Raw genomic sequence first — 144,179 nt, 5'->3', positions numbered from 1 at the left:
ATGAGTGTTTGTAGATTTTAAAGCTTTTCCAGATTTTTGTTGTTTTCTAATTTTTTAATTTCTAATTTAAAATTTTGTAATTTATTTATTTATTTGTAATTTTAAAAAATCTCCAGAAATCTTTAGTCTTTCAACTAAAATCACAGACAATAGGTCTATACCTCATTTCATGTAAATCAATGTAATGTTACTGATTTTAATGTTGCTATATAAATATAAAGTTGCTGGGGATCTAGAAAAATTCCATTGATGTAATTCAAAATAGTAATTCAAAATGGTCCATAAAAACAAAATGACAACTTTCAATAGGAAATATTTAATGAAAAGCAATAATCTGAAACACACTTACCTTTACAGATGAAAATAAATAAATAAATAAAACCAAGTCTTGTTCTCAAGAATTTATCTTTTAAGTCATCTCTGTAGAAATGCTTTTAAAGTATCTATGCAGTGAATGACTCCAACAAAATAATATTTTTTTCTCATAACTCTCTAGCTTTTTAATGCCTGTTGCTTAATAAAAAATGCCTGGGAGCTCATGAGTACTTCGCCAAATCCATCAATAGTCCTATCATATCCGTAGAGGAAAATAAAAAGAAAATGCAGTGGTATCATCTACTTAGAAACCAGCTGCTCCAGTTGAGGGTACATATTAAAGCTGCAGCCAATATTTTGAACTTTAACCTCTAGGTTAGAATCTTATCAAATTTGATTTTATGATCTTTCTGAGAAAATATTGCAAATGCTCCAGCTTGGGCTAAATGGCATCATCAGAATTTTCCTCTCACTAAGTGGCCTCAGCATGTCACTTGTATCCTGAAGGGAATAGACTGGCTCCCTGTCAAACATCAAACTGATTTTCAAATTGCTTTGATGGCTTATAAGGCAGTGCAGTTTGAAAAGTGTGTATTTATCAGAATTGCTTTCTCTGCATGAGCCCAGTCTCTCTTTGAGATCATAAAAAGCAAAGTAAATTGGCAATTCTGGAATGTACAGTGGGGTAAAAACTCAGGAACTCAGGATTCAGCTGTTTTACAACTCAAATATGTAACTGATTCTCTGACCACAGTCTGTAATGTGACTTGATCCATACATATTTATGTAGCATTTCGGACAGCTGTAAATGGTGAGTAGCATTTCTTTGTCTGTACATCTATATTATCATCTAGATCAGGGCACAAGAACAGCCCCTGCAATATACTTTTAAGGAAAGGAATTTGGTCTGAAGGACGCCTCATAGATGAAAAGGAAAGGACTGGCTACTGTTTGTGTGGGAGTTTCTATAGGTGGAGTTGACCTATGAATGTGCAGAGGATTTGTCATGTCAGTAAGAAAGCTATGACCACTGAACATGCTATGCAGAGTTCTTTGTATATATTTATAACTTTGTATGTACCGAGTCCAGAGCAAAAGATGACTGCTTTAAATAGTCTCATTTCAGTATCCTTCAACCCACAGGCTTACTGTCAAAGACAATAGATTCAGCTCTTAAACACAATTTAGTTGAGGCCTGAGGAAATAAAATGCCCTTTCTTCTTAAAAAATAAATAAAGTAAAATAAAATAAATAGTAGCAACTGAATACTCATTTGTTTAGACTGCACTTTACTAGAAGTTGTTGGCCGTATAATAAATGATAATTCTTACATTAAAGAGATTCTAAAATGAATACAAGAATCAAAAAACAATAACTGAGACTAAATTTCTGACATTCTGTCAGAATTTGAAAAAAAAAAATGAAAAAATGCTTTGAAAAAAGCATTTTCAAGCATGTGGCTTCTTCCCAATGGGAAAAGAATGGACTTTGTAAAAAAGAATTCTGTCAAGCCTTTTATTAGAGCAGCCATTTGTTCTCAGTTTTAGGTGTTGTAGAACCAGAACCCAAATTCTGTGGAAAGTAGTAATGAAATTCTGTTGCCAGCATTATTTTTATTTCATCTTGATCTGTTATTGGTCATCGTTATTTAAAATACTATGTCAACAAAATTTATTTGCACAAATTGAATGGGTTTAGGAAATGATAATGAAATAGTAACCATCCCACTTTCAGTCAAAGACATCTGTGATATTAAGAGAGCTTAGAGATGAAGAACTGATGAGGTCTGTTGCATAAAGGAGTATGGAGTGAGAAAGATTTGAAAAAAAAAAAAGGCAAAATTATATTTGGTTTGGATGTGCTTGAAATTTTATCCCATACTAGGATCCAGCTATAGTCAACTTTTATTTTTATGCTGCTGTTATTCAGGTGATTCCCAGACTATACAAAATGAGATGTGTTTATTCTGACTCACGTTTTTTTTTTTTTTCCCAGTAATGTCACTTACCCAAATTAAAGGAATGTTTAAATGTTCACCCATAACTAAACTAACATTTTTTATTTTATTTTATTTTAATTTTATTTTATTTTATTTTATTTTATTTTATTTTATTTTATTTTTGAAAATAACTCTCATTGATTGTAAACCATAAGAAACAATTTTATTTCAAGGCTGCTTTGAAATATCTTTATATAGAAAATGCCATGGTATTTTATAACATTCAAAGCAATGAGTAATGTAAAATGAACTGTTTGTAGATAATTGAGAGTTAAATAGTGAGAACCACATAAAATAATAATAAAAAAGGTTTATATATGCCAGAAATAATAATAAAGGAAATAAAAAATTGAGCGTAACCTCATTAATGTTTTTATCAGGCTACATTCTACCATATTCTCTGTATCTAACTCTCCCAAGCTATGTAAATGTTTTAGAGGAATACAGTTCACCTGCTTTCCTCTTACTGAGTTTTGTTTCAAGAACATAAATTGTAATGTAATTGTAATCTTATTCAGTATTTTTATAATAGCTAACACAACGAGTTGTTGGTCTCACGTGAAGGAGTTCAACAATTGTAACAATAAATATTTTTCACCTTTTCAAAATAGATCTCACTGGCAATACATAAAATTATTTTTCAATTGCATTATTTATTTTTAATAACAAATTCAAATGTTCATGTTGACATTTTCAATATGACTATCAATCACTTTCATTAAAATTATCTGAAGTGCTTTGAACTTTATAATGAGAAAGAGTGACTGTAATACCAATGAAATTAGATTGCATGTTTTCTCAACAATCTTATTTGAGTTAAGTTAAAAAAGTGTAAAAGATTTTCTTTCTTTTCAGGAACATAAAAATCAATTAAAATGTCAGAAAAACATTCCAATGAGTTAGAAATAAGCATTTTTTGACATTTCTCCTAAGTAAAAATATGTCAAAGTTTAAAGCTTTGTTTTCTTCTGTATTGGATTTCCATGTCAAGGGTTTTGGGGGTGGGAGGCTGCAGGGGTGGCCTCTATGAGAAGAATCCAGAAGCTGCCCCATGCTAGATAAGGGCCAGTTTCTGCTGTCTCCAAAGGGACCCACTGCTGGCCAGAGCCCAGACAATAAGCAATGTTGTTTGCACCTGTCTGAGGGTGTATTTAAGAAAGGGAAAAAAACTGCTGCACAACAACAGCAGTTGGGAGAGAGAGAGAGGAGTGAGAAACAGCCTTGCAGACACCAAGATCAGTGAAGAAGGAGGGCAGGAGGTGCTCCAGGTGCCAGAGCAGAAGTTCCCTGCGGCTTGTGGAGAGGCCCCTGATGGAGCAGGCTGTCTGTCCCCCTGCAGCCCATGGGTCCCACATGGAGCAGATCTCCATGCTGCAGCCCAGGGAGGAGTCCCCGGTGGAGCAGGTGGACGTGGCCTGGAGAAGGCTGCGGCCCATGGAGAGCCCCCGCAGGAGCAGGCCCCAGGCTGGAGCTGCAGCCCATGGAGAGGAGCCCATGCAGGAGCAGGGGGCCTGGGGGGAGCTGCCACCCGTGGGAGACCTGTGCTGGAGCAGTTTACTCCTGACAGATGGACCCCGTGGTACAGACTCATGGAGCATGCCTTGAAGAGCTGCTGCCTGTGGGAAGCCCACGCAGGCTCAGTTTGGGAAGGATGGCATCCTGTGGGAGGGACCCATGTGGAGCAGGGGCAGAGAGTGACTGTGAAGGAGTGGTGGAGATGAAGTGCTATAGACTGACTGCAGCCCCCATTCCCCAATTCCCCTGTGCTGCTCAGGGCGAGGAGGTAGAAGAGGGTGGATGGGAGGGAAGATGTTTTATTTTTAACTATCTATCTATCTGTCTATCTATCTATCTATCTATCTAATATTTTTTTCTCATTACTCTAGCTTGTTAGTAATAGCTAATAAAATTTATTAATCTCCCTGCGCTGAGTCTGTTTTGCCTATGGCAATAATCGATGAGTGATATCCCCGTCCTTATCTCAACCCTTGAGCCCTTTCCATTGTATTTGCTCCCCCTTTTTCTTTAAGGAGGAGGAGTGAGAGAACAGTTGTGGTGCTCCGCTGCCCAGCTGGGTAATACCACCACTTCTCAACTGAACTTGCTCACATATTCAAAATTTTGATTCACGTTCTTTCATTATGACAGATATTTTGTCTTTGCCTTCAAAGAGACAAGAATTTGGCTTGCAGTAATGTATTATGTCTGTGACATACCAGCAGTTTTACATGATAAATCCGGAATTCCCTATTTCTATCCATGTATTTCACCCTGAATATGACAGCCTATGCAACCATACTTACAGTTTATGTATATATTTTTCATACAATTCCACCTGGAACATACATGATGTTACAACATAACAAGGTTTAACATGTGTCTGAAAGCTTATATAATGGTGTGCACATAGATCAAATATACAGCAAACAAAGGGTAGAAATAGTTATGTTCAGTTTTAATACTATGAACCAATTAGTGAACATGAACAACCTGAGTCCAACACTTCAGTTTTGTTGTTTGATTTGAACAAATTGTGTAATTGTAGCTTTGTATGGAATTTATGTATTCCTTTTAAAATAGGTTTCCCCAGTGAGTATTCATGAACATTAATTCAATTTCTGAAAATTATTATTTTATCTTTTTTTTTTTGTTGTTCCTTAAAATTTGTTCAATTAACATTCCTGTTAGTAAGGAAGAGCAGTTGCACAAAGCAAATCAGAATGGCTAAATGTGCGCATCTTTTGTAACACACAGAAAACAACAAAATGTTCTGGAGATGTTATTGCTGTACCTACGCAATTAGCTCCACTTAAAATAATTATGCTGTAGCATTTTTATTTTATAAGAGGTTAAAGAGCTCTTAGCCAAGACCATTCACCTCTTTTGATTGAGAATGTCAAAACATATAGACTGAGGAAATTATTTGTAGTCCATGGTCATGAACTCAAACTCATAAGACAAACAAATGAACGGATTTCCCTAAATTCATAGAAACTATGTCTTTAAGTGAGACCTATAACAATATACCAAGCTCTAGCATACAGCATCATGCCACACAAGGGGAGACTTTGGACAATATAACCCAGTAACATCCTGGTTTCTGTTAAAAGCAAAAGGGAGCTGTAGACACCCAGTTTAGATGACCAGGACTTTTATACGGTTAAAATATAAATTCTGTTTACTATAAAAGCAGTAAATCAATGACTTGGATAGAAATAGGATTCAGATTTATAGACTCATGGTCTTTACCTTCTGAACGATAGTGTGACATGTGCACAAGATGCTTTAAAATAATATTTTCATTTAGCATGGATTATAGCCTATGGGCTCAGAAGTTCATTTCCACAGCCTACTAGGGCAACTGACAAGATCTTTTTTCCTCTTACCTTGTTCTGATTTCTGTGCAAATTGAAGGTACATGACATTTACAAGAGTGACGCTAGAAGGGTAAATCTATAGGCTATAACTTCATATGACATAAATCAGCATAGTTCTTCCAGAACTGCACTGATTTATACTGATTTATACTGAACTGCAGTCTCATAAAAGTTCCTAACAAGCTAGTAGGTATTTCTTAAAATTAATGAAAGCTTGTCAAACTTGAATATCTATCATTTATTTTGATAAAGTGTGTTTTGGGGAAAAGAGTTTAGCGTGGTCACCTTCATGCTTTATTTATACTGTCAAAATAAAGCTTTCAAAGTTGAAAACCTCATATTAAGTATTTCTAATATATTTAAAACTCTTGTGATAAATTAAATTGTTTAAGCTTAAAGAATTTAGACACCCCCCCCCAAAAAAAAAGGTAGATTTATGAATGAGAGGACTTCAACATCTATTCTCTCACATTGAAGCTCATGTAAACAAATACGGTGAATTCCGGCAGTTTTGCTCCTTGGACGTCTCAGATTCATTATTTTTCTTCCTTCATCTACAATAATAGAACCTACATATATCTTAACAACAAGATTTACTTTTCTCCTCAAACTATATTTCCCAAGCTTCTCCCACATTTATATTTTTTAGATGAGGCAATTTTCTTCAAATGACAAACTTTTGTGAAACATTAAAATATTCTATTTTACCATAAACTTCATATCTGTTTTCAGTAATACTGCAACCCACATATATTTAACTGCCATTTGGTGAATGTGTTGAAGTTGGGCCTCAGTCAAAGTAACACCTAATTTTATAGAATGCCTGAAGAAAACAGGCTACAAAAACACTGATTTCCAAAAACATGTATAATTAATTCTACAGATTTATGGCTGTTTTTTTAGTGTTTATATATATTTATATATATACTCTATGTATAAACCTTAACATATATGACAAAAATAGGTAATTAATAATATGCTGTGGAGAAGACACAAACATATTACCTGGAGAAAAACTAGGAAACTGGTTAACACAGTAGATCATCAGTAGCCAATGGTCAATAGTTGCTCCTTAACTTAAAGATTAATGTTCTGTTTCTTGGCTTGGTTTCAGAACTACAGCAAACACAGACGTAAGAAGAGCCGTGTGTAAATTCTCTCAGTGAAGAACCTTTTTCTGATATTCAACCTGAACCTCCCCTGTCGCAGCTTCATGCTGTTCCGTCAGGCCCTATTGCTGGTCACCAGAGAGAAGAGATCAGAGCCTGCCTCTCTGCTCTCTTCTTGAGGAAGCTGGAGGCTGCCATGAGGCCTGCCCTGTCTTTTCTCTAGGCCAAACAAACCAAGTGACTACAGCTGCTCCTCTATATGTCTCGCACACTAGACCCTTCATCATCTTTGTCACCCTCCTTTCGACAATTTCTAATAGCTTTATGTCCTATTTATACTGTGGTGCCTAACCCTGCACACAGTAATTCTTTATTGTTGAAAGATGAATATTTACACAAAACATTCTTATTGCCTTTTAAGAGTTATTTTCAAAAACTTAATTTACTATTGAGATAATTTTCTTAAAGCTACATTTGAAAGTGCTTCTGAAAGGAAAATAAAAAGATAAGAAGTAGTTTTTGTGATATTTTTGTGTTAAAAAAACAAATTTTGCTTTATTTATGGTTCTTTGTTTTTGTTTGTTTTTGTTTGCTTGTTTTGTGTTGTTTTCTTTTTTGACCTGTCCATTCCAGCTCTGGATGAAGCACAATCCCACTCTTTCACATTTTCTGAGATCTGTTTTGCAAGTGTCAAACCACTTCTGCCCATTATTTCTTAATGATGCAGAAGAGTACCAGCTATAGGCTTCAAGTTAAAATAATAACATACAATATGCCAACACAAAGACTGTCAAAAAATCCTATGCACCTAACACTGTAATTGCAAGCAAATCTGTTCTCATAAGCATGTTTTTCTAGCCTCATAAGGGTTAAAATACTGGCATGGGTACATAAATTAAATGTGAGAAACTATTTCAAAGGAGCTGAAAGCGAAAAAACACTTTTAAAATACACTAATTATTAATAAATATGCCGCCTTCTGCTTATCTCTCTGAGACACGATCTTTCCCAGCCTAGGACCCACAGCCATAAAAGACTTAGCAAGACAAATCCCCAGCTTCCATTCAGCATTGCTATACATTTTCAGCGTTTCTTCATTATGATAGAGATGTTTAAATGTTTAAGAAAGCTCCTAAGGTCTAGAAAGGAGTCAATATGTGTCATTCAGGAAGACATTACAGGGTATTGAGAAGACTAATTTTAACTAGAATTAGAATTATTAGAATTATAATGGTTCATTTGGAAGGGACCTGCAAAAATCTTGGAGTCCAACCACCTGATTTCTTCAGGGCTAATCAAAAGTTAAAGAATATTGATAAGAACATTGTCCAAATAACTCTTTAACACTGACAGGCATGAGGCACCAGCCACCTCAGTAGGAAGCTTGTTCCACTGTTTGACCACCCTCACCGTAAAAATAAATTGCCAATATCCAGTCTGACCCTCCCCTATTTCAGCTTTGTGCCATTTCTGCACGTCCTCTCACTGATTACCAAAGAGAAGAAATCTTCATCTTCCTCTCCATTTCCCCTCCTCAAGAAGTTGTAGAGAGCTATAAGGTCACCTCTTAGACTCCTTTTCTATAAGCTAGACAGAACAAGTGTCCTCAGCCTCTCTTCATGACTTCCAGACCTTTCACCAGCTTTGTTGATCTCCTCTGGATGCTTTCAAGTATTTTAGCTTCCTTTTTATGGAGCCCAGATCTGCACACAGTATTTAAGGTGAGGCTATACCAACACTAAATATATCAGAAGAATCACCTCTTTGGACTGGTTGGCTATGCTGTTTAATGAACCCCAAAATGTTTGCCCTCTTGGCTGCCAGGGCACACTTCTGACTCATGTTGAGCCTACTGTTAATCAGCATTCACAAATCCCTTTCCACTGAGTTGCTCCCCAGGCACTTGTCTCCCAGTCTGTACCTGTGTCCAACATTACTCCGTCCCAGGTGCAGAACCCAGCATTTACCTTTGTTGAATATCATGCCTTGATGATTGCCCAATGCTCCAGTCTATCTAGATCATTCTGCAAAGCCTCTCATCCCTCCGGAGAGTCAACAGCACCTCCCAGTATCATCAGCAAACATGCTGAGGATGCATTAAACTTCAGTAGCCAGGTCATTGATAAAAATGTTGAATAGAAAGGATCCTAGAATTGAGCCCTGGGGAACGCTGCTAATGACTGACCAGCAGCTATATGTGGCCCTATTTACTACAACTCTTTGAGATCTACTGACCAGCATCATCTAGCATAGTGTGAACCTGTTTATCTCAGTTGAACAATTTATGCAGAAGGATGCCATGAGGGATAATATCGAAGGCTTTACTAAAATCCAGAAAGATTACATCCACTACCTTCCATTCATCTATCAAGCAGGTGATCTTATCGTAGGAGATCAAACTACTAAGACAGGACTTTCCCTTCATGAACCCATGTTGACAATGCCTGATAACTGCTTTGTTCTTTAATTGCCTTTCAGTAGCCTGCAGGATAATCTTCATAACTTTTTGAGGGTCTGAAGTTAAATTAAGAGGTCTGTAGTTTCCTGGGTCTTCTCTTGTGCCCTTTTTGTAGATGGGTATAATATTGACTATAGTGGACCAAGTTCGATGAACAAGCAGTTCAAACCTGGTTAACCTCAGTGCAGTTTATAGCTTAATGTGCATACCTCAAACATACAATGTCTGGAAAAGAGTATAAAGGTCTAAGCCAATGTTTACTTTTGCTTTTGGAATATACACTTTTATTTGTAAGTTTCCAGGATTTATAAACATGTATGAACATCTCCAGTAGTCCAGTGTATGAAAGGCTGCAGGATCTTTTAGTTCTGTAAGTATATAGGCCTCATCATGGGTATATTTTGTTGAAAAAGGGAAAGATAATAGCAATCAGTTTGGACAAAATACAGTGATCATCAAAAGATTCAGACTGTCCATCAACTAAGTGATTCTGCACCTAGTTCATGGAAGGAACAGACTTACATCTTTGCACTGAATATTTGGATGTAAACCAGTGTGGCAGGATTTTGTTGTGCATTTATACTTTTTTTTTCTTTCTTTCTTTTTTTTTTTTTAATAAAATAGTCAGTCTGGATGATGAAGATAAAACATAGAAACAATACAGAAATGTTGAATAATGAACCATGAGGGTGGTTTAATGAACCACCAACTCAAAAACAAACAAACAAACAAACAAAAATCTGCAGATTCTAAATATCTTTAATTATTTGAATTTCAGGCTGATGTAGAATAAGTAGGAAGGGAAAGAAAGTTCTGGGGAAAAAAAAAGTCTATAAATCATTTATTAAAACTGTCTTACAAGTAAAATAGTTGACTATCGACTTCAAGAAAAGAAAAAATAAAATAAAATCATCCTCTGCTATTCCTCAGTAAGGTTCCCAGAACTCTATAATTTATATGAAGTCCAAACTAGCCTCTGAAAACTAGGATTTTTTGGGGGGATTGTTTAATGCTCTCAAATTCCTGTTGCTGAAGGGTTATACATTTTCTTCTTTTTGTGTAGCTAGCCTGAGCTATGGTACCCTTACTGTCTGAATATGAAATATGTACTTCTGAGTGAGTGTGCCTGTTATAACTATACATATACTTCAGCAAAAACATACATGAAGTAGTGATATGAGTATTCTGTTTATGTATATCTCATACATAACTATTTTAAATTGAAGAAAATCACTATGCTAATACTCCTCACAATATATTGCTAAAATAGTGCTACATATTGATGTAGAGAGAGAATTATCTGGGCTTTTCATACTGTTTTCCTTTTGTTATTTCTTTAAATATTTTAATCAATTTCTAATTTGCAAAATAAAATAAAATGCACTATAATTTAAACAATGTCTCACGGCACCAGCTCTGCACCTCTTCTTTTGAGAGAAATCTTGACAGTATTAAGAAAAAGAACAAAACAAAACAAAACAAAACATCTATAATTAAAATATAAAAATAGCTAAAAATGCCCTATTAGAATAAAAGTAAGGAAACTGAATTTCAAACACTGAACAGCATGGATGAGTAGAAAAAAAGTGTAGTACATATTTCTATTTTATATTCAGTACATTTATCTACTTTATAGAAGCATTAAAATAGTAGTATATTAAAGTTTTCTTTGACAATATTCAATCAAAATATTTATATTCCTTTAAAAATAAAAGAGAATATCACAAAATATGTTGTTTCCAGTGTCAACAACTACTATCATAAAAAAAAAAAAAAAAACGGATGAGAAAGATAACTACATTTTCTCTGTTTAGTCAAAATTTTGTCCTTGCACTCCTAAAGACATTAGGGATCCTTAGGGAAACAGGAAGAGCTTAGACAATTGTAGTGATAAAGGACTTATTCATAAGAACATCCCAAATGTGTGTGTTCACTGATCATCCCTAACAATATACCATTATTATTTTTTCCAACCTTAGCTGGACATCAACTGCTCATTATTTCAGATTAACAAATGGGAGATCATAGCATTACTTTCGAGGATGACAAGGATCGTGGGCATTTTTGGAAACCAAAATTACCGATATTACCGATAATGTAAGCATATGTAAAGTGCTAAGAAAGCTGAATTTCCCCCATTTTAGGGATAGCGTGGGTCATATCGCTTCCTAGACAAATAATGAAAAATAGGATTTTTCTCTGGATGTGTATGCTCTTTTAGTTGTACATATGGTCTTTCTCCTGTAACAGAACACAGAAACATTTGGTGACAAAAGACAAAAGATGCAATTTTAGTTTCAGGTACTCTGATAACAAAACTTCTCTTGACTTTATTGGGGCTGGTTTCTATCATGAACACAATAAACTAATCTAATACATAATTCAATTTATTAAAAATATTATACTGCAGCTACAAGAAATAAAAAATATAAATAAATAAATACATAAATAAATAAACCGAAGCCACAATGTACTTTCTGTTTCTTGATCGTAATTTCAGTTTTAAATGTATTCTGAAATCTTAAAGTATAATTGTTATTTTTCTCACCATGGCAGCAGATGTCTTCTAGAGGTCTTGCAGCTTACTGCTTCCATATTCCTGAGCAAATAGCAGTGTTTTCTTGTGCAATATCGGGGAAGATCAAATGCTTAGAAATAGAAGAAACAAAGGCAAGTCTCTACCCAAAGAGTAATCTGCTATGGACAAATATCCTTCAACGGAGGAAACCCCAAAACAAAGTTAAAAAAAAAAAAAAGAAAAAAGAAAAAAAGAAAAAAAAGGTAAGTGAGATTAAGCAAATAGATTCATAAGCAAACTGGATGCCTGCCCATAAGTCCATGATCTCTGACAGAATGCACTCATGAGTGCTGAGGGAGCTGGCTGATGTCATTTCATAGACACTCTCAGTAAGCTTTGACCCATCATGGTGAGAGGGAGTGGTGATGAAGGGAGATGCCTGAAAAATCAAGGATCAAGGACCCTATCTGCGTTTTGAGAGTCCTAAGAAACACTTTTATTGGTGTGTCCAATGTTCCTATTTTATATACTTAACAATATAAGAGATCTTGCTGATGTTACCATTTGGCATGCTTTTTTATTTTATTTTATTTATTTATTTGGGGGGGGGGGGTGTTAATGTAAACTTATAGTTTAGATAGGCTGGAATGGGATATCTAATATTAACTTCATGCTGAAGATTATCAGATCCTGAAAATAAGTGTTACTTCATGAAGCCATGCAAATTTACACCAGCTGAGACAATAGCCCGCTAAACCTGTACTTTCTTCATGTGTCCATAGCCTGCTGAGTGGAGAAGGTTAAATTGTCATTTTCTGGATCATTACTATTTTTGAAGGCAGATTTTTGAATTCTCTCATACATAAATTTACATAGCAAGGCAAACTTCTCCAATCTATAACTACACATTTCAGAATCTCCCAGGGATAGCATTTGGAAATCAGCATTTTGATTCACAGATATTTTTTTTCAGAATGCACTTTTTAAATGTCACTGGAATACTGTCACTGAGGTACGGGGATGATGGATGCACCAGGAAAATAAGGAAGGAAAAATTCTCTTTGTTTTCTTCATGAAAAGGTTCACTTTCTCCAAAGATACATTTGTTTAACATATGTGGAGCGAAATTTGATAAAATGGCTAACAGGCTTCAAATAACTTCCTATTTTTTTTAGTAATTTTCAATAGACAAGTGTAATGAAGAGAAGAATAAAGTCCTATCATGTATACTTTGCATTCAAATAATAGTATAAAATCTTAAAGCAGCTTCATACCCTCATAAATTTTCCACAGGTATCTGACATTTTCACCCACTTTATCCTACTGTTGTCTGCTGTCTTGTAAAGTGTAACAGCGTAATTCATCTGTGTCCACACACACCAGCTTTCTGACAACAATTAAAATTGTCATGTGGAAGCATTCTGAGATAAAAAACTCAGAACCCCAAAACTATTGGTCTTTTTTGTTATTGGTATCTTTCTTTATTGTGGGGAGGACAAGAGAAAAACTCGTATTTTCAATGTTATAGGTACTTCAGTACAACATCTTTCAAACAAGTATAGACGTATTAAAGCTTTCAAGTCGTGTTACATAGCATTAGGCTGATTGTAATTAGCTGTTTCCATAAAGTGATTAAAGATTCCTTGGAGCAGATTAAGGAAGAGGCAAAGATGATTCCCCAGCCTTGAGGCTGGGGCTCTTTGCCAGGGGTTGGTGAAGACTTCTCTGTTTGAGGAACTATGGAGCTGTACTTCTGCAGACCCTAGTCTGCCATGCCCCATGCCTTGTTCCCCACATCTCTTCATAAGAGCCTGCTGGCGTGTCTTCACATGAAGTCAGGGAAGTCCAGACAATATTTGACCCTAGAGGAGGGTCCGCCATGTGTTGAATCTAAAAATAGTCCTTACACCTAAGCACCTAAATATGCTGAAGTTGTCCTTAGAATAAAGATTAGAAGCTGGGATTTTCCTTTCCCAACCTGCAAATTAGGGGGCCAAACTGAGGGAGTACTTGTCATTATTATTAAAAACAAACCAAAACAAAGAAAGAAACAAAAAAGAAAACAGCAAAAGGTACATTCTATTTGAAGCTTCATGTACAGGAAACCTTGTTCATTAAAATACATAATGAATTATCTAGAAATTCTCATTATCAAAACAACAACAATCAGAATGTGCAGTTTTTAGAGTATTTTCTGCACTACTAAGGGAAGGATGCATACTGAGCATTTGGAGCCCAGGTATGATGTCAGCACAGGGCACACCCTAAACTGCTGATAAGGTTGCAGATAGCTGTAACTGCTAAGTGTAAATGCCTTTTTAGATGTATTTGGTAAAAAGAATAATGCTTTTCCTTTGTACACATAGTGTACTGTGATATATTTACACTATAAATTGAGATGAATTGATTAAAGCATTATTAAAGCAAGTTATTCATAAAATAACAATTCAAAAGCAGCTGCTTATGCATCTTTATTTAGTAAATAAGATACACTGTTTGGTTACTTGTGGAGATATAACACATACAAAATAGATCCAGCAGTCTTCCCATATTTTACTGACTTACTTGAAAGGATATAATTTATTGTGGCATAACACTGAAATGATTTTAATTCAACCCCAAGTAAATATATTCCTTTCTAAGTTTCTCTAAGATTATAGTTACTTTATAATTCATGCAAATAAGGCTAATGAGGTTCACTAGTTTAATAACATCTTTTTCTAATCTCAGAAGTAATTGCCATCAACCACTTAGTGTAGATTGGTCATTGGTGTACATCGGATGAAAACAAAATATCTATGCTAATGAAAATGCAAATGGTACTTTTCATTTGTATTTACTTATAGCAGGTGTCTGTAATGTTTAATGTTTGTTTGTACTGAACAAAGAAAATAGCTGGAGATTAAATTACCCACAGAGAAAGATAAAAAATATGTATAAAAAATAATACCACAGATTGCACCACATCTCCTGGCCAGTCTTGACTGCCTTCTGTTTGCTGCTGTTGGTCAAGTTAAATGCCAGTCTTTGCCGTGGAATGCACTTAGTGGAAAGATTTTCTGACCTCACAATACTGTCTTTATCTCCAAAGGTAGTTATTCTGAACCAAGGTATTTCTAAACAGTGCAGACAAACTTTGATATTCTACTGCAAATTCTGTAGAACTACATGGACAATATCTTCCTTTTATGTCCTGCTAAAGATCTGAAGGGCCCAAATGTGCCATAAAATGGATGTGATTTTCCAGTGCATTTTATAATTGTCTACCTTTTTTTTTTCCACTCCTTATTAAATTTTCCTGGACTTTTTATAATGGAAAATTGAGTCTTTTCCCTCAAATGATTCTCTTGAGGAAAAAATCCCAAATATAAACACTGCTGTTATTAATCTTCTGGGAGAGCCCAACTACTGATCTCTCCAAGTGGAGATCTAAACTTCCTCAATTTCTTTAGTAGAAATCAGTAACTAAATGTATGGGAGTGCCATAATGCCCTGTGCTACAATAAGCTTAGAATGATATTTGCATGTTTAGAGTTCTATTAATAACTAGTATTTAATTTGGAAGTATAAGGCAAAAACACTTAAAATGCATATTAATATACTTGTTTTATATTGTTCATGGATGAACTCAGGTTTATGAGAAGTGCAAAAGAGTAAATTATTTTAGAAAGATTATGAAGATGAAATCTTCAATAAAAATAAAAGCATTTTGAAAACATAAAATATGATCTTGATTTGAAAGCCCTAATTCCTTTGCCATTTCAAGGATTTGAAAAAAAAATCTCTATAATGTCTTCAAAACACTAGCTATAACTTGCTAGAAATTCATTGCTGAATTTCTCTTCTAGTGAAACTCTAACATCAGTCTTGAGAGTCACACAAGACAGTCTGTTCACAGTTGCCTCCACTAGCTTTTACCGGTAGAAGGAAGCATGTAACCTTATGTGTCCTGAACGATGGCATAAACCTACTTTCTACATGCGCGCGCACATACACACACACACACACACAGTATCACAATCAGATAAAATACCCTGGATTAGAAAGGTCATTGATCTATGAATTTCTAATGCTTAAAATCTGTTCTCTCTATTTTTTTGGTATACTATAATATGTATAGTGTAAACATAAACTTGAAAGGGTAGATGAATCCTGTATCAAAGGAGTGTAGAGAAGGGCTGGTCTAGCTGGTTTTCTGGTTTTATTTATTATTATTATTATTATTATTATTATTATTAGAGGCTATTAAGGATTTCTTTTGTAAGATATGCCTATAAGTAAGTAAATGACTGAATTAAATTTACACTGAAGACCCAGACATTTCTCAGGTATATTCTCTTAGTGATCCTGAGCAATATTTCCCTTTACAAGCTGAAAGAAAATCTCAAGAAAAAAAATAAAATATATATATATATATATAGCATAGATCTATTACATAATCAGAAAATATGTAAAACAGCAAAATCAAAACATTAAGTTTAAGCTCTTTCTGGGACACAGTTTATTTTGTATTGTGTTTGATGATGGGTAGACAGAAACAGGTAAAATCATAGAATAACCTAAGTTATAAGGGACCCAAAAAGATCATCAAGTCCAACTCCTGGCTCCACACGGGGCTATCTAAAAATTAAACCATATGTCTGAGAGTATTTCCCAAATGCTTCTTGAACTCCAGAAGGCTTGGTGCCTTGACCACTTCCCTGGGGAACATTTTCCAGTGCTCAACCACCCTCTCGGTTGAAGAACATTTTCCTAATATCCAGTCTGAGCCTCCCCTGTCCCAACTTCATGCTGGTCACAAGAGATAAGAGATCAGCACCTCCTGCTCTGCTCTCCCTTCTGAGGAAGCTGTAGGCCACCATAAGGTCTCCCCTCAGTCTCTTCTCTAGGCTGAACAAACCAAGTGACCTCAGGAACTCCTCATACATCTTCCTTTCTAAACCCTTCATCATCTTTGTTGCTTTCCTTTGGACAATCTCTGATTATTGCAGCTGCCTTCTATGACCAAGAAGTGTCAGATGACCTAACATGGATTAGTATTTAATGAAAAGAATAACAAAGGAAATAAACATGAAAAGAAAATTGAAAATCAATAAATGTGAGTAATATATTGATTTTTTTTAAAGTACAATCTTGAAACAAACAAAAAAAGAAAAAGAGAGAAAAATTAATAAATAAGAAGAGCATCAGGATTAATATGAACAGGGAAAGCCAAGATGATTATAGTATTTTGAAATTTGTTTTCCGGCACTTTCTTCCCTTCATATGTTAGACTAAAAAACCTATAATTTTTTTTGTCAATAAACTAGAAAACAATAATTTTCAGGCATTTGACGCTAGATTGCTTGATAAAAGGAACAAAAGTATTATGAATGATGATGATAAGTTATATGGCTACATTTTTTAATTTTGGGGTCATTCATTGAACATATTTTAGGTAAAATAAAAAAAAAAAAACTGGGCAGATGTGGAATACAGTCCAAGTTTCCTATTTATTATGAATGCAGCAACTAATGAAAAGGTATACAATTATATGAAATGCTTTGAAATCATTAAGAATAAATCTTTCCTAGAGCTATGCTAGTCAATTTTTAATTAATTAATTTATTTATTTTTCAGTACAATGCAATCAGACATTCCAGGTTCCAATGGACTTTATTCATGGGCATCTTCTCACCTTTGTCATAGTTAGGAGTTATGGTCTTAACTTCAGGAAAACTGAATAAAATTTAAAAAAACATGATGAAATTTAGTAAAAGAGTATGAGTTCCATTAAATCTTAAGAGACTGGTGAATCTCTTGTGTTAGGCTTCATCTGGCCTGTAAATGCCATTATGCCTGTTTTGAAGTAACAAAGTTCACTCACATGTCATGATTCCGTATCAGCTGAGGAGCGTATACTTTTCCTACCTTTCTTTTCTATTAATTCTATTTCCACACAAGCAAAATGGTTTGTTGATCTTGTGATGATCTATCAATTTTTTGATGAGTGAATGAAGAACTTGGGCGTTCTTTTGGTATGTGCCAAATAGGATAGTATAGTATACAGCTGTAGAAATTCTAACAGGCAAATCATATGGAAAGAACAACCTACCTGTCTTTTTGGAGTAATGAACTGTTGCAAATATATTTTAATTTAAATTGGTTTGTTTCCTATTCAGAGTTTCAGGAAGGCACTGATGTGGACAGTCTGTGGGAAAAGCCCTACATTTTTACCAAGAAATGAAAGGAATGTTGTAGGAATTGCTATGCATATTCCAAGACTGAATCTTTATAGAGAAGACTGAATTTGCTTCAGGTCCAGATGGAGAGCTATTATTTTGAAAGTACCAAACATACAGTGTCTGAAAATTTTAGATGACAATATCTTTTCATCACCTCTGAACTGAATGAAAGATATGTAGAAAGGAACCAGGAATGAACCTCTAGATAGCTCAAAATTACGTGTTATCATCTGAATTTTTGGTATCACAATGTAGATTTTAATTAAGGTATGTAAAGAACATCTAAGAGGTTACTTCACAAATATTGTTATAACATAAAAATGCAAGAACTTCAGCAGTAGCATTCTAAATAACTTGTCAAAGGTTGCCTAACAAACCAGGAAGACCCAGAACTGAAAATCAAATCTGCTTACAAATCTGTCTTTCCTTTTCTAAAGGAAAAGATTTTCTTCTGATATCCTTCCCTAGTGTAATATACTTCTCATTAATTTTAAATAAAAGATAAAAGCTCTATTTTCCTTCATACTGTGGTACAGAATAAAATAGAATAAAATAAAATAAAATAAAATAAAATAATAAAATAAAATAAAATAAAGTACAATCTAGAAAGGGAACATAAGATTCAAAGTAATACTTCAGCCACAGGCCTTAGTTGAGCTGTAGAAAATATTGAAAAACATTAGATTAGTGTACCTTCTAATCTTTTAATTTTTCTAATTTTTTCTTCTAATTTTTTAATTTTATTTTTTTCCCAGACTTCTTAAAATTCCAGATTCAAATGGTTTGGGGACTTGGTCTCCTGAGTCCAACAAAAAGTTACCATTTCTTTAATAATACTGTTCCTCTAGCCTTCTATGGTGGTTTTACTCAGATGGGCAGCCGAGCTCCAGCACAGCTGCTCCCTCACCCCCCCTCCTCAAAGGGGAAGGAGGAGAAAATATGATGCAAAGGGATCAAGGTTTGAGATAAGGACAGGGAGATTGCTCAACAGTTATCGTGACAGGCAAATCAGACTCAGAGTAGGGAGAGAGTAAGATTTATTGTGTATTACTAACAAGCTAGAGAAGTGAGAAAGGAAAGAAACCAAAAGCACCTTCCCCTCCATCCACCCTCTTTCACCTCCTCCCTCCCGAGTGGCTCAGGGGAATGGGGGAATGGAGGCTATGGTCAGTCCCTAACGCTTCATCTCCACCGCTCCTTCTCGGTCACTCTCTGCCCCTGCTCCAACGTGGGGTCCCTCCCACAGGATGCCGTCCTTCCCAAACTGAGCCTGTGGGGGCTTCCCACAGGCAGCAGCTCTTCCAGAACTGCTCCAAATATAGGTCCATACCACAGGGCCATCCATCAGGAGCAAGCTGCTCCAATCTGGGTCCCCCACGGATGGCAGCTCCCCCCAGGCCCCCTGCTCCTGTGTGGTCTCCTCTCCATGGGCTACAGGTCCAGTCTGGAATCTGCTCTGGCGGGGGTCCTCCACAGGCCACAGCCTCCGTCAGTGCAGGTCCACCTGCTCCACCGGGGGCTCCTCCCTGGGCTGCAGCATGGAGATCTGCTCCATGTGGGACCCATGGGCTGCAGGGGGACAGCCTGCTCCATCAGGGGCCTCACCACAGGCTGCAGGGGAACTTCTGCTCTGGCGCCTGGAGCACCTCCTGCCCTCCTTCTTCACTGACCTTGGTGTCTGCAGGGCTGTTTCTCACTCCTCTCTCTCTCTCCCAGCTGCTGCTCCCCAGCAATTTTTGTTTTTCCTTTCTTAAATCTGCTCTCACAGAGGCGCAAACAACATTGCTTATTGGCTTGGCTCTGGCCAGCGGTGGGGCCCTTATCTAACGTGTGGCAGCTTCTGGATTCTTTTCACAGAAGCTACCCCTATGCCCCCCCCCCCCCCCGCCCCCGCTACCTAAACCTCACCACATAAACCCACTACACCTTCTAGTCCAAAACACTTTTAGTTCATTTAAGTGTTCCTACCAATGAATCACTTGCATCTGATTTTCTTAGTTTTTATTTATTCACCCCCTAGGGGAAAAAAAAAAAAAGAAAAAAAAAGAAGAAAAAAAAAAACATCTCTCTCTATATAGATATATACACATACTGAACTTTGGAGTGAAAAAATATTATTATTGTTGTTATTATTATTATTATTATTATTTTGAAATAATGTTCTTACTGACTAACTCTATTTGGAAAAAAAAAAAAAGTCAGTGGAAATTAAATATAGTGAAAAATCAGAAGACATTGCATAACTGATCTTCTCAGCTGTATATATCTCCCCTATGGTCTCATTCATATATGAATCATTATCTTGCTTTTGAAAGCCAGATCTGAATTACCTTCAAGACTGTGCTGGAGACCAAGTTTGCACCTAAACCAACTGGCTGGACAGAAATAAGACTTCAGAGACAGACTTGGGGAGAGCTTCCAGCTGCAGAGTATAGAATACCAAAAGGTCATTATGTATAAAACCAAAGATGACTTATTTTTCAGTCTGGCTAGATGAGTCATGCCTGGTCACCATGGGTCCATCATTATGCACATATTATGTCCTGCAACGTTGTTACATTGCCAGCTTCAGGCAGGTAAGAGGATCCCATAAAATTCTGTAAGATTCCAACAGTTATGCCTCAAGACACTATAGATCATACATATGTGCAGGACATTTTAGATTATGTTTGCACCTCCAAGATACAAGCAGCCTGGTGCAGACATGCAGATTGTGAGTCTCGGTGGAATTTTTGCCCTTACTTCTTGTCGAACTCTAATCAGTCTTCTAACCTACGTGCTGCCTGCCAATTCCTATATCATTTTGGACATTTGTGATCAGAATTTCTGTCTTACCTAACAACTGATGACAATTCACTTTTTATCCCACAGCCTATGCTGACAAAATTATGAAGTCGTCTTGGAAGGGTTGATGCTTTGCCATTTTTATATGACATGAAGAGTCAAAATTACATGGCCTCTCAATCACAACATAAGGAATGAGAATGCAAAATGGTATTTCTACAAAAAGAAGCCTTTGTAGTAGACATTGTGATTTTCATCACAATTTCTATAATGCTAGGTGTAAGAGGAACTCAGCCATGACTGGTCTTCTGGAAACTATGATAAATTTAAAAATACATCTTTGTAGATGTATCACATGATTTCTGCTGCTTCCAAGAGCACTCTTAATTGCACATGAATGAGAGTAAGATTTTGAAGGTAATTCCAAACACAAATTAAAATTCACAGCTCTCCATATACAACGGTTTCCTTTTCCTTAAAAATTAAAAGTGGTTTGTGATGAAGTTCAATATGATGGGTGCCAATCAATTGATTATGCAAAAATAAACAAGTTTTCTTTCATTTTTTCTTTTTTTTTTTCTTCCCTATAAATATCATATTATCAAAATAAACACAATTTTAAAAGCAGAGAACAGAAAATTAGAAATAGACTGTTTGGGACAGGAGTATCAAAAAGAGAGAAGCAGGTTAAGATATGAAGTATGGAATATTTTCTCATTTTCTCATCTAACCTTCTAATCTTGCAAATAATATTCTTGAGGCAAATATGAACAAATAGAGAATCACAACACCAAGACTGGAAATAAAATAAATAAAGAAAGAAGAAGAAAAAGAAAATATGGAGATAAAAGGAGAAAATATAATTTCAAATGAACCATATTATAAAACATGTCAATAACATTTAAAGTATGAACACAAAAAAGCTGAACATGTTGAAAAGAAACCTGTAAGTTTAGATTTAGTTTCATCACAAGTTAACATCAAGTTTTAGAAGTCTGACCAAGTATGGGAGAGCAGTACTAAATCAGGAAAGACAAACAGATAAAATGGAAGTATATTGAATAGACTCTTTGATTTTACTAGACTGTTTGCAATAGTAGTAAGTACAGTTTAATTGAAGAGCTGTGTGCCCTCTCTAAATTGGTTTCCTTATTATGACTAAAAGACGCAGAAGCAGCAGGCAGAAATCTTCCAGTCAAGGAGATAAAATGTTCTAATGATAGAAATAAGTAGTCTTTTCACTTTTTGCATAATTAATTCTTGTATAGCTATAGTGAGGGAAGAGAGAGCAAAATTTGAGTGGTGGAGTCTCTTTCATTGATATCAGAACCCATTAAAGATATTCATAAAGATACGAGTGATAAGGACACTAAACGCAACAGTGCTAGCATTGTTGGTTCCACATTCATTTTTTATCTGACATCTATTTTAGATTTCATCAGTCTCTGAGATGGAAGTTGTTATTTATTTATTTGTTTGTTTGTTTGTTTTCACCCCCTTTACCCACTAGATATGTATATGCCGTGAGGTGTATGAAATCCAAGCTATTTCCTATCTTTTAAAAAATTCCAGAGAATATGCAATAAGCATGTGTTTGTTAACTGTACCAATTAATATTCAAGCAGAACACAATAACAGTGCTTTGTTTTGTTTTTAATAACTTTTAAAACACTTTTATGTTGATACATAAATAAAATCTTTGTTTTTGAAAAAACTTTTTTTAACCTAAGAACTGCTTAAACTAACAAAAAAAAAAAAAAGAGGGAAGAAAAGGAAATAATGCATGGCAGTTTGTTTCTTTATACTATTAGCAATTCTCTATACTATTCTCTATACTATTAGCAATTACATTATAATTTTAGATGAACCAGTGGAGATATCTTTAGACTAAAAGCTACTTCTACTTAGAAGTATCAGATGTTATCCATTGTAAGCCAGGGAAACAAACAAAAACAACACCAACGAAAAGGGCAAAAAACCTCACCCTCTTTATTCATGATGGTGGAAAAATGAAGCACTCCAAAACAGACAATTTTAATAGAAGCCAGTATTTGATATAAAAAGTGAACATCAACAAGCTTTCCATCAAATTAATTATCTGAAATTTGGAAATAAATTGCTTGAAATTGTCCAGCTTCTCTGCAGATTAGTGATATCACTACTTGCTTTTCATGTTTAGAATTCAGTGCTAATGATTTATTGCCAACATGAATTTGGAAGTTAGTCTATGAAATCAACACCCTTTTAAGTGACTGGAAAGACCTTTCAATGAATGCCAAATTAGAGCGAATTACATTTCTTTGAAATCCTAGATTATTTTCCTGGATTCTGTTACTTTAAATATAGCATTTCTAATCTAACATCTACAGAAAAGTATATTCTAATGTACTGACTTTTATATTATACACCATTTTAACATTTTCAAAATTGATTTTCATTTTTCTGATGAAGTTCATTAAAGGAAAAGGTACAAGAGAAAAATCATGAGTGAAATGTAAAAGCAAATATTGCAAAATCATGGAAGACTTTGCTGAAGTGAAACAAAAACGTAGTGGCATGCAGAAAAGAGCAAATTACAGACACACATTAAGACGTCACGCATAAATAATTTTTAAAAAGTATTTTGGACAGAATTTCAAGGAAGATTTATTTATTTATTTATTTATTTATTTATTTATTTTTCCTGTTTTATTTTCCTCATCAAAACATTAAAAAATAATGAACAAAACCCAATAGAAATACAAAAAATATTCAGTTATTTAGTTTAAAATTTGAAATGCTTAGGCTTTCAATGTTTTGTCCTTAAAAAAGTTTATTTTAAAAGTCTAAGTATTTTATCTCTTTTAAAAAAGAGAATGAAAATACTACTTTGACAGCTGCTTCTTACAGATGGATGTTAATGTACAATAGAACAATATTAACATCTTTTAAAAGCAATGTCAATAAAAATGGTAGACAGTGATAAGGGAGGAAGTTAATATTGAAGCCAGTGCTTGAAAGCTTAGAGTGAGTGGAAGAAAAACACAATGAAACAATTGTTAACAGACTGAGACTGGCATGCTCTTCTCTGGCCTTGTGCTGTAATCCCACCACACCTGAAAAACGAATGTCATGTCATCCTCTCAAATGTTCATTATGAATGTATATATATATATATATATATATATGGAGCTGTTTTAATAGCTGTTAAACCTCTCACACCAGATACCTCTGTGAAGAACCTAAATAAAGAGAAGACTCATTTCAGTGAAACTGAATGAGCAACTGCCATCAGATGTGATAGTTGGTGATATAAATCCTGTCACATAGTGAACAACCAGAATTTGTCAGTACCTGGTGCTATGTGCCCTGGATCCCAGTCAAAGTACCTGATGGACTCAATGGGCCCTTCATGCACAATTTTGCAAAACACATTCAGGGCAAAGGATACCAACTGTGTGGAAGCCTTTATTAGAATTGCTTTACATAGAATTTTGGAATATGTTGGATTTTTTTAATCCCCCGTAGGTAGTCACTATGGGTAAAACTCATCACACTTTGGAGCGGTTCAGTCAGGAACAATGTTCCTTCTGGCTAACAATTTAAGTTTTTGAGCATTAGGTTTGTTTTGGTTGGTTGGTTGGTTGGTTGGCTTGGGGGGGGGAGCGGGGGAGGGGTGTTATTTTTTTTTACATCAAGCCTAACTTACTATCAGCCAGGGAAACTACCATGTAGGCCCTGAGGTTTATTCAGAAAACCACACAGCATTCAGACAGCCTGAAGTGTCACTATCTTAAATAATCTCTGCTTTTGCTCTCTAGTTATGCTCTCTTGTCTTTCTTAGTGGACATAACACTGATGCAAAAAGAAGAACAAATCTCATTCTTTGTATCTGAAAAATAGTAAAAAAAAAAAAAAAAACAACACATATTTTCAAGTATTTGATACAAGAAAACTCAACCCAGGTTTTTCATACAGAGCACAGATATCTCATCATAAAGAAAACATGTTTCTTTTCCTTCTCGTCTTCTCCATCCCAACAAGCATGGATAATTTATGAAGTTTATTGCTTTAGTAGGATGAGTTGGGTAACAAATTGCCATCGTGTGCCCCCTAGTGCTGTAGAAATGTGTATCTGCTTTCCATATGGACAGCGCTGCTGAGAGCAGGTTGTTTTGTTTAAGTTTGGACCTTATTACCAGCAAGGAGGATCAGGTGAGTATTTCTTGCCACTCTTAAGCTCTGCCTCCTTTAAGGGTGAGCTGGTTATTTCATTTGCAGCTCACATTCTGTGACTTTCCCACAGAGACCACTGCAATCTCTGAACAGCAGGAGATGCATCGTAATGGAGAAGGAATGAAAGTTCTGTCCATAGCCTCTATTATTTTTTCCTTTTTTAATATAAGAATCTTTCTTAATCTTTTCCTTAAAGATATTTTTAAGTAATGCTTATATTTTCTTTTTTATTTCTCAATTTGTGCAGCTTTTCAAAGCTCATCATTTATGGCAATAACATTTCTCTATTAGCTGGGATCTCTTACTCTACATTCTTTTTATTTATAACAATAATAATGACAAAACAAAAGAAGCAGCTGCTCAATTGCAGTAAATTATCTGGCTTTCCATGCTCTGTTCAGAGTAAAAATAGCTGAAGTTTATTTCATAAAGTGCATGTTTTCAGGATATAGCCTGCCCAACATGAGTATTGCTGAAAGACAGAATATAACCTTTGTTCTTTCATGGCTGGTTTGAAGTGCTCAACTACTTTCCCATAATTTTCTGCAATTTCTGGCCTCTAGTTTCTGTAAGTCTTATATGACCAATTAATTAGAAAACAGAGAACCAGTTGAAGAAACAAGTAATTTATAATGAAAGGTTCACTTGTACAATTTGCAGTGTTATTGGATGATGTTGGAGTAGTTAACTCACAAAATACTAATGTCTGTTCCCCTGAGAAGCTGCTTTTTTGAATTTGACCTCTAAGAGTAAAAGAATCCTCACAGAATAAGTCAGGGCTAGGCTAATATTAGAGCATTTCTCTGCAGAGAGGTGCAGGTGTAGGTTTTTCAGTGCAGCCACCTGTAAGCAAGTTACAATTTTCAAGCTGCCTACTGGAGCTGGGTTTAGACCCAGTTAGTATAGAATCATAGAATCATAGAATATCCGGAGTTGGAAGGGACCCATAAGGATCATCTAGTCCAACTCTTGGCACCGCACAGGTCTGCCCAAAGTTTAGACCATGTGACTAAGTGCACAGTCCAATCGCATTTTAAATTCAGACAGGCTTGGTGCAGTGAAGAAGTATAAGAAATATACTTTCTTATATAAAGGCTTGTTTTTGTGCCAGAGCATACTATACAACTTTTTATGCTGCATTAGATATCACTTTACACAGCATTTTTTTTATTTTTTTGGTGAACTTGTCAAGCCTTCTTGGGCACAGAAAATCTTATTGTATACATATACATTAAAGTAAATAATCTCCAGCTACTGAAGAGTGTGGATCAATATCCACAGGCCAACTGTTTGTTCTTCCACTTATCTTTACCATGGCTATAATTTTAGTACTTGGAGGTGAAAACAGGTCACGAGGCAGATACATACTGCACTTAAAATAGGATAAATGGATAAAAATTGATGTGAGTTTGAATAGCCTATAATTCAACTGAATTGATGGACATTTCTGAGACAGAATAACTAGTCTAGGTGGAACTGTCTTAGAATACACAGGTCTTAAGAATTCTACTATGTTTTAGGAAAAGTATCTCCTGAAAGCATTACATATTTTAGCTTATCACATACATAATAATAAAAATAAAAATAAAATAATTATTTCATAAACAGAGAACAGTCACTTTTTACAGACTGAATACTCCAGGCTGCTGTTGGGTGATGACTGGTTAGTTTGGGATTCAAAACTTAACCCTCAGAACTATATAGGTGGGCTTTTTCTAAGCGTGATTTTTCTTATTTCACTAATATCCCCAAATTAATGACAGGTTTTAAGCTAGTAAGTTTCAAAAACTGTGATAAGACCATTGTTGACTTTTAGGTTCTCATTATTTACTCTTTTCTCCTCTTGTCCTTGAGATGAACCTGCACAGATAAGACACAAACAGGCGTGATTTCTTAAACAGTGGACAATACATTAATAGTCATGTGTGATTCAAGACAAAATTCACTTGGAGATAAAACCAAATGTGAAATATTGAAGTTTGCAAGCTTTATATATTTTGAAATGAATCCTTTAGGAAAGAACAAGAATTGTTTTCAGAATTAGTTTACGGAAAGCTGGGGAAAAAAAAAAGTAGATGTAGAATAAAGACATTTCATGTGAAAACAGTGTATTTCTAAACAAAGTGTTCAACTGAAAACTGACATAAACTTATTAAAACCTAGAATTAAAAATCTCATCCTGCTGCCACTGAAAAGTTAATCACAGTGTGAAGCTAATCCTGGATATCAGGATTTTCCCACCAATAAGCTCTGTGGTATATAAAGTAGACCCTACAGTAGCACATCTATGCTTTGCATGCTAAGACTTGAACCTATATGAACCATTTCAATGTTAAAAAAAAAAAAAAAGAAAGAAAGAAAAGAAAAGAACTACAATAATCAGCATTTAAGTTAATATAAGAGCATGAAAGGATCTATATAATCATGTACTTAGTGGAAGCTGCTTGCACAGTAATTCTTGGTCAGCATTGGCTCTTCTGGTCTCTTGTAAAGCAACAAAATTCACTACTTAAATGAAAAAAAGTGTTTTTTTTTTTTTTTTTTTTCAATCAGCTGAAAAAAAATTATAGTAGATATAGTTCATTAGTTCATAAGTTTCAAAAACTTTGCAAAATAAGCTCAGTTCAAGAGAGCTTTCAAATCTGTAAATAAGCATATGACAACAATGAAGACATTAAAACTGAATTTCAAAAAAAAAAAAGTTCTTACTCTTACTGCTTTACTTTGATGTTTTGCAATGAGGTGCAGAAAGCTAATAGTCAACTGATAAGGTTCTCAGTAAAGTTTTGATGCTAGTTCAGCAATGCAGAACAACATTAGTATGAAAATGTTGCACAAATATTTTTAGAAGAAAAAAAACACACATTTTCTGGACAATACAAGTATGAAGGTATTGGACAAATAATTTCAAAGTTCTTTCAGTATTGTACCAATTTATATTAAACTGCTCAGTTTTAAAAAATGATTGTAACACTAATGAGCCCATGTTTCTTAGATACTCAGAACTTCCAGCACAGCAACTGTTTAATGCTTTTTTTCCCCACTCATTAGTCTAGGCAAAACTGCATGATACATTACCACTAGTAAATAGCTGAATACTTGAAAAAAGAAGAAAAAAAAAGGTCACTATAAGTATTTCTACAATTAAACTATTTTAAGGACTTTCCTAAGATGGTTCTGCACAGACTAAATGACTGGAATGATTGGTTGCCCCTAGCTGACAGTCCCGTCACACTAAAAAGAAAAATATGTTCTAAGAAAATCAGTAGATACCTTTATTTATTTACTTATTTATTTTTGCTTTTTATTATATATATATATTTATATATAATTTCTACTTCTTTTGCATAGGACAGGGATAAGTATCCTTTGGGGCTTCAGCATATCTGTTTCAGGTGATAGGTCTTAAGAACATGTGTTGAAAATTGGACAATTAGCTTTATAATGAGGAAACATGGTTAAAAAATAAAATAAAATAATAATAAAAAAGGCAATTGAGACCAAAGGAAGAAAGTTTTTAGAAACTATAATGTCAGATTGAGCTGGACCGTTGCCTGGAATGTGTCTCTGCTCAACAATTAGCTTAAAAAATTGAAGTGAAGATAGAATTGAAAAAAAATGGTCATCTGTCAGAGAATGATTTTTTTCTACATTTATACTGTTTCCAAGTATGTACTTTTGAAATCTCAGAGGATGTGTCAGGATATAGTATCATTTTAAGACAATCACAGAGGAAAGAAATTTGACATTTGTAACGCAGATTCATCTATAAAACTTACCTTTGAATGCTTTTTCAAGATTTGTAAAATATTTTTTTTGTTCTTACTTTTTGTTTTCAAACATAGCTTGTGACTTAATTTCTAACTTTAGTTTTGAGTTTCATGCATTCTGTGTTTTTCTCCCTCTCTTCCCACATTCCTCTCTAACTTACAAGTTTTAGTGATTCCAATTCAATAGCTAATAAGAGTGGTAGTAGTAAGAAAGTAAGAATAAAAAAGCTTCCCTCCCACCTTTTTTTTTTTTTTTTTTTTGGGGGGGGGGGTGTAAATTCACATATGTTTTATTGCTCCTAACTGTGGTCAAACAAAGAAGTAAGCAAGAGTTTCTGGTTTTAGGATGATGGGTTTTAATCTAAAAAAAATAAAAAAATAATAAAAAAAATTGTGTGTTTTCTCAACCTAAATATACACATTACAATATTGGCAAAAAAAAATGTTTACACCTCTTAAATCACAAACAAAACAAAACAAACAAAGAAAACCAGAAAGCCTATCCTTTGAGCTTATCTGTGTGTTAACAGCTTTCTAGATTAGCAGATGTTATGCTATTTATTGTGTACCTGTCCTCTATCCCAGCTAGAACATTTCTGGATTTAACTATTTGGCAAATCTTATCTCTAAAGTTAAATTGGCTAACGTTGATTTCCCTTCTAAGTTAGCTAAGAAAAGGAAGGGACAGTGAATATCATATTAGCATGTGAAACTCCACACTCAAAATAGTTGCTATATCCTTAAGTTTAATAGTGTCATTTGGATACCTGTGTTTCTGTGTTTTGTTACTGCTGTTTTATTTAAATCTTCATGAATTCATTTTATTGTTCATAAGAATAAGTGAACTTTGTTTGTAGGTGTCTTGCTCTGACGGTCATAAAGTAACATTTCCTTACTATTTTTGCATATTGTAGAAGTGAGGTTGTTGGTCAGCCTCTGCCTCTAGCTTTGTCAGGTGTCTTTTGAGGGCATCCCTGCTCCTCAGCATACTGAATGATCCTCCCAGTTTGGTATCGTCCACTCTCTGAAGGTGCTTTCCATACCTTTGTCCAGGACATTGTTGAAGATGATAAGCATTAACAACCCCTAAGTTACACCAGTAGTCTAGATACTGGTGAAGAATGTGCCACAAACCATACAGTCCAGTGGTCCAGCCAGTTTTTCACCCACAATGTAGTTCACCCATCCAATTATACTGATCTTTTTCTTCTTGGGATAGTGTTTCTCTCCCTAGGCTCTGCCACTAAGTTTTATTTTATTAGGAAGCCTGATGGTAGATCTTGCCTATGAAGAAGACTTTGTGCATGTTGGTCTTTTACACATCCCTCATCGTAGAACTGACTGCTTCATTCTCAGTGAACCCACATTTTCTTTCTGTTTTCCTTTTGTAACCCATTCTTGTGGTTTAACTTGGCAGGCAGCTAAGCACCGCACAGTAGTTCATTCCCTCCTCCCCCATAGACACATACAAATCCACCCCAGTGGGATGGAGGAGAGAATTAGAAAAAAAAGGTGACACTGGTAGGTTGAGATAAAGACAGTTTAATAGGACAAAAAATTAAAGGAACAATAATAATTATTATGACAATAAAAGAATATACAAAACAAGTGATGTACAATGCAGTTATTCACCACACACAAATCAATGCCCATCCCATCCCAGAGAAGTAATAGCACACCCCATACTGGATAATTTCCCCCTGATTTTATTGTTCACCATGATGCCATATGGTATGGAACATCCCTTTGGCCAGCCTGGGCCAGCTGTCCTGGCTGTGACCCCTTGAGCTTCTTGTGCACCCCCAGACTCCTTGATGGCAGGGCAGCATGAGAAGCTGAAGAGTCCTTGACTTAGAGTAAGTACTGTTCTGCAACATCTAAAATATTGGTGTGTTATCAATAGTATTCTCATCCTAAATTCAAAACATGGCACCATACCAGCTACTAGGAAGAAAATTAACTCTGTTCCAGCTGAAATCAGTGAAAGGGCAACAAGTCCCTCTTGTCTTTCACATACCTCCACAGTTTCAAATCTACTTAATCTTTATTTTCCTAATTATATTCTCATATTCCTGAACAGTGTTTTTGCATTCTTGCTGCACAGCCTGTTTGTTCTTTCACCTCCTCCAGGCTTCTCTTTTGTATTTAAACTGCCAGGAATTCTCCATTCAGTCAGCATGGCCTTCTGCCACGTCTGCTCTGTTTCCTTCAGAAATTATGTTTAAAATGTAATTTTTCATATCCATTATGAGGCTGTCCTTGATGATCAGCTAGCTATTCTGGGCCCATTTCTTCTTCAGAAAAGTATACCAGGGTGTAATTTTTACCAGTTTCCAAAATAAACTGAGATCAACTTTCCCACAATCTGTGAGCTTTGTTCTGCTACTTACTTGACTCATTTGCTTCAGAAAATTACGGTCTTCAAATCACGACAGCCAAGTGGCTTTCAATGAATCATCAGGTCTCTGAGCAATTCTAACTTATTCATGAGTACCTGATCTGGCAGAGCACCTCCTATAACTAGCCCATCCAACTTGTACATCAAAGAGCTGCTGCCTGACATGCCAAAAATATGTACTGCTTTTGCACCCTACTGTGCTGCTCTCTGAGCAAATGTTGGGATGGTAGAAGAGTCCACTATCAGAATCAGTAGGACTTCTGTCTTTTTTTACTTTTTCTTTTTTACTTTTTTTTTTTTCTGTGCAAACTGGCATATAGGTTTGATTAACTTTTCTTTAAAATATGCTTTTAGAATTAAAAATAAAAAATAAAAAATAATCAGACCAACTATAAGATTATTTCAAATTATTACAAATAAAACAATCAACAAGAATATGAGATCTGATCATCTGTATATTAAAATCCTGGCAATGTCTACCTTAGACATGTCTTTCCCATTGTCAGCTCCCTGATAAGGGTTGAAAAAATGCTTTGCTTCTGAACACAGTATTCTGAGCTTAAGATCTGTATTAAAATATGTATAATATGCCACAGTAAGAGAGCAAAAAAATGGAAGACATCTCTGTAATAGCAGGAAAGTTTTTAGGTGTCTATGACAGTATTTTGTGGCCTCCAAAGGGAGAATAAAGGTCCAAATTCTTCTTTTGTTAGAGCTTAAGTTGTGGAACTCCTGGTAAGATTCATTTCTGATTGTGTTTCAAACTGCATTATATGGTGACATTTTTACCTGCTTGAACAGGCTCAGACCAAAAAGTGAATGACTGTCAGAATCTTACAGTCTGGTACTTCAACAGGGTGAAGAAACCTGGAAAGTTAAAATTGATCTGTGTGGTCTCTGAAGTAAACCTAAAATTGTGAATATCACAAGGCACTTGAGGAACAGTTAATTTGTGTCTTGAACACTGTGAGGGAAAATTAGAAAGATGGTACAAACTGTATACACTTCTCAGTGTCCAAAAGTATTATTCCTTTCCATTTACCCTGATACTTGTGCTATTCGTGCTTCATCCATGATATCAACATTGCTAATAAGCAAAAATCTGCTTCAACCCCAAAGAAGGACATGAGGTTCCAGAGTAGTCTGCTACAACAGCTGTTGGATTATTCTCGCAATGATTTGCATTGCAAGGTTCTCTTCCTGGACAGAAAAAAAAAAAAAAAAAAAAAAAAAGGTAACCCAGAAGAATCTTCTCTGGAGGATTTCTGCTGATACAAAACAAATCACAAATTTATAGCAGAAACATTCACTTTATGAATTTTTTTTTTTGAATATTTGCTCTCTAACCATCAGGTCCTCATTGACTTTCTCTCCTTCTTCAATAGCAATGGAAAATAAATAATTCAAACCAGATGCCAGATGTACTAAGTATTGCAGACTACTAGTGTTTTGGTTTTTTTTGTGCTTTGTTTTTTTGGTTGGTTTGTTGATTTTTTAGGGAGGAGTGGGGGAGTAGTTTGGTTGACAATCATCAGTGGAGAATTTTGTAATCATTTGAGCTCTCTTTCTTTTATCTGATTTCTTTTTGCTGCTCCAAAATTAACTGTTGAATCTTAGTCATGGACTGTTATTTACGAAGTTCCTGTAAGGAAGAATTCTGCAAGAGACCTCCATTTGCTAATGCTTTCTATTTCCTTTAAAGCACAGCAAGGCATAAGTTATACATAAGGGAGAGGACAAGGTAGAGTTTACTTTAGCATGTGCAGGATATGTTACCTTGAGTGGTGCCTCTAACTTTTTTTTTTTTTTTTTTTAAGGTACTCATGCACTTATGTTTACTCTTGCGAAAAAGCATCACAAACAAGAAACTAGCATTTGCATTAATTTCGGTTCACCAATGATCACATGCAAAAAGTTATTCAAAGTGACAAAACTCAGGTGTTCAGAGCATTTATATTTTTAAATTACTTTATTATTCAGATACATCAAGAAAGCACAAGTAGAGTTGAAAAACAAACAGACAAAAAAAAAAAAAGTGTCCAGGGAGCTGGGCAGTGGACGGAATATTTCAGGATTAACATCTTGTTTCCAGCTCAGGAGCTGGCCAGTTACATGAATCACTTGACCTCATTTTGCCTTGAACTCATGTCTCTATTGCAAAATAGCTACCTTCACAAATAGCAGACTTGGAAACCTTTAGCTGTTAGTAGGATACTATGAAACAATACCAATCATTCAAGATGAACAGGCACTATTTTCAAAGGAAAATATTTTTGGGATTGTTAAAAATAATCCCAGCCGTATGGGAAAGCAAGAAGACAAAACAGAGTCCTTATATCCCCATCAGGTTGGGGAAAGCAGATGAAGTTTTGGGGTGATTCATCATGGGTTAAAGTTGTCAGTGACATGATGGAGATGTGTTTGCAGGAGGTCTTAAGTGTGGAAAGTCTGCTGTGTGTAAACTGTTCCCATAAGGAAGAATTCCATGTTCATTTTGCAGTACCGGAGAGCATCCAGACTACCCCAGATTTCTGAGACATTGGAGGGAGTGGCATGCTGGACTCACAGCAAAAGGGGAACATGGGATGGGAAGGAAGAGATTCATCTCAACTTGAATCATCTAAAGTTTAGGCTTTGACTATAACTAATCTGCTAGGCTTCTGCTATAGTAAATACCATGAGACTAGTACTTCCAGACAGAGACTCTGAGAATTTGTTTTTGGGTAGTTGAATAACTTACACTAATTTTCTTATGGTGAAAGTTGGGTGAGATGAACTGCAGTGGGTGTAAACATTTTAGAAGCTAACTGGAATGCTTCTATATTCAGTCATGGTGGCAATGGGGTAAGATTTTTGTGAGGATAAGCTGTTTTGACAGGAACTTCAATGAAGTATTACTAAAGTTCAAACGATAAATGATTCAAATAAAATATTTCTCAAGTCATTGTAATGATATTTTAAATTCATAAGTAATGCAAATAAAATGGCATTTGTAACAAATGAAATTAGGTTCACCATAAGCATAATGAAATATGTGCATATTGAATACATTCCAAATGGAGATTTTTAAGGATAACATCTTCTATCTCCTCTTTTACATCTGTTGGGCACCTGGTTTGATTTTGCCGAAGAGTTTGTATGTAGAGAAAAAATAAAAAAAATTGTCCTATGAAAACTCTTTAAGAATTATTAGAGTTGCCTTTGAGTTAGTGTTTAAGTGAACATGTGATGTTAGAAACAATATTAGTGTGACTGGTCAGTCTGACAAGAAAAAATGAACTGCCAAGTAATTAAGCTTTTAAGTAATCAATCTCAATCTAATTTCATGGTCAACACTTTCTTTTGCCTGTTTTACTATTTTGTACAGTTTTGGTTCACATATGATTTTCTGGGTTGCATCTTGTTGGCAGCTCATAGTAAATTTAGTAGCTTGTCTTGCTTAATTACTCTAATGGGTAAATGATCACTATAATAGCAGATTTTTTTAAGAATTATTTCTAGACTGGATGATGTTGTATTTTGTGTAATTTCATTTTATACATTTTCTATTCCCTAGTCTTCAACGATAGTCTCTGGTGTCCTCGGTATTAATAGTGGAGGATATTTTTTGACGCTTATAAGGTCAACATACAGAATCAGTATACAAAAAATTCTTGTTCCAGCTCATAACTTACTGAAACAGTTGTTCAAGATGTCATCTGTGAAGTCTTTTTCTTTTTTTTTTTTTTTTTCCTGTGGAGTTTGTAGTGACACAGATGAATTTACTCAGACAATGTCAGAAGAGATCCATCATATGTTGAGATTCAACAAGGTTAATTGCTGGGTCCTGCACTTGGGTCACAACAACCCCATGCAAAGGTACAGGCTGGGGGAAGAGTGTCTGGAAAGCTGCCTGGCAGAAAGTGACTGGGAGTATTGGTTCAATAGCCAGCTGAATATGAGCCAGCAGTGTATTCAGTTGGCCAAGAAGACCAACAGCCTCCTGCCTTGAGTACTGTGTTCAGTTTTGGGCCCCTCACTACAAGAAGGACATCGAGGTGCTAGAACATGTACAAAGCAGGACAATGAAGCTGGGGAAGGTTTGGAGCACAAGTCTTATGAGGAGTGGCTGAGAGAGCTTGGGTTGTTTAGCTTGGAGAAAAGAAGGCTTGGGAGAGACCTTACTGTACTTTACAATTACCTTAAAGGAGACTATAGTGAGGTGGAGTTCGGTTTCTTCTCCTAAGCACCAAGTGATAAGACAAGAAGAAAAGGCCTTAAGTTGTGCCAGGGGATGTTTAAGTTGGATACTAGGAAAAATGTTTTCACTGAAAGGGTTGTGAAGCATTGGAACAGGCTGCTCAGGGAAGAGGTTAAGTCACCATCCCTGGAGGTCTTCAAAAAACATATAGAGTTTAGTGGCATTGTTTAATGGTGGAATTGACATTGTCAGGTTGAAGGTTGGAGTAAATGATCTTAGATGTCTTCTCCAACTTGAATTATTCTATGATTCTATATATCTATGCGTAGGCTTGCATACTTTTATGTTTTAATCCAATATTTTGTCATATTCTTTTGGATGCATGCACATATGGAAATATTATTGTTTCTGTATGAGCCAGTACTATGTGAATACCCACACGTGGAATATTATTTAAATTGTAAATATTTATATTAATAAAGCATCCTGTAAACAACAGTTAATGTGTTTGAGGCATTAACAGTTTGAGGCATTGAGAACCTGATCTCCTTCTATGACCAAGTGACGCGCTTGGTGGATGAGGGGAAGGCTGTGGATGTGATCTATCTTGACTTCAGTAAGGCTTTTGATACTGTTTCCCCACAACATTCTCCTCAAGAAACTGACTGCTCGTGGCTTGGACTGGCGTACGCTTTGTTGGGTTAAAAACTGGCTGGATGGCCGGGCCCAAAGAGTTGTGGTGAATGGAGTCAAATCCAGTTGGAGGCTGGTTACTAGTGGAGTCCCCCAGGGCTCAGTGCCGGGGCCGGTCCTCTTTAATATCTTTATCGATGACCTGGACGAGGGGATCGAGTGCACCCTCAGTAAGTTTGCAGATGACACCAAGTTAGGTGCGTGTGTCGATCTGCTCGAGGGAAGGAAGGCTCTGCAGGAGGATCTGGATAGGCTGGACCGATGGGCTGAGGTCAACTGTATGAAGTTCAACAAGGCCAAGTGCCGGGTCCTGCACCTGGGGCGCAACAACCCCAAGCAGCGCTACAGGCTGGGAGATGAGTGGTTGGAAAGCTGCCTGGCCGAGAAGGACCTGGGAATACTGGTTGATAGGCAGCTGAATACGAGCCAGCAGTGTGCTCAGGTGGCCAAGAAGGCCAACAGCATCCTGGCTTGTATAAGAAGCAGCGTGGCCAGCAGGTCTAGGGAGGTGATTGTCCCCCTGTACTCGGCTCTGGTGAGGCCGCACCTCGAGTACTGTGTTCAGTTTTGGGCCCCTCGTTACAAGAAGGACATGTAGGTGCTCGAGAGAGTCCAGAGAAGGGCAACAAAGCTGGTGAGGGGTCTGGAGAACAAGTCTTACGAGGAGCGGCTGAGGGAGCTGGGCTTGTTTAGCCTGGAGAAGAGGAGGCTCAGGGGAGACCTCATCGCTCTCTATAGGTATCTTAAAGGAGGCTGTGGAGAGGTGGGGGTTGGTCCATTCTCCCACATGCCTGGTGGCAGGACGAGGGGGAATGGGCTCAAGTTGTGCCAGGGGAGGTTTAGTTTGGATATTAGGAAGAACTTCTTTACTGAAAGGGTTGTTAGGCATTGGAATGGACTGCCCAGGGTAGTGGTTGAGTCGCCATCCCTGGAGGTCTTTAAAAGACGTTTAGATGTAGTCCTTAGTGATATGGTTTAGTGGAGGTCTTGTTAGTGTTAGGACAGAGGTTGGACTAGATGATCTTGGAGGTCTCTTGCAACCTAGACGATTCTGTGATTCTGTGATTATTATCCACTGATACCCTGCTCTGGTCTCTGCTGTTGGAGAGTTTATTGAAGTAATGATGGTTCCTAATTTTATTTATCAGTATTTGCTCTTAGTGTTATATAGAATTATAGAATACTGTGGGAGACCATGTCAAAGGCCTTGCTGAAGTCTAGGTAGACTACAACAACAGCTTCTCCCTCATCCACCAGGTGAGTCACCCAGTCATAGGATGACATGAAGTTGGTCAGGCAGGACTTGCCTTTCATGAACCCATGCTGACTAGGTCTGATCCCCCAGTTGCCCCGCATACCGCATATGCTGCATGGTTTCATTCAAGATGACCTTTTCCATCACCTTTCCTGGCACTGAGGTCAGGCTGACAGGCCTGTAGTTCCCCAGCTCCTCCTTACGACCCTTCTTATAGATAGGCATCACATTAGCCAGTCTCCAGTCATCCAAGACCTCTCCGAAAGCAGCCCAGCAATCACATCCGCCAACTCCCTCAGTAGTCTTGGGTGGATCCCATCTGGCCCCATGGATTTGTGACAGTCCAGGTGGAGCAGCAGGTCTCTAACTGTTTCCACCTGAACTGTGGGGGTTTCTTCTGCTCCCCATCTCAGACTTCCAGGTCAGGAGGCTGGGTATGCCAAGGATAAGTGGTCTGACTAGTAAAGACAGATGTAAAGAAGGCATTAAGAACCTCAGACTTTTCCTTATCCTCAGTAGTCATGTTTCCCCTCTGTGTCCACTTAAGGATGGAGATTCTCCTTGACCCTCTTCTTACCGCTAATATATTCATAAAAAATAAAAAAATAAAAAATAAAAAAAAATATCCTTGACCATAGTGGCCAGGTTGAGCTCTTGATGGGCTTTGGCCTTCCTAATTTTTTTCTCTGTATATGCTGGCAGCTTCCTTGTACTCTCCCTGAGTTGCCTGCCCCTTCTTCCACCAGACATAAACTTTCTTTTTCTCCTGGATACTCAACAAAAGTTCCCTGTTCAGCCACACCAGTCTTCTTCCCTGTTGGCTCATCTTATGGCATGAGGCGACAGACTGCTCCTGCGCCTTTAAGACTTCCTTCTTGAGGAGCGTCCAGACTTCTTGGACTCCTCTGCCCTTCAGGACTGACTCCCAAGGGACCCTCCCTAGCAGCATCCTGAACAGCTCAAAGTCTGCCCTCTGGCAGTCCAAGGTAGCAGTTTGATTGACCCCCCTCCTGATTTCACCTATTTTAGTGTTCACTTTGACAACCCCTCTGGCATGTTCACTATCCATCTGAGTCAGGAAGCTCTCTTCCATGCACTCCAGGAACCTCCTAGACTGCTTCCTCTGGGCTGTATTGTATTTCCGGCATATGTTCAAGAAGTTGAAGTCCCCCATGAGAACAAGCACTGGCAATTTCATGACTTCCACCAGCTGCTTATAGACCACCTCATCCATCTCTTCATCCTGGTTTAGCAGTTTATAACAGAACCCCACGAGGATGTCTGCCTTGTTGGCCAACCCCCTAATCCTTATCCATAGGGACTCTACCGTATCATTCCCAACCCTGAGCTCAACAACATCAAAACACTCTAATATAGAGAGAGCCACACCACCACTCCTCCATTGTTGCCTGTCCTTTCTGAAGAGCTTGTAGGCATCCATTGCAGCACTCCAGTCATGGGAGTGGTCCCACCACATTTCCACCACATTTGAGTGATGGCAACTAGGTCATAGTTTGCCTGCTGCACAATGGCTTCCAGCTCTTGTGAGACCCCACCTGGAATACTGCATGCAGGCCTGGGGCCCCCAGCACAAGAAGGATGTGGAGCTCTTGGAGTGGGTCCAGAGGAGGGCTGGAACACCTCTCCTATGAAGACAGGTTGAGGGAACTGGGTTTGTTTAGCTTGGAGAAGAGAAGGCTCCAGGGAGAACCCATTGCGGCCTCCCAGTACTCGAAGGAAGTGTATAAACAGCAGGGGGAACGCCTGTTTATATGTGTTGATAGTGATAGGACAAGGGGGAATGGTTTTAAACTAAGACAGGGGAGATTTAGGTTAGAAATTAGGAGAAAGTTTTTCACTCAGAAGGTGGTGAGACACTGGAACAGGTTGCCCAGAGAGGTTGTGGATGCCCCATCCCTGAAGGCATTCAAGGCCAGGCCGGATACGGCTCTGGGCAGCCTGCTCTAGTGGTTGGCAACCCTGCCCAGAGCAGGGGGGTTGAAACTAGATGATCTTTAAGGTCCTTTTCAACCCAGGCCATTCTATGATTCTATGATTCTTCCTGTTTGTTGCCCATGCTGCGTTCATTAGTGTAGATGCACTTCATTTGCCCTGTTGCCCTCACCCCCAACCCTGGCATTGCTATATATGTAACTTTCATTGCCTTCAGATATCCTCTTGAGTCTTATGCATATTTCTGCCTACTGATATAATCTATTTGCTGTGGGTAAAGTGTTTCATACTTACCTAAGCAATCTATCCATATATATTTTATCCTATCTATAGCTAAATCTTACTGTTTTTTGGACTCTGTGTATGATACAGAGAGTGGATATAGACCCATATATGAAGTATTTTGTTTGTTTGTTTGTTTGTTTGTTTTTTAAGAAAGAAAAACTATGCTAATTACTGTTGTAAAATATATCAATTTTTTAATAAGCATTAATCCACTCTTTTTATGTTATAAAATGTAGGTTTACCAATATTCTAGATAAATCTTACAAACTTTACAGTTAGGCACTTTATTCTTCTTCTTATTATTATTTTTACTTTTTTATAACTTTTGTTTGTTTGTTTGTTTTATTCTGGATCAAATGTAAAATGTAAAATCAAATAATCTCCTTCAACTTCTACTCCTCAGAGATCATATATTAGATCTGAATTTAAAGCATAAAATGCACATTGTCATTTCAAAAATATTTTACACTTATCTGACAGGGTTAACCCATACTATTAAGAATTAATGTTAAAACAACCACATTTTCAATGTGAATTTCAAAAGCAAAGTAAAGAATGCAGCTGAGAGAAAAGACAGTAGAAAAATTAAGTGAATTAAAGAATGAGATTATCTTTGGTGGCAAGCAGGAGATCTTTTCAGTATTATAATAAAAAAGCCCTACATCCTGATGTACAAAATGAAAATCAAATGAAACCATTTAATTTAGGATGAAACAACAAACAAATCTTCCCTTTACCAGTCACAAGAATGAGTCTGAAGTTTGAATGTATTATGAAGTGACTTTTATAACTTCAAACAGATGAATGTTAAGCATTTATTAAAATATGCATAAGCTTCATTTCATTGTCCTTTGAACAATAAAACCAATAACAAAACACTAAATCCCTGTGAGCAAAGACTGAAAAATTAAGCTTACCTTTTGTCGTATATTTTACTGGTTCTTAACCTGTTACAGAAAACAAACAAACAAACAAAAAATCCACAGGGAAATCTCTCCAGAGTATTCATATGAAAAAGCAGTTTGTATGATCATACCTCTTTTGAGCAGTTGATAAGACTTTATATTCCCTCATGCAGGTCAAGAGCAGCTGGTTATATATTTACCATTTGCTACCATATTTCCACTCTTCACTTCAGCCCATAGAATTCCTAATTCAAGCTACTGATAAATTTTAAAAGGTAAAGATAATGGAGCATTCTCGTAGGAAAACCATTGCATATTTTAATAGATCTCATCAGAGACTCCAACTTATATCTCATCCTTTATTAATTTCATACTATTAATTATCGTGATCTCTCAAGTATTTAATTTTTACTTCCTCTGAATTTTTATTTCATTTGAATAAACAGAGATTTCTTTAAAACATTTCTGCAGACATTGTTCAGCTAAAATAAGTACAAAATATCAAAAAAAGTGTGAAGTTACTAGGTCAGTTCTGTGATTCTTTTCTCACATGATAAAAGAAATCAACAGGTTTGACTTAGAATAGCAGGAGCCTAACAAGATGTGGCCCAGTAACAGCCAAGAATGGCTTCTTACTTTGGAGCATAACACTCCCTTTCTCTGCTGTATGAACATGGTTTTACGCCTTTTTGGCTAAAGATCATGTGGTAGCCATTGCCGTCCACTGTTCTCTGTCACTTAGTAGTCACTTGATATGAGAGCAGTATGCATTGGCTACAAAAACTAGTTATCATTAAAGTTTATTATAGTAAACAGAGAAAATTATAAAGTCAGAGAAAACATGGCTAGATATTCAAAACTATTTCCCCATCTAAACAGACAAATATCTGGATTGGGAAAGGATCAGACATTTTTATCCTATTTGTACTAAATACAGTCTGAAAGTATGAAGAATTCTATTAAAGACACTGAGACCATCTGTGGAATAAGGATTTGTCTATAAATTTATAAATTGTCTATAAATCTATAAATTTATTACTAAAACTGTACTTCTCACCATCTCCAAACAATAAGGGCACATATAGTTGCACTCTTTGTCTATTCCTTGCCGTGGAACAAATGATTAATGTGTACAATATTATCTCAAAACAAATTATTTTATTACGTCTGCTTAAAAGGCACTGAACAAAAAAAAAAAAAAAAAAAAAAAAGAGTCATTTTTTTAACCATGTCAATGGTCAATGTTTTAATCATGCATCGTTTAAAGGTGTTTTGTACTCACTCATTCATACTCAAGGCCTTGCATGAGACTGGAGAGAACCAGTTTTTCCTTATGATGCTGTTTCATCTGCACCTGGTTGGATGAACCCCCCCGTGTTTTACAGCAATTAATATCATGAATAATGTTTCTGCCCTTACTAGACCTCACATTGGAAATCTCTCCTGATTTTCAGACTCCTCCATGTGTTTTATTTTTAGCCGACATTAATTTGAACTCTGCACTGGCACCTTTCCACTTAGCCTATATGCATTGCATTTTGTTGGTGAACAGCAATTGTAGCTAGCATTGCAGCACATATTGTATGTTACAAGACTTTTTTTTTCTTCTTCTTCTTTTTTTTTTGTTTTTTTTTCTTTCCATAAGCTTTGTCTGGCTCATTGTAATTCAGTAATTGATACCTAATAGCTTTTTTTTTTAAAAAAAAAAAAAAAAAAAAGAAGAAGGAAAATATCACATAATTTTCTTTATCCTGCTGCCAGCTTTTAGTTGTGGAAATGTTGTTTTACCTGATTACAAGATGCAATCTCTGTAAAATAAGCAGCAGATGATTTTGAACATATTTGAATACTCTCAGATCAAAAATTGCTGCTGGGTAGCTGCATATATATGAGTAAAAAATATTCTAAGACACCTTTATATTCATTATAAACTATTTTTAAAAGATACAATGGGAAATTAATCTTGAAATCTGATTCAAGTTTAACAGAATGATACAGGATCATTTTCAGAAGAAGTGGATTAACATTAAAGCATTTTACTATCTTATTATCTAATGTTATACATAAAGTTTTATAACCATCAGCTTAGCGTTTTAAAGATCCTTAATACAGTTATAATAAAATTGACTACTGCAGATAATTTTATGTTCCATTATTTAAAAAAAAAAATAAAAAAAAAATCTGTGCTGGTAAATCAGTCAACTCTTAAACTCTTAATAAAAGGAAAAAAGCCTGTGTTTGGATAGTATTTTGTTGTAAGTACAGTAATATAATGTGGTTGATTGCAGTATTTAAACTGAATATTGATTTTAACTTTAACTGGTTTCTTTTCTTTCTTTCTCTCCTTCTTTCCTTCTTTCCTTCTTTCTTTCTTTCTTTCTTTCTTTCTTTCTTTCTTTCTTTCTTTCTTTCTTTTTCTTTCTCTTTCTCTCTTCCTTCTTTCTCTTTCTCTTCCTTCCTTCCTTCCTTCCTTCCTTCCTTCCTTCCCTCCCTCCCTCCTTCCCTTCCTTCCTTCCTTCCTTCCTTCCTTCCTTCCTTCCTTCCTTCCTTCCTTCCTTCCCTCCTTCCCTCCTTCCTTCCATCTTATTTGCTAAATTAATTATTGGGTTTATGCATTTCCCAACAGTTCCATTAAAGAAATTAGTATCAAATACCTGCTGTTGTTGCAATACATCATTGTTTTATTGCAATACATCATTATTTTGTTTTTACACTTATATGAAAAGAGACTTGTTTTAGTTTTATCATCCTATGAACAATAAATAAATGATTCATTTAAATGCTTCTGACAATTGTATTAGAATATCTAGGGTCTACTTTTTCACATAAGTCTATTTGTATTATGAAGCATTATACAAATATATATGTTTAACTTTGGTTAATGAATATATTCAACTGCCACAGCAAAAGTCTGTCTTAACTTTGGTAACTGTATAAAGCTTATGAATGGCAGAATATTTGCAATTCTATTTATCATTTCTATTTGGCTTCTGTGGCCTTCTGCACTTGCAGAACCCAGATTTTCTGTACCCAGAATGGGACTTTGATATCCAAAGCAGCACAATTTGCATTCAGGCACCGAAATAGACACTAGATTTTCAAATGGAGACGTCTTGTTCCCTCAATTCATGAGACAATTTGTATGATTTTTCACAAGATCTTTACATTCAAGACTTGGGACTTTATTTTTGTGCATAAATGTGGGATGATCTTTTTTTTTTTTCTTTTTTAAAAAAAATGAGTTGGTTTTGGTTGCTGAGCATTTAGGAAAGAACAAAACCAAAAAGAAACAAACAAAAAAGCAAACAGTAACTAATCCCTTGCACTTCTATGAGAAGCATACATTCCTGCAATCTGTTTGAAGTGAGGTCCCCAGTCTGAAAGGTAGTCATAATTCTGATCCACATCTGACATGTCTGAGCCTAAGGAGCTGAGAGATCCTGCCAAAGAGCCAGTCCCCTCAAATGCATATCTCTGAAGTGAGTCGTATGGAGGAGCACTAGGATCTGTATTGGCTTCTTCAAGCTTTTCTGAAATAAATTGCCTGAAGATGGCACTGTCAGGGCCAACCTGCAGAGACTGTCTGTAGAGGCTGTGGATTTCTGTGGTGATGTTCTTTCGAGGTTTGCATGTTCTCATAACCGTGCGGGTCCTCAGTGCTGAAATATCAAAAGCTTCTGTGTCCTCCTCACCACCTCCTTCATCATCATACCTGACAATGTTCTCTCTAAATTCTTCCACTTTCTCTGAGAAGGGAGACTTCTTCCTCTGCTGTCTTATGGCTACAATTGCCAAAAAAAACACTGACAAGAAAAATAAACACACGGGAAAATAGAAACAAAATAACAGATTTTGAATGTGCTTGGTTACTTTGGAATGTACTTGGTTACTGCTCTCATATCTTTGGTTACTTAAAAAATAGTAATGTTTCTTAACATTGCTACAATTGCAAAGTGAGGCTATCTTAACAAATTTATAGAGCTGTGATTTTTATGGATTTTATGGTTTTGAGATTATCACAGAAGGTGGTAGAAAAACGACTACAGAGGGACTTATAAAATGGGTGAATGAAATGGAGCAATTCTTTGGGTAGATGAGAGTTTGAAGCAGTGATGGAAACAGATTATGTTTTTTGAAACTGCTTTGTTTCATCACATATCCATTTAACATTCACAATTTATTTATTTATTTATTTATTTTTAATCTCTTCCTCTCTTAGATTAAACCCCCCAGGAAAAGCAGATGAAAAATGAGACAATATGTGAGATATCTTACTCCATGGATTGAAAATAAATCAGGTCCGTAGACCATGCAGGGTGTGGTTCAATGGCTTATACTACATTTATTTGGAGATTTGAAGAATATCACTAAATTTTGTGTGATGTTGTAGCAGTAATTACTGTTGGGGCTTTTGAATCAGAACAGCTTGTTTTTTTTTTTTTTTTTTTTTTTTTTTAACATACATTAAAGCTTTTTTTTTTTCTTTTTATAAATACTTTAAATCATTCTTTTTAAATCCTATATCATTTCATTTTTAGCTGAATGATCCATTTTAAATATTCTATGACTTTCACAGAGATTAATGATTTCATTTTCTTCATCTAAAACTTACCTCAGTTCTATTCAATAAGTAAGTAGTTTGTGAACTCTAATTTTTTACTCAGGACATAATATGACACAACTACTAACCATGACAGTATTTTACCTCACTTAGGGATATGACACAGCTGAAGGAGTTCTTTATTTCCCTATATACTCTTTCCTATGATTGTGAAATAGTACCATAAAACTTGAAAGCCCTGGAAACAATAATTTCTACGATATTATGATACCTTTACAAAACCCAAATAGTAGTTTCAACTCTCCAAGCTATTGCATGGTGAACTAACTCATTATATTTTAATGATAAATACAAGGATAAAGTTACAAAACAATAATAATAATAATAATAATAATAATAATAATAATTATTATTATTATTATTATTATTAATGTTCGGATTATGTATAGGACTTTGTATATCCCATTTTGAATAGTCGTAAAAATGCATTAGAGGATTTAATGCATTTAAAATGTGTGTATCTGTAAAGAGTGTGGAAGATTAACTTCTGTCTCTTTTAAATTTATTTTTGTATCTATATTCTTGCTTTGACTTTTATGATATACATAACCCCAAACAGTGAGTATTTATTCCACCTGAAGAGAGGACCTCTCCACAAGCAACCTGGAATATTTAATAAATAATTTCATTGATGGCCTGGATAATGCAGTGTCATAGTTTGCCTGATCATTGACCCTGTGAGTGCATAACACTAAGTGACCAGGTTCAAATGTCCTGCAACAAGCAAAGAAGCCTTTAAATGCACTCAGGCCTGCTGGTAAGCTTGCACTGATAAAAAGGTCTTCAGGGGCTTCAGTCGAGGGAGTTGCTTTTCAGTGCCACTACTGAAAATAAGGTGACTCTTGAAGTGCAGGAAAGTCTAGAAACCACAAATCCCAATCATATATTCCTGATTTCTCTGTTGGAAACAGGGAGATGGAAGTGGGGGAACTAGTTTATTCCTGGACTTTGTTATGAAGCCAAAAATGGTTAGTGTCTGGCCAAGGGCACACCCATCTAGATACAACAATTATGAAGTACACTTTCAGTGTTTCAATCCTCATTCTATCTACTCAAATTGTTCTAAGGGATAAATAGAGTTGGATTTATTTTTTTGGAAGCCATTGTTTTGCTTCAGTTTCCTGCATGTAAAAATAATCCTAAGACCCCAAAGCCAAATAAAGTTGCTGATTCATATTTCATAAGCATTTTGCTTCTGCAAAACTCATATAACTGTGGGACTACATTATGGGGTACATTTTCAGAAAAATTTCAATGAGTTATAACCCAGAGATTCAGTTGGACAATCAAAGGTAAAACAACAGGAAATAATTAGATCCAGTTTCTATTCCTTATGCTGAGGAAAATCAACCCATAAACTTCTAGGCAGAATGAAGAGTAAGGGTGATTTTTGACTTATTCAATATCTTTTTTCCCTGGTGTAAAGTCAAAATAATTCCATTAGCTTTATTGGACTTCTCCTTCTTTTCACAGAATCATAGAATTGTCTAGGTTGGAAGAGACCTCCAAGATCACCTAGTCCAACCTCTGACCTAACACTAACAAGTCCTTCACTAAACCATATCACTAAGCTCAACATCTAAACATCTTTTAAAGACCTCCAGGGATGGTGACTCAACCACTTCCCTGGGCAGCCCATTCCAGCGCCTAACAACCCTTTCAGTAAACAAGTTTTTCCTAATATCCAACCTAAACCTCCCCTGGCACAACTTTAGCCCATTCCCCCTTTTCTTGTATTGCTACTACAGCAGGTCAAAATACAAAATCAGTATAGAGCTACCAGCCATCATTTTCAAGCCTTAGTTTTCCTGTGGTTACCAATGATATGTTTATGTGATGTTATGCATAGATTAGATGAGATCACACTGTATAATGAAGGTAGGTAAAAGAATGTTCTTCACCTAGATATGTTTGGAAAATAAATAAATAAATAGGGGCTACTTAAGATTGTTTTTTATTCTTTCACTGATATAGAAGTTTAAAAATATTAGTATTGTATTTGTTCTCATTAACAAATAAATTGAATCATTATCCTTGAAAGATTTTGTTTTAAAAACAAATGTGATTTCTGCTATTATTGTTTCTGTCTTTCCTAACATTATATTTGTGTTGTGACACTGTTAAAGCTTTTGTGTTCATTTCTGATTATATTCTTTCACTATTTTTTTAGAATTTTGTTGAAAAACAGCTTGTACTAGGTTTTCACAATTTGAAATGATGATTTGATATCACATTACTCAGTAAAACCTTATTTTACCTTTATTTTTTCTGATTTTGAATTTGTTTGTTTGTAGAGTTTCACTCTTGGTTGAAATACTTTTTCCCTAATATGATCTGTCAATTGTTTTGTGATATTTCTGGATATGATATTTTATGCAATATGTTATTACAAGGCATCATATATATATCATATTCTTACATAGGTAACAGTCAGAGAAGGAGTTGGAAGTCTCTCCATGTTGCTTTGTTCTCATCAGCTTGAATGAGGTCTTCAGGTCCACGACCACCATCAACAACCAAGCTTTAAGATCAGTCATTTTGTCTTGTAAAACAAACCTACCCATCTCTATCACTTCTCTTTCTTTCTAGGCCTAAGCTACTATACCTTAACCTTTACTCTGTCACAGACTTTCAGGATGGATGAAGCACTGGAACAGGTTGTCCGGAGAAATTGTGGATGCCCCATCCCTGGAAGTGTTTAAATCTAGGTTGGATGGGGCCCTGGGCAACTTAGTCTAGTGGAAGGTGTCCCTGCCCATGACAGAGGGATTGGAATTAGATGATCTTTAAGGTCCCTTTCAACCCAAACAATTCTGTGATTCTATGAATGATTGCTACAGTGCACCTGCTGTTATGGTATGTCAGTGTCATCAAATCACTCATCAAACACTACACTAATAATGGGATCTATTTCCTTTTGCTGAAAAAGATCAAATGCATTGTAGCAGTGATAGCTGCCAGGTGTAGCCTGCAACCGTCATAGCCCTGAGCAGGGCAGGAACCCAGCCTTGGCTGGGTAGGTCTGGATTTGAGTGCCATTCACCAGCTATGCATGACTAGGGCTTCACATTGCAGAGGTACAAAGATATCTCCTATGCATTTAGAGTGTTCACTTTTCACATCCATAAAGTTCTGTGTAATGGAAGTAAACTTGGTGTCTCCTGACAGGGAAAAATGCCCAAGATTTGGAGAAATGCCTTTCTGGAGAGGTTACTTAGAGAATAACAGAGGTCACATGGTCTAAACCCCTGCTCAAGCAGGACCATCCAAAGCAGGTTGCCCAGCACCATGTCCAGCCAGCTTTTAAAGATCTCCAATGAGGGAGACTCCACAACCTCTCTGAGCAGCCTGTGCTACTGCTTAGTCAACCACATAGCAAAGAAGTGCTTCCTGCTGTTCACATGGAAACACATGTGCTTCAGTTTTTGCCTGCTTATTCTTGTTCTGTCACTGGACACCACTGAAAAGAGCCTGGCTCCATCTTCTTTGTACCCTCCCTTCAGGAATTTATACATCTTGATGAAATCCCGCTAAACCTCCTCTTCTTCAGGATGAACAGCCTGGACAGATACAGTTCCTCAGTTTCTGAGTGTATCAGATTATCTTTTATTATTTTGTGTTGATCTTAGCTGTACATACCTAAGGCAGAATGTATTATTATGTATCTAATGTATTCTTATACTAAGCAGTCTCCTTTAGTAATGTTGTCTTCAGCTTTACCTAGGCTCATTACTGACTTTGAATTCTCAGATCTTTATTATAATTAATGCTGGAGGAGTAGCTCATAGCTCAACCAAAGCAGACTTTTAAGGCATGGTGTTAGGATTCAAATTTTACTGAAAACTGGAAAAAGTATTTAGATTTAAGAAAACAGAAAAGATATTAAAGATTTGACTTATTGCATTTTTTTCTCAATAAAACTGCACTTCCATATTTCCTGTCTGGTATTATTATTATTATTTTTATTTACATAGTCAAGATTACTGTAAAAGAAAAAAAAAAAGTCATTTCTCTTACTTATACTTACCCAGGAGTATTAGTATGCAAGCCAAAACAGCAACTAAAGCTTCTGTACTGAGACCCATGGAATACATGAAAGCTCCATATCGACAGTAGAAGGTGTTCACTTCAGTGTTACAGTCACAGACAGTGACAGTGAGAGTATTTGTGCTCGTAAGTGGTGGGGATCCATTATCCAGAATTAATATTGGCAAATAGAAATAAAACTGTTCTTGTCTACTGAAACCACTTTTTGCTGTGAAAATTCCAGCTGTGTTATCTAGAAGATAATTTTTGTACATGATATGCATTTATCACAATAAACAATAATAATAGACAATAAAAACAATAACAATAAAAATCCAGTGGAATATGACCTATTTAAAAACAATGGTACTGTTCAACATTAGCAAAGTTAAGAAAGTAAAGCCAGTCATGGACATGTGATCTTTTCTTGTGTCAGCAGTGAATAATTGCATTTGTTTTGTCATATGTGTTCCAGGTTCAATAATAAAAATTGACCTTAAAGTTGTTTTAATGTTTGCAGCTAAAAAATTCCACTTTGTACAGTATCTGATACCTGCTCAGGCCAATTTAATTGGTTCTTATAATGGTTCAATGCAACCACCTGTTAACAATCCAGCAGTTCACAGATGAAATAGAGACAGTTTACCAATCCAAAAACTCCAAAAATGTGCCTGACAGCACACAGAGAAAGCAGGTAAAAAGTGAAAGAAGAGAAAGCAAGAAAAAAAAGTCCACTGAAATAGTCTTTTATTTCTTTCCATGATAGAAAACTGGAGCTAGCTTAGCACCTATTATCTATAGGAGTGAAAAGTTGCTAGTCTTTCACCTTGCTTTAACTAGTAGTGTTTAGGAATCAGTTCTGTATAAAACCCAATAAACAGCTTAAGTACAGACCCTTCTGAACCCCTTATCAACTAATTATAATCTGAAATTTAGCTCACTGGAAAACAAATTAAGCCTACTGAAATCTATGCACAAAGAAAAAAAAAATTATATGTCAGGATATTTTATCATGGCAGGATGAATTACCGCATGTGTTCATACATGCACATAAAAAAACCAAACCAAACCAAACCAAACCAAACCAAACCAAACCAAACCAAACCAAACCAAACAACCCCCCACCACATTTCTACCATTATATGTATAGCATATGTATCCAAAGTCTACTGAAGTTAACTCCCTCATATTTAAGTCTTTCCGTGTTTCTTAGTCATAGTTCAGAGGACGATTGTGAGATAAAAGGCTCCAGATCTTTAGACTCACTTTTCCTCTTGCCTAGTACTATCCCAAATCACCCAGCCATTTGTGTGAAATGCAGCAGAAAGGTAGAGACTGAAGGCTGAGCATATGGTGCTGGAAAAGATTTTTCTTTTTTTCTTATCAATAGCCTCCAAAAGGAACTGAACATACTGCCTCATGCATATCTTTGCTTGGACTTTGTGCAGAATGAGCAAATGTGGGAAAGGCTCATTTTACACGATTTGACCTTAATGTAACAAGTTATCTCTTCTTGGTACTGAGTGAGAGGTTAATGAAGCTGGAAACTGAAACATATTAAAACATTGACTTTAACTTTGAAGATATTGAGAAAAGTAGTTTGCCGTTTAACATAGTCTGAACTTTCCAAAACTTACTTCCATTGATTTATTCACCTAGCCAGAAAATTCAAATAATTAGCAAAGTCAATAAGAGCAATGTATACTTTAGCTGAGTCTGAAGAAGCTCTTCATACTCTCAGTGGACTGACTCTAAGTGATTGCATTTCCTGCAGTTCCATCAGCAATTGAATTTACATTTTTTTGACTTGGACTGGTTTTATTTGATATCTGTGTTACTCTTTTTAAGAGTTTCAATCAATATCAGTTCTGAATAACATTAAAATACATACAGGAGACATTTATATGATGTCATCAGTAACCAACGAATGTAGTTTAAATTGTTTTAGGAAATAAGATTACTTCTCTATTAATCTGTGTTTATAATTTTGGTCTTGCTGAAATGATGAAGTGACAGACTTGTACTAACAACAATCTTCTCTTTCTGGAAATCTTATTTCTTAAATAAATGCATAGCTTTAACAATAAAGTTGGTACTTTCCACTACATCCTACATTAAGAAGATAAATTTTAAAGAATAGCAGTGCATTTTTCATCTCATATTTATTTATTTTTTTTTTCCTTTCCTTGATATAAAATAACCTTTTGCCATTTAGTTTATTTGACTGAAAAAGGAAAATAAACTGTTTGATATTGTCAAATTATTGTTTTGAAATGTGCCTCATGTTGTGTTCTTATAACAATGAAGACCATTAGAAACATCCTTCTTTCGTTAGAAAAGTCTTAAAGAGCTACATGAGTGACAGTACCTTGATTATCTTTGACGGTAAAACGTGAATTGTTTGTACCTTCCTGAGCCAATGAGAAGTAAAAATGATGACTTTCTTCTGAATCATCTTTATCCACTGCACTGATGCTCTGAATTAGCTGGAAACACATATAATTGTTAAACTACAAAAGTGTTCAATGTTCCTTTAAAATGATAAAAGGACATATCAGGTATTATGCTAAACCGCTGGTGCTAGAGATGAGTTTTGTAAATACATATTGAGTGTATGTTATGTACTCACAAAGATACAGCTCTCATATCCAAACAGTCTCATTGAGACTGGTATTCTGCAAATATTCTGCTTTTATTTTTAATCTGTTTGAGATTAAAATTTGCATTAAAATCTTGAGAAAATGTAAGATTTCCTGGATCAAAAGACAAGGGGCAAATGAAGTTTTCATAAAGAAAAAAGCAATCACATATATAGTATTTAGTCCCTTTTTTTCTTCTCTTTCTCTTCCCCAACAAATTCTTCTATACAAAATACATTTCCTTCCAACCCACACACATATTGACATCATTCAACTGATATTTTGTAGCTGCAGTAAGAGAGATATGTTGACAAGTTCATGTACTGAAGTGTTGATTTTGAATATTATAATAGATTACGGAATTTCTTGGGCATTTTTTCTCAAGAAAGTAAAATATCATTCATTTAAAAATATGTCAAAACAGATTGTCATGTGTAAGATAACATCAAAAGTAACATTTCACATTTGAAAGAATCTCTTTTATCTCTGTAAAGAAACAATTACATTATACTTAATAAATTTGAAATGTTTCTGTTAATAAAGTGCTTAAATTTCTTACTTCACCAGAAAATATTCAGTGACCTGGCCATCAGCATATAATAGTAAGTGAGGATCATTGATCATGAAGAAATCAAGCTGCTACAAACCTACCAACTTTCAGAAAAGATAGTGTCCAATTTTAACTTGGCTTCTATTTTATCAGTCACCCCACGCCTTATTTGTACCCAAGAGACCTGCATACTCAATTTACCCCAAAAGAGAAAGCACACGTATGCTACAAGAAGTACTTTAAAAGCTAAACCAGCAGTAAGTCAATACGAGTGACTATAGCCTTCCATCTGTGCTTTTGAAAACTCTTTCCTGATTAAACATTTTTTTTTCAGTGAAAGGTCTAAGAATTCAACATGTTCTTTTCAAGCAAGCTAAGTTTGATGAAATCAGCACAGCAGTGTGCAAATTGTGGCTTATACCCTAGAAGCTTTTTATTCTTATTACTCTGTCCTTTTTACACATAAAAAATATTTCAAATCTGTATTTTCACTCCATATGACGAACCTTGATGATTTTTTATTGTTACTATTGAGAGGAGATATTGTTGAGTGATATACTTGGTGACAGTGTAAAAAGGATGGAAATTCCTTAGGAACAGGTTTTTCTTTTCTCAGAGCAAACAAAATATCTAAGGTGATACAAATTCAGGTATTGGCAGGAAGTTCAAGATATCAATGAAGAACAATAGCTGATCCCTGATGTTACATTGGTAATAAATCATAGTCTTTATTTTTATAAGGGGATAATATTCTCAGAATATTCTTAATATGAACAATAGAGAACAAAACTATATATCTGGTCTAAAACATAAATGAGTAACATATTTTTATGATATTGTTCTGCCATATGCTACAAAAACAAAATATTAAAAAGCCTCTGTTGGTATTTGATGAGGTTTTGCTGGTAATATTTCCATGTCCAGAGGTAAGAAAAACCTTTTAAAGGTTGTATATTTGTCCATAATATTCAAGGTCTATCAAGTTAGACTGAATATGCAGATTCAGCCTGCATATAGCAGTAAGACATAAAGACAGCTTCTAATACAACTTCATTTCTAGTTTGGCTACTAAAATATAGAAGAATTACCTACCATTGGCAAACTACCAAAAAAATAAAAATGAAAAAAAATGTCCAAACAGCATTAAGTATAGATGATGTGTTTTTTACACATCCAGTTTTTGTTCTAATAATTATTTAACCATGTATTAACAATATATTTGAAATGTATATTTTTAGAAATGTATCATGTTTGAAAAATCACAAAATTACTGCAGCTTTAAATGAGATACTGCTTTGCTATTTCATTATTAAATTCTGTAATGTTATATACAGAATGCATTAATTCCCATAAATTTCATCTGCATCTGTTCCAATAAATCCAATACTGAGGAGTACAAGTCTATCTGAAAAAAAGAATTTCCCTTGTTTTGATTTGCACTGTGCTGTTCTACACAAAGCTAAGGTTTCTATGGTTATTTTCAGCATATTCACATGCTTTTAAGGATTCACCCTAGAAGTGGAGGACAGTGCAAACCCTTAATGTTTATTTCTTACTAAACCACTTCCATTAAGATTCAGCAAAACCGAGATGAGTCTATAAAATATTCAGAAACCAATAGGCAGCTCTGATTTTGCTGAGCATACAATAAAATTCACCAGGAGAAAAGCTGTATATTTTTTTTTAACATGTTTCCTAGACTTCTGCACATCTAACATCAGAGATTCTAGTCTTTTACTGGGGACATCATCGTCACAAACACTGCACTTTTTACTTGTGAATCAAAATTTAGGAAAAGCTTGATTTTTTTTTGTGTGTGTACAAACAAACAAACAAGAAAAAAAGTGAATATTTTGCTTCTGATTGTTGTATTGACTGGACTCAAATTGCTGTAAAATTTCTTACTTCAGGTCTTATTTTCGTCTAGAACCTTTTATAATCCAGCAGCCCACCTGAAAATATTTGTTGCTTTAAAACTGAGAAGAAATCTCTGGAATCTTCTTGAAAAACTGATTGACGTTCATGGTGAGTTGACCTCATTCTATGTTTCTTTCTAAACACTCTGAGATCACTACTGGCAACAGTTGGGTTTCCTTTGACCAAAGGTAGCAAAAAGCTATGGTCTGCTATACCCAATTTCTCCATCTGTTTGATTAGTGCACACTTTTCACTGATTAATGTCATCAGTGGGAGAATCTAAGATATTGGTAAAAGCTCTGACTTCTCACTGATTAATTGTGTTGTGTAAATGGGATGTTCTGTAAATTCTTCTGGACTAAATCATAGAATCATAGAATGGTTTGGGTTGGCAGGGACCTGAAAGACCATCTAATTCCAACCCCTCCCTGCCATGGGCACATGGGCAGGGACACCTTCCACTAGAACAGGTTGCTCAAAGCTCCATCCATCCTGGGCTTAAATATTTCCATGGATGGGACATCCACAACTACTGCCTGTGAGTAAAGAATTTCTTCCTTATATCTAACCTAAATCTACTTTTTTTTTTTTTTTTTTTTTTTTTTTGACTCCTTGCCCTATTGCTTGGAAAAGGAGCCTTCTTCTCTCCCAGATGAACAACCCCAATTCCCTCAGCCTGTAGTCACAGAAGACATGTTCCAGTCCCCTGATCATCCTTGTGGCCCTCCTCTGAACTTGCTCTAATAAGTCCATGTCCTTCTTGTTCTGAGGGCACCAGAGCTGAAAGCAGTACTCTGGGTATTCTCACAAGAACAGAGTAGAGGGGGAGAATCGTCTCCCTCAACTTGCTGGCCATGTTTCTTTTGATGCAGATCAGGATATGGTTGGCTTTCTGGGCTGCAAATGCACATTGATAGCTCATATTCAGTTTTTCATCCACCAATACTCTCAAGTCATTCTCTGCAGGGCTGTTCTCTATCCACTCGTTGACCATGCTGTATTCACATTTGGGATTGCCCCAATCAAGGTGCAAGACCTTGCACTTGGCCTTGTCGAACTTTATGGGGTTTGCATGGTCCCACCATTTAAGCCTGTCAAGGTCCCCCTGGATGGCATCCCTCCCCTCCATCATGTCAACCACACAGCTTGGTGTCATCTGCAGATTTGCTTAGGGCGTACTCAATCTCACTTTCCATGTCACTGACAAATATGTTAATCCGATATTGTCCCCTGTTCTCAGTACTGACCCCTGAGGAACACCATTTGTTACTGATCTCCACTTGGACATTGAGCCATTAACCACAACTCTTTGAGTGCAACCATCCAGCCAATTCCTTATCCACCAAGTGGTCCATCCAACAAATCCATGTCTTTCCAATTTAGAGACAAAGATGTCATGAGGGATTTTTTTTTTTCATTTTGCAAATGATAACTTTATCTGTGTTAGTATATAGGTGACTTGTATAGGATAGTACAGAACTATAACGTGAAATGGATAGCGAAAAAAAACATTCAAAAAGTCTAATAAACATGATGAGTGTATTTAGTATGTTGCCAAAGCAAACAAATAAACAAACAAAAATCCTGTCTTCTTTACATTTATTCTAATTGTCAAATTTCAGATTTTTCCCACAGACTGTAATGTAATTCTTTTGTTTGAATGTTTTTCAGAGGCTAAACTAAAGATATCTGTAACTCTCACAAAAACCCTGTACAGGGTCAGAAATATCAACATTAATTACATAAAAACTGACAAAGCCTTTCTGATAATCTTTCAGAAAAATCAAGCACACAGAAAAATCAAGCATTCTTCATAGATTTAAGCTACTGTTTACTGCCTCTAGGACTGGATATTTAGGACAACAGTATTTATTTTTATTTATGGTGTATTACACATTCTTTATCGCACATTCTTTAAAAATGGCCGTGTGTACTCTAGAATTATGTATGCCCCATGCCTCCACTCTTTTATTGTAAACCAGGCAGACACGAATAAAATGTTATCCATATATATAGAGTACCTTTCCCTCTGCAGTGCCTTTACTTCCTTTCCCCTAAACATTAAAAGCTGGGAGATGCAAATATATTATAGAGTATCCCCTGAAAGTAGCCACAAATAAGCTGAGATCAGGGAAACAGGTGAATTCCAGTGGTGCAAAACATCTCTAAGAATATTTCTCAGCATATCTTTCCCAATTAGAAGGAATGAGAAAGCTACTTTATAAATTGGAATGTGATAGAATATCTATACAAGTTTTGATCTTAGCTCATAATATGCAAGCAGATTCCTGAACTCTTTGGAGATGATTGCAAAAATATGGCTGAAATATAAAGGAATGCAATGCTCTGATTAAGCCCCTCAATAGCTTAAACTGTTTCTTCTGAAGTGTAAATTGTGTTATTCAGTGAACAACCATTGCAACTATAAGAAGTATGAAAAAAATTAACGGCAGTGGAAGAGATACATCAGCCATCAAATCTGTTTTAAGTTGTAAACCCTGTATAAAATATAATTTCTGACTGATAATTATGAACTTCAGTAGCAAATTCCTGTTGTTTTTGCTAAGATCATTTGTTAATGAGGAGATATTTAACATTATTTTCTTTGAATAGTCTGCAAATGCCAAACTGAAGATGTTTGTGACTCTCACAAACTTATAGTGAAGAGAGGAGAGGAGAGGAGAGGAGAGGAGAGGAGAGGAGAGGAGAGGAGAGGAGAGGAGAGGAGAGGAGAGGAGAGGAGAGGAGAGGAGAGGAGAGGAGAGGAGAGGAGAGGAGAGGGGTGACGTTTACTTTAATGCTTGTCATTTGACCTGCCAATATATTAGCTGCAGACCAAGGGATATGCCTTTCTCCAGGTACTTCTGAAGCACAGGTAGCCTTTGCAGATGGAAAAACTACCACATGCACAACAAACAAACCAATTGCTGATACAGAAACATATAAATGGATGCAAAAAGCTCTGTAGAATTCCCTTTTGCAAGAGGAAATCTTTATTTAACTGGAGACTAATCAAGGTCCAAGTAAACCAATCTGATGTAAAAAGAAAATCTGTGACTTAGAAATCAGAACAAAGCAAAATATTTGAACAGAACCATCACAGATATCCCAAAGGTCTAATTTTTATGTCAAAAGAATGCATTAGAGGACTAAAAGACGTACATATTTTTTCTCTGTTTTTAGGTATTTGTTGGTCATTTTGAACTTAAAAAAAAAAAAGAAAAAAAAAGAAAAAAAAAGCTTTGAACATCCCTTTTTTTTCTTTTTTTTTCAATTTCTTGTCTGGTGTCTGGCTGCACTCTTTTTGAAGAGTTTGGCGTAGATCTGGATAACAGAAAAAATGTAAAACAGTGAAGAGTGAGCAATGTACACGATGGGTATTAGGAGATTAGGAGATCTTTTTGATGTGATAATATGCACGTGGGGAGTAAATAGGGGAAAAAAAAATCCTGGGAAGGATATTTGATACAACAAACCCTACAGTTGCCAGCTATTGAAGATACAAGGATTGGACTTAAAGATTTGCAGGCTTCCACTGAATTCACTAAGGTTTGAATGTAGTTCAAAATACATGATTTCTAACCAAAATATTCTAAAAAAAACACACACACACAAAATGGTCTAAATGTTGTCTAAATCTGGTTCTTCCAGATGATGTTATGCTGTGACTGAAAATCTCAGGCCTAAGTTTTATACCTGTGACATTAACGTGAATCAAATCTGTAATTTATTTGTTTGTTTGTTTGTTTAGAATTTTCTGTCTGTATTTCTCTGTTATCTGTTTTAGCAGTCAAACAAGGAAATGCATTTTTCTTTTACATGTTCTGTGGTGCTTTATTCAGCAGGGGAAAATATACTTCTGAAATTTGTATTTCAAACTGTACACATATCAACAGAATATTTTTTAATTAGACAATATATATCCTATGCTTGCAGTACTGGAATAGTCAATCTCAGAGGAAACAGTATCATCTCAGATCAGATCTTCATGGCAATAAGAAAAATGGCAGCTAACTCCTTCACACTTACCTGGTTAGAAACTGCATTTTCACAAACAAATGTTTCATAAAATTTAGCGAATTCTGGTGCATGATCATTAACATCAAGAACTTGGATATATACATTTGCTTCTGAAATTTTTTCAGGATTTCCTAATGGTTAAAAGAAGATGGAAATAAAAATGTATAAATTATCTGCTATATATTTTAAAGTAATATAGACAAGACAAAATATTACTTAAATTTGACAGAGTAGAAAATAGTAACTGACACTTACAGACACATTAAATACTAAATCTTTTAAAATAATTCTGTTAATATATAACCTGCAATATGATTTAGCATGTGCTTTTGAAGTTAAACTTCTAATCTTAATTGCTAACATAGAAATAAGGGTGCTTTTTTGCTTTGCTGGGGTTCTGTCTATGAAATGGGTTTGTTTTTCTTCTCCAACATTATGTTAAATTACAATAGAATGTCATGATACTTCTTACAAAAGTTTAGATATGTTCACTTTTTCATTTACTAAGTTGGAAACTGATTTAAATATAAAAAATAAAATCTGATCTGCAGAAATTAAATGAGGTTTTGTTCATGAAGAGCATCTTACTGTACTAGTCATGGATATCACAATGGTTGGTCACAACTTTTAAGAAATTCTATTACAATTCCTTGATACACTTACTTACACTCCTTTACTACACTGTACTCCTTTCATATTTTGAAATTTTGAAGTTTTTAGTGAAAATCTCGCCAAAATTTACATAATTTCAAAATACTTATGCCACTGCTAACCATGAATAATTATAATAGACACTGATAGTTGGTCCTAGCTAAACAGAAAGTTGAGACTTCTATAAAGAACAGAGTTGGAACTTGGAAAAACAGAGCTATTCTATCTACTGGTCCCAAAAATATATTTGTAAAGAAGTCCCAGACATGTGTACAGCTTTACTCTTGATGGAATTAGTAGATGAGATTACAGTTATTTTCCAAGCATTATTCGCACAACAGATTTAATACCTAGGCATTTGATACTCATGAAAGCTGTACTGTTTCTCTTAGATTAATATACTTTACTGCTGTGGTTATGTAAAAGCTATGTTAATATGGCTTATTTCCAAATGAAAAGGAAAATAAAGTCTGCCAATATGAGACACTTCAATTCCTGCATTTACTGCATTTACATAAGATTATATTGCTGTAACTATCTCAGACAAGGAAAATCCAAACCTAATTATAATAATTTAATGATATAAAATTGTGTGGAATAGGCCCTAAAATCAATTAATTAAACAAACAAACAAAACCTTACACAATAAAAATGTTCATAAATGTCACCTTGCCCTGGTTTCAGGTGGGATAGAGTTAATTTTCTTCATAGTAGCTTATATGGTGCTGTGCTTTGGATTTAGGATGAAAATAATGTTGATACCTGTTGTGGTTTAATCCAGCTGGCAGCTAAGCACCATACAGCCATTCATTCACCCTCCCCCCTCCCTCTCTGGGATAGGAGAGAGAATCAGAAAAAAACCTGAAGCCTGTGGGTTGAGATAAAGACAGTTTATTAGGACAGAAAATAAAGGAAAATAATAATAATAATTATTATTAATAATAATAATAATAATAATAGCTTGTACGAAACAAGTGATGCGCAATGCAATTGCTCACCATCCGCTGACCAATGCCCAGCCTATCCCCGAGCAGCCGGCCCCCCCACCCCAGCTAGCCACCCCTATATATTGTTCAGCATGACGTCAGATGGTATGGAATATCCCTTTGGCCAGTTTGGGTCAGCTGTCCTGGGTCTGTCCCCTCCCAGCTCCTGATGCACCCCCAGCCTGCCTAATGGCAGGACAGAGCGAGAAGCTGAAAAGACCTTGGCTTAGTGTGAGCACTGCTCTGCAACACTTAAAACATCAGTGTGTTATCAACATTATTCTCATCCTAAATCACAAACACAGCACCCTACTAGCTACTAGGAGGGAAATTAACTCTATCCTACTCAAAACCAGGACAATACCACACTGATGTTTTATTTGTTGCAGAGTAATTCTTGTACTAAGCCAAGGACTTTCCTACTTCTCAAAGTGCCCTGAGAGTAAGGAGGGTGGAGTGCACCAGAATTTGGGAGGGAACACAGCCAGGACAGCTGACCCAGACTGACCAAAGGGATATTTCGAATCACATGACACCATGCTCAACATTTACATTGGACATACCCGACCTTTAGGAAGGACAGGCTAGGGAGATGAGTATGGAGTTTCACCCCCTATGTCAATGACCGTTTGGAATGTATGTGGCTCTGCCTTGGGATGGCTGAGGAGTTAAATGAGAATTTATGGGTTAGGATTAAAGGGAGGGCAGGGACGGGTGATATTATAGTGGGGGTCTGCTACAGGCCACCTGTCCAGGAAAAAGAAATGATGAAAATTTCTAAACACAGTTAGGAAAAGTCCTGGTCCTCCTGGGAGACTTTTTAACCACCCTGACATCTGCTGGAGGGACAACACAAAAGTGCATTAAGCAATCCAGGAGGTTCATGGAATGCATTGGTGAAAAATTCCTTCTCCATGTGATAGAGAAGGCAAAGAGGAAAGGTGTTGTGCTGGACCTTGTTCTCACCAACAAAGAGGGGCTTGTGGGGAATGTATAGGCCAAAGGTAGCCTTTGTCGCAATCACCATGAAAATGTGGAGTTCAAGTTCCTTAGGCCAGCTAGGAGGTTGCACAGTAAACTCACTAAGCCCCATCCAACCTGGCCTTAAACACTTGAAGGGATGGGGAATCCACAACTTCTCTGGGCAACCTGTACCAGTGCCTCACCACATTCTAAGAATGTCTTCCTTATCCTAATCTAATTCTACCCTCTTTTAGTTTAAAGCCATTACTCCACTCCCTGACAAAAAGTCCCTCCCCAGCTTTCCTGTAGCCCGCCCTTTGGGTACTGGAAAGTTATTATAAGGTCTCCCTAGAGCCTTCTCTTCTCCTGACTGAACAACCCAAACCCTCTCAGCCTGTCTTCATAGGAGAGGTGCTTCAGTTCCTTGAGCCCCTTGTGGCCCTACTCTGGACTTGTTCTAATACATCCACGTCTTTTTTGTTCTGGGGGCCCCAGACCTGAATGCAGTACTCCAGGTGGGGTCTCACAAGAACAGAGTAGAGGGGGAAAATCACCACTCTCAACGTGCTGGCCATGCTTCTTTTGATGCAGCCCAGGACAGAGTTGGCTCTCTGGACTGCAAGTGCACACTGCCAGCTCATGTTTAGCTTCTAGGCAACCAACACACTCAGGTCCTTCTCATCAGGGCTGCTTTCAATTCATTCTCTACCCAGTCTGGGAGGAATACAGAGATGTCCAAGCAGCGAAGGATCAACTTAAGAAAGCTTAAGTCCAGATAGAATTGAATCTGTCCAAGGACATCAAGGCAAACAAGAGGTCTTCTACAAGTACCTCAATCACAAAAGACGACTAGGGAAAATATGTGCCCTCTCTGGAAAGAAACAGAAGACTTAGTTACTCAGAACATTAAAAAGGTTGAGGTAATGAAACCTCTGCTTGAGCAAGGCAGTTGAACCAGATGACCTGCAGGGGTTCCTTCCCACCTCAACCATTCTGTGATTCTGTAAACCATAAAACTGGGAGGAGTTAGCTGGGAGGGGGCGGGGGGAGGTTTGCCATTATTCATGGATTGGCTGGGTATCACTTGGGTGGTGGTGAGCAATTGCATTGTGAATCACTTGTTGTGTTTATTTTTTGTTTTGTTCTGTTTCCTTTCTTTTTTTTTTTCTTTTTCTTTTCTTTCTTATTAAACTGCCCTTTTCTCAATACACAAGTTATGCAATTTTCTTTCCAGTTTTCTCCTCTGTCCCACTAATGATAGATCTGAAAAGAACGTGTTAGAAAGAACAAATTGTTTATAATCTGTTAGAATAATTATAAACAGTTACTGGTCATGATGTTGATTTTTTTGCTCTTGAAGTTGTTGTACTTGCTCTCCAAGTTGTATTATGTAACCTCTTATTTGCTGTATATGCTTCTTTTTTGCTGCTTATCATCTCTGTGGGCTGTTTTAAGGTTGCTTTTCATTTTATCACTGGGCTGTGCTGTGTAACACTCCCTCATGAATGATAAAAGCAGTGATCACGAGTCTAACCTGATACTCACTCTCAGCATTGCTGTTACTCTGGGAACCATCTCTTGGAAACTATTAACAATTATACTTCTTACCTTTTCTCCTCAGAGATCTGATCTGTGGAGGAAGGACAAGGAATGACACCTTCCCCTTCTTCTTCACCTTCCCTTCCTACTCCATGCCAGATACAATAGCTCTTGAGAATTTTGAATTTCTTTGGGATGTTTAAACCTGTATATTCCTATTGCTATGTCTCTTGAATGAGTTTCTGGTTTGGTCAAAGGTTAAACATCTATTTAAGAATATCACGCAGAGATCTGCTGGGAGACAAGCTAGTTAAGAATGGCAGGGTGTGGGAGATAGTATGGACAGGTACGTAGAACAGTGGGGACCTCCACTGTTTTGGAACTTTACCTCTGAACAAGTGAAGAATCCTAAAAACTGGTGAAGTGTTTGGAAAAATATGCTGTCACTGGCAGTTCCAGAGAGAAGTAAATCACTGCAACATGCTGTGATTCATGACATGCCCATTTCTACTGAGCCATGTTCTACACTATTCAGCACCCTCAAGGGGAAGATAATGTCTCCGGATCTGATGACAAGATTGAGCTTTGAGAAGCTAGAAGGTCTTTGACTTAGTGTAAGTACTGATCAGCAACAACTAAAACTTCATTGCGTTATTGACAGTTTTTTCATCCTAAATCCAAAAGACAGCATCATACAAGCTACTATGAAGAAAGTTAACCCTATCGCAGCTGGAACCAGGACACACCTGAAAACAACAGAAGGAAGATCTAAAGGTACTGAATACCTCTTGGAAGTCCTCTGCCTACTAGCAAATTCAATCCATGTTTAGATGGCACTAATCATCACTTAGCTCTTAGAAAGGTCTGCTTTCACCATGGTGTAACATATCTACACTAGTAGGCAAGAAGTTATGTAGCAACAATACTATTCATACTTACTTGAATGTATTGTTGGATAAGAGACATAAGGAAGACATTTTCCAATAAATAAAATCATATTAAGATATTCTAGGAGTACTAAATATCTATTAGATTACACACGTCAATATCTCAACCTGCTCTGCCTAAAACACAAGTATGCTACTCACAAAACATTCATTATAGTTAAAATATGCCTCATGATGTGTATAAGTGTCACTGCTTCTCACTCATTCGGAAGTCCTTAAGACATTTTCTTAATCTAATGGACTTTTAAGAGAAACCTTTCTGCCTCACTTCAAATTATATGGCTTTGGGTGGTTCTTACATTGCTTTTTAAATTTATAATCCACTAGTTCCTTGGAGCAGACATTTGATTTCTTGGGACTTATGGAATCTGTGCTGATAGCTTTGAGTCTTTTGTCAAAGAAATGACAGCAAAAGCAACTACCACAGAGATAAATGGCTAGATACTCAGCAGTTTCACATTACTATTCCTCCTGTGAAATCATTAGAGCTGTGTTAATTTACCAAAGCTTATGATCTGTCAGTGTCATCTCAGAAATAGTTCTTTGGGGAATGACATTTCTCATTTTTAATCCCAATATTCACAATAATATAATAGGCAATGAAATAGTGCTTGGTTTATTTATTTTATTTTATTTACAAAAAGTAGCACACATCCCTTTTAGAAATAATACACAGAGTGCATGACTTAACCTTTTTAGTTAGGCCAGAAATGGGTGTGTAATGGACTTTGTAATTCTATTAGGAGTCAGGGAATACTTTCAGTGCCTTCAGCCATACACAAAGTGGCATGGGTAGAGCCCAGCCAGCTATCTTGGTTTATTCCTGACTTGCTTGTTCATCAGATTCGTGGATGCTGTGTTGACTTAAAGCCTACCATCAAATAAATGCTCACACAAACAGCACCTAGGTACTAGTAGGGACATTGGGACAAATCTGAAAATAAGTCTATCAACAAAAGTATATATGGCCAAAGAAGGGTGACAATTACACACTGAATTAATGATATGATCCATGACTGAAACCTTCAAAGAACTATAAGTTCTGCAGTCATGAAGTAGCTCTATAACACAATAAAAATGGACATCTGAAAAACCCTATGGACAAATGACTGTTGACTCTTTAGGACAAGTTTAGGTAAGACTAATAGTTAACTTTTCCACTGGAAATATAGAGAAATGAGAATCAAATTGAGCTCAAGCCAGTTGCAATCGGGGATTTTTTTTTCATTCATTTTTAGTTCAATTGAGGGAAAGCTGAGCCAGTCATTCTAATTAAAAAATTAATAAATTGTCCGACAATCATCTTCTGAGTCATTAAATCACTGTCATGTAAATATGATGGCTTAAGGATTTTTTGCTGTCGTGCATGCTTCTCTTATGACTGTTAGAATACTTCTACTTATGCTTCAGTCTTGTACTTGGTGGAAGATGATTAAAACCAAGTAAAAACTGATCAAATAAATCTTGATTTCTCTTGAGCTGGAAAAAATCCTATGTATAAAGTGGAATAAGGCTCAACAGGTTGCAGGTTCCCACTACTTGAGTTTAAAGTCCAGTGAATTAGATCTTCTTCTGGGTACCTTTAAACCTAGTATCTCAACTGCATGAGGACAGGATGATCCTCATCACAAGTCATGCAATAACAGGCAAATTACTCTCAGTAGACACAGACACAGACACAGATTTCTAGATTGGAAGAGACCTCAAGATCATCGAGTCCAACCTCCGACCTAACACTAACTACTCCACTAAACCATATCACTAAGCTCTACATCTAAACGTCTTTTAAAGACCTCCAGGGATGGTGACTCCACCACCTCCCTGGGCAGCCCGTTCCAATGCTTAATAACCCTTTCGGTAAAGAAGTACTTCCTAACATCCAACCTAAAACTCCCCTGTCGCAACTTTCGCCCATTCCCCCTTGTCCTGTCACCAGGCACGTGGGAGAACAGACCAACCCCCACCTCTCTACAGCCTCCTTTAAGGTAACTGTAGAGAGCGATAAGGTCGCCCCTGAGCCTCCTCTTCTCCAGGCTGAACAAGCCCAGCTCCCTCAGCCGCTCCTCGTAAGACTTGTTCTCCAGACCCCTCACCAGCTTGGTCGCCCTTCTCTGGACTCGCTCGAGCACGTCCATGTCCTTCCTGTAGCGAGGGGCCCAAAACTGAACACAGTACTCGAGGTGCGGCCTCACCAGAGCCGAGTACAGGGGGACAATCACTTCCCTAGACCTGCTGGCCACACTGCTTCTTATACAGGCCAGGATGCTGTTGGCCTTCTTGGCCACCTGAGCACACTGCTGGCTCATATTCAGCTGACTATCAACCAATACTCCCAGGTCCTTCTCGGCCAGGCAGCTTTCCAGCCACTCATCTCCCAGCCTGTAGCTCTGCTTGGGGTTGTTGCGCCCCAGGTGCAGGACCCGGCACTTGGCCTTGTTGAACTTCATACAGTTGACCTCAGCCCATTGCTCCAGCCTATCCAGATCCTCCTGCAGAGCCTTCCTTCCCTCGAGCAGATCGACACACGCACCTAACTTGGTGTCATCTGCAAACTTACTGAGGGTGCACTGGACGCCCTCATCCAGATCATCGATAAAGATATTAAAGAGGACCGGCCCCAGTACCGAGCCCTGGGGGACACCACTTGTGACCAGCCTCCAACCAGATTTGACTCCATTCACCACAACTCTCTGGGCCCGGCTATCCAGCCAGTTTCTAACCCAGCGAAGCGTACGCCAGTCCAAGCCCCGAGCAGCCAGTTTCTTGAGGAGAATGTTGTGGGGAACGGTGTCAAAAGCCTTACTGAGGTCAAGGTAAACCACATCCACAGCCCTTCCCTCATCCACCAAGCGCGTCACTTTGTCATAGAAGGAGATCAGGTTCGTCAAGCAGGACCTGCCTTTCATAAACCCATGCTGACTGGGCCTGATCGCCTGCTCGCCCTGCAAGTGCCGCGTGATGACCCTCAAGATAATCTGCTCCATGAGCTTTCCTGGCACTGAGGTCAAACTGACAGGCCTATAGTTCCCTGGGTCTGCCCTCCGGCCCTTCTTGTAGATGGGCGTCACATTGGCTAGCCACCAGTCAACTGGGACCTCCCCCGATAGCCAGGACTGCCGATAAATGATGGAAAGCGGCTCGGCCAGCTCCTCCGCCAGTTCGCTCAGTACCCTCGGGTGCATCCCATCCGGCCCCATCGACTTGCGCACATCCAAGCTCCTTAGCAGGTCGCCAACCATTTCCTCTTGAATAGCGAAGGCCACATCCTGCTCCCCATCCCCTTCCGCCAGCTCAGGGCACTGGGTATCCAGAGAACAACCGGTATTGCCGCTAAAGACTGAGGCAAAGGCGGCATTAAGCACCTCAGCCTTTTCTTCATCCTTAGTAACTAGGTTTCCCCTCGCATCCAGTAAAGGATGGAGATTCTCCTTAGTCCTCCGTTTCGCATTGATATATTTGTAAAAGGATTTTTTGTTGTCTTTAACGGCAGTAGCCAGGTTGAGCTCCAGATGAGCTTTGGCCTTTCTAATTTTCTCCCTGCACAGCCTCGCAACAGCCTTGTAGTCCTCCTGAGTGGCCCGCCCTTTTTTCCAAAGATTATAAACCCTCTTTTTTCTGCTAAGCACAAGCCGCAACTCTCTGTTGAGCCAGGCCGGTCTTCTTCCACGCCGGCTCGTCTTTGGGCACGTGGGGACGGACCGCTCCTGCGACATTAAGATTTCCTTCTTGAGGAGCGCCCAGCCTTCCTGGACTCCTCTGCCCTTCAGAACCGCCTCCCAAGGGACTCGGCCAACCAGCGTCCTGAGCAGCTCAAAGTCAGCCCTCCGGAAGTCCAAGACAGCAGTTTTACTGGTCCCCTTCCTGGCCTCGCCAAGAATAGAGAACTCTACCATTTCGTGGTCACTCTGTCCAAGACAGTTTCCGACCACCACATCTCCCACCAGTCCTTCTCTGTTTGTGAAGAGAAGGTCTAGCGGGGCACCACCCGTGGTAGGTTCACTGACCAGCTGCGTCAGGAAGCTATCTCCCACGCTCTCCAGAAACCTCCTAGACTGCTTTCTCCGTGCCGTGTTGTGTTTCCAGGATATATCCGGGAAGTTGAAGTCCCCCACGAGGACAAGCGCCGACGATTTTGCAACTTCTGTCAGTAATTTCTGATCTTTGTCATCACAGTAGAGGCAAAAGGCTTGGGTCCTGTATAAATGCTGGGATATCAAATAAGCCCCCAGAGAGGTTGCTGCTGTAATGCAGTTTCAAGTTCTATCTCAGCTGCAGTGAATAACTACTGTGGATGAGGTCTAATGTCGTTTTGATTTGGCCTCAGTGGAGCCACAATGTCATCCGCAAAATGTCTCATGTACATAGTGTATGGTAGGACTATATTTCAAGGAATAAAATGTTACTAGTTCAAAATATAAATAATCTCAGGTATGTCCATAGCAAGGTGACCTAACTTCAATGCTTTGGAATATATTTTTATAGACAGTGACCTTATCATCACTAAAGAAATAAAGAATAAGTATAAGAATATGAAGATAATGAGGGCTCAGTTTGTCTACAATAACTTTCATTACTATGAAAGACCTGCTTTTTTTCTGCTCAGGAGACACTTATTCATTTGTAACATTTAGTTCTTTCCTTTTTTATTGCTTAGCTAAACAGAAAAGTCCAGACCAAAATCATCCTGCTGTGTTTCCATAGTGCTATTCAAGACATGACAAAAATATGCCAGAGATCAATTTTACCATCACCTGCCAGCTGTCCAACAACATGAAAAGTGAGATATATTTATATTAAAAATCTCCCAGAGAAGCTGAAAAGGAAGGTAATACTATCAATTTCCAAACACAAAATAAAGGCTTCAGTGAAAAAGGTTACTGAATATGTTGCATTGAACTTCTAGCAGTACTATTCTGACATATATACAGGGAATGCTTCCTTTGAGGAACTAATGAATATATGTTTAAAGTAGATTTAACAATAAATAGCATTTCACTGAGATTCAGAATTAAACTAACATGCTAAAAGTATTTAGCAAATCTGTTTGATTTATTGATCAGCCAGTTTTGTAAATTTGTATATTTTGTCTATTTCTTCTCCTTCGTAGGGATTGATGTGAAGAGTTTTTAAAAAGTATCTTAATAATCTTGTTAAACCACCTTATAAATTAGTAGTTGTTAATTTTCTAGAGCATTGTCCCAGAGTTAGGGCAAGCAGGTAACCAAAAGTACAAACGGAGGTGATTGTATTTGACTTTCAAACAAAAACGACAGATGAAATCTATATAAAGGAGGTTTCAGAGATTTAATTGTCACCGAAGAGAAGTCTAACTGATTTAGGCCTTACATTCACAATTAATTTGAGCCACAGGTTTCTGACTGGTGTTAAATTAGACCCTGGCTAATTTCACACTAGTCAAAAATCTGGTGTGAAATTAACCAGGGTTTAATTTAACATAAGATCTTGCACTGCAGAAGCAATTCAGATGCTTCAGTGTAACTTGAAAGTGTTACATGCTCAATCCCATTACAATTTCCTTCTTTATTTTATTTTTTATTTTTTTATAAGGTCATCTTTTATGAAAGAGCACAGGACCTTGGAGCTCAAATACATTCTGCCTCTATTTAACTAATCATTTTAATAATGTTCCTTCATGTAGCAAGCAATACTAGTATAATGAGAAGGAAGCATGCATTCTTCATTTAAAATAAGGCATATTCAGAGGATAATTACAGTTTGCAGTATATAAAGCACAGTTCCTTAAATTTCTTACTCACTGGTTTCTGTGGCTGTAACAGTTATGTTGTGCCAAGAAGCAATCTCTCGGTCCAGAGGTTCAGTTGTAATGATTGTTCCATTGTGTTCACTGATGCTGAACAATCTCTTTAAATGCATGCCTTGGACAATAGAATACCTGCATCAAAAAAAAAAAAAAAAAAAAAAAAAAGTGAAGCAAGAGATTCCCTAATACTGAAATGTTCCTTGAGAAGCAAGGACATATAAAGCTACTGTCAGTTGAGAAAACAGAGCTGTGCATATATACATATAAATGTGTGCTGCAACAACTCAGAAGTCATGAAAAATGTACACTTATAAACATTTAAAATTCACTGCTGCCAAGATCAAAGCTCTTCTTTCTATAAAACTAAATATGTCTCAGATCTATATTAATGTGAACTGAATCTGAAATTCATTCTTACATCTAAGTCAGGCTCACAGCAGGTGAATGACTTCGCTGAAAAGAAACAGCAAAAGTGCCACTTGTGAAATGAATAACACTAACAGCTAAGTGGAGGTATAATGGTAAATCTATTTTATCATTGCTGACATACTCTGATACTGAGGGAATGGGCATTATAAAGAAAGACAACTATGTATAATGAAGTGTCACATAGGCAGGCTACAAAATCCTAAAGTAGAAGATGATTGCAAATGAGTCCACTGCTCCTGAGTCTTCATTTAAAACACTCTGGATGCTATGTCCATATGCAGACTTGCACATGCACACATATGTACATACATACCATTCAAACTGTTAAAGTCACAGGCCAGAGATGGACTGAAAAAAGACACCAGAGATATTGGTTCAAATGGAAAGGATATTTACCAATATTTTTTTCATGACATGCAAAACAAACAAACAAACAAGCAAACAAAAAACTGTGCCACAGTTCCTAGCAGAGTCTCTGTCACAGAAGTAAAATCTGTTTTCAGGTTTTGAAAGGTTCTTACCATTCCAGTTTGGAATTCCCACATTTAATTATTCCCTCTTTTATTGTACATCTAATTTTATTTCATAAAGACTTTCTATCTCTTGTTGGTATTTAATATTGTTGGTATTTAAGACTAGGCATTTAAGACAAATGTGTCAGCATTTGGATGATTCTCTAACTTTTTATTTAGAGTTAGCTTTTTGTCTGTTTGGAAAAACAGTAAGAGGATAAATCAAGGAACCTTCGTAACACAGACTGATTTTTTTGTTGTTGTTGTTTGAGACAAACACCACTTAGAAAACTCTACTTAGGGATTTATAATTCAATCTTTTCTTATTTATTTTTTTATATACAAATTATGTGAATATTTCTCATTCTTTGCATCCAAAGCTTGTTGGAGGTTTCTGACACTGTTTTTCTTGTTTTTTTTTTTTTTTTTTTTTAATTATTATTATTATTTTACTTTTTTATTAATCTGATTATTGATGTATAATTTTCAGAAAATCAATGCTGGATAATTTGTTTGTTTGTTTATTTATTTATTGTGGTTTTGCAGACCACTATATGTCTTTGTGTTTTTTTGTTTGTTTGTTTGGTTTGTTTGTTTGTTTAATTTAAAAACTGGAGTTCTGATTCAGCACAGCCAGATATCTATATTATGAGTACCTGCTGTCATTTATAATATCAACGGTTTCAAAATTAGATTCATGTGTGGAAGTTAGCCAAATAACAATATCTGTATATAAAAGTGACATGCTCTATTTTAAAGCAATTTAGTGATGCAATATATGTTTCACTGTTCAGACATACTGACTTCCTAGCAAGTTCCATGAAACTATTTCAGATTCAGAAGTCATAGATAAGCACTATGTTTACATGTTTTATTGGAGATGCTAGAAGATCATCCAATTAAACAGCAAAACATGTCATTTAAACAAAAAGTTATGTATATAACCAACATACCAAACCTAAATTTTTATACATACCTTGTCTTTTTTATTCTTATTTAATCTAACCTATAACTAGCTTACTAAATAACAGTAAATTAATAAGAAAACATAGTAAATGGCACTGCATTTACTATACTACTGAACCCCTAATTATGCTATATTCATGTATGTGTGTGTGTGTATTTGATTTTGCAGTTAGGAATCTGACAAATTAATCTACACACCATAAATTATTTTGTACATCATTCATCTGTCCCTGTATCCTAGCTTCTTTAAATTTCAGAGTACAGTGAAATCAAGTAACATGAGAATTCTAAACCATGTGTTAAAAATTAATTACCTGTTTTCTCCCTTAAGAAACAGCAAAATTAATTTTCAAAATTAGAATCCTGGGGTATTCGTTTATATAATATATTTATATAATGTTTCTGTGTGGTTATTGTGACAGATGTAGGGAATTGGTCAATTTTGGTCTTGCTAAGTTGAACAGATATCAGAGGAACTGTTCTGTTTCTCCCGCCTAGCAAATAGTCCATCTCTCCTTTTCTCCAGCGGTTATGGGAAACAGACTGGAACACCTCTAGGCACTTACAGCTTTGACTATGTTACCCTGGCTCTGCTGTTATGCAGAACTTCTTCCAGGCCACTGTATAATAAATTATCCCATCTCAAAGTGATCTTAAAGCTGTACAAATTTCATTTATTTAGATTTTGGGCTAGGGATCAGGATTTAACCTAGAATAACATAGGTTATCACAATGAAAGTACGATTAACTACAATCATGAGCCAAAGTAAGGAATACAAATAGTCTTTGGGGACTTTGAAAATCCCATCTCTGATTATATTTGAGGACTATTCAGATTTTTAAGTTAGGTACCTGACTGGGCTGTCATCATTGTCTGGATCTCTTGCAGAAACAACGCCTACCAATGAGCCATTTGCAACCCCTTCAGCTATCTCCATCACATAGTTCTGCAAGTTGAAAACTGGAGGTTCATCAGCATCTTGCACACTGATTTTGACAGTAGTTGTGTCTTCAAATGGTCCTTCTTTCAGAAAACGGTCATCAATGTATCTGTTTACAACTTTAATGCTAACACTGTGTCTCCTCTTGCTTTCATAATCCACTCTCTGTTAAGAAAGAAAACAAGATGTGGAATATTTCATTTTTTTTACACATTTCAATTAAAAACAGATCTATAGGTGGTGTGAAATTAAAGGCAAAATAATGTTACCTTTCTTTCAGATTTTTTCTTAATAGATAGTACTAACATTAAAAAAAAAAAAAAACTTTAAAAACACTTTAACAATTAAATGATACAATGTTTTATTTGCTTTCACATGTAGTCTGGTTTTCTTGTTACCATTAAACAACACTTCCCACAGAAGGTCATCCCTAAAACACCTTCTTCTGTTAGTACTTGCATTTCCAACATAAGTGTAACTTTAGCAAACATTATTCTTGACTCTAACATAAAGAATGGGAATCAGTTAAATTCCACTTCAATTTAATCTTTCAGATTGTTAGAATGTACCCTCTAAAAGAAAAAAAAATATCCAGAAGGCATCAAAGAGAGCTTAATAAACACAGTTATATTATTATATTTGACTATCATTATCCTCTGAAATTAAAAAAAAAAAAAAATTAGAAACCTTCCTGAGCTACAATAAACTGAAATTAGAAAAAGAAATAAAACCACCACCAGCAACAACAAAAAATGTTATAATATTCAGTTCTTCAGGCTCCTGGATTTCACTAGAAACTATTGAACTTTATCTCAACTGAAGACCCAGATAGCCCAAAATGCTTCCTCTTCCTATGTGATGTCAAAATAAGTAACACAGTCCGAAATCCTCTGAAATATCTTAATTCATAAGTCAGTATGTTTAGTACCTTTTTAAAGCTATGCCATTACAAAAAAAAACTTGACTGCCTACCTAACATTGTAATACATTCTGGCTTCAGTTGATTTTAACAGGAGGTGTTGAAGGGCAGGAGGTATTGTGTGTACATTTTATTGATAAAGATTTTACTGTTGATGCACAGAAGAAATTCTCAAAATGGGGTACACTTTGTTGCACAGCTAGGAATAATATTAAGATACTTTGACTGTCAGTATTGTATTTAACAGTTACGGGAATGAGGAAAAAAGTAAACAGAAAGAAAAACATGTTTCTTTTTATCCCCCTAATATTCCAGTCAAATTGCAAAGCCTGATGAAAAAACATAAAATAAATAAAATAAAAAGAATAAAAAAGAAGTGGCATTTTATAAAACATCCTTCTTATTTGAAGAGGTTCTTTCCTCTATTTAGAGATTTTTCAGAAGGCTTCTGAGGTCTCACCTTTTTTAATAAGATAATTCCTTCTTGAGTCTCATTGTCAGTAATGATGTCAAAAACATCTGAACTATCTCCTTCAATTAAATAGTGCATGGCTGCATTCTCCCCTATGTCGCTGTCTTCTGCCATGATTTTGCCTACAGTAGTGCCCACAGGAGCATCTTCAGAGACATTCAAATAGTATAGTCCTGAGGAAACAAATACTAACACAGCTCAGTGATCCATGGTTTATAGCTATTGAGGCTATGATGGCCTGAGGTTCTCAGAAATCAGGAGAAAGTCCCTGGCTTTTACTAGACCAATGTATCTAATCCAGCAATGGATGGACCCTAGGGGTAGGGTGACACAACCTTTCTTCCTATGACTATTCCTCTCTCAGGCCCATTTTAGACATAAATAAAAGGCTAAGGAGAATCAACTACAGAAGGGTGGAAAAAAAAAAGCAGTGGATGGCAGCACTTTCCAAACACATTTCATCAGTTCTTCCTACCTGCCCGTCTCCCACATCGGCAACAAACTCCCTGGACAGACTGTCACATAATTTGTCAAAAGCTCACAATACCTTCCTAAATAAATAAATAAATAAATATTAAAAAGAAAAGAAAAGAAAAGAACAACGAAAAAAAAGGGAGAGGAGAGGAGAGGAGAGGAGAGGAGAGGAGAGGAGAGGAGAGGAGAGGAGAGGAGAGGAGAGGAGAGGAGAGGAGAGGAGAAGAGAGGAGAGGAGAGGAGAGGAGAGGAGAGGAGAGGAGAGGAGAGGAGAGGAGAGGAGAGGAGAGGAGAGGAGAGGAGAGGAGAGGAGAGGAGAGGAGAGGAGAGGAGAGGAGAGGAGAGGAGAGTTGTATCCTAAATGCTGAGGGCAAAATATATGTATAGCAATTTAGTAAGACATTTATCTCCAAAGCCTCATGATAAAAACAGAAGGCCTGAGGTCCTTTGATAGTGGTGGGTTTTCTGTTCCATTCAGGTTTTTTATCTTTATTTTTTGTTTGCTGAAAACAAAGCACAGACTTGTTCAGAAAAAGAAATAATAATAAAAAATATCATTGAACTTAACAGAGCTACAGAAGATCTAAGTTGCCTAAAGTCTTCAACTACTGTAAGAAGCTTATACTCACTCTCTTCAAATTTAGGTGGATTGTCATTCATGTCAGAGAGATTGATGGTTACTGTAGCTGTTGCTGAAAATGCCCCAGCTTGTCCAACCATATCTTTGGCTTGGATGATGACCAAATACTGATCTTTTGTTTCTCTATCCATTTGGGAGGCCATTCTGATGACCCCTGAAAATAAAAAGTAATTTTTTATACCCCTGACATATAGTAGTCATGCTTTTTTTCCCAATATCTGACTATATAATATGGGTATAAAATGGAACATTGGTCACAGTTGTGGATTTACAGTCTACACTATGCACAGCACACCTGTCCTAATGCTGGAAATTAATACTCATGGGAACATCTACACTGTGTTACAGATTCATTCTTTGAGTTACAGGGAGCAGAACACACCATATACCTCCTCTACTACATGTAATCATCCTACTTCCCCAGAAATCAAGATTTTGAAGAGATGTCACATATCTGTGGTTTCTCCAACTACATAGAGGTAGAAATGGTCACATAGTGAGTCTTAGAACTGCTAAGTCAAAGTGTGTCTCTCTGGGTCCACTTGTTGGATAGGGTACTCAGAATCTAACTCTTTTCTTTCGCAAGATAATTTGCTAACTAAATTTTTCCTTCTCTAAAAAGTGTAATCTCAGCTTCCCTTGGGATAGAAAGTAATGATTTATTTATTTGTTTAAATCTAGGAGTTATGCAAAAATGCAAAAATGTACGGTGATATCAGTTGATATTTTTGCTGAAATGAAGAAAGAAATATTTGCTTGCATCTACTTTATGTTAATTTATGATTTATTTATTTATTTTTCAGGTGACAAGATCATTCTGTAGTACCTGTCTTTGGCTCCACAGAGAAATAAGGCTGACCCTGAATGAGACTGTAAATCAGACGGGCACTATTCCCATAAGAAGGATCATCACCATCAGTAGCTGTTACCTGTGCAACTGAAGTACCTCAAAGAAAAAATAAAATGGATTATATTTATTCAATGTCTACAAACACATATTGAAGTTACTTATTGCATTTCTCTGGAATTCTGGAATTATCTACAGGGCTATTTTAAATTGTTGCTTATGCCTCTTGTCCTCTCATTCTTTTCTATTGTTTCTCTTCAGTGTTTTTCATCTTGTATAAATTATTTCATAATTACACAGCACAAGCTCTTTAATGACATTTTAATACATCAGTTATATTATCAAGCTCTCCTGAAAATTTGCAGTAAATGGCACCTTCTAAAATCCATCATCAGAAATGGAAAATATTTCATCAGCAACTATTTTGACGCATTCAGATTTTCAATTAAAATGAAATAACATACAACTTTTCAGCACTGTCTATATATTGCTTAAAATTGTACATCTTATGCCTTTTCCCCTAATTTTTGGCATGTAAATGAAGCAGAACAAGTTGTTTCACCTCCCCTTGAATATTCTGCTAAGTATTTTATGGAACTTTTCTTTAGGAATAAGAAAAGAAGTGACTTTGTCACCAGCAGGCTCACTACCTGACTGAAAGAAATTACTTGTTAGCAAGCAAAGCAGCCAAGAAGTATGACAAGGCTCTGATAACTTTTTATATTTTTGAGTCTTTAATGAGCATTTTCCATGGCAGAATGCACAACAGAATCAATCTGCAGAGCTTGATTTCATCTCTAACTGAAAGCTGGCTATATCCTATAAAAAAAGATTGGCAGAAAATTCATGGTACCATTATTGACGATTATTCTTTGAAAGGTATTATTTACTGTAGCATAATTTCATAAGGTAAACTTTATTTTTGTCTCTCTTTTTTTTTTTTCCTTACCTAGGTTCTGCACAACACAAATATCACTTTCTGTGAGAAAAAGCTGGAAATCAATCTACTTTTTTAAAAAATCTGGCATTTGTTCATGTTTGCACCTGCTTAGAGATGTAATACATACTAATATATATTACATATATTAAAAATCTATGTATAGTTATGCTGGAGGAGAAAAGAAATGATGGAGTTAAAGGAATTAGATCTGAATCTTTTTATGGTCAAACTACAAGTCAATAATTATTACCAGAAAAACAAATACATTATTTGTTGAGGCATATGTACTTCAGAAATAACAATATTCTTTATCAATGGCAAAAGATAAACTAAATGAAAACACTCGGCTACACTGCTACTAAGTCCACATCAACTGCAATCTGTAGAAAACTGTTCTGTATTAACTAATACTGAAAATTCAACCTTTAAGGCATTTTAGCATGACTATAATGCACTTGTTTAAAAACAAATTGAGTGAGTGCTAGAAAGGAACTGATCACTGTGGATAATACAATATCCAGCCTGTTATAAATGCAGTTTTCTAATAAAGAAACCCAAGCAAGGTACCAACAACCATGTTCAGAAATTGACTTGTTTACAGCACCATATTTAACAAGATAGAACAACAACAACAGAATGAAGGACTGCAAGGTTATTGTTACAGTTCCTTGAGTCTCAAACATTTAAAGACAGATTCATTTTCTATAGTTTCTGTCCATTAGAAAGAAATGTTGAAACTAAAATGGCATTTGGTGCTTCTCTAGGCCCCAGAATACATTTTTATTTTATTTTTTTTTTGCTTGCTTGTTAACTCTTCCATAGTATCACAGAAGGGAGAAGGATGGAATTTGCCCAGGTGGGCTCAGGGAGAAGCAGCATAATGGAAAGATGAAGCTGGCAAGGGACAAATACTTCATGATCAGTGTATGAGCTTCTAAATTAAATATGGACTATGAAGGGAGCAGAAGAAAAATGTTGCCCAGATTTGGAAAACTTTTTTTTTTTCTCCATTTTTTAGTCTTTCACTGCCATGAAACCTCTATTTCTTTGTACATTTAACCCATATCAAAAAAAAAAAACAAACCATTTGCCAAATGGAACTATGCTTTTACCTAGACATTTGTGTTTGAATGATAGAAATTAAAGCAGTAATATTAATGTACCCAATAACTCTGAAAAGAAAGTTCAGCCATTTTTTTAATTCCATGGCTGGGAAGAGAAAAATTGACCACATAAAAAATATTTGTTTATTTATTTTTCTGAACAAACAAATAAACAAGACCACCTCTCAAAATTCCAGCCATTATATAATGACAGCAATTATATAATTGACAGCCTAACTACAATATAGTTTCACATAATTTATGTGAAAACTGCTATAATGTCAGAGACAAATTAACTAAATCTACCTGTGAGCTTTTGAACATGCATTTTCTGAATATGTGAGTCTGTGTGACATTGGTATAAAGTTTAGCCCCAAATATGTGTTGTATGTCTACATAAATGTTTTAAGCTGCATAGTAAACATATTTACACATTCTGTGCTTTTCATTAGGTTCTATTTAAAGCAAATTACATTATTTTTTTTTCTGATCGCTATGTAAGATTTACTTTACACTCCTTTAGTGTTGGTTTTACCTTTTTTGGTCAAAATATTAATTGTGTCACTTATATATTGCAACCCATTAGGTAAACTAGAAGGCCACTGTATAAAAAATAGTTACTCATTTTTCTAACTAGAGCTTGAAATCTACTAAAACAGTAAGTACTGATATATTACTGCATCTGACTCAACCATTCCATCAGATATACTGCATTTGTACACTTTTAACAGCTATATGGGAGGCACTTAATGTAAAACTGTACAGAATGCCTGAGGGAAAACTGCAGTTCTGTACTCTTAGAAGAGTCCATTTGCTGACACGCTTTTCATTCACTGTGACTCTTGCATTTAAAATCCTAATAAAATTTAGTACTGAAGATAAAAGAGAGCTAAGAAAGAAATAAAATATATTCTAATTTGTTGTCACATTAGTATACATATAGATATTTGTACCTAACTTTAGCCAAATTATCTATGCCTGTTTTATGTTTTTCTGTGGTTCTCTGAGGCAAGTAATACATGACCAGCTGTGAATTATTCTCTCTTTGCTTTATTAGTTCCAGACAAAAAGCTCAGTAACTGTGAACTGCTTTTCCAAGCATGGACCATGCTTCCTGAGCAAGTTTTTTCATAAGAAAATTTCTACAAGATCCCAGGTCCAATATAATTGAGCTGAAATGCCAATAGAGAGCTCTGAAATGGAGCAAAGACCAAGACTCTCTATTGCACTACGCCATTTAAAGTAATTCCAGTCTATGTCCTTACTATGCAGAAGGAGATTCTGTTTTACTGGGAGAAAAGCACTGCAATTTTGATTGGTTACTGTTCCTGTCCATTGGGAAGTTAGAAATTTCCTTCTAAGGATTAATGCTTTAAGATATACATCAAATGAGCTTTCACTTCAGAAGTGCAGTACTTGGAGAGGCAGGGTAAGCAAGCCGAGAGAGGACTGCATGGTGTGGCTCAGCTGTTTCACGTACTGGAACTATTAGGGTGTATACAAGTATATACCATTCCATTTATACTCTATATGTCTGAAATACACTTTAGTATGCCAGTGTCTTGGTTTAACATGGGTAGGTAGCTGAGCACCATACAGATGCTCTCTCATGCCGCATCCCCAACAGAACAGGGGGCGAAAATATGATGAAAGAAAAGGCTGATATAAGGACAGGGAGATCACTCACCTACCACCACAGACAAAACAAACTTGGCATAAGGGAAATTAATGTAATTTATTACCTATATACAGAGTACATATAGCAGTCTAGAGCAATGAGAACTAAAAGCAAACTAAAAACACCTTTCACGATATCCACTGTCTTCTATGTCCTCTTCTCAAGATGCAAAGGGGAATGGGGATTGTGGTCAGTCCATAATGCCTTGTCGCTGCTGCTCCCCCTTCCTCACTCACTTCCTCTGCTCCAGTATGGGATCTGTCCCACAGGACACAGTCTTTTCGCCTGCTCTCCACTGGAGGCTCTCCATGGGCCGCAGCCTCCTCCAGGCCACGTCCACCTGCTCCACCGGAGGCTCCTCCACGGGCTGCAGCGTGGAGATCTTCTCCGTGGGTCCCATGGGCTGTAGGGGGACAGCCTGCTCCACCAGGGGCCTTTCCACAGGCCACAGGGGAACTTCTGCTCTGGAGCCTGGAGCATCTCCTGCCCTCCTTCTGCACTGACCGTGGAGTCTGTAGGGTTGTTCCTCTCTACATTTTTTCACTCTCTCCCATATGCTGCTGCACAGCAGATTTTTCATTTCTTAAATCTGATCTCACAGAGGCACAACTAGAATTGCTGACTGGCTCAGCTTTGCCAGCAACAGGTCCTTTTGGAGCTGGATGTAACTGGTTCTTATCTAACCCAGGACAGTTTCTGGAACCTTCCCACAGAGGCCACCTCTGTAGCCTCCCTGCTACTAAAACCTTGTCTCATACACCCAGTACAGCCTGTTGTGTACTAGTATCTACGCAGAAGAAGTAGATGAAAAGTAATCTCTAAAATAACAATAGCATTAGTGCTAGAGAAGCCAAACATAGAGGGAGTGTAGAAAATATTTGAAGATCCATAGGACCATCCTAAATTCATGTTATATAATGGTTAATTGCAAGTCTATGAGTTTACTATCTCAAGAAGTCTGTGTCTAAGAAGGGAGGCACACAGAGATGTCGTTTTATTTTTTTTACACATTGTGACAAATTGGGAGAATGGTGTTACTTCTGATTTTCATATTTTAGTGGGATCTTTTTATTAAAATAATAATAATAAAAAAAAGTTTAATCAATCATGTTGAAGTGATGTAGTACTTTAGGAATTTAAAGATACCGTAGATGATAGGAGATTTGATAAAGACTGCTGAACCTTCTATTTTTAGATTGTCAGTTATAGGCAGCTCAAGTCAATACAGATTGAAGCTTCTCGTCTGTCAACTGCTTATTGGTGAATTGAGGTGACAAACAGGTATATGGAAAGAGAATGCTACTGTTGCTTTGATCCGTAAGTACTACCCTAACTGACTTCTTTTTATCATTTTTTTTCTTTCTTTTTTTTTTTTTTTCCATACAATCATCCTCTCATCATTAAGACAGGAACTTGTCATTAAGACAGGAAGATAAAATAGAAGGATTTCAGAATTGAATTCTTGATATAGTTCTATGAAAGGTTATAGATTTGGGTGAGTGTAAATTGAGCCATATTATATTATCAGCTATTTAAAATTGATTTTTTATAAGAGATCTAGTGTCTTATCAATAATAGTGAATCACATGGGGAAAAAAAAAAAAAAAGCATTATCAAAGACACAGATCTGTGTAACCCCAGATAAAAATATCCAGATAATTCTAAACAATAAACTGTTCTATATTATTGTGAACACTTATTATATTATTATATTATATATTATATATATAATAAATAATATAATATAAATCTATAAATATTATATTATATTATATTATATTATATATATTATATTATTATATCTATATTACTGTATCTATATTATTATATCCATATTGTTGTAGTCACAAAGCAAACTTTGCTTCATATTTGTTGTACTAAGTTTCCAGGTACATAGTCCAAGTCTTCTTTTTATGTATAGATATGTGGAAGAAGTGGTGCAGAGGTTAAGTCATCACTTTTGACAGGAAAATTCTTGTGCAATTTTTGTGCTTATGAAACTGAAAGACTGCTTTATTGCCCACCGTCTAATCCAAACAAAGAGAAGCTTTCCAATGGGGAAAGGGGCTTGGCTGTGTAAATAGGTAGGCATCATACAAGATATGAGGATGGTCATCACATCAGCCTGCTTCATTCCTGTTCTGAACCCATTACTTACAGGAAGGAAACTATCCCTATATTTGTGGGGAAATCATGAGTGCTTGTCATGTGAATTTGACTCTTCTCCAGTTACAGTACAGTATAATTTATACTAGATAGGGCATAATAAAAGCCTATTGTTTAATTATTAAACAGGATCAGAGGAGACTGAAGGAGGCTGTTGAGTGCTGTTCAGCCAAGCTTATTTGTGTGCTTAAAGAGTCAACTTAGGTTAGAGGCCTTTAAAATTTAAGTGCATGCTACTTTTCTTTCACGGCAGTAGAAGTCTGAAGAGCTGACAGGTTATAATAATAATAATACATTGAACAATTTTCTAGAGACTAGGGTGCTATACTGATTGAAAAAGCAGTGAATTCTGTCTGCCTAAAATCTCATTTGCAGTACCAGCTGGTTACAGTAGTCTATCTATTCTGAAGTGTGGTGCTGTATTTTTAAACAAGTACCTATTTCAAAGCTATGCCACTGAAGGAAAATACAGGTTTCTATATTCAATACAAGCATGAATCCAGAATCTGTAAAAGGACTCTGATACATGTAAGACTTTGGTTTATGGCAAGTCATACCTTCAGGTGACATCTCTGGAACAGTAGCCACATAAGGTCCATCCAAGAATTGTGGTTCGTGATCATTGATATCTCGAACCTTGATAATAAATTCTGATTCAGGTTCAACAGGAAGACGAGTGTTCCTGTTAAGTGCCTGTGCTCTTAGAATATAGAAGGGTTTCTCTTCTCGATCCACCTTTTGTATCGCATAAATTTTGCCATTATATTCATCAATGATAAAAATGCTTCCAGCTCCTTCCCCAGTCAAAATGTATTGTAAGTTGCCATCCTGTTTGTCTAAATCTGATTTCAGCTGTAAGTGAAAAAAACAGAATTGAAAGGAATTAATGTTAAATACATACTTTAGATCATTGGTTTATCAGCTCCCACAAGCTTCTGCTGAAAACAAGGCAAAGGACCTTAAAACATTATCTAAATTCTTTATTATTATAAATGATAAGTGTACTTTATAAGTTTTATATATACATATATTGTTTTTATACTCAGCAATACCTGGTGTGAATATGAGAGAGTGGTGTTCCAATTCTGTTGAAATATTAAAGAGATGAAAAGCCGTTCTGTGGTATAAATCTATATTATTTATTCTGAAATAAATTGACATATTTTGTAATTCCTTCCTGGAAGATCTGCATCCTCTGTTATTTTGCTAAGATGAGCTTTATGATGATGATTCCTCTGATGAAGCTGAGCCCTGGAGACCACTGTGGTTCAGCTGCATTTGTTCATGTCAACATAATTGTTCTGTTAATGCTAATGATATGCAACATCACTTTTGCGATAGCAGTAACTGAACCTTTTAATGTGCCAGTAATCTACATTTGAGTTTTTTTGCGAACATCAACTTCCATCATATTATTTCTGTGACGTTTGTTTATTTATTTATTTCATGCTTAGAAAAAATATTTAAGGACCTGGATAAAAATTTAAAAATTCAATTAAAAAAATAAATAAATATGTATCCACCTTTCTTATTCTACTAAGTGGAATGCTTTAAATGTAAGTGATATGTCTATGTGTTTACTTATATAACTTTCCTGTTTTGTTTCATTCTTATTGACCCTACAGATCAGTGTAGAATATGAGGTCACATACTGAGAAAGAATTAGCTATGGCACATTTCTCCATTATATTCACTCAAAATATTTTGTGACAGATGCTGAAGTTGAAAAACAAATCATTTTAGCTTTTCCTTGGAACAATGACTGGTTATTTTGAATTGTTTAATTTTTTGTATGCATCAACTGGATAGTTTATTCAAAATGAGGTTGGGACATTGCTCTGAGATATGAGGAGCACAGTTTTGAGTTCTTGCATTGAATCCTGCCAAAGTACTAAAGCCCTAAATTATGCAGTGATAATTTCCCTTTCAAACACAAGATAAATAATTTTCAGTGTTATGGTGTTTAAACTCTCTACAATATAAACAACTTAAAGCCAAAAGCTTTCAACATATGTAATTTTGTTTGAAACATGGGGCAAGTTCACCTTTATAGGGTGAACCTAGAGGGCAGGACCCCTTTATGAGTGGTTTGGTCCCATTCGTTTAAACATCATCCAAGAATGACAGCTGGTTAAGGGGCACCACAGATTCTTTTTTAGAAACCATAAATCATGGTTTCCTCGTCATGAACACCAGGACATGGGAAAGATAATGAATATCTAGATCTTTACCTTAAGATATGGTTGAGATACGATCACAGAGTGTATCAAACCCTTAGGGACTGAAAGCCTGGAAGCCTGACTGGGACTGGGTGTTTAGACATAACCTAGGATGAACCATTTCACTTAGTATAATTATGTCCAACATATTTTCATGACATTAACGATAATAAATGAGAGGTCTCTAATAAATGACATATCCTGGGAAAGTATACGGAAGGTTCTCAGCTTGTGTATTTTTTTGTTTGTTTGTTTTATAATAGATAATATAATAAGTGGTCTTTTCTTTGTAAATGAGAACTGGGACAAGAAGTTATGTATTGTCTTCATCTATTTTACACTGCAGTACTGATGGACACATCTTTTTCTCAAACACGGTAATGGAAAAGAATTCATGAGTCTATGTTAAATGAAATTTGAAGATTAAGCTCTGAATCTAACTGCAGATAAGCAGAAGCCTTGTGATAAGGCTTAGTGACTAACAGAGACTGTCTACTTGTGTCATTGTTGATGGAGTTTCCTCCTGGACCTTATTTACTATAAAGTTGATCATAGAATGTCAATTTACTTATTGAAAACAGAGCATATTGTACTTCACAGAAAGCCACAAGTAAATGTGTCTGATTTAGACAATGGTTAGACTGCACTAAATGAACAATAATCCTCAATTAAAATTACCCATAGTTTACCTGTGAGAAATAGAAACACAAGATTATGAAAATTATCTACAGCAGCATGAAAATGTATGGCATTTATGACATTTTTTTATGGGAAACAATGCTTTCCAGATATGGGAAAAGTAATAATGACTTTTTTATTTTTTTTAAATGACTATGTCTATACTTGTTCTTTTAGAAGTAAGACATCACATTTCCATAGCAGTTACTTTGAAGGGGTTGCAAAAAAGTAATTAATGAATTTTGAGCACCTCACCCTTTGGGCCCAATTAAATTTTAGTGCTAGTTAATTAGCAGTTAAACTTATTTTGGTTCATTCATCTAGAAAGTGCCTTAAAGAAAAGAAAACTAGATCTCAAGATTACAATTACTTCTAGCTTACAAAAATAAATAATAATAATAAATAATAATAATAATAGTAAGTAGAAAGGGAAAATAAGGAGTAGATAAAGTCTCATTACAATTATCTTAAAGCACATTTTTAAAGGAGGGTGAAAAATAATTGCTCGTTGTGCTAAAGCTATGTTAATCTAATGAACCATGCAGATTCCTGTAGTTTCTCAGCGGTAAAAGGATTTAGTATTAATCTGCTTCATTAAAAATTAATGAGGGGTAAATCAGCTGCTACTTAGTGTAATAGAAAATCATGCTAAATACTGTTTGTAAACTGCACTCACTATGGCTTCTTTGATGAAGTGCCAAAAATAGCACAAGCAAGTTGCCAAATGTTGATAAATGAATCCTTAACTTTCATTTAGAAGACAGAAAAATTTCAGCTTGGTACCTTCAGCTACTCTGCACAGATTTAGTTTTAGTAACAGGATGTGAGTGGTGTTTCCTTGACAGTGGAGCCATGACCTGGGGGCCATGACCTGGGGGCCATGACCTGACTGGGCCATGGCCCAGGGAGTTCTCTGACCCTAAATCAGGTTGCAGTAAATTTATGTTGTGCTGTCTTATTACAGCTACCTCAGCACTTTTCTGTATATTTCTTGATATTTCCAGGTCAATGAGGATGGTTGATCTTTCAAGTCAAGGCAGTAAGATGATAATCAGCACTTTAAATCTAACCTTGCACTATCCTTGCATCATGACTTACCATACCTGTCCAACATACACAGGCATCCTTGAGGTCTGTTCCTCAGTTACAAAAAGTGGCTCCCATATCCAGGCACGCTTTACTCTTCGAACTGTTGTGAAAGACTGATCTGTGTTTTGGGCACTGTGGTTCTGTGTGGTTGGAGAGCAAAGCCAAAGCTGAACCACTGTCAGCATGAGACATAGCAAAGTGGAACAATTCATGCTGAAGCCTCTCTTCAATCAATATTCGTCTGTCAAAGAGGAGAAGGGAAAAAAAAAAAAAAAAGACCTTAGACAAAGTTTCACAAAGGCATCACTTTTGTCTTCTTTTGTCTTCTTACTTTTACTTATATATTCTGTGCTAATGTAAGAGCTGATTTGCAATGTTAAAACCTCTTCCTCTTCCTAAAAGGAAAGAGTTGAAACAAAGTCTGTTTCCGATTAAAATTGAGATACTTTTAGAGACTCTGGCATGAAAGTCAAGTGTTTAACTTGCCTTTATGAATATCCTACACAGGGACTTTTTATGCAAAAAAAAGGAAAATCATCCTCCAATTAATTCATCTTCAAATTAAGCTGGGTAATTGCATTGTGTAGCCTAGGAATAATTTGATTGGGATAATTGTATGTTTCTACTTAGACAGGGCTCATTTTGAGCAGCAGTTACAGAACCGCCTGAAGGGTGCACGACTACCCTCAGTGGCCATGATGACTGACAACTGAAACAGAGTGGTGCCGGAGCCGTTTTTTTTTGTTGTTGTTTTTTTAACCTCTTCTTTCCTCTTTCCCAAGTCAGCAAAACACTGACAAAAATGCCAAAGGAACTATGGTACCATGTAGAAAAGCATGTCTTTGCACAAACTATATGCTATTATGTTCTTTCCTGTGATTTTTGGCACAATAAATAAAAATGAATTTTAAATAAAGTGCAATTGTCAGTTGATAATCACCATCTTCTAAGAGGCAAAGAGGAGAATTCTGAAAACCCTTGCCACACATTCACTTCTTAAAACCTTACTTGGCAATGGATCTAGAAATTTTCTTCAAGTCTTTAGCCAGGAAGAATAACATTTTGTATGCAAGAACAAAGTCTGGTTTATGAATTTATCTCAAGGCAGTCAGTTTGTACAACACACTGGAAATATACACATATATTTAAATATATATATGGCTGCTTTTAATTTAGGCCTGAAAAATCCATAAACCATTTATCTATTCAGGATAACATACAAATTTATATGTCTTTTAAAATCACGGTTTAATAATAGAGCTATCAACACCTGTCTTTTGCAAAGGAAAATATTGTAATTGCTTAAAATAACAGAGATGTCATGTAGACATTTATTCCTTTCCTTCCAGATTTGATATGATGTTAAACTTAATTCTGTTAAAATGTAATCTGTGTCTATATGATTACTGAGAAAAAGATAAAGGAGTTTTAACAGTAAGACATATAGAATTGTAGAAGTTAGAATGTTGGTTCCAGTTCTGTATACATTTTGTTTTTCAACTTCAAAAGCTATAACAGTGCAAGACGAGATTTGAATGGAAGGGGTGTGACTTGTGTACTCTCTTGTTTCAGTTTGCTGTGGAAAATTACTAATTATCCTAAGTCTGTAAGAATAGTGTTTGCCACATGGAAGACAATGTCAACAAAAGCTCAGCTTGTTTCTCAAATAAAGCTTGAGCAAGTGTTATGCCGTGGAGTGTCTTTTTACAATGGGTGCATTTAGTGCTAAGAACTAATTTGCTCAGTATAAAATCTTGAAAATGAATGGTCATTTCATTTCAGTACATTCCTGCAACTGGGGAGGAACAAACCCAGATACCAGAAAAAGCTGGGGGCCACCCATCTGGAAAGGAGCTTTGCAGAAATGAACCTGCGGGTCCTGATGGACACCGAGTTGAAAATGAGTCATCAATGTGCCCTGGCCACTAAGAAGGCTAATGATGTTCTAGGCTACATTAGGCAAAGTGTCTCAGCAAGTCAAGAGAGGTGATCTTTCCCCTCTACTCAGCATCTCTGACATATTGTAGAAAAATAAATATTTTCAAATTTTGAGATGTTGCACACTATTTGTTATGTGTATAATGTGATTTTAATTGAAAATACAGATGCTGAACAAATTATTAAAAAACAAACAAACAAACAAAGAAAACATAAAGCTATGTGAGGAAATTCAGAGTTGTATGTCTTTCTGTTTTTCCCTTCTCTGCTACATCAAACATATTCAATTTGCCATTACTTTCAAGACATTTCAGAGCACATTTACTTCCAGCATCTTCCTACTCATCTGGCATTTAGACACCGCCTCCAGCTTTTGGCCAGCATAAGTTGCCATTCTTTATAAACCCAATAGCTGCAAACAATTGCCTTCTTTCTATTCTCCAAACTTCAACTCACTCTCAGAAGTAACAATTACAAAATAACCAGAAATTAATTTCTTATTTCTTATCTTTCTTTAAAACAACAGCAATAACAACAAACAGTATTACCTACTTAAAGGAAAAAAAGAGTTCACAGTTTTTAAGGCAGTTCTGTGCAGAGTCTGCTGCCTATCACAGTGACTAGTGTTGTCTGGTACTCATCTGTCTTCCCCTCTCAGTTGTTTCTTGTATTCCCCTAATTGTAAGGTTATTGTAAATGAAATGACCTTGTAGTCTGTGTTATAGCTATAATATGTAGCAGAATGGAGGATTAGTAAAAGAACAGAGCTTTTAGGTAATATAATAATATGAAAAAAATAGACAAATTCTTAATAGAATAATCCCTCATTAAAAAGAAGACAAATGTATTTTCATAGATGAACAAATGAGCTCTCACTAATAATTTCCCAAGGGAATATGAGAAATCGGGACCATATTTCTGCTCCTGTCCTATTCTTCAGGAAGTAGTACATCTTCACTCTCTCTCACTTGTGTTGGATTACACTGGTTTAATAAAGACTGATATTGAGAACAGAGCAATGACAATATCAATTGTGGTTGTAATAAGTAGGCTACAGTTTTTAAAGCAGTATTTTCTTTTTATATCCAGTGAAACCCATGATTTTCCTCTACACTAGGGACAGATTTACCTCTTGGTACAAAGTGGTGGAGTACTTTGGTTTGTTCTAGTATTGTCCCCAGATGAAATCCTGACACCATTTGAAACTGGATATTAGCTTTAGATGTCCTGGTAGTCTGACTTGGTTTTTTATTCCCAATGTCATAATAACAGTAATTTATTATGAATTATGACCAGGTCATTGCATTACAAAATAATACCTTTTACTGCCTAACATTTCAAGAATAATAATAGGAAGAGGAAAAGGTTCTAAATATCCAACCTCTGGGATATCATGAAGTAATTTGTGTGCTGATGGAAAAAATAAGAGTGAAATAACAGCCTCCTAAAATATTAATGTATATAGAATGAGAGATAATGAGGATAATTACTGTTAGCTGAAGAATAAGGACAAAACAGCTTAATTTTTTAACAAACCATTATCAATAATAATAATAACAACAACAATAACAACAACTTTATATAAGAAAAGTCTTACAATTAGGGAATAAAAACATACCAAAGCATAGTAACAAGGTAGATGTTAACTAGATATTATTAGAATCATCTAATACATATATATGTACTTGATCCTGTTTTACTGCGGGATTTTGAAACTGACTCCTGAGGAAAACAGTTCTTTCTGTCCTTAAAAGTATTGTGCAGAAACAATAATGAAAGAATGAAACAAAATAAAATCTTGAAAATGAATGGTCATTTCAAAGGTAACTCCTTTTCTGAAATTTTGTGTTGTCTTTGCTTGTTTTTATAATATCAAATAAACAACAACAGAAAAATAGAACAATTCACGTGAGATAATCAAATTAATTATTATCCAGTTTCTGAAACACGATTCTTGTCTCAAGCAGAGGCCTCACATGATGTGAGTTTTCTTTCGTGCATCAGTGTTGTTTTGATAGTAACTCTTTTTCATTGGACACTTTAGGCCCCACCCAATGTGGTAGACACTTAAGCTATAATGCTCGTATAACCCTCAAGCAATTAGCAGCCCCCCCCTGCAACACACATACATACATACACTACTTTATTTAATGTATATGTTTTCTTTTTTTTTTGTCTTGATACTTAAATGTAACAATTGTTTTGTTTTGAAACTTAAACAATTTATTTATTTATTTGCTTATTTTTGTAATATCAATAGAGCAATTGATACAATCTTTCATTGTGTGCAAAATGGTAGACTTAATCTTATACTTGCTGCTTCTTACACTTCGTGAATTTCACATAGAAAACAATATTTCGTACAGATTTGTTATGTTAGAAACTCTTTACCATTTTCATTGCTTTTTTATCCATGATTTAATTATTTCCAATCAGTGCCAAGATATATTGTATGTAAGTTTTCCATTCTTCACATGTTTTAAGAATTTTATGTGATGACACCAGAAAAAGGCATATTAAACTTTTAAGAATAAATATGGTATATTTAGCTCCAGCTATGTGGGATTCTTGATTGCAGATTAGCACAGGGTAGGTCACTACTATAACAGTAACATTTTGCTGAGTTGGTAAAAAACAATAGTGGGAACTAGAAAAATGAAAAAAAAATGTTGTTATTTAAACTTTGTATTTTACTGAATATCGCTGTTTTCATATGCCACCTATGCATCTTACATTTTTTATTTATTTATGGGAGTGGATACCAGTCCTGCTCAGGTCACCTTTTCAATAATACCTCTGAGCTTATGTTTTTTTGTTGTTGTTGTTTCGTTTTTGCGTGATTTTCTTTCTTTTTTCTTTTTTTTTTTTTTAATTAGTTTAGCATTTAATATTTTTAGCTTTATTTGTACTGAATCTAAATATTTTAATTGAGTCTTTTTTGACTTTATGTCTTTCACACATTGTGTTTTTGATAATTTGGACTGCTACATCTAACAAGTATGCAAAATTTAATTATACTCTGGCTAGAAGAGCTAACATCTAAAATGTAATATCTTCAGTCAATTAATTAGAGCTATGTCAACAACAGCCTTGCTAGTCTGTGCATGACTAGTTATTTTAAAAGCTATTACTTAACCTTGAGAAGTGTCTCCTTTAACGCACATCTTGATGTGACATTTGACCAAATCATATTGACTGGTATTGCATATTAACATATTAACGTGTGTCTTCACTAGTCACCCAGCACTTCACTTACTTGGAGAACAATTACTTATATGTTATGAATGTGACATAAATTTCATTTTATTCTAATTGGGACATTATTTATTTCATTTTGTAAATATGAAATGATACCATTAGGGAAGGACTTCGAACTATTATATAGAATTGCCAGAGTAATTATCTGTCAGTTATACATGAACAAAATAGCTTTAGAGAAATTAATTTGTTAGTTTATTAGTGCCTTTAAGTCTGTGGATTTTAATCAATGTAGAGCTGACTGACTAGAAATACAGTCATTGCTACTGCTTTATAATGGTGTGCTGATTATCTTTTTAGGCAGTATATTAACACCCCATCACTTTACTAGAGTATCTGTGGCAATACAGAAAAAACCCTATTGACATTTCAGATGACAAAAAACTGAGCTTTCAATGCCCAACAAGCAGTTGGCAGAAGTCTGTACATACTAGAGAAATGAAACATCTTTTAAAATATCAAATTGTGATATTTATTTTTCAAATCCTATCACTAGTATCAAAAGTATGTAGGAATGTAGGGAAAGGCAGGACATTTGTTTTAAATGAGGGGAAAGGTCAAAGCTGAATGATGAGATTTCCTACCGTGGCTGAAGAAAACAAATGGGAGATTCATTCCCTGTTCAGCTAAAGATAATATAGACAGTACGGAGAGACATATTACCTGCTTTACAATCTTAAACCACGGTATATCTTGTTTGTTCTCATTCCTTCAGTGGAACTATTTTAATTACCAAAAGACATGAGTAGACCAACAAGGAGCCAGAATTAAAGCCAGTGACTATTGGTGTTCATATTCTTTCTGAATTTTGTCTTATATAGCTAGCTGCAAAATACTTATTTGCTAGTGGCTATGAATATACAAGAGGAGATAGCCAGTCTATTGCCCTTTTCAGGCCTGGTCCACCAGTATTTTTAGAGCTGAGCAATTGGTTATTGATCTGCAGTTTCCCAGACATACATGCAGCTGAAACCAGCTCATTATTTCTGGGTCTATATTTGTCTTCCCTTAGGTGACTGCTACCTCTGCTGTGGACAAAGATTCTCATGATTTGAAAAACATGAAATCATTATTTCACTCTCTTCTGTCAATCATATGATGCAGAGCTGAAAGTAAAGCTTCAGACACTTCAGTCATGCCCGTAGGAGAAGGAAGCCTAAGTCTTCCAACTGCAATTCCTTGGAGCCCTTTTAGAAACAGCCTGCTAAAGGCAACACATTCCATCCAAAAAGTCTCTGGGGCAAAGAAAGCATCACCTACACTATTTCTATCAACAGAGCATAGCTCTGTGGGGATGGATAAACTTCTGGTAGGCAGGACTTGGACAGATAGCTTTCATTCTGTGGCAGTGACCTTTGGCAGTGCTGGTTAAGATAGGGGTGGAGCCCATATAAATTCTTATGTTACTGGCTTTCAGCTGGAACTAGAAGAATATTAAAATTAAATCAGGGACATCAAAAAGAAATAAACAAAACTTAAAGGAGACTTTTGGAATCTACTCAAATTCCCCAAAGGTGTAATGGATAATATTGCACTGACACACATACACAGGAGCTCCAGTAGATTCTCCAAAAGTGATTTATCCTTAAAAATTTTTCCCAAGTCAGTGTGGGATCTCCTCTTCTAGTGGAAGACTCCGCATGTTATTAACTGAAGAATAAAAGTTCTTGTACAGTTTCATAGACAAGAGATACAGATACTCCTACTTTATTTTTGTTTTCTTCTCCGTGAGAAAATGAAGTAGGCATATCTACATGTTTTTATCTAAACACTGGTAAATTAAGGATTATATTATGTTCTTTTTCACAAACTATTCTGCCATACTTCAGTCCAGACGTTTCTGAGCTAAAGAAAAGTTGAAATGTTCTATCTGAGAACTTGACATTAGAAGTAAATATGTTCATTTTCTGCAGTCCTTCAACAGCTTTAGCAATTATATTTAGACAAAAATAATAATAATAAAATAAAAAAATCAATTTAGTAAACAGATGCTGAGATGATAAGAGATTGTTAGATCTGTGGTGGTATACTGCTCTATACAGATTAAAATAAAGATATATATATTTAATTTTAGCTTTCTTTAACTATGACAATTATTTATTTTTAAGAGAATTTGAAATATTGAAACTTATGACTAAAACCATGTCTTTTTTCATAAATATTTTGCTAATTAAAAAGACCAACACACATACACAGTAAAAACAAAAAATACTTGCCGCATTTGCTTTTTATTGTAAAGAAGTAGCAAATCCAATTACAACATGTTTGATTCACTGGGCAAATCCTACTGGAACATTTTCAGCTCCACAGGATACCACTCAGTACTGAAGAACCACTTGTCAGCATAATGATGTAAAGGACCACATTCTGTGATTCACACTTGAATCTGTTTGCCAGATGATCTGCAGGAAAACGCTTCATGAAATGCTCCAAAACTCTTTTCAGGATTCATGTTCCTTTTTGCTTTCATTCATAATTTCTTACAGACATTAATAACTAAATGAATTCACCTTTCGCATGGTTTCTGAGGAGATTTAACTGCCCTAAACATGAAACACCCATGGATAAAAATAATTTTAAACATTTCAGTTAAGCTGATGGTTTTTGACATATCCTGATGTATTGCTAAACTTGTGGTTTTGGCTTCTGAGTCAATTCTCCACATAAAATGAGCTAAATCAGAAGCACCCTTAAATGAAATCATCCAGGCTATGCCAATAGGAAACTAGAATTAAATCAGATTCAAACTCTTATATTTAAGGAGACATTCCTGGATACATTTTAAATTAAATAAATAATCATAAAAACTTAAAAAATCCTAAATCCCTACAAAGAATTAAATAACACATGCCTTCACATAAAAAAGTAAGGAAAAAAATAATATATTTTATTTTCAGTATCTGACTTTGTGTTCTGATTATTAATAAAACACTAACAATGAGGTAAATAAAGAAGTGAAGGATTACTTTTGACAAGACTTTCCATTATAAGCTAGAACATTTCCTCTAATACTTAACATAAAAATAGAACTAAAACAAAACAAACAAAACAAAACAAAAAACCCCTGGTCAGCACACAGTGTTCCCACCCTATGCACCACCACAATGGATGTCATTTGGAAAATGATGAAAGAATGCTGAAAGAATGCACCATCCCTCGGAAAACTTGCAGTAATATGAGACAAGAAAAACAGAATTTGCCTGCTTTCAGATAGAGGAAACAAACTGAAGAATATGTATAGTTTTCAGAATCATGATAAATTGGAAAAGACTTAATTGACAAACTTCTGAAAGGATAATATTGTTTCTTAGATTTTATTCTCATAGTCTAAATTTCAATTGATGAATCTTCCATTACCTCCTGCAATGACAGTAGTAATGACAATTTCGGTTCTATTTAGCTCCTAGTGAGCAGAGGCTTGTCTCCATATTTAGGTCTCCCTGCTTTACTCATTTTTTTTCTTTAAATATATAGATTCACTGTTCTGCTCATCAACCAGGAACACGTCATCCTCTTTCTTCACACATATTATCAATTATATTAAAGGCTAGTATCCTTTTCTTATCTGTTTCTTATGCCATAGTTATATTAATTCAATGTGGTTCTTATTTGATTTCATTCAACTTTGTAAGCACTTTTCAGGCAATGAGATATCGAGAGGGGGACAGGAACCAAGCATTAGGTTGTCTAGGCCAGAAAAAATGTTGTTGCATGGTAAATTTCATATCAAAGATCTTCAAACAGGTTTTATTTTCTTTGCTGTTCTGTTTCAAGTTTTGGAATAAAATATACCAGGTATAACCCAATATACCCCATCAGATTTGTAAATTGTGCAGAGATTAAACAGTTTTTTAATGGAATCACATTTTATGAAATTCAAAAGCACAAATACACAATTCCTAATAATACAATGCCTTTTCTAGCTATTGATATTTCACACTCTAAAAAGTCTTTAAAGGATACTGTGTGGATATGAGTTACTTTAAACTCCTATGATATTCCTGTATCCTAACAGAACATCAGAGAATAATTTCAGTCTAGAATAAATAAATAAATAAATAAATAAAATATTTTTAGTTCCAGTCTTTTCAGTTGCATAGTATCCTCGACCTAGTCCTTGACATGAATAGCCAAGATGTCTCTTCTTCATGTGATATCTCAAAGATTTAATTTTGTTGATTACTTTTGTGAAAGGAGTGTCTACTTTTCCAGAAAATAAAGCCCCAGTTTGTCCAATCCTCTTGCTAGCTACTTAGTACATGTAATATAACTTTTCCTGTCAAATGGGGGGAAAATTACCATTTATACTTCCATGATCATTCAACATAGTTCAGTCCTTACTTGGAATCAAATTAAAATACCTTGAGTCTTTCTTATTAATTACAAATTCCTTTTTACCTAAAAACCCATTAATTAGAATGTCAAGAACACAGATTTTTTGTTGTTGATGTTGAAACTTACTATTCTGAAAGTCATTGTTCTGATTGTACTGTTTGTTATGTGTTAATACAGTTTTATTTGATGCCCTTAAATTCCGGTCTTTCTTCAAGAATATTACATGATCTTAGAAGAAAAAAAAAAAAAAAAAAAAAGGACAAAAAACCACCACCACCTAAACAGTGAGGGCAATGGAGAATGGCTAATTATTGTTATTAGTTCATAAGATTACTTATCTTCTGGACTAATACTCTTAGTTAAAAAAAAAAAAAGTTCAGGACACAGTTGAAGATAGTAAAATATTTTGTCGTTTCACCTTGTTTTCTGTTCTGCATCTTTAACTCTTCATTCCTTTTTTTCCTTTTCCAACCAATATTCACCTTATCACGACATGATCCTTTCTCTTCTCATCTTATGTTGAATTATCCTTTCTCAATTAGAAAGGAACTGAGGCTTCCCCTCCACTGTTTTCTCATTCTTCACTCAAAACCTGTTTTTCTGTTTGGATCTTGAATTGATGAACTACTTGCTCACCCACCACTGCTGTCCCCACCACTGTGACTCGTCTACAATAAGTTTATTGCAGCTTTTTAAAAGTTTTTATCTTTTTTTTTTCTCTTCAATCTTTATGTATATATGTATGTATCTTTATGTATCCTCTCATTACTGTGTGAGGCCCTGTTGCTTCTCTGTTCAATGTCCTCTCTCAATCATACATCTTTCTATTTTTTTAAATATATTTTACTTCATAGTAAAATCTAGTGGAAAAATTAAAATGCACCATATTTTGTTGTTTAGCCAGAGTCCCTATGGGTCATTCACAAAGTAATTTTGTTTATTTCAAGAATGCCCACGTATTCTGTAGCCTTAGCTTTTGTATTGCAAACTAAGCAGGTGTCCTTAGTACATGATATATTACAAGAATGTTAAAATACAGAAACTCAACGTTTTTAAACTTCATCACCTACTTTTTCTTTCACTCAGAAAGGCTTCTTAAACCAAGAAGTAAAGCACAGGTAGAAACAGGAAGCATTCACACTGATATTAAATCCTGGCTAGCCTGAGATTAATAGGGTAGACACAGACACAGACACAGACACAGACACAGATTTCTAGGTTGGAAGAGACCTCAAGATCATCGAGTCCAACCTCCGACCTAACACTAAGTACTCCACTAAACCATATCACTAAGCTCTACATCTAAACGTCTTTTAAAGACCTCCAGGGATGGTGACTCCACCACCTCCCTGGGCAGCCCGTTCCAATGCTTAATAACCCTTTCGGTAAAGAAGTACTTCCTAACATCCAACCTAAAACTCCCCTGTCGCAACTTTCGCCCATTCCCCCTTGTCCTGTCACCAGGCACGTGGGAGAACAGACCAACCCCCACCTCACTACAGCTTCCTTTAAGGTAACTGTAGAGAGCGATAAGGTCGCCCCTGAGCCTCCTCTTCTCCAGGCTGAACAAGCCCAGCTCCCTCAGCCGCTCCTCGTAAGACTTGTTCTCCAGACCCCTCACCAGCTTGGTCGCCCTTCTCTGGACTCGCTCGAGCACGTCCATGTCCTTCCTGTAGCGAGGGGTCCAAAACTGAACACAGTACTCGAGGTGTGGCCTCACCAGAGCCGAGTACAGGGGGACAATCACCTCCCTAGACCTGCTGGCCACGCTGCTTCTTATACAGGCCAGGATGCTGTTGGCCTTCTTGGCCACCTGAGCACACTGCTGGCTCATATTCAGCCGACTATCAACCAATACTCCCAGGTCCTTCTCGGCCAGGCAGCTTTCCAGCCACTCCTCTCCCAGCCTGTAGCTCTGCTTGGGGTTGTTGCGCCCCAGGTGCAGGACCCGGCACTTGGCCTTGTTGAACTTCATACAGTTGACCTCAGCCCATCGCTCCAGCCTATCCAGATCCTCCTGCAGAGCCTTCCTGCCCTCGAGCAGATCGACACACGCACTTAGCTTGGTGTCATCTGCAAACTTACTGAGGGTGCACTGGACGCCCTCATCCAGATCATCGATAAAGATATTAAAGAGGACCGGCCCCAGTACCGAGCCCTGGGGGACACCACTTGTGACCAGCCTCCAACCAGATTTGACTCCATTCACCACAACTCTCTGGGCCCGGCTATCCAGCCAGTTTCTAACCCAGCGAAGCGTACGCCAGTCCAAGCCCCGAGCAGCCAGTTTCTTGAGGAGAATGTTGTGGGGAACGGTGTCAAAAGCCTTACTGAGGTCAAGGTAAACCACATCCACAGCCCTTCCCTCATCCACCAAGCGCGTCACTTTGTCATAGAAGGAGATCAGGTTCGTCAAGCAGGACCTGCCTTTCATAAACCCATGCTGACTGGGCCTGATCGCCTGCTCGCCCTGCAAGTGCCGCGTGATGACCCTCAAGATAATCTGCTCCATGAGCTTTCCTGGCACTGAGGTCAAACTGACAGGCCTATAGTTCCCTGGGTCTGCCCTCCGGCCCTTCTTATAGATGGGCGTCACATTGGCTAGCCGCCAGTCAACTGGGACCTCCCCCGATAGCCAGGACTGCCGATAAATGATGGAAAGCGGCTCGGCCAGCTCCTCCGCCAGTTCGCTCAGTACCCTCGGGTGCATCCCATCCGGCCCCATCGACTTGCGCACATCCAAGCTCCTTAGCAGGTCGCCAACCATTTCCTCGTGGATAGTGAGGGCCACATCCTGCTCCCCATCCCCTTCCGCCAGCTCAGGGCACTGGGTATCCAGAGAACAACCGGTATTGCCGCTAAAGACTGAGGCAAAGGCGGCATTAAGCACCTCAGCCTTTTCTTCATCCTTAGTAACTAGGTTTCCCCTCGCATCCAGTAAAGGATGGAGATTCTCCTTAGTCCTCCGTTTCGCATTGATATATTTGTAAAAGGATTTTTTGTTGTCTTTAACGGCAGTAGCCAGGTTGAGCTCCAGATGAGCTTTGGCCTTTCTAATTTTCTCCCTGCACAGCCTCGCTACATCCTTGTAGTCCTCCTCAGCGGCCCGCCCTTTTTTCCAAAGATTATAAACCCTCTTTTTTCTGCTAAGCACAAGCCGCAACTCTCTGTTGAGCCAGGCCGGTCTTCTTCCACGCCGGCTCGTCTTTGGGCACGTGGGGACGGACCGCTCCTGTGCCGTTAAGATTTCCTTCTTGAGGAGCGCCCAGCCTTCCTGGACTCCTCTGCCCTTCAGAACCGCCTCCCAAGGGACTCGGCCAACCAGCGTCCTGAGCAGCTCAAAGTCAGCCCTCCGGAAGTCCAAGACAGCAGTTTTACTGGTCCCCTTCCTGGCCTCGCCAAGAATAGAGAACTCTACCATTTCGTGGTCACTCTGTCCAAGACAGTTTCCGACCACCACATCTCCCACCAGTCCTTCTCTGTTTGTGAAGAGAAGGTCTAGCAGGGCACCACCCGTGGTAGGTTCACTGACCAGCTGCGTCAGGAAGCTATCTCCCACGCTCTCCAGAAACCTCCTAGACTGCTTTCTCCGTGCCGTGTTGTGTTTCCAGGATATATCCGGGAAGTTGAAGTCCCCCACGAGGACAAGCGCCGACGATTTTGCAACTTCTGTCAGTTGCCTATAAAACTCCTCATCCGTCTCCTCATCCTGGTTCGGCGGTCTATAACAGACCCCGACCAGGACGCTAGCCTTGCCGGCCTTCCCGCGGATCCTAACCCACAGGGATTCAACCTTATCATTCCCAGCCTGGAGTTCCACAACATCAAAAGATTCTCTAATGTAGAGAGCCACGCCACCACCCCCTCTGTGCTGCCTGTCCCTCCTGAAGAGCCGATAGCCAGGCATTGCAGCACTCCAGTCATGGGAGCGGTCCCACCACGTCTCCGTGATGGCAACCAAGTCGTAGCCTTCCTGCTGCACGATGGCTTCCAGCTCCTCCTGTTTGTTACCCATGCTGCGTGCATTAGTGTAGATGCACTTCAGCTGGGCCATCGCCTTCTTCCCCAGCCTAGCCATTGTTTCCCCCGACACGGCTCCAACAAGCCTTGTTTGAGCCCCGTCCCCCTTCTCGCCTAGTAGGAATCAACATTGATTCATACGGGTAGGAATCAACATTGAGAAGTGAGGGAGTAGAAGAATCTGGTGCTCTTAAAATTCCAGATTAAGGTAATGGTATGACTTCATTTTCACATAGTGAAATGTCCTTACAGGACAGTAAGAAGCTGGACATGGAGTCAGGCCTAGACTGGAAAGAAACACTCAGTATGGTGTGTCATGGGCCATTTATTCACAGATATTTACAGGATGCATGAATTTCCATCCATGGGCCATTTATTCACAGACATTCACAGGATGCATGAATTTCCATCCAGTCTGTGCACACTGCCACAGATCAGGGCTGTGGAAACCAGCAAGCTGTTCTGTTGCATTTTTTGATTTGCTCTTCAGCTTCCGGAGTCAGAATTAACTAAAATCTAAAGGTATATCCAGTTTAGCTCAACAGATATTATTCCAAGATAGTACTTCTGAAATGTCTTTGTATCCTTTTAGCTGCAGTCTGGAGGAACTGCAGAAATTCAATGCAAAAGCCCCATGTCTGGCAGAAAGCAAAAGTAATTATTAAGTGCTCTCCTAGTTCTTTCAAAAGAATATTAAAACCACTGAAGGCCAGTGTTGGTGCCGTGACAGTAGTGCTGTTCATTGCAGTCAAAATAATTTCTCTAAACCAAAGGAGGAAAAAAGAAAACAAATTAAGAAAATTATAGAAATTACTATGATCAGACTTTGCTGATGAAGTGGCACAGCACATAAAAGCAAAGTAAGTTTTGATGTTAAGAAAGAAACAGAGTTTAGGGAAGGAAGAAGTATTCTGAGAAAATTTCAAAGAACCATAGGAAACAGTGTGGAAAAGCAGGAGACAAAAGGCTTGGGAGTTAGCCTAAGGTAGAAACATGAGGCCTTTGCAAATAACAATCTTATCCAGAGATGTTACAGATAACACTTCCTGAATTTCTGTGTTTCTTTTAAATAATTCCAAAGAATGTGTAAAGGTGAAATACTACTTTCATGAGTAAATTTTATGATTAAAGGATCAAAGTAACAAGGTAAGGCTAAAATAAGTAAATAATTAAATGAAACGTGAAAATATATTATGGCTAAAGCTGACATTTTATAACAGTTTTAATTTCTTCTGTAACTTTTTTTCTTTCTGATATGTATAAACTTTCTTAAATAGAAGCAACTATGTAATAATCAATGTTTGACATGGGAGATATGCCTGTAAAATTAGAAACTTCTGGTGTTCAGCAGGCAAAATATGACCAGGACTATTTCTGTCATAAACATTTCTGTCAGTTATGACTATTTATATTGGTAACTTTTATATTTCATGGCAACTTCAGCTAGCAACTCATGGGGAAAATCAGGAAAATAAACATGGATCCTATTTCCCATCTCTCAATTAATTAATTAGTATGTTTGTGAGAGAAATTGGTGTGTTTTCTTAAAAGTAATATTTTAAGAAAATCTCAGGGTGGGAGAATAAATATGAGTAACATTACAAATCAAATATCTTTGTTTGGAGACAGGCAAAAACTTTCATGTGGGGTAAAATGAGATTTTCAAATGTGGTAGTTACACAAATTAATTGACAGAAAATCTTTTAAAAATATTTAAAACCAAGTTAAAAATGCTCTGAAAGATCTTAATGCCACTTTAATTTTGTAAGGGTCTGACTGTTCTTTGCTTTTGATTACATAGATATAACTTTCTGTGCATTTCTATTTAGCACATAATGATCTGTGTGGACTTTCTGTGATGCCCTGCATGAGGTTAACATGCTGAGGCCAAGTTGTAAGAAACAGTTAAATATCCATCAGTGTTCCCTGTGCTGATTAGAATGATTTCTGCTTCATGGAGACAGTCTGGAGGAGGTTTTTTTTGTTTGTTTTGTTTTGTGTTTGTTTTTTTTTTTTTGCGTTGTGTTTTTTTTTTGGTATTTTTTGTTTGTTTGTTTTGTGAAAATGACACATAAGACTTCTTTCAAGGTTCATCCCCTCATGGTAGCTCGTGGCAATTGATAGCGAAGAAGCACTTCAAGTCCATTGAACTGAACAAATATTTTTCAAGACATCTCTTGGCCTTAGACCTGGAGACCAGCACGCCTTCTTTCTAGATATTTCCTGTCCTCATTTAGCTTTTCTCAGGCTTGAGAGCATTCTCTCATTCCTATGCAGCTGAGCAAATAACTTCAATGCATATAAACACATGCATATGCATGAGCCCTGAAAGATGCCATAATTCACTATATCAGATTATTTAAAATTGCCCCAAATTAAGTTCTTACTAAAATATGTTTGTATGGATACCTCCCTCCTTTAAAACTGGTGTCATCCACATAATTTCCTGTATTTCAGGATTCTGTCAGAGTTGCTAACTGTTTAATTCATTACAAGCCAGCTGAAGCTGGGAAGTCCATAACATTGCCATAGTAACTGAGTGGACAAAGACTTAATTCATTAGTTTATATAAGCCAGAACTCATATCCTGCAGACAGTAATGGTTATAAATTATGTATGTCTATAAAGTCCACCATTAATGGATTATATATATATTTAATAAATAGGTGTCAGTTCCTTAATAGTGAAAAATGGGCTTTGACTGCCCCATGCTCTCTCAAAAATAGTTTTGTTAGATAGTTAGTCAATCAAAAAGTCCAGGGGAATGAAAAGGAACAAGAAACTAGGGCATGGTAACAGTAGTGTTTTCTATGTTAAGAGAGGTTATTAATTATATTATTAATTTAGTAACTGTTTATTTTGAAGAAGTCTCCAAAACTGAGCTGCAAAACTCCATAAAAACAGTGTAGATTTACAGTAACAATTCATTTTGAATTTTGCAGCCTGATGAGAATGACTGACCTGGAGTCAATTTTCATTGTTCCTAATCCACAGATATAATTTTCAGGGACACTGCTCAGGTAACAAAAGTGAAAGAGCAAGACTGAAAGAGTAATCTCTTGAAAAATGTTTTGTGAAACACATCATTATGTGCATCATGGGCAATGTGTTCTGTTGTATTAAAACAAGAAGGTAACATAGTCACCAGTGATACTTGGTGGTGTCAAGATGGATTTCAAGAATGAAAATCTGTTACTTTGAACCAAACTGAAATCATACACCAACTCTGAGAGCAATTGCAGGGTTATTTTATTGTCTCTGTTTAATTTCACCCTCCTTCCACACACCTTCTTTTTGCAGCATTTAGCAATTGAACAGATTAAAATGGTAAATGAGGCCTACTGTATTGCAATGTTTCTAACTAACACTGGCAAACATTATAAACATTATTTGGGAATTTTGGTTAAATGTGTAGAAGGGACATTTTAATCACTGATTCTACCTATAAATTCAGCATCGAACAAGGTCTATACAATTTAATTCCCTAGATTAATGAATTCTGTAACTCTTTTTCATAAGATTCCTGAGGATATTAGTTATTCATTTTAATCCTGCAGCTGTGAAAAGTACAACCCAGATGGGAATTGCCACTACAGCCTTATTTTATATGTTGCTTTATTTCATTCTTTTCTTACACTTTAATTCTAGTGCCAGCTTTCAGCAGGATGTTGAACCTGAAAGTTTTCTCTGCACATTTAATTCAAAGAGCAGACTGCCACCTGTATTTCTCCCTCAATGGAATTCTACTGCTTATCACTCTATTAGACTTTATTTGTTTTATATTGTTCTGTTTTGTTGTGTGTGAGTGTTTTTTTAGGGGGCAGTTTTGAATTTTTCCAGGAAGCTCTCATGAGCTGTAAGCTGCATAGGCTACTGACTTAATAACAGGTTCCCTCTCATGTCCCTTCTCCATCCTACTCTATTGTACAGCACATTTTGACTTCTTAGATGTCTCATCTGGAAAGTGCATTTATTAGATGATGTCCTGTAATTGAGGACTTTTGATATAAACCTAGTTTATATGTTTTGTTTTGTTTTTCTCAAAGGTTGTTAAAGTGCATATGAACTTTGTATTAAGCCTATTGAGCTTTCAACAGTAAGAGCTGATTTTAATAAAAGTATCTAGCATCTGGAGGCTTACATTTAAAAGATGACTCTGAAAATCAATGCCCAAATCCCAGGAACATATTTAACTGCTTTCACAAAAGACATCATATACCAGTATATGAATAGAAGTGCATTTTCCTATTCAGAGTATTTTCAAAATAAAAAGATGTTCCCAATCACAATGTGTTGAAACTTCATTCAATGGTGCATCACAATTTCACTAGTGCAGTTTTTGTTGTTGTTGTTGTTGTTTAAAAAAAAAATAAGATTAAAATATCTAAATGAGTAGATAAAAACTGAACTTACTTCCTGCTCTTACACTTTTTCTCTAGAGAAGAATTTACAAATTAACATTGAAATTATTTTAATCCTTTTTTTTTTTTCCTTGTTATTACCAACAACTCTCAGCCAGAAAGGTAAATTCTGTGCATTTTACTTCTCATTTTGCTTAAATTTACTTTCATGGCCTTCTCACTCTTAACTGAAATATGACCAAAACCTTGGTGCTAATGCAGATTATATTTTTGTACTATTTCATCCTGCTAGCTGTGTGGTAACTAAGGAGTAAAAACAAGGGCAACATATTAGTACAGTGTTATGAAATCGTAAGCACGTCACAAAAATTCTGCTCTTTGGGAGGGGGCCAGAGCTGTTCTCCATGAAAGAGCGCTACTATAGCAATAAATAATAACAATAATAATAATAATAATAATAATAATAAAGGATATAATGTATCATTTTCCTAAGAGGTAAATACAAGTTTTAAGATTTCTTAGTGTTTGTAGAGAAACACTAACATTAACATCTAATGTGTTAACTTTACTCATTGATTAAGAAAAAAAACAATACCAAGAAGACAGATGAAACAGAAAGAAACAACTGTAAAACATTCACCCACATTCTCCAAAGGAAAACAGGTAACATGCCAGCTAGAAGAGGGAGCAAATGAAAGATTTTATACCTTCTAAACTTGCCTTTCAAGATATTTGCCATTTTCTGTATATGATATCAGCCAAATTTTCCAGAACGCACACAGAATATTTAAAATAAATAGAACAGTACTGTTACTTAAAATTGTAATTAGCTTGAGAAAAATATTTTACCTTGAGAAAATGGTTGAACTCTGAACTGTTTCAAAGTTGAGTTATTCCAAACTGATTAAATTATCTGAAATGCCACAAAGGGATATCTTTCTCTGTTGAAGGAAATAATTAAAAAAAAAAAAAAAGTTTTCTCATAAAAAAAAAACAGTTAGTTCATATTAGTTTATATCAACAGAATAGAGGATATTAAACTACACATCATACCACTATTTTTTTTCCCAAATATTAATATCAAACAGGATGCTGAACTATATGCAGCAAGAACCAAATAGAGTCCAAGCAGACTCTGTGCAAAGGCAATCTTAAAACAAAATATGACCTATTATTAGGATATTTGCAATTCAATCTATTTGGATTTACGATGTCACCTCTATGGAAACAACAACCAAATCAGTATACAGGCCACATAATTCATCTGCAGTTAAAGTACCTCACCTTGAAGAGCACTTTCTCCACCAGCTATCACTATAATATTGTTTTATATTAAACAAAGATTTCTTTCTTGTACTAAATGGTAAATAAATTCTAAGCAGTCTCCTTTTACACCCACCTTGTTCTTTTGCAATTCTCCTAAAACTATAATTTAGCATGTTTTTTTAAATAGTACCACAACTTTAAGCTGCCTTTTCCTTCTCTTACATCACCTGCCACTTTTAACTGGTTACCCCTCAACTTGTTTGTACCTATGAACTAAGAATTTATATGCTATAAATTAAACAAACTTTAATAACAATAATAACAATAACAATAATAATAAAATCCCAGATTATTTAGTACTTGTTCCAATACAATACAGGAGAAAGTCTGAAGGGAGGAAGTGCCTGATAAGATAGGAGAGTGACTAGGATGCTTTCAACATGTTTATAGCTTTAGCTCTTCAGTAAAGATGTTATTGTTTCTTTTCAAGGCTAAGCTTAATCTGTTCAGGTCACAGGACTTTTTCATGTATAGTGTTCAGTTTATTGAGCACCTTAATACAATATAAGTAGTTCTTATGAACTACTTCTAACCTCACTACACCTAAACCCAAATGCTCGTCCTTCTTTAGATCACTCAGAGAATAGCCAATGGAACAAGGTTTGGTTTCTGACTGTAAAGCTGAGGGAGGAAAAGAACAGAAGGAAAAATTGCATTTCAAGATAATGCCTTCTGATAAAAACCACCCCAAGTTATGTTTGCAAATTAAGGAGTTTACATGTGGTGTTAATGAACAATGGCCTCAAATTATGTAACATTTATATATATAGTTTATAAACTGTATTAAATACAGTTTATTTAAATAAATGATAAATAGCAGTATATGCACAGATCTTTATGAAAAAATTACAGAATCACAGAATTATCTAGGCTGGAAGAGACCTCCAAGATCACCTAGTCCAACCTCTGACCTAACACTAACAAGTCCTCCACTAAACCATATCACATCTAAACGTCTTTTAAAGACCTCCAGGGATGGTGACTCAACCAATTCCCTGGGCAGCCCATTGCAATGCCTAACAACCCTTTCAGTAAAGAAGTTCTTCCTATTATCCAACCTAAACCTCGCTTAGCGCAACTTTAGCCTATTCCCCCTCATCCTATCACTGAGCACGTGGGAGAATAGACCAATCCCCACCTCGCTAAAGATATATACTGATATATACAGATATATATAAATAGCTAGCTGCCTAATAGTAAAGTCCTGAAAATCCAAAGCAGCTACTGTTGTGGTATGCCCTCTAAAGCCCTCTTAAGACATCATGACTTCGGTGCTGAATCCTTTACTGACTTTAGTTTTTTAATAATTATTGGTTTTATTATATTTTATTATTATTAATTATTAACACGTTGTTTTATTAATAATAATTAGTATATTGATAATTTTATTATATTATTTTTGATAATTATTATTTTTATTAATTAATTTGAAAATAAAAATGTTGGGGATTTTCTGCATGTAGAACTAAACAGTGTAGCTTCTTAGTTTTTCAAAACTTGAAGAAGATTTTTTGTTTTCTTTCAATTAATTTTCCTCTCTTGAGATAGGGATGGGAGGACATACAACTTTACATTTGATTTTTTGAATTGATTTTTAAATAATTATGAATTAATTTTTAATCAATATTTAACTGTTAACTTCATGAAGGGGGAAGACAGAGCAGACTATGATGAATAAACCTGTTGCAATTTGCTATCAATGTAGCAGCAGCCTGCATGCCTGAGCTTGGTGGTGTGAATGGCAGCAGGGCTGGGTTGGCTCAGCATCCCCCACTTATCTCCTTTGTCCAGCTGCAGGAGGCAGCAAGCCATCAGAAGCTCTTGAGGTTGTCACCAGTAGTTCTCCCTTGCATCAAGAAATCAATGCGTCTGACAGGCAAATACCTTACATTATCTTTTATAGAGATGAACTTGCCACCACTTGACAGAGTTCCAACCTTTTACACCTATTAAGGAAGGAAACAGTAATGCTGTCCTCTTCTCTCTGGGGTTTTCTATATGCTACCTCTGACTGTGTCCTAAATGAATCAAGAAATCAATTTGCAGCCTCTCTGCCTCAGTTAAATCAAACTTATTCACAGTTTCTGCTGAGTAAAAAACATTCAGTGCTTCCCCACAGGTATCTGCTGTCACTTTGACAAAGCATATCAGAGCCCTGACCAAAGCTACGATGTCCAAAATGTTTCATTTTACTTTTATATTTTTTTAGCTTTACTTGTAACTGTTTTACTACTGCATGACATTGTTTTCATTAATAATATTTGTGTGAATTAATTCTACTCTTAAAATCAGTGCTTACTGAATATGACTGCTAAATAAGGTGGAAAAATTAATGTTATTACCAAAAGAACAAAACATAATATGGAATAAAGTCCATTTTTATTGAAAAATTGTGACTAGAAGATGAAAGATGGCAGAGTTTATTGTGGACATGGGCATTACAGGCTGTTTAATAACCTAAATATTTATTTTATTTCTATGCCTGTGAATAATTATTTTTTAAGACACAGATAGTGTTTTTATTTTTAACAATACAAGGCCTGAGGCTCCCATGTTTTCTTAGGATATGATTTATTAATTTAAGCACCTGAAAGATCTAGCTTAATATGCTACCTCAGTAGTCGATGGAAAGAGAAAGGCAGTGGTGTTTTATTGCATTGTAAGACAGAATCATAGAATCACAGAATCACAGAATCGTCTAGGTTGGAAGAGACCTCCAAGATCATCTAGTCCAACCTCTGTCCTAACACTAACAAGACCTCCACTAAACCATATCACTAAGGACTACATCTAAACGTCTTTTAAAGACCTCCAGGGATGGCGACTCAACCACTTCCCTGGACAGCCCATTCCAATGCCTAACAACCCTTTCAGTAAAGAAGTTCTTCCTAATATCCAAACTAAACCTCCCCTGGCACAACTTTAGCCCATTCCCCCTCGTCCTGCCACCAGGCACGTGGGAGAATGGACCAACCCCCACCTCTCTACAGCCTCCTTTAAGGTACCTATAGAGAGCGATAAGGTCGCCCCTGAGCCTCCTCTTCTCCAGGCTAAACAACCCCAGCTCCCTCAGCCGCTCCTCGTAAGACTTGTTCTCCAGACCCCACACCAGCCTCGTCGCCCTTCTCTGGACTCTCTCGAGCACCTCCATGTCCTTCTTGTAACGAGGGGTCCAAAACTGAACACAGTACTCGAGGTGCGGCCTCACCAGAGCCGAGTACAGGGGGACAATCACCTCCCTAGACCTGCTGGCCACGCTGCTTCTTATACAAGCCAGGATGCTGTTGGCCTTCTTGGCCACCTGAGCACACTGCTGGCTCGTATTCAGCTGCCTATCAACCAGTATTCCCAGGTCCTTCTCGGCCAGGCAGCTTTCCAACCGCTCATCTCCCAGCCTATAGCGCTGCTTGGGGTTGTTGCGCCCCAGGTGCAGGACCCGGCACTTGGCCTTGTTGAACTTCATACAGTTGACCTCAGCCCATCGCTCCAGCCTATCCAGATCCTCCTGCAGAGCCTTCCTTCCCTCGAGCAGATTGACACACGCACCTAACTTGGTGTCATCTGCAAACTTACTGAGGGTGCACTCGATCCCCTCGTCCAGGTCATCGATAAAGATATTAAAGAGGACCGGCCCCAGCACTGAGCCCTGGGGGACTCCACTAGTAACCCGCCTCCAACTGGATTTGACTCCATTCACCACAACTCTTTGGGCCCAGCCATCCAACCAGTTTTTAACCCAATGAAGCGTACGCCAGTCCAAGCCACGAGCAGCCAGTTTCTTGAGGAGAATGTTGTGGGAAACAGTGTCAAAAGCCTTACTGAGGTCAAGATAGATCACATCCACAGCCTTCCCCTCATCCACCAGGCACGTCACTTGGTCATAGAAGGAGATCAGGTTCGTCAAGCAGGACCTACCTTTCATAAACCCATGCTGACTGGGCCTGATCGCCTGGTTGCCCTTCAAGTGCGTCGTGATGACATTCAAGATAATCTGCTCCATGAGCTTTCCTGGCACTGACGTCAAACTGACAGGCCTATAGTTCCCTGGGTCTACCCTCCGTCCCTTCTTGTAGATGGGCGTCACATTTGCTAGCCGCCAGTCGACTGGGACCTCTCCTGGTAGCCAGGACTGCCGATAAATGATGGAAAGCGGCTTGGCCAGCTCCTCCGCCAGTTCTCTCAGTACCCTCGAGTGGATCCCATCCAGCCCCATCGACTTGCGTACATCCAAGTGCTGTAGCAGGTCACCAACCATTTCCTCGTGGATAGTGAGGGCCACATCCTGCTCCCCATCCCCTTCCACCAGCTCAGGGTACCGGGTATCCAGAGAACAACTGGTCTTGCCGCTAAAGACTGAGGCAAAGAAGGCATTGAGTACCTCAGCCTTTTCCTCATCCCTTGTAACTAAGTTTCCCCCCCCATCCAGTAAAGGATGAAGATTCTGACAACTAAGACAACTAAGTACAAAGTCTAAATCAACCTATTTCTGTCTAGAATAGATCACGATAATTAACCTAAGATAATAAATTATCTATTAAATATCTACAATCAGGTCACATGAACTACATTCGTAATCTTACTGCCATCTTCACAGAAATTTACTTTTGGGCAAGTTCTTTCATTTCTGAATTGATATTAAAATTAGTGAAGATCAACGTGCATCTTGTTAAATCCGTTAGTACTAATTTACATTTAGGAGTATAGAACTCAATTCCACTATCAGATATACTTTGCATTTTAGGTAGAGATGGATGATTCTAGTAAAGGAAATTAGACTACAACAAAGATGTTTTATAGATTATATTGTTTAAAAGAATGTATGAAATTCTTATAAAACACTATTTATTTTCTTGAAACAAATTACCTTGTAATATAAAATAAGCACTGTTTAGAAAAAATTTTTCTCTACACTGGACAAGAGGAATGATATTACCCAAAGGAGGAGTGAACATTTCTTTATGTTTTCCATTATATTAAATATATATATATATATATATGTTTCTTCAGGAAACCTATGTATTTAGAAACCTTACCTTGTCACAGCTAATTATCAAAATATCAGAATGTAGAATGTTTTTCTGATTTAGTAGTATGAGTTATGATGAATAAGATTATTATTAACATGTCAGACTACTAAGATATCATACCATATAAGAAGTACATCATAAATTCTAATAAATGTCATAGTGTAGAAATGAAATAAATATGTTACTTTTGGATATTAAAAAAAAAAAATCAAAGCAAAGCTTAGTTTTCTGTATTTCCTTACTTCATAATTCTATCTGATTTTGCCACATATACATTAAAACTCTCACATTTTTTCATGTCTTGCAGGTTGATACAATTTCAGTCTTACTGACAATCAATTCATTCATTCTTCAGTAGGTTCCACTACATGAACCTCTAGGCTCATCTCACTTACCTGGTTTAGCTATAGTAACCATTCCTACAGCAGAAAAATAGTTAAAAAAAAAATAGTCCCACACACAAAAATTACAAATTACTACAAATCTAAAATTGATGTCTGTAAATAAAACACTGAAATTGTTCCAACAGAGTTTAATTTCAGATATCCTGTTGAAATTGTATATCTTTTAGTCTCACTGACTTTTATGATTAGTAATACTCCAAAATACAGTCTGTTATTTTTATGATGCAATGTTTTGTGCTGTGCTGCCTTGTTTACATTTGAAATAAAATCACATTATAGTAGCTCAGACTTAAGCAGCATTCCTCCACTTCAAAATCTGCTATCGTTTTGGAAAAGCTATATTTAAAAATTATTAATAATAATAATAATTAATTAAGACCACAGGAAAAAAATGTACAGAAAAGTAAAATTGTATGTTTATGACAACTTACCAGTTATTCACATCTTTGAATTATTTCTGTTTCCAATTTTTATTATATATCTGAAAATGTGATTATGAATTTCAGAGTTTTCCAAATGCTTCATGTATGCAACAAACCCCTTCTTATACCTTATATTTCAGGGTAAATTCTTGCTTTTTAATTTCTCTTTTTTTTCTGAGACATTTGTTTCATTTTCAGGAAATGGTATCTATTATCTGTTATCTAGTGGGTGTGGTTTTAGAGACTTAGTATAATAAGAATTATTTTGTTGATGTTTTGTTTTGTTAATGATGCATTGCCAAAATCAGGCAGTTATTCATCTGGGTTGTTTGGATGTAGAAGAACTGTCTAGCTCTGCTCATGAAGAGAGAATAGTTCAAGATCTGGCCTCGAACCTGAGGGGGCTCTTGCTCCCATTTCAGATAACTTGCAGTACCACCCTGTGTTAGCCTCTCCTAATGACATATACGTTAAGATATTTGCAACCTATCCATATGTGACAGCTGTGCTAGAATGTGAGCCCCAGTTGGACCCACCACACTGAAGTGAAACCCAGTTACTACAACAGTGATATACGTTGGGTGCAATCATCCAGAGAGGTACATCCAGAGAGGCTGGTGTGGTGTGGTGTGCCGAGGGGATTCAAATGGGCAATCACAGTTGGATAATGTCTGTGGAACCAGTAACTGATGTTTGGGTTTGGGTCACTTAGGGAGAAAACTCAGGGGTACATGTAGGAGGGAACCCAGAGATATACGGGGGGACCACAAGGGTATGTGTAGGGAGAACTACCTGGGTACATGTGGGAAGACCCCGGGAGGGAACCAAAAAGACACCAGAGACCCCCATGGCCCCATCCCGGGCTGTGCACAACACAGTGGAGATATCTGTGCTGATCTACAATGATGGTGCCATCTCTCAGAGCATGGGACAGAGGAGTTGTGTGGCTCATAAAAATTACATATAGCTGTGATTAAAATGTTTGGGTATCTGAGACCATTCAATCTCCACACTGAAGTTCAAATTGATCTTAAACCATGGCAGTCTTTGAGTCTAGGTTCTATTTTCCCGTAATCATTAAATGGGAAGATATCTTTTCATAAGACTTAAAAAAAATAGCAGAGTTAAAGAGCTGAGTAGAATAATATTACATGTAAAACACCAGAAAATGAGTCTAATTTTATAACATTTGCACAATCCTGAAAACACACATATGAAAAGCTGAGCAATCAGCACAGTTTATCTCCATGTGACATTTTCAAACGCTATTTATATTTCTCATGGGTCAGTCTTTTACAAAAATAGCTTTGTACGCTAGCTATCTGATGATCTGGCATTTGAAACCAATTCAATTTATATGTTAAATTTGATGTTAGGGGAAAACCAATACACTTACCACTTTTTCATTATGTAAGTCTGGTTGTCATATTAATTTGTCTGGAAACATCTTTTTATTTTCCATGGGTACATCAAGGGATATAAAGTAACATAAATCATTCTGGCTCATCTACCACTGGGAATTACTGCTAAGGGTAAATTTTGGCCCAGCCAGTATATATCACAGAGATACATAAAAAAGAGCACTAGTAATGCCCTTAATCTTCCCTGGCAGCTATCTGCATCTCGTGGAGAAAGACAGAGTGAGAGATCAGTCACTGGAAGATGAACGGGACAGTAACTGAACCTAGCACTGCCTTCCAATTTGCTGGCAAAGACGGGAGTTTTATTCAGCACCATGCTGGCACACATCCCTCTCTCCCTTCACCCCCTCACTCCAATTTTCTGCAGGAAGCTGGGTAGGGTGTTGTGAGCACAATCCGTAACTGCAGTATGCCTCTTTCAGTAACACTGCTACCAGCTGCCTTATACCAGGGCTGTGGCTCTGCCCCAAATGCCATGGACATTGAGCAGTGAGTAGGGCAGCTAATAGCTTGGGAAGATCCCCTCTGCTTAAAAATACAAAAAAAAAAAAAAAAAAAAAAAGTGCTAAAACAGCTATATGTGATTAAAAATAATAATAACAATAATGGTAAAAGCTGGGTTTTATTGACACAAGCTGCTATCTCCATTGACCAAAGGAGAACTGAAGGCACTTCTGCACTTCTGTTGCTTATAATACTGCACAGAAAAGATACCAATTTTCACAAGCCTAAAAGACATCCTATTGCCTAAAGCTACCTAAGATTGTCAAAACAGCTGTAGAAAAAAATGTGTCTTTCAACATTCAGCAGGGAAATCTCTCATTTTCTAGTTATAAGGATTAAAACGTTAATTTCTTGTGATGCTTTTTTAAAGTAACTTTGTTGCCACTGAGATTGTTGTGCTAACAATTTAAGTGAGAAGGAAACCCAAATTAATTTTAAATAAACAGGTATGTGACTGTTTAAAAAACAATAATAATAATAATAATAATAAGCCAAACTCCATTAAATGTAATTGTAATAATTTCCATTTCCTTTTTGCTACCCTTCTTCAACTAATTTAATTCTGATTTAATTTTGGAGTTACTCTGTTGTAATTCTATGTGTTAGAAAAACACAATTTTACCACCAAGGCTTGAATAAAAATAATTTTTGCAATGATGGTCTCTTTTTATGTTCTTCTTGTACAGATGAAAGAGACAAGCAATGTACACCATTTGGAGAAAATACCATTTCATATCCTCCCAAATATCATGGATAACAGTCTGAAGATAGCAGGACTGCTCCTTGGCTGCAATGTGAATGAGTAAGGATGCTAGGGAGCTTCTGTAGCAGATTGCATATTCATACTCCTCATGGCAACACATAACACATAGCACTTGTATGTGAGCTTGTATGTCTGTTTTCATTTCCATAAAATATACAGAGAATATTTAGAGTATTGTGGATTATATAAAACCTTACATGTTTCTGCACTATGACTTTCTCTGCTCTGTTTATGAAGTTTTTTGGCAGTTTTCTTGACATTTTTAGAGTGCTCCCAGTCATTTAGAACACACAAATTAATGATTTAACAGAGATTCACATCTTTTTCTTTTTTTGACTCCCATGTTTAATCACCGTAGTTAAAACTCCTAAGAAGTGAGCTCTGTTCACTTGTGGTGACCACATCCAGTGAAACCTATCTGCTCTTTGTCCCTGATATACTTTGTTTCTGAGATCTAGAACTCATATAGCAATTTAAAATTCTTAAAAGACAACAAAGAATTAATACATCCTGTGTTGTTTTTTTTATATATTTTTTGTTTGTTTGTTTTTCTGACTACTTTTGACAGGCATCATAATTCATATTGCTGTGTAAGCTGTTCTATCATGTTCTATAACTCCTATTCATCATTCTGAAAATGTTCCCTGTGAGGAAAAAAGAAAGTAACCACAGTTTCTTTTCCATTTGCCAAGCATTGTCTCTTTAAATCCCTTTTATATTTTTCAGTCTTTGTATTTTAGAGGAAGTCATCAACTTGGATATACTATGAGAAAACTAACAATGAACCGCATGAGAATGAGAGCAGGACATTTTAATACTTATTCATACAATAATTTAATATGATATTGTTTAATATAGTTGTAAAATTATTTTAAGCATAACGTTGCCAAGCAAAATAAAACTTCAAGAACTTTAAATTGCTATCTTATTTACCTATATAACTTATAAGTGTCTTAAAGATCTGTAAAACACTGAAAAACTGTCTGTTTTGCAGAGAGATTTTATCTTGGCTAGATTTAAATCAGAATAAATACATCAAGTCAGTGATCAGTCATATTGAATTCAGTTACTCTTTTGCTAATTACATTTTATAATTTACTATAATAGGATGTGTTTGGGTTTCCAATCTCTCACAATTCCATGTAAAAGTAAAACAGGAAAATGTTAAGTGACAGCTCACACTTTCCCTGATGTTTAGTTATCAATTTTGCCACTCAGAAGCTGACAAAATGTCAATAATGAAAAAAAAAAAAAAGATAAATTTAAAATTACATCAGAATATATAAACTTCAGAATCTTTGATTGAGATAGTCTTTGAAATCTTAATTCAGGCATTATTGTATTTTTTTAGTTGCAGTATTATGTTTGCAGACACAAAGACAGCCTTGTATGGAGAACTTAATATTTTTTTCTTCTCCTCCCCCCGCCTCCCCCCCAAAAAAATCTTTTGTATTGTTGTGTATTTGAATGTCTCTAATTTCATCATGTCAAAAGGAATTTGACATAACAGCTAGATCAGTGGCCTGAGAGTGAGGGATTCTAATTTAATATCACCTTCCATTTACAAGGTCTTCACCATGTCTGTGTCCCTGTTGGTAAGCCTGGGAGTAATGTGCTAAATATTGTTAGCAGTTGTTGCTTGATAGCTTGCTAGCACCAGCAATTGCAATTCCTTTTATGCTGCAGGCAAAGCCACTGCAGAGAAGAGGCCTGGATCTGCGTATCCAAAGCATAATTATGTTCCCAGCTCTGTCCCATGTGGTCTTGTTGACACTGCTCTATCCTCATTAACTTCCTCTGTAATGGATATCTACCTTTTCTGCTTAGCAGGGCCCAAAATGAAAACTCCCATAATAGCCAGGGTCCTTCTGGCCTGGATAGCTGGCCACAGTACATGCTCTTTGGCCTCTCCATTCATTTATCTTCAGAAACAAGTATTTTGCTGGGGTAAGTAGCTTGAAGGGATAGATAAGGAAAACATTTTATTATACCTTCTGCTTAGTTAGCATCACATACATTCAGAAGGACTTAAGAATATAGTTGAAATAGATTGAAAATTAAGAGACGGTGGAACTCCTTTTTTCTGCCTATGGTAGAAATCAAGACTTTCTATGACTTGCAATATAAATATAACAAGAACAACATTTTCTACCTACAACAGAACTAATACTTAAATTCAGTATTACTTCTTGTATTGTTAGATCTGTTGGGAAAACTACTAGTTTGTAATTAAACTGATTCTAAGATGTAGCCAAATCTTTCTGATTAAAGCTGAACAAGAAATTTCCTAGAGTATTTAAAGTCGATGTGATGCAACAGCTACACAATGAAAGCTTCATCCCAAAAAGTTATAAAGTATCAAAACAACTAAAATGAAACGCAATGGTAAAATGCAACAGGTAACCTAAAATGTGGGCATCATGAAAAATTTGCCTGTATATCAAACTACATACTGCCATATCATTTCAATACCAAAATGTACTGGTATTGTCTGATATTAGGTTCAGGTTAGTAATTGTAAAGTATTCTGAAACCTGGAGGTCATGTACTGAGTCAATTTCTAAATATTCCACATTATATCAATACTGCATGTAAAATGTTCATTACAACATCTTAAATTAAGGTTACATTAATGTGTGGATTTCCATAGTGAAGCTGTAATTTTGTTCTTCAATTTTAATCTACTTTGCTCATAGTACTTTGTGGGCAAGTCCTTCTTTCTTCCTTCCTCCCATTTACTTAAAAATGAATCTGAGAATAGGTTTTCATTATTTGCTAGCTCTTAGGCTGATGTGTTTTTTAGTCTCTAGAAAAGCATAAAAGCTGAACTCCAGATACAGCCCTGTATCCGTTTTATGTGTTTGGTTCAGCACTTCTAACAGAAAAATGCTGAAGGTTGAAATGTTCATTATAACTCTTAAAACGGAATCCACAGATTAATTTTTACACCTTAGTGCAAATCTATTCTACTATAAATTAGAAATAGTTTATCTAGAATGCTTTTACAACCACAAATGATTTTAAATTAGTCTATTAAAAAATAATGATATAATCCAAAAGCCATTTAATTCCTACCAGTTTCATACCAAAATAATCTGTAAAATGAATGAATTTACAGATATTCAGCATTTTAATAACCAATCAACAGCTATTAAATATATCTGAGCTATATTTTAATGCACGTGTCTTGAATACAGACTAATCAAAGAGTTTAAACATGAAAAATAAATTATAGCTTTACTTCCTAACAGCAAGCTTACAGAAGAAACACTAAATACAAATATTTTGATAGTACATATACTGAATTACTCTTTGAAAATGAAATGATTTTTATTGACAAATTGTCATTTTTCATTTGAGACTCAATAAAAGTAGAGGCATCCTTTTTTTTTTTTTTGTGTGTGTGTGTGTGTTGTCTGAAAGACTTTATATGTCTTAGATCTGAGATTATAAAGAGTAGCAGGAACAACAAATTCAATGTAAAGCTAAGGCCAAATAATATTTTTTTAAAAGAATCTTATTGTTACACTAGAATAGAGGAAAGTAAGACAGAAAGCACTTCTATGTATTACTGTAAGACAAGAAGCTTTTCACTCCTCGATTTAGTTTCAGAAATGTTAAGCACATTTTAATGACAATCACTGGAATGAGTGTAGATGAAGCATTCACAAACAGTCTGTCAGAGGTGGGAATCTTGAAGAAACGGCTTGATAATCAGCATGAAAATTTTAATGTGCAAGTTGCAAGACAAGCGTAACAATGTTTTCATCTGGTAAATCCAATTTAGAAAGTTAAATTTCAGCAGCTAGTCAACAGACTCCGAGGAAACAACAAAAGTCGATTTCCCCTTCCAGAGGTTTTGGGTGGCTTCTGGTTTTGTCTTTGTCTTTCATGGATTTTGCACTCAAGACACCCAGATAAATGTTTTCAATTTGATTTTTGAAGACAGCAAAGAAAAAGAGATAAAGACCTTACCCGTGTAACTTCAGGGCCTTCTAGGTTTGAAGAAATAAGTATTGTTAAAGTCAAATTAAACATCCAATGAGGAGAAGTTAGCAGTTCTTTTTTACTTCACAGATCCTTGGAAAGCTTTAAGAGTTAGAGCTTCCTGCCAGTATAAGTCACTCCTGCTTTTAGTTTTGAAAACTCACAGTATGACACTGCTTACTCCGTGCTATTTTGGGTGCCCTGAGTAAAAACTATGAACACAGGCACTTTTGTGCAAAACATCATAAGGCCTCTCTGATGTTCATTCAGAGTTCAGAATTAAAATGCAGAAGGCTTTAGCAAGCAAAATACAAGCTGATTTTCTTTTTCCTAGTGGAAAAATAAAGTACTCCCTGGCAAGTAACCAAGGTGGTGGGAAGGTAATTCATTTTGTGTGAGAGTATTTTGCAAGTGAAAGGGATATGCCCTCTGTTTAGAGATTAGTCAAGAAAACAAGTGATCAATTTAGAGTAGTCAAAAAAGTTAGTAAAAGAGAGTTTCTGAAGTCCATTTTTTGCCCTTCAGGCTTTTTTTCCCCTTAAATAATTTAATTTCAAGAATCACAAAATCTTAATACTGAGGGGGAAAAATGCCAACGATATAGTTTTATGTCCTTTGTTATTTATTTTGAGAGAGTTATGAAATAAATCCTTTTATTTTTCTCACAGTTGTGTACAATTTTTATTCTAATAGCTACAGTATTTTTTTAACCAGCTGAAAATTATAATTAAAATAATATAATCATCATTAAAAAAAAAAAGAAAAAAAACCACAAACTTCAAATTCATATAACTGGATTATAATTATTTCATAATAATTAAGTTTTATTTTAAGCAATTTTATGAAATTTTGAACAATAATTCATATACAGTTTATAAATTTCTTGTGTTCTGAAAAAGAAATTGAGGATATTTTCGGAATAAACCAGAACTGTGGATTACAGTAGCACTTTTGTAGTGACTATGGAAGACAAAATTATGGTAAGATAATTTAGGTATTAATGCTACACAAGTATTAGCTATACACTAAGAAGCTTTCTGAGAAGTCTGAAAAGGAAAAAAAAAAAAAAAAAGACATTTTTCCAGACTTAATATACCCTACTAATGTTAAAAATAAAAAATAATAGTAATAATAAAAACAAATAAACAAACAACAACAACAAAAAAGACAAAATACACAAGAAAACCTTTTAAAACATTTTTAGATTTTTCCATTATGAAATTAGTAGCTTCAGGAATAAATGCTCCTTCAGTTGACAATTTTATTTGTCTTGAAGTTTTCTGCTTGAATCAGAAAATGTTGACTTCCTCAGAAAATTGGTCTCTCCTATTTTCTGCTTCTTCACCCAGACTACAAAGTTTTAGCATCTATTCCTACGGGGAAATTGAGAAACTCTCATACATATTTTTATCACATTTTTAACATAATTTTTCTGAAAAGGAAGGAAAATAAGTTCAGACGAGCTCTGCAGGTCTTGCTCAGACATTCAGGAATCTCCTGGCCAGAACACAAAATACAGTCGATGAGGAAATGTGATTCTTCAGCATATGTAATATTATGAGAAAACACCACTAGGCAACGTTGCCAGGAGATAGAAGAGAAGCAAAGCAGAACATAGTCTTCAAAGGGAACGGTGCCAGATGATGGATATGTAAGCTGGGGCACCTCAACTAGCACAGAATCACTGCTTGCTGTATTTATGTCTAAATTGTCAGGAGAAAACCTTTGGGTTAGAAATAAACAACAACAAAAACAAACAAAACTCCACCGTTATATCACAGGCCTTAAAACTTGAAATGAATGGGTTTGAAGTAACACAGGAAAACCATCCTTCCGTTATGTCCATCCTGACACAATTGGCAAGAGTTACAACCTATAGAAAAGTACTGTGTACAATTGTGTATACACAATTGAGTAGCTGGACTTTTTGTGAGATTTGCCAGTTATTTCTCAGTCTTTTGAGGATGACCTCCTGCTAACTACTTCCATCAAATTAATATAGCTCCTGTATCAGACCAGAAATTAGTCTGCAATTTATCAACTTGCAGACTAATCTGCAAACATTTCTGGCTTTAACAAATATGTAGATAGCTACTTTTATTTTTCTCAAATTAGATCAAACATGATATATAATGTTACACAGCATTAGGTTCTTTGAAAACCCTGTTCTAAGTAATAGTTATTTAATTATTTATGAAATTATATATCAAAAAATAAATATCAAAACAATCTGACAAAGATTCATATTTCTTTCTTGTGCTCTTAACTCGGGATTTATTTATTTTTTTTACCTATTCTAGACAACACCTTGATTTCTGCTTCTAAAATTTAATGTTGGATTTGAGTGAAAAGAAAATTGACAGAATCTAAAATAATTTTTTCATGTCTGCATTTATTTTTTTTTTTTTAATAGGAATGTTTGGGGACAGATGCAGTATAATAAAAATAGTTGAATTGTTGAATTTTATTTTCATTTCACAGTCTGACACCAATTCTGTACAGGGTAAGGTATAGCTTCTGGGGCAGAGGATGGAAAATGTGAAGGAGAACTTTGTATTTAGATTTGTGGGAACTGAAGAAACATAATTGGAATTCATTAATATATTGCCATTTATGACTTTTTTTTTTTTTTTTTTTTTTTTTACTGAGTTACTTGTCACTGACTTTCTAGGAATGCAGAAGAGGTTTCATTCTCCAGGACAAAATTAACTAGAAATAGATGAAAGAATGAATAAAAACATTGTTAATGGTAAACGAAATGTGCTCATTTACTGAGAATGCTGACTCCTGTCACAGGATGTAATGCAAGCAAGATGTGCCATCTGAAAGGAATAGAAATGAGCAGTAGGAAGGAAAGCAAAACAGAAGCTTCTTGGAAGCATTTGCTGAAGAGATGATGAGGCAAATTGTCCAGCATACGGGGGACTTTGATGGGGTATCCATAGAGCACAGCAGTAAGGGAAAAAGAAACAGGTTGTGTAGCCTGCACCTTAAAAAGGAAGTCACATAAGAAGTCAAATTCCCCAAACTATGAGGAAAAACTTCTCATCTGAGAAGAAAACACATACACACACACACAATGTAGCAATCTCACGTGATAAACAGTCTCCACTTCTCTTTGTCTAGGCATCTGTTAACTACAGGCCAGCTTTTTTGATATTAGCATGGAAAGGAAATAATTTTGACTGTCACATATTGACAAAAACAATTACCATGTTAGCTCTTTCCTTGTCTCACAGACCATGGCATTTCCTGCAGAGAGGGATCTCAGCAATATGGTAGCTTTCAGCAGCCACTGTCACCTTAGCTGTTGTCACAGCTTCCCTCCAAGGTGTGTTAAAAGCTTAACAACATCTCACTCCACAGGGGACATCCATTGCTTGCTGACAGCAGAATTAGCAGTGCAATCAACATGAATGGGCAACCCAGTTGTGGTGGAATATGTGATCAGTTTTACATATCACCTGAGCAAAACTTTGATGGAGGTTTGGAAAAGTTGAGTGTACTTTAATTCATGTAAATAAATAAATAAATAAATAAATCATCATATGAATATTGGAGAGAAAATTCCGAATTCCAGTTAAATTATTTGGATTACTTTTTTTTTTTTCTTTTTTCATTATCTCTAATGTCATTAAAAAGAGGATTTTTATCTATCCAAAAACTGTAGTTTAAATTAGGTGATTGAGAGCAAAGATATTATAATAAAATTGCCATTAAAATGAAATGTTTAAGGAAAGTTTAAGGAAAATTTATTCTGTTTTCACTGAAACAAAAATAAAATTAGAGAAGGGGAATCCTGAGAACATAGCTTATTTTTAAAATAATAAGTAAAATTGTTTTTTTTTTTTTAAAAAAAAAAAAGAAAGAAAATAAAAGAAAAATAAAGTAATAAAAATGAAAGGATTAAAAAGGGATCAATTTTCATTCAAGAAGATGAATGAGATCGTAGAAACCTGCCTTTTGAAACCTGCCTAATTGGACTCATCTTGAAGATTTCACCATCTTGAGTTCATTCAATACTATAGGTAAACAGTTCTTTCCTTCCTTATTTTCCATTATGAGGAGAATTCAAAATACAGACAGATACTCTGGAAAGGGCAAAATGTTTTCCTGAAAAATCTTGGAAAGCCAAAAGGGAGGACAAATAAAACCTGGGGAGAAAAAAAAAAAAAAGAAAAGGGGAACAAAAAAAACAAAGGAACTTATTTTTATTATTATTTATTTATTTATTTTTGGTTGTTTAATTAATCCTCTACTGTATCCATATGAGAAATTTACCCAAGGCAGGACTTTAAAGGCAATTCTGTGATGGGATTTCAGTTCTATCCAGCTGAGAGGGAATTTCTCTTATAAAACACAGAGAAGAAATTAGATAGTCTTTACACCTAAAGAAAAAAAAATATTTTTTTCTTTGAAGATATTTGTCTTTAGAAAGTGAAAAACTAATGAATAAATTGTATGTATATTAGTTTGTAAATGAATAAGAAGCCATGATTTTATCTACAAATAAAAGAAAGCTTTTTTTTTTTTTTTTCTTTTTAAAAGAAAGCAGTTTAAAAAGCTTCAAATTCTGGAAAAAATTCAATGAAATTAGTTAGCATAAAGCTTATGAAGCTTTACTCCCTTCCCTTCCCTTCCCTTCCCTTCCCTTCCCTTCCCTTCCCTTCCCTTCCCTTCCCTTCCCTTCCCTTCTATTGTTGTGATAAAATGCATGTTGTATGGAAAATAACGTGCAAACAACTATTCTTTCCTGTTTATATTCCCATCCCATGATAGAACCAATAAGAGCAATCTCAGAGCAGGAAAATCTCCAAGGTGATCCCCTGTAGGAATGGAACTCCCTTATTATTCTACACAGTTTATATATATATTGTTTCATCTTAAACAAAAATAGAGATATGGTCTCAGCTCAGTGTTACCTGAAGGCCTCTGACCGATTGTCAGATCCTAAGATCCTGAATTCAGCTAATTTCTTTAAGTAGGTGGTTCAGGTACTCCCACACATCTCCTACAGAGATGATAACACCCACTATTAGATACGGGTCTTATAGACTGCAGGTCAGAATTCAGTTGTGAATTATAAAATATGTTGAAGAATAACAAGACATATATTTCTTCCCACATGGTTAGCTGTGTAAACCTCATATATCTCTTCACATATAAGAGCAATCTGCTATAAACGTTAAAAGGTTATTCTATCTCTGTGGCAGGTAGGTAGGTAAATGTTTTTGTACCCATTCACTTGTAGAAAAATACAAAGCATGAAGGGAGAAGATATATTAGAAATGTTAACCACAACTCCATTAAGAAAATTAATATGAAGACCAAATCTATAGCTAGCTATCAGCCTAGTGTTCTGCTCCATTATAATCTCTCAGGATAAGAATGGGTATAGAGATTAGTATAAGAACTAACCAGGTCAACCTAATTTGGAAAAGACATTTATACACACTTTTCCATGGCCAAAAATAACCCTGTTGGATTAGTTCAACAAAACTAAATTAAATATTCCATTTTCAAAAATGTCAGTGTTTTTTTAATTAATCCCTGGCATTTTCATTCAAAAAATGAATGAAATTAAACAAAATGACATAAAATAAAATGAAGAACTCCTGTCTGAAGAATTTGAAAATGTTAATGCTTCATCCTATGTCCGACCAGCAAAGCATAAATCATAGGTTCGAAGCCAATAGATTGAAAGACAATTGTGAAAAGAGTAAAGCTTTTGAGATGATCTGCTTGGTGAGGAAAAAATCCAGCTCTTGTCCTTGCTGCCTAGCAGAGCTGCTGATGAAGAAATCAAAAGGACAAAATACTTTCTTTCTGTCCATGTGCACTAAGATTGTACAGGATGAGGTGCCTTCACTCTAAACTCTGTGGACCACCCTTCAACTCTACATTTTTTTGAGTGTCTAGGTATGGGACGGGAAAAGCATAAGGCTTTCTTTTCTTTTTTTTTTTTTTTTTGAAGCTCTCTGTTTTTCTAGAATGAATAGAATGAAAAGACTGTCCTGAGAAAAGGTCTTTCACTCAGCAAAAATGAAAATTAAAATAACTTTGCTTTGTTTGATATGTCTTTTAGGGGGCAGGGTAGGGTGGGTTAGAAATTCCCCTCTCTTTTTGTTTGTTATTTTAATTTGGGGTGCAGAAGGTGGGGAGTTGGAAAAAAAAAAAAAAAAAGCTTTATTTTTGCAACTTGTGTTTTGCATTGAGATTCAGAGGTAAACCTTTCACATAAGAGGAGTTAAATCAGGCTTTACAGTTGTATTCTGGGGACAATAATCACAATAATCTAACCTCATCTGTTTTAATAATGACATAATCCTAGATTGTTTCTTTTGTTTTTCACCTAGAGGGAATATGGTTGTTTACAACTTATTCATACCAATCACAAATTGAAAGGATTTCTGGTTTTGCTGAATAATAGAAAAGAAAAAAAAAAAAAAAGAAAAAAAAAAGTTTAGAGCATTTCACACTCTCATCTCCAAAGTCGAAAGAAAAGGGGTCAAATGAATTTCTTAGCTGAAACAATTCACTATGCTTTCTGTAGTGTATCTGAACTCAGGTTTACAGTGTGATGTGTTTTGCTGTATTTCTCACTAATATCCACACAGACAGCCTCCTATTTAATATCTGTGTACAAATGTAAATATTAACAGCATGTTCTGTCTAAAAGCCAGCTTGACATTGCACTAAAATCAATGAAAACCGTAAAGCAAATGGCAATCAGTTTATATGGGCTAAACTTCAGAATCCTGAGTTGTAGACTGTGTTCATAAACAATTTCAAATTCTATGTGGTGGTGGTGGTTGTTGTTGTTGTTTGGTTTGGTTATTTAAAAAAAAATGCTATCATAACTGTTAAAAAGTTAGCATGGCATTATCTACAGATTTATAGCTAGTATAACATAAGTTCAACATACCTTTAAAAGGCAAAGACAGATCAGATGGTACTGAGTAACTGCTGTTTGTAAAATGCTCCTGTTTTATCTGTGAGCGGTATGGGCAGATGTAAGCTTCATTGACTGCTGTGTAGTCTACACCAATTAGACCAGCTGAAGACCCTGACATGAATGTTACATGAGTGACAGCATAGAAATGTGTTGACTTCTAAGAGGCAGAGGCACAGTTCACCAACAAACAAGTACCTGCATGATAAAATCTAAGGAGAAAAATCAACCTACTTACACTGAAGTATATTATAATAAAATAAAAGTATCCACAGAGTCTCTCGAAATCATCAGCTACTTATGTGTTTTACCATTTGGCACCAAGGATATCAGATGTTCATGTGAAATTATTTTTTATGAATATAGTTTTTTAGAGGGCTTTCTGCAGCAGAGAGAGAATATGTTTGTGTAGTCGGTAATGGTTTATCCAAAGAATAATGAAAATACAGTAAAAAATAAAGGTTAAGCTGTTCCTTTCTTTTTTGTGGGGAAGGTTGTTTTTAGAAAGGAATGGAAAGTACACAGAAAAGCTACATAAAGATGGAGAAGTTATCTTGTGAGCAAAAATTACTGTTTTTTGGAAACTTTCTGCCAGCTACAGGAGGAGAGAAAAGAAAGGAACAACAACAACAAATAGAAGGAAACAGCCATATGCTACATTATGCAGAAATCTAGCCAAAATTAAATATGCTGTAGATGCAATAAGTAGGCTGGAGATAGAGGGTAGGGAAAAGCTTGCTGTTATAAATTAAGAACAGCTAATTTGTCTTTCCAAGAATAAACCAGATGGAGAAACTGTGACTGGCTCATCTTGGACACTAGCCAGGCAGAAGACCAGCTTTTCTGGCAATCAGGAGAAGAGGAGAGCAATGCTGGAGCAGCATGGCAGAGTCCCAGTCAGATAAAGACATGGGAAGCCCAGGAGCAAGGTCAGTCCTGACATGGGTGCTGGCCAGCTTACCTGCAGCCAGATGAACAGCACATACAGCAGTCAGGCCACTGTCTTCAGGAGCAATTGCACCTCCCATACAAACTGCAGGGCTGTGAGGTTTTGCACAGGGAAGGAGACAGATAAGAGAAAGAATGATCATTGCCATTTGATGACTATGCTCTTTGGAAAGAGTTTAGGATTTCAGGAAGCTAAATCCAGCAAGGATGCAAAACAACACTTGAATTCTGTTCAGTACAAAATGCTGAAGCTTTTTCTCTTTTTGACCTGAACTAAATACCTTGCTTCCCAAAATGAAAAAGAAATATAATGTTATTTACTCCAGTTGCCCAATGTTTTCAAGATCACCAGTAGCATTTATCACCGGCCCAGTCTCAAATCTGACTGTTGCTTAGAGTACTTCAAAGTAGTATTCATATTATTATTGTTATTAGACTAATTAAATGTTTATTTTTTTTATTTCACAAAAAGAAATATTTTTCACTTAAGATAAAGAGTCAAGCATAGCCTTCATTAGCGCAGTGCTATAATTTACTGGTGTTACCATTCTTTTAATACCGGTATAACATAGAAATTATGTTTAAATTGTGGCTCCCAAATATATAATTTATATATATAATATTATAAATATTAAATATATAAATATATATATATAAAGGGAAATAATATTAAACAAAACTTCTCACTCTGTTTTGTTTGCTTATATATGAATATTTTATAAGCTGTGAAAGTTAAACCTTTCTCTTCAATAGGAATGCCATGCTTGTCCAAATGTAGGTTTGAAACCGATGTGAATGTTTACACCATAAATCAGTGCACTATTTAGTGCGCTAGTGGAAACCTGAGATAGTAAGTCTATAAAGTGAGATGTAGAAATATAATATATGTAGCTTCATTCACTGGTATCAATGCATCAAAAATAACAAAAAGGCAGGGCTTATAAGCTTAGGTACACATCTAACTTTGTGATTGTATGCACTCTGGTAGGATTGATCCACTTTGAAATAAAACAATAGGGTTTGGAATACTGCTAATTATATTTCTTTATGAGTCCAGAGAAGGGCAACGAAGCTGGTGAAGAGTCTGGAGAACAAGTCTTACGAGGAGCGGCTGAGGGAGCTGGGGTTGTTCAGCCTGCAAAAGAGGAGGCTCAGGGGCAACCTTATAGCACTTTATAGTGATAAAGTTTACATGGCTGGAGTATGAAAGATCACTGAAACTAGTATGAAGAAGAATATTGATTTAGATCTTTGATACCATCAGTATTGACTGTATTTGTTGTGGAGAAAGCAGCAATTTCAAGATTTACAGCTCATTATTTTAAACTATGTTACAGAAAACAAAATGTAATGACATATGATATGCTAAATTCTGCCTTAAAAATATGCTCCAGGCAGGATCTGAAGACAGTAATCTCAGTATAGTCCCCTGCATGGCTCTATATTCATAAAAAAAAACAACAACAACAAAAAACAACAACAACAACAAAAAACACTGTGCTGGAGTCTACCAAGACAATCAATCAATCAGTGGTTTATTGTCAATGACCTGTTGACTTGACTTTGGAAAAATTAAAGACTCAGTCTGTGATCCCATAAATTAACTTAAAGCATCTTTCAGGACCATCTTTTGAAAGCAAACAAGCACAGTAGAGTGACGTCATTGCTTGTAATAAGCTGTAAGTTTTTTGTTGAGATAACCAGACATGCCTTGGGACTTATCAGATGATATTAGATGATTTTCCCAGTGGCCTGGGAAGAGTATAAGGGTGCCACCTGGATGTGCAGGGATGAGATCAAGAAAGCCAAGAACAGTCAGAGGTGAACTTGGAAAGGGATGCAAAGAATAAAAAGAAAGGTTTCCATATGTGCATTAGCAAGAAAAGGAAGACTAAGGAGAGTGCACCCACTCTGATAAGAAAGATGGAAGAACTGGGGACAACAGATGTGGAGTAGGCTGAGGTACTCAATCATTTTTTGTCTCAGTCTTCACTTTCAGTCGCTCTTCCACAACTCTCAAGTCTGTCAAATCTCTGAACTTCAAGGAAGGGGTTGGGGAAACATAGTCCCTCTCACTACAAGCAAAGAACAGTTTTGAGAATACATGATGAAACTGAATGGGTACAAGTCTACGTGCCCTGATGACAGGCATCCCGGGGTCCTAAAGGTTGTGGCTGATGTGGTTTTCAAGCCTCTCTCCACCATATTTGAAGAGTCCTGACAGTCAAAGTCCCCAGGGACTGGAGAAAGGAAAACATTGCTCCCATTTTTTAAAAAGTATAGAAAGGGGGACCAGGGAACTACAGACCTGTGAGCATCACCTCTGTCCCTGGGAAGATCATGGAACAGATCCTCCTTGAAGCTATGTTAAGTTATATGGAAGATGGGAAGGTGATTCAAGATAGCCAACATGGCTTCACCAAGGGAAAATCATGCCTGACCAATCTGGTGGCCTTCTATGATGGAGTGACTATGTTAGTGGACAAGGGAAAAAGAACTGATGTCATCTACCTGGACTTATGTAACACTTTTGACACAGTCCCACACAACATCCTTGTCTCTAAACTAGAGATAGATTGATTTGAAGGATGGAACTGAAGGATTGATTTTCAGTGGATTGGCAATCTGGCCACATACTGAGTGTTGTGGTCAATGGCTTGTGGTTTAACATGGCCAGTAGCTAAGCACCACACAGCCATTTGCTCACCCTCCCCCTTCCCTCTCTGGGATGGGGAAAAGAATCAGAAAAAAAAAATGAAGGCTGTGGGTTGAGATAAAGACAGTTTATTAGGACGGAAAAGAAAGGAAAACAATAATAATAATGATAATAGTACTACTAATAATAGCATGTAGAAAACATGTGATGCACAATGTAATTGCTCACCACCCGCCGACCAATGCCCAGCCTATCCCTGAGCAGCTGGTCCCCCTACCCAGGCAAGACCCCCCATATTAATTGTTCAGCATGACACCATATGGTATGGAATACCCCTTTGGCCAGTTTGGGTCAGCTGTCCTGGGTCCATCCCCTCCCAGCTCCTGCTGCACCCCCAGCCTGCCCTCTTGCAGGACAGTGTGAAAAGCTGAAAAGTCCTTGGCTTAGGGTAAGCACCGATCTGCAACACTTAAAACATCAGTGTGTTATCAACATTCTTCTCATCCTAAATCCAAAGCATAGCATCCTACCAGCTACTAGGAGGAAAATTAACTCTATCCTAACCGAAACCAGGATATGGTTCAACATTCACGTGGAGATAGTGACAAGTGGTGTCTCTCAGGGGTCTATCTTTGGCCCCCCAAGTTCAACGTGTTGTACCTGGGTCAGGGCAATCCCAGACTTCAGTACAGACTAGGATATGAATGGTTTGAGAGCAGCCATGTGGAGAAGGACTTGGAGATACTGGTGAATGAAAAATTAGACATGATCCAGTAGTACATGCTTTCAGACCAGAAAACTATCATATTCTGTGCTGCATAAAAAGAAGTGTGGCCAACAGGTCAAGGGAGGTTGTTCTCCCCCTCTAGTCCACCTTTGTTAGACCCCAATTCATAGAAACATTGAATCATAATATGGTTTGGATTGGAAGGGACCTTAAAGATCATCAAATTCCAGACCCCCTGCCATGCACAGGAACACCTTCCACTAGACCAGGTTGCCCAAAGACCCAGCCAACCTGGCCTTGAACACTTCCAGGGAAGAGGCATCTACAGCTTCTCTGGACAATGTATTCCAGTGCCTCACCACACTCCAGAGTAAATAATGTCTATGAATTTCATAGTAAAGAATTTCTATGAATTTCACTTGGAATACTGCAGTGCTGCCTCCCAGCTCTTGCCCCCCCAGCACAAGAAAGACATAGACCAGTTAGAGTGGGTCCAGAGGAGGGTCTCAAAAATGAACAGAGGGCTGGAGGCAGACTGAGAGAGCTGGGTTTGTTTAACCTAGAGAACAGAAGGATCCGTGAAGACCTTAATGCAGTCTTCAATAACTAAAGGGGGCTTATAAGACAGATGGAGAGAGAAAATTTGCAGGGTCCTGATAGGACAGGGGGTAATGGTTTCAAAGTGAAAGAAGGTAGACATAGATTAGACATAAGGAAGAAATTTTTTATTATGAGGGTACACTTCACCAAAGAAAATGGAAACATACTAGGAAATTTTAGCTTATTAATTCAAATAGTATATATTTTAAACTACAACCTCTAATGATTGTAACTGTAGTTATTATTTCATTAGACTGTTGAGACTTCAAATAGAGTAACACATTATTGATTTTGTATATAAGGTGTTTTTGTTTCCCTGTGTTCATAATAAGATTTGGAAGTGGCAAATTCAGGGGAATCTAAGCAACCTACTCTGCAAATTGGAGGCACCAAATTGGTAGCACAAGTATATGTGTACCACAGTGTTTCAGAATTCAAAATTCTTTGTTTATCAGATGAGTTAATGTTTGTCTTCTGGCATGAAGTTTTTGATATTTTCAAGTGATAAATTTTAAATGCTTATTTTAAATGCTTCACAGAGGTGAAGAAGACTTTAAATGTCTCTGCTTATATCCATCCCTATTTGTGAGGTGATCATTCTTCTCAAGTAATGGACCAATGTTTCCTGTGCTCCTCCTTTTGCTGTTTGTATATTTTTAAAAGCCCTTTTTATTGTCTCCCACAGTACAGTCCATCTTCAACTCTACTTGACCTTTAGATGCACAAATCTTCTCCTTACAATGGTGAACAGGTACTCTGTCCCACCTATGTCCTCCCCTGTCACTTGACCTCACTTACTGTGGCCATACACTTTCTTTTTCCATCTAATCTCTAGAAGAAGATCCTTGCTCATCCAAGCCAACCTTCTGTCCCACCTGTTTGACTTCTGACATTTTGGAATTGTCTGTTCAGGTGCTTTTAAAAGGTGTCACTTAAAAGGGACCAGCAATGATGAACCCCCTGCACATTCAAAAGCAGTTTCCCAGATGACCTGTCTAACTAGTTCCCTGTGAAGCTTCAAGTTTGCTCTCTCCATATCCAGGGTCAAAGTTTTGCTGGCAGTTTTCCTCCTGTCACTAAAGATTTTGAACTTGACTACTTCATGGTCACTATGATGAAGACTGCCACCAATCACCACTTCACCCATGAGACCCTCTGTGTTTTCAAGCAACAAATCTAGCAGGGTATCTTTTGTAGTCAGCTCCCTTAGTACTTGTTCCAAGAAGTTATTGTCACAGTGGTTTAGGAATCTCCTGGAGCTGTTTGTATCAAATGTGTGACATTCCCAGTTAACATCTGGCAAGTTGAAGTCACCCATAAGGACAAAGGTGGATGATTTAGAGGTATATCTTAATTTCTTAAAGAGTAATTAATCAGTGTCAACATCCTGTCTTGGTGGCCTATAGCAGACTCTCACAAAGACATCTGCTTTATTTACTTGTCCTTTAAAACTTACCCGGAGGCTCTCAACCATGTCATTGTCAACTGCAAGCTTCATACAGTTCAGCCCCCTTCCCTCCTCCACACACACACCCCCCCCCATGGTATAATACAGAATAAACTTTACTTTATTAATTTAGTAAAGTTTAAACTGATGATTACGAAAAAAAAACCTAAGTTTTCCAAAGTATGTAATTCAAAAAATGCATCATGTCAACTTATTGAAGTAAAAATTGTTATTTTCCCCTGGTTCATAAAACTTTCCTGAACCTACACAGTAGGAATATTAACAACATTCAAATATTAATTCTTATAAATAAATTCAGTAAATAAATGCAGCTTTAAGTCTGGTAATGATATTTCCAGTGGAAGTTAGATGATTTTTTCCCTAACTGCCCAAAGATTCTATTATTAAAAAAACAAAACAAAACAAAACAAACATTTAAACATTAAACATTTCTCTATCGGTTTGTCTGATTAAACATCTACAGTGGGTATGTAAAGTGTCAAACTATTTCAAAAAGGTAATCTTCAACAAAACCGGAAACAAAATGTACAAAATAATATCCTAATATACATCAAACAAGGTAGTAAGGCTTCCCCATCTTCTGTATTTAATGTTATATAACATAAAATTTGCATATTATAGCTTAATACATTTTTAAACATAAAATTTTACAACCACCCTTAAGATAAGCAATATATAAGGGAATGTAAAATTGTTTAAAACGTAATTTATGAGTATTAAAATTAACATTTCCAATTACAAAGCGTAATATTTATTCTCTAGAGGTCAATGATATGACATTTCATTTTCAGTCATATTTGACTTTCTAACCTTTGTGCTTCTAAGGCCAATGCATTGGCACAAACTAACTCACTCTTTAATGCTGCTTCTTTACCACTTGATTTTATTTCATAAATCCTTCAAACTAATAGAAAAATATATGCAGTCCTGATGTAATTCTCTTAAAATTAGGGGCACAGCTCAAGAAATAAATTAATTTTAATGTGTTACCCAGTAGGTTAATGATATTATTATTTTTTTTATAGTATGTGCAGTAATGTCTAGGAAACTCTAATAGCAGTTTGATTGCATTAGGCACTGAACATACAGAGTAAATAGTAAGTTTCTTCATCCCCCAAAATATGTAACTTAAATATTTCAATGAAAAAATAGATTTTCTTTTGTCCTTTAAATGGTTGAGTCTGATATCCATAAATAAATAAATAAATAAATAAATAAATAAAATAATAAAATAATCATTATTCTATTTGATCTGTTTATTTTAGGTATAATAAGGAATATACCAGAAAATGGATTCTTCTGTCAACAGTAATAAGAAAGCTTGCGAAAGTTTGTGTGTCCATACTAGAACACTTCCAGTGCAATGGTTTCACATGTGAATTGTCCTGTATCTGTGGGTTTGAAAAACTGGAGATTTTCAAAGGGAATATGTTTGTATAAGATTTGCATATTCTTCTCAGTGACTCAATTATATCAGAAACAGATAAAAAAAAAGAAAAAAAAAACAGTGCTGAAATCTCAGCTTTGGAGTCTTGCCATTCATGAATTGTAGCTATAAGTACAAAGAAAACCAGATGTTTAGAGTTCCCTGTATATTTGGAAGACACAAATTATGCCTCTGTGTTTACTTTGTGTTCAGTACTTCGTTAATTCAGATGTCTTTCCATGTCTGTAAGGAAAAAATAAAACTTACATAGGCCTGTTACGCACACAAAATACAAGTAGAAAAGTAAGACTTGCTTAGTCTAATAACTTAAGAAGACGTGTTGCTCTGTCAGATACTTTAAGGTGATCTTGTAAGAAGCACTCAGTGATATTCAGCTCTGAGTAGAAGAGTAGTTACTAGGAAGAGCAACAATATTACATACACAGTATGGATATGTCCCAATTCTATTACATCCAGAGACCTGTTCAGGTTTGTTTCTGCCTTTTTGCAAGCCTTGACAGAAAGTTGACTGTACAAGCCATTAATTTTAAGAACAATTCACTTCATCAGATTTATCCAGGTTGAGAGAAAGAGTAATTTGTTATAAGCTAAAAGTCAAGTATACTCTAAAACAAAATCAGCTACCTAGTAAAACAGAACGATATGAAATATAACTGGGTATTAAACTGGAGAGCTGAAAGAAGGTAATTATTTTTAAATATGGCACCAAATTAAGGAACAGTTGGTATTTGCAAAGAACAGATGTTAAAAATCGTTATCGTAACCACTGGCAATATTGTATCTTATAATAAGCAATATATTAACACAAAATAGTGTGGGAGCAAAAAGAAACCTATGGTGATAATACTCAGTTTTCAGAGAAAAAAAGCTATCTTGATTAATGTTAATTGAGATATTAAAATGTAGTATATGCCTTAAATCATCTTACAAAGGTATGTTTTCTCATTAACTGAGAAAAGAGAAATCAGCATCCTTTCATCAGAAAAGGAGCCTATGTGCCTAAATCAGTAAGAAAGTTCACCAAACCCTGAATAAAGACTGAAACATAAAGAAAAATGAGAGTGAAGCCTTATTGAGTGCTAAGTGGAAATGAGCTTCTCACATCTGCAGCTGAGCAAATGACAAACATCATTATTGTGAACATAAATATAACTATGTAAGTTATACACACATTTGAACAGTGCAAAAGTAGTACTCCCCAAAGGGGGATGTCACAGACTGCTGCTAGCCAACCAAGGAAAAGAACTACATTTCCTCATTTCCTATACCCTACTGTAAACATATTGTTTCAGAATCAATGGGCCATTCAACAGAGATGTCAAAGGAACAATATGAAAATGTAAACCAGCTGACTATCTAGCTCACAGTACAGTTAACTAATAATGAAATAGGAAGAAATTATGTGCCAGAAAACAAATACATAAAGGAAACCTCAACAAATAAATAAATAAATAAATAAACAGGAGTGGGGGCTGCTGTGGTAGGCGGAGAAGTTAAAAGATAGAATGCACCCTCAAATACACCGGGGTAGGTCCTTTTTTTTATTATTTATTTATTTTTTTATTATTTTTTTTTATTTTTTTTATTGATTGGTTGGTTAGTTTTGGTTTTGGTTTTGGTTTTCCTAGAGTTAAGAGCTATCAGAAGTTGGCATACTCCATGACCATTGAGAAAGAACTTCCAAAGAACTTCTGAGAATGGAGAATGATCTGCCTTGATTCTCTCTTACTCTGCTGCTGTTTTTTAATTTTGTTTTTGTCTGTTTGTTGTTGTTTTTATAACAATATGTTTTTTTAAAAAATGATATCTTTAGGTAGTATATGTTTTTTGTTGATGTTAATATCAATAATTTGAATACACAGATTAGGAAGACAGATAGATAAAAGGCCTGGGATTACAAGTTGCAAAACTACAAGTTTCTCTTTAGAACAAAACCAGAATAAAACCTAAAGTTGAACTTTTCCCAGTTTACATGGACAACCTCACCTAATAGCACTATTGTGAAAGGTTTTAGCCCATTTTTCTCAGGGTTTTAAAATATTTTCTGCAGCCTGTTCTTGTCTTGATGGTCCCAGCTTCGTTTTCTAATATTACTGCTTATTATATTTTATGTGTTCCTTTCCTACTTTCTAATAACAAAATTGAATTTTCAAGGATAAAAAAAAGACAGGAGGGGAAAGACTTACATAATGTAATTCATACGAAAGTGCTGTAAGTGGCTCATTTAGATATAGTTTTGACATATGGGCTAAATTAAACTTTAAGTAGTGAAATACATCTTTTAATGCAAAAGAAAGAGTATAAATGGGACTCAATTAATGAGCGGAAAATGTAAAAGACATACTGGAAAAGCTTTAAATTGCTTACTAAAATAAACCAGCAAAATTAATAGATAATGACTCCTGTAGCTCACTGTCATGTCCTCTTAACCACAACATCAATCAGAAAAACAAACAAACAAAAAAAAAACTTGCTTACACCCACTTATTTTACTTATTTAAGTTGCATGGGTGAACACTCTGATGAGGATAATTGTATTTTTAAATTGCCAACACATAAGTAAATCAAAAAAAAAAAAAGTTTATTCTTCAACAGCAAGGCATCTATCAAAAAACTCTTGAACCCTCAATGTGAAGGGATGGATTCTGCAGATGGATGAGCGAAGTCAAAGCAGACAGCCCAGCCATGGGAGAGAGAAAAATGCAGAGAGGAAGGAAAGGAGCAAGTCTCTGTCACAATTCACCAGTACTGGTTTTCTTCCCTAGGGCCTAGAAGGAGGGGCAAAAGGCAGCAATATACAAAACTTTGTGTTTAGCTGCAAAATGAAGAAGACAACAGAAGGCTTTATTTCCTTTCCTATAACTGTTAATGCAACTGCATATTACTGTCTTGTGGGATAATTCACTTCTGGCTTCAACAATTTTATTTCATGCTTACAAAGGAAAAACTGATGAGGTGTTGTGATTATTTATATTATGCATGAATGTTGTCTTTCTCAGAAACATCCCAAACTAATGTATATTTCTTCTCCACATGGTGTGAAAACTACACTTTATAGTTGCTACCTCATCCTTTATTAGTAAACCACCTTTTTATTTTCTCACATAAAAGCAGATGATTTCTGGTGTAGACAAATACGTAAAATGCAAAATATTAAGATCATTTACTTAACTCTTTGTTGGTTTTGACCTAATGGTACAAAGACTTTTTCTTGCTGCAACATTTTTAATTTCTTACAAGGCAATCTAACCAAACCTTCATCCAAGGCCCTATGACTTTTAGCACTGCCGTAGACTCAAAAATCCTTTTAAGTATTATTATTTATTTTATCTGGTTTCTGCTGTACTACAGTTCTATTTTTTTATTATTTTTTTTCTACTTTCATTCTTGATCACTGTCATAAACATGGTACTTTCTAATTGTTTTTTTATGTCATTTACTATAATACTCTTTTCAAGGTTGCTAGTATGCCCTACAGAGTAGTTTCTCTGTGTCTTCAGATGTTTCCAACTTTTTTTTCCACATGAATTCTTTTTTAATTTTTGAAATGGTCATGCACTGATATTTTAAAGAGAGACAGGAGAAAAAAATAATATGTCAGATGAGGTAAAACACCCCAAATTCAGACTGAAAATTATGATCCAAAGGGTCCTTAGTTAACTATTTAGCAAATGACAGAGGAAGTCTCTATGGAGAGGAACTGTGGGCTCTGGCCTTCAATAAGCTTCCAATGAAAATAACCACTAATATCTTCCTTCACTTTGTAAGCACTATCATTTAACTACTGTGGGCATTGCTGTTGTTTTTAAATGATGGTGCAATACTTCCACAGCAACAGTGGAGCAGATTTATAATTTCAGAAACAAGTACGATAAGTCTCTGCTGATATTCCTGGATACAGTGTCATATTGAGAAAGAACAAGCAGAAATTAAATTACTCACAATAAGCTTTCAGAAACAGACTTATTTGCCCATAGTCTTTCTATGTGCTGTGGTATCTATAGCTATAGCTATAGTAATAGGTATATTATCTATCTATATTTATACCTGTATTTTTTTCCCCTGTACCTTTTTCCGCAGAGGGAAGACTAAAGGACATTTAGGTATATTTGCTTTCTTACATCTGTACACATACACAGGCCTGAAACTTTCCAGCTGTAGTCTATCATAACCTGTTTAATTGTGTTATCTTGCTTTGGTCAGTTTAATAATTGCATATATAAAGCAAAGATACCTTTCTCTGTTTGTTCTGGATGCTATATGCAGCTAAATCTTATAAAAAATTAGGTTTGGTCATTCACACAATCTCAAGGATAAACAGTGCAATGATTTAGATATGAGTTGGCAGTGTGGCAAAATATGATTGAGAGCAAGCACTGAATTGAGAGTCTAGAATGCAGAAGAGAAGTGAGCATTTTTTAATGCAATTAAAATATTACAATAAAGGAAACACTTCATGCGAATGAATAGAGATAGATAACAAACTTTACATCTGAACATTGTTAAACCGCCCAGGGAATAAGAATGTGTTATAAATAGGGCAAACTTTCGAAAGAAATGATGAAAAGTTTATCATACAAAAAAATTTGAGAGAACTACACAGTTATTGTGGTATTTAACAAAGAAACAGTTAATCATGACAGGAGAGTATATTAAAATATATGAAAAAAATAATAATGTTTTAAAATCTGCTAATAATGAAGGTGAAAACAAAAGATACACATGAAATAACAGGAAAGATATACATGAAATAACAGTATTCAAAGTGATCATTGTGGATAGTACTAAAAAATAATGGGCTTCACTCTAAGGAAGAAAGTATGAGATTAGATATCAGAAAAAAATATACATTCATTTTTTACCATCATGGAGAATACTTAAGTGCTGTTTCTTGTCTTTAAAACAATAGGCATTGGAGCAGAAGTGTTTTAGGTAGGTTGCAATTTGATGCAACAAGAAAAAGTCTGAGAGTGATAGAGGTCTAGACATAAAATGGAAGCTATGTTATACCATATGGTTTTTAGAACAGGTTATTCAAACATCTGCCCGTGATGTTTTAAATTCATTTGACTCTGTCTTTGGGCAAAGGAGTGATCTAATAACATGTTAAGGTCCATCCCAGTCTCATTTCCTATAATTACAGGGCGCTGGGATATGAGGTCATGTTAACATCGTATCTTTTAATATCAGAAGGTTGCCGAACAATTTGTTTCAAAAATCAGTTTTCAAAAACATATTTGTCTCCAGACAATATTTCTATCTGTTATCTTATTGTCCACCACTTAAACATTTAAAGATTGATTTACACTAACTGGATGAAGATTTTTTCTGTTTTCAATAGTTTTTAAACTACTGAAATAATGAATAAAGCACAGAAACACTTTTTTTTTTTTTTAAACTTTATCTCTCTATCATTCTCTGATATCTTTTAAATCTTTTTATGCCATTAGTTTCAGAATGTGGTGGGCTTTTTTATTTTGGTTTGTTTTGTTTATTCGTTTGTTTGTTTTTCCCCATTCCTATTCTTGTCCCTTTGTAAGCTCTCATCGGCATCAGATAGCCTGACATCAAAAGTAAGAAGGACAGTGATTTTGATTTGAACTAGTGAATATAGTATCTGAATCTCATTTAAAAATCCACTCCTATTCTGAGTTGATTATAACATCTTTATAAAACATAATGCTTTCTGCCCTTCTAGATCATGAATATGGTCTAACAAGGGCTGACTTCCACATCTAACCTCTGTTTTGAAAACCAGTGATATAGAAAAAACAATAGTTTTTCTTCCTTTAGAGAATTTATTTCATTTCTGGATTAGTATTAATTTAAAAACATTCCTGAGACTTCAGTCCCTGGTCAGATAGAAATTACAGTTTTAGGAACATGACAATGAATGTACTATCCACTTCACTTAATTCACAGAATTAAATAGCAATGTCAAATTAACTAAACAAAAGAAAAAGCTTAGAAATTTGTTTCACATATTCACATAAATACATGTATTTTTGCATTAAATATTTGAAAGCTGAGTACTGATGCCAGAGTGTGAGGTTTATTTGCAATATGCAGGTTTATCCATTTTAAATAAAAGAACTTGCACAACTCCCAGATGCTTTTTTTGCTTAAAAATAAATTGCTTATTCAGCTTATGGAATATTCTAAAGTGCTTTATATCAACCAAAGTTACTATCACATATATTTGAGTGATTTTTGGCTTTACCGAGGAACATTATTTATGTAATTCCAACAGATATATGACCCCTCTACAACACACTTTCATTAAGATTTAATAGGTTATTCCTAGTGAGTTAGCGTCTTTTGTTCTTTCACTTTTTTCCCCATACTATCTCTTGTTATTGCATAAAATCATACTTTAAGAAGTAATGCACCTCAGTGACATTTCGTAGTGGAGGATGGGTTTCTGAATTCTTAGCAGAGCAATACTTAAGAAAGAATGTCTTACAGATGTTGGAGTACTCTGTTTTTCATGTGGTAGTACAATAAGAAACATGACAGGGAAAGGAGGAGGGACCTTGAAGTCATAAGAAATGAAACCTTGGGGGAAAGAAGTTGAGTGACCTTCCTCTGTCATATGCATGGCATAGTCCCAGATCAATGATCAGTTCTAGCAGGACATAGGCAATTGCCTGAGTGACCCCAACTTGCAATTTCTGGTGGGTATCAGTTAGTGCTGTAAAGAAGAGCTGGACTGGTAATAAATAGAAGGGAATGGAAGGGAGAAAAGACAGAAGACATTTTGATACAAATTTCCAAACAGTATGAATCCTTAGAGAAGGACTGATGGCCCAGCACATGCTATATCTGCTGAGTTTACTTTGTGTATATGTGTGTATATGTAATTTCATGAAGGTCTCATGCTGAAAACTGTATTTTACTTTTATGTATGGCTTCCCATGTTTTCTGAATTGTAATAAAAAGAATTATTATGATGAAAGAATGGCTGAATTCAGCACTTACGTGTCTAACACATAAGTCAAGCAAAAAAAAAAAAAAAAAAAAAGCTGAGCAATGCACAGCAATGATATGCAAAGAAAAGGAATCTTGCTTTGCTAATTGACTAAATATCACATCAAATACAAGATGAAAAAGTCAAGCTATTGTATTATGTGGTCGAGATATGTTTCTTTTGAACTCCAACATTCAGGGAGAGGAGTGAATTATTAACTTTGTCCTGAATTCCTTCATTGTTCAATCCATCAGCTGAGGTTTTGATCCAGACCAGAAACCTTGTAACTGACGTACATATTATCTCTTTCCCATTTTAAAGCCAAAATGGCAACCAAAAACATCTCAAAACATGAATATTTAATTTCATCTTCTGTGTAAATTGAAAGGGAACACAAAATGGGTGATAAATATATAAGATAAATAAATATATAAATATATATATATATAAATATATAAGATAAATAAAAAGATAAGCCATAAAGATGATAAACAGACCCCACATTTCTTCTATAATTCAAAATTTACTTCTCCCATGTTTACCTATATGAAGTCTCATGGTGCAAATCTGCAGAAGTTAATAGTCGCTGAAAAAACAGATTGTAATGCTAGAGATGGCTTCTAATGTTAAGATTCCAAAATCCTCTTTATTTGCAGTCCTCTTAAACTTTAAACTCAAATGTCTGTCTTGTTTTTCAGTATCTTGAAAATGATGCATGGTATATATTATTTGAACGTAAAGAAAAATTTCCCACTTGAATACCTTGTATTGTATAAAATGCTTATCCATGTAATTCTGCTTACTGAATATCATCATAAGACACTGTATATCCTTGTTGGGTTTCTTTTTGTTGTTGTTGTTTGGGATTGCTAAGCCACTATCCATCATATATGAGAAGCTGAGGCAGTCTTGTGAAGTTCACACTGACTGGAAGAGGGGAAACATCACCCCCATTTTTAAAAAGGGAAATAAAGGAAGACCCAGGAAACTACAGACCAGTCAGTCTCACCTTTGTGCCTGGCAGGATCCTCCTGGAAACTACGCTAAGGCACATGGAAAATAAGGAGGTGATTGGGACAGCCAACATGGTTTCACTAAGGGTAGATCATGCCTGAGAGATCTGGAGTGATTCTTTCAGGTCTGGTGCCCCCAGCACAAGAAGGACGTGAAAGTATTAGAACGAGTCCAGAGAAGGGCCATGAGGATGATCAGAGGTCTGGAGCACCTCTCCTATGCAGACAGGCTGAGAGAGTTAGGGTTCTTTAGCCTGGAGCAGAGAAGGGTCTGGGGAGATCTTATAGTGGTTTTCCAGAACCTGTGGGAGGTGTCCCTGCCCATGGTAGGGAAGTTTGAATTAGATGGTCTTTAAGGTCTCTTCCAACCCAAATCATTCTAGGATCTTATGTTTCTATGATGCTTAAGCAAATACAAGTCAGTGTGAACAAGGACTATAATTCAGTTCTAAAATGGTCTTACTGGTGATTTGTACATTATATCTATGTCTGTCACTGGCTCTTCTTTTTAGTGGTTATTCCTTCTTTTTCTGTTCTCAGTGGATATAGGAAGCCCCACGTAGCACTGGGAGATGATGCCCTCTGCTGAACTGCACGTGTCTCTCCCGTAGGATGCTGAATAGTGCATCTGAGGCAGCTGGGGGGAAAGATCATAATCTATGTTCTCCCTGTGTTGCCAAGGGTACTCGAATTCACACCAAATAGACAAAGATTTTGTATGTTTTTCCTGTTTTTCTTTTAATGACCCTTACTCTGCTTGTGAGTACTAGTACTTACAACAGTATCCTTCTCTGTATTCAGTGTTGTAGCACAGCAATATTTAGACATATAAATAAGAGTTATGGAAATAAAGTAGCTGTCGAGACCTTGGAAATGTATGTGGATACATACACATGTAGATTCTCATATACATACACATATGCACACCTATTTACATCTATAATCAATACTTCCAGCCCTATTACTCCTTCCTGCAAACAGGAAAACAGAATTTCATGCAGATTTCAGATTTTTGACCAAACATCCATTAGCCAAAAGCATGATTTAAAGTCTAAGACACATGAATCACGTGGAAGTTGACTGCTTTTATCATGAATGTGAACTGCTGTGCAAGCAGGCACATGGCTGTATCCACTTTGATTCATTGATCTTTTTTGAAGATGTAAACCTATTTTTCCAAGACAAATGAAGTGATAAATGTAATAAACCTAAGCACTCATTTTAGGAAAAAAGGAAATGGTTTCAGTATTTTGCTGAAGAAGTAAAAGCCCCATAAGACACAGCTTTCACCTCCCCGAAAAGATAGACTCGAAAGACCAAAGGAAAAATGAAAAAAAAAACTTTTTGCCTAAAAATGAATCAGCAACAAAGGTGCAAGGAAGGGGGATAGGGCCAGCATACTAGGGTGAAGGTTCATTCCACACACATCCCCAACTATTGTCGTTTCCCCCCACTCCCCAAGAAACACCCAGCAAACAGCGGCAGATGTCACCCTGACAGGGAAAGTGGCAAGTGGCCATCTCAGCTCTGTTTGTAACTTCTTTCACAAGAGTCAGGCTGCTTTTTCCACTCCATTCAGCATGTTTGTGAGTGCTTGATTTGTTCAGAAAACAAAAAAGGGCAAGAGCTCCAGAATTCAATAGAAGGTCAGAATGGCAATCTCTTTTGCCGGGTCGGGCTTCCTTTTATACCATGACATCTGGTGCCATTACCAGAACAAATTAGAGCAATTCAAACAGGGGAAAGAAGGCTTTCTGTTTTTCATGCAGCAGAGCTACAAATTTGAGGGCAGGCTCTGGGGCTCCCACCAACTCAGCATAGCAAGAGATTTGCTACACTTGTTTTACAGATTCTGACTGCAACAAATGTAATCAGTGATTAAATTAAAGATGTCCATCCTTCAGTACAGCCTCCACAAAAGGAAGAGAAGAAATAATTACACTGATGAGTTTGCACTTCATTTTCAGGCTGTTAAAGCACAAAGCATTACCATCTCAGAGGACTGTCCTTCAGAATGCATAGCATGGCTCCCCTTCCCCCATCTAGCATTTTAAAATCTGTGTCTAATGGAATTATCTTTTATTCTGTATTCCAAGAAATAATAATGCATATTTTGCCTACAGATGTGTAGCCTCTTTAGTCTATTTGCTACATTAATTCAGTTACTGATATTAAATATTTTTGAACATCTGTTCATTTTTATCTATATTGTTCATATTTTTCTTCATCTCCTCTTATACTTTAATAGAGCCAAATTCTTTCTACTGCCTACAGACAGGAGAGCTCCACAGTTAACACATCTTCTAGGTACCTTAGCTGCAGGCAAAAATGGGTCTTAAATGTGTAATCTCTGCTCGTTAGTGGGACTCTGTTCAACAGCAAAACAATTTATTTTGTCAAATTGGACTGAATCTCACTTTCAGGGGACTTCTGCAGCTTTTATTGTTAAAATCTTTCCTCTGTAAGAATTCAATTTTCGTTTTGATTGTATAGGCTTGCTTTACAAAACATACCTTGCTGTGATCTATCATTGAAGCAGGAAAATGGGTCTTGATGAGGTTGAGAAAATTTGTATGTGCAATACGAGGATCTCTGCTCCATTAATAAGGAATATCAGTGTCTCAGTATCTCAGACATTATGCAATATTAACTATTAACTCAGCATTTGTACAAATCTCCTGATCAGGAATAAAACTCATCTTCAGCATGAGACCCTATGCTGAGGCATGGCTCTGACCCCTTGCTTTTGTACTGATGGCCACTTTCACCTGTAGTATTGTTATATGGACTTTGAATCCATTGTACATTTTCACTCAAACTGCAGATTGTTTAACTGACTGTATCACTGCTTGACACTTACATATGCATAGATTTATGATAGGAAAATAAGTCTTTGAAAATAGATCTTTAAGAATACCATGGGTACCCTTTAGACAGAGATAAGACATTTGTTCATGGTTTTATATGGAAGAACTGCTCTCAGTACAAATTGAGGATTGAAGTATTTAAGCATTGAATTCCAGTGACACTGTAAAATTAATCCATCACTGATAAAAGAGTAACTGTCTTGACTCTGCCAATAATAGCAACTTCTGTAATTTTTGCATTTTTTTATATCCTCATTGCAATTTATAGTTTTCCAGAATTGTGATCTCATGAAAATAACTAACGTTACTAACGTAGTTCATAGGGGCATGGTGCAAAGTTTCCACCCTCTGTGTACTAGCTCTTATCTGCTACTGTTTACTCAACTACATCATCCACAGTCAGACATGATACTGTTTTGCCAACACAACCCTTGATACTCGAGGACATCCATCTTCAAAGAGTTCAATAGCATTTTTAAAAGCTTTTGGGATACTAGTAAATGTGTCCCCATCATCTAGATTGTTTGGGAAAAAACAAATAAATAAATAAAAAATCTTTCAGCATTGGTTATTCATAAGACTTAAAATACTGCTTTAAGATGGAGGCCTCACTATGGAGAGATTATTGCTTGTATAACCCATAATTTGAATCACTGTAACTTGTAACTAATTGTTGTTGTTCTGTTTTGTTTATTTATTTTTGTGGAGCCTGGCATAATTTCTAGAAAGATGAATGCAAGCCTGTCCTAGTGGAATTTAATTGTAAATCCACTCACTTTATAGGAGAATTTTAGGTTCTGATCCGTAAGAATTCAAGAGCTGATATTTGAGACCTAATTAACAGAGATTGCTTCTCTTTTGTTGTTTGTTTAAAAAGAATAATACAACAAACAAAAAAAACAAAAGGGAGCAAAGTTTAAACAATGTTTCAGGATTCATGTCAGGATAGTATCTTACCATAATAAGTCACACTAAGCATGCACTTGCAAATACAGAGATCAAACCTGAATTTACCCAGGTATGATCTTTTTATCCATTCATCCAATGAAAACAGTCATACCATCAGGAGTAATTTACAAGCTCAAATATGGCTGCATTCAGCCATTGCCAACACAAGGGATTAGTATGATAACCCATCTCAATTATCATCTTTTTTTTTTTTTTTTCTTCAGAATTTGGCAGGCACTGATGTATTAATGCATTTTAAAAGGACACTATGGCTTCAGCTTGGTAAAACTCTTACCATGTTGAGGAGATTACATTATATTTAGTACAAGATTTACCATAACACCTCTATAATAACCAGAAGTCATAATTTCACATGATACTTAAAAGTAAATGCTATGACTTCTAATGGTCAACTCAGTCTAAGAAAAGCCATCTTAACACAGTGCATATTCATTTATTAACACATATCTTACCTCACTGAAAGTACTTGTAAAATCAGTTTAGGATAAGTGTCAACAGAAATGTAAGCAGCGTTTTAAGAGACTTGCATTTCACAGAGCATATTTTTACCTAGAGGCATTTACTTGATTCCTGGAAATAATTAATGTCAGAGGGTCCTGAAGAGAGGAGCAAAACTACCCAGGGTCTTCTTCATGATAAATCATTAC

The 144,179-nt window shown here is 36.1% G+C and overlaps 1 protein-coding gene across 9 annotated transcripts; it reads right to left on the bottom strand.

The window, feature by feature from the left end:
• Positions 1–42,865: 42,865 nt before the first annotated feature.
• On the bottom strand, positions 42,866–117,087 carry CDH19 (cadherin 19). Of its 9 annotated transcripts, XM_035565363.2 has the most exons (13): positions 116,907–117,087; positions 103,914–104,005; positions 85,167–85,393; positions 81,724–82,018; positions 75,259–75,378; positions 74,422–74,586; positions 73,307–73,491; positions 71,839–72,092; positions 69,075–69,211; positions 58,221–58,342; positions 51,454–51,571; positions 49,087–49,338; positions 43,160–44,241 (listed from the first exon to the last, which is right to left on the bottom strand). In XM_035565363.2, the coding sequence occupies exons 3-13, from the start codon at positions 85,362–85,364 to the stop codon at positions 43,751–43,753; spliced, it is 2,337 nt and encodes a 778-aa protein (XP_035421256.1). In that variant the 5' UTR covers positions 85,365–85,393; positions 103,914–104,005; positions 116,907–117,087; the 3' UTR covers positions 43,160–43,750. The 9 variants fall into 9 exon arrangements, with proteins under 9 accessions (XP_050564618.1, XP_035421256.1, XP_050564619.1 ...); XM_050708661.1 differs by lacking the exon at positions 103,914–104,005 and having other exon boundaries at positions 42,866–44,241; positions 116,907–117,073; XM_050708662.1 differs by lacking the exons at positions 103,914–104,005; positions 116,907–117,087 and adding an exon at positions 108,306–108,428.
• Between the last annotated feature and the right edge of the window lie 27,092 nt (positions 117,088–144,179).

Source organism: Cygnus atratus, chromosome 2 (genome assembly GCF_013377495.2).
Source record: "Cygnus atratus isolate AKBS03 ecotype Queensland, Australia chromosome 2, CAtr_DNAZoo_HiC_assembly, whole genome shotgun sequence".
Lineage (NCBI taxonomy): Eukaryota > Metazoa > Chordata > Aves > Anseriformes > Anatidae > Cygnus > Cygnus atratus.
This window is presented reverse-complemented; position numbering and strand designations above follow the sequence as displayed.

Bases quoted from the DNA above. Each gene is read 5' to 3' on its own strand.
- CDH19 (XM_035565363.2), bottom strand. From the start codon at position 85,364: ATGAATTGTTCCACTTTGCTATGTCTCATGCTGACAGTGGTTCAGCTT. The intron at 72,093-73,306 runs GTGAGACCTCAG...CTTTCTTAACAG, and splicing joins GAATTATCTTATTAAAAAAG to AGAGTGGATTATGAAAGCAA. The intron at 69,212-71,838 runs GTACCTAACTTA...TTTTTGATGCAG, and splicing joins AATGATGACAGCCCAGTCAG to GTATTCTATTGTCCAAGGCA.